Source organism: Balaenoptera musculus, chromosome 12, assembly GCF_009873245.2.
Source record: "Balaenoptera musculus isolate JJ_BM4_2016_0621 chromosome 12, mBalMus1.pri.v3, whole genome shotgun sequence".
In the NCBI taxonomy this organism is placed as follows: Eukaryota; Metazoa; Chordata; class Mammalia; order Artiodactyla; family Balaenopteridae; genus Balaenoptera; species Balaenoptera musculus.
This window is the reverse complement of record NC_045796.1, coordinates 67586529-67730707: the sequence shown is the minus strand read 5'-3', so window position 1 is coordinate 67730707 and position 144179 is coordinate 67586529. Positions and strand designations below refer to the sequence as shown.

At 39.7% G+C, this 144179-nt stretch overlaps 1 protein-coding gene and 1 long non-coding RNA gene across 7 annotated transcripts; both read right to left on the bottom strand.

Annotated features, from left to right (window-relative positions):
• Positions 1–34365: 34365 nt before the first annotated feature.
• LOC118905069 lies at positions 34366–59677 on the bottom strand. Its single transcript, XR_005022153.1, has 5 exons — positions 59433–59677; positions 52364–52463; positions 46654–46711; positions 43247–43327; positions 34366–35382 (listed from the first exon to the last, which is right to left on the bottom strand). It is a non-coding gene; the product is annotated as an uncharacterized LOC118905069 (long non-coding RNA).
• A 4995-nt stretch (positions 59678–64672) lies between these two features.
• On the bottom strand, positions 64673–129646 carry MAP3K7 (mitogen-activated protein kinase kinase kinase 7). 6 transcript variants are annotated; one of them, XR_005022152.1, is made up of 19 exons: positions 129245–129646; positions 117821–117931; positions 114958–115023; positions 114420–114465; positions 113107–113245; positions 105158–105282; positions 102710–102838; positions 100342–100472; positions 98677–98758; positions 95837–95967; positions 95053–95182; positions 92381–92461; positions 80841–80905; positions 76338–76443; positions 72048–72109; positions 71228–71343; positions 68386–69150; positions 67529–67583; positions 65341–65410 (listed from the first exon to the last, which is right to left on the bottom strand). XR_005022152.1 is itself a non-coding variant. In XM_036871303.1 (17 exons), exons 1-17 carry the CDS (start codon positions 129362–129364, stop codon positions 68970–68972), a joined length of 1821 nt encoding a protein of 606 aa, XP_036727198.1. In that variant the 5' UTR covers positions 129365–129646; the 3' UTR covers positions 65921–68969. The 6 variants fall into 6 exon arrangements, 2 of the variants coding, with proteins under 2 accessions (XP_036727198.1, XP_036727199.1); XR_005022150.1 differs by having other exon boundaries at positions 64673–65410; positions 67529–69150; XR_005022149.1 differs by having other exon boundaries at positions 65393–65413; positions 67529–69150.
• Positions 129647–144179: the final 14533 nt, after the last annotated feature.

Here is a 144179-nt window from a genome sequence, read left to right as displayed (position 1 = left end):
ATTATCCAATAGCTATTATCCAATATACAATCCGTATTCAAATGTCTAGAAGACGGTTCAGCAAACTTTTTCTATAAAGGGCCAGATAGTAAACATTTTTGACTTTGCAGGTCAGACAGTGTCTGTGGCAGCTACTCAGCTCTGCTGTGGTTAAGCAGAAGCAGCTACGGACAATACATAACACAGCGGGTGTGGTGTGACGGGGTCCCAATAAAACCGTGTTTACAAAAACAGGTGGAATGCACTGTGGTGACTTGAATGGGAAGGAAGTCCAAAAGGGAGGGGACATGTGTATACGTAGAGCTGATTCTCTTTTCTGTACAGTAGAAACTGACACAACATTGTAAAGCAACTCTACTCCAATCAAAATTAATTTTAAAAAAATGTGGTTGGCTGATCTAGACTCTTTTTTTTTAAGAATTGGTGCGAGATTATATTTTAGAGGTAGTAAATCTCACAGTTCAAGGTAGATGTCAGAGGTCATTCTTGGTTTTGAGAAGGTTTTCCATGAATTGGATTACTCAGCCAGTATCATCCTACCACTTAGATTTTCTTCATTTCTATTAGTTATTTGAAAAACATCGATACCTACCATAAATATTGCACAGCTTTATCTTCTTTTCAGTGTTCTTTTCTTCAATTGTGGTAAAATACACATAACATAAATCCGACCATTTGAATCATTTTTAAGTGTATGGTTCAGTGGCATTAAGTCCATTCACACTGTTGTATAATCATCACCTGTATCCATCTCCAGAAAAATTCCATCTTCTTCATCTGAAATGCGGTACCCATTAAAAATTTAACTCTCCATTCTCCCCTCTCCCCTCAGCCTCTGACAACAACCATTCTACTTTCTGTCCATATGAATTTGACTTTCTAGGTGCCTCATATAAATGAAATCATACACTGTCCTTATATGTCTTGCTTATTCACTTAGCATAATGTCTTCAAGGTTCATCTATGTTGTAGCGTGTGTGAGAATTTCCTACCTTTTTAAGGCTGAATAATATTTCATTGTGTGTATATACCACACTTTATCCATTCATCTGTTGATGGACACCTGGGTTGCTTCTACCTTTGGCTATTGTGACTAGTGCAGCTCTGAACATGGGTTCTAGACTCACTCTTAAGGTAGTCATTTTCTTTCTGTCTAGGGGCTACACAGGGGGGATAGGATCTAACAACAGATAGGGACCTAAAGTGTCACATTTAGCCTAATAGCGTCATTTAGAAATTAGCTCAATAGAAGATATCAACACAAACAACCAAGTCATCTCCCTGTGCATTCCCTTCCTTCAGGGCTTTCTCATTTCTTGCCTGGACATTACAGTAGCCTTGTACTGCCACTAGAGTGATCTATATAATTGCAAAATTGATCACATCCCTCCTCTGCTTAAGACTTTTTTAAAAAATTTAAATCCACTTTATTGTTATTTACTTTTCCCTTTTTTTTTTTAACATCTTTATTGGAGTATAATTGCTTTACAGTGGTGTGTTAGTTTCTGTTTTATAACAAAGTGAATCAGCTATACATATACATATGCCCCCATATCTCCTCCCTCTTGCCTCTCCCTCCCACCCTCCCTATCCCACCCCTCTAGGTGGTCACAAAGCACCGAGGTGATCTCCCTGTGCTATGCGGCTGCTTCCCACTAGCTATCTATTTTACATTTGGTAGTGTATATATGTCCATGCTACTCTCTCACTTCGTTCCAGCTTACCCTTCCCCCTCCCTGTGCCCTCAAGTCCATTCTCTACGTGCTTAAGACTTTTCTATAGCTCCCTATTTCCTACAAGACACAGTCTAAAGGCCTTAGCCTGACATATCAGGCCCGCAGTGTCCTAGCTCTTACCTCTCTCCCCATCCTTACCTCCTGCCACATCCAACTTCTCACTTCTTATGTCAGCAACACTGAGATGCTTATCTCCTCCTCCAAAGTAAATAAAAACAATAAATGATGCTGTTTGCTGTCCCTATGCCTTTGCTCACTGTGTTTCTTCCATCTGCCTGGAAAGCTCTTCCTCCCTTTTCATCCTGGGTTATACCCACTCATCCTTCAAGATTAAACTTCAGCAATAACGCTTTCAGCAAGTGTACCCCCGACATGCTCCCACCCCTTCTCCCTCCAGCCTGTGTGCCCCAGAGCACCCTATGTTTATGCATGCCCTAGCATCATATTGAAATTATCTCTATAAGTTTGTCTCCCCGGGTGACTTAACCTCCTAAAGGATAGGGCCATGCTTTAGTCATCTTTCCACTCCTGGTGCCCAGCAGAAGGTCAGGTTTCTAGTAGGTGCTTCATAAATGTTTTCTGAATGGAACAAAAGCACAGGTTCTTAGAAGGGCGTACTAACTGCTCTGTGAGCTGCTCCAGTGAATCTGAGCAGCCTCATTTCCTGCTATTCCAGTCTCACTTCTGTCCCTGTGCCGTAACCACACCTAATTCCAATGCTTTCCTAAGTAAGCCCTGAAATTCCATGCCTCTCGGCCAATGCTCATTACCAGCTCTCTCTGCAATTCGCTACACCTCCCTTCCTAAGGCACTCCTATTCATCTTTCAATACCCAGCCTAAATGTCTTCTGTTCTCAGAAGCTGCCTCTGAGATCCCTGATTCTGCCGGACAGAAGGAATCTTCCATTTTTCTGCTCTCCATAGCATGGACTAGCCCTATTACAGAGAACATTACAACATTACATTGTAAGTAACTTATGTATCTGTCTTTTTTCATAGACTGCTTTGAGTTAAAGGACTCTGTTTTGTTTATCTTTGTGTTTCCAAAGCCTAGTACAGTGCCAGGCACATAAGAGGTGTTCAATAAATGCTGGATCAATAAAGGGGTGAATAAATGGCCATAGACATTTGATCACCGCGGTCTGAGCGGGCACAGAGAGAATCTGATTCAGTTTGTGTTCACATCAGGATAATGTGGCCTAACTCAGCATCTGGGGCTCAGATGCTAAAAGCATTATCTCTCCCCCAATATAGCCATTCGTGTTTGAGCCCTGTCCCACCACAAATTTACATAGGGATGGAGGGGCTTACCCCTGGCTCTACAAAGGAGACATGAAGACATAAAACTGACTGCTGGCCTGCAGCGTCCCAGATGAGTTTGAGGGAGAGGATAGTAGGGCCTCTGGCGAGAGGCTCACCATAGAGAGGGCGGGTCTGAAGAGGTGAGCTGGTCACCTTGTGAGGGCTGATCCCAGGAAAGATACTAGCAGCTCTGCAGAAGCAGCCACCTGGTGCCGAGGGAGAGCTTTGGGGAAATGGCTGCAAACATGGCAACTGAAAGAGCTGTGATATTCAGTCGAAGCGCTGTGATATCTGGGGCCCAAGCAATGGTGCTGTGGGTCTTCTCTGGAGAGAATAACAGGGAGAAGCATCTCCACTCATCACCAGGAACCACACTAGCCAGGCAAATTGTCAAAGGTCTACCCTGGGGTTGGTGAAGGGGGGTGGTTGTGTGTTGGAGGAGATGGTGACAGTGGTGACAGCAAGGCATGAGGGTCAGTGAACAGGTGGCTTGGTTGTAGCCTTACGGTTACAGCATGAACCATAGCATTACGGAATGCTGGCCGAGCAGGCTCCCGAAGTGGGCCAGCGATCAGGGAATCTGGCATAGAAGGCTCTGTTTGGGTTTCTGCAGCCACTGCCCAGGGATGATAATGAAGACTTGTTCATGGATACGTGCAGACAGCTCTGGAGAAGTTCTGAAATATTTGGAAAGCTACTCTGGAAAAGACTGGAATTCTTGCTGGAAGCAACGGGGGCTTGAAGCCCTTGTCATTTAGGCCTAATTGTAAATATGACCTCTTTTGTTTTTTGCAGGTTGGTGAAACCAGGGCACAGCGATTAGATAGATAAATACAATCTCTAATTATTTAGGTGAAAAGATGTTACTGCAGGAGGAAACTATCCCCCGTGTTGGGTGGGACCAGGTGGCCCAGCAACCTGGGCCTTTTCACATGGAGCTTCCTGTTTTGTGGTTGCTTGCTTATGTTTGCTCCTGCTGATGAAGTTTGTAAAGCAGGGGTCCCCAACCCCTGGGCCATGAACTGGTACCGGTCCGTGGCCTGTTAGGAACCGGGCCACACAGCAGGAGGTGAGCGGCGGGTGAGCAAAGCTTCATCTGTATTCACAGCTGCTCCCCATCACTTGCATTACCCTGAGCTCTGTCTCCTGTCAGATCAGCGGCAGCATTAGATTCTCATAGGAGCGTGGACCCTACTGTGAACTGCACATGCAAGGGATCTAGGCTGCGCGCTCCTTATGGAATCTAATGCCCGATGATCTGAGGTGGAGCTGAGGCAGTGATGCTAGCGCTGGGGAGCGGCTGCAAATACAGATCATCGTTAGCAGAGAGGTTTGACTGCACAGAGACCATAATAAATCGATTGCTTGCAGACTCATATCAAAACCCTATCAGTGAGAGGCAAGTGAAAACAAACTCAGGGCTCCCATGGATCCTGCATTATGGTGAGTTATACAATTATTTCATTATATATTACAATGTAATAATAATGGAAATAAAGTGCACAATAAATGTAATGTGCTTGAATCATCCCCAAACCATCCCCCCGCCCCTGGTCCATGGAAAAATTGTCTTCCGCGAAACCAGTCCCTGGTGCCAAAAAGGTTGGGGACCGCTGTTGTAAAGGGCCTTGAGTTCAGAGTTCCCCAGTCTGATGGGCTGTCCACTGGCAGGTGCATCCCAAAGGCTGCAGCCAACTCCCCCACCCATCCAGGAAGCCTCGGAGCATCATTCCCCTCACCCAAACCCAGGCCCCCAGCCAGTGATCAGCCAGTCCCGCCCCGCCTCCTCTCCTTGCCTTCAGCTTTGCCCGGAGATCACCTTCCTGCCATCCATTTCCCTCACACCCTGAGCCCTATGAACTTGAACTGCAATAACCTTGAACCACAGACCAAAAGTCTAAACATCCTGACCACAAAATCTCATAAATTGTCGGCTCAGCTCCTTGGGAAGTGGTGGGCATGACTTTGTTCACCAGATTTAAGATCTGATGGAATTCATCTCTGAGGAATGTGTTGAAGGAGACAGAAACAGAGTGGACCAGAGAACTAATGAGATGTTTTCCTCCCCAATTTCCAGGATTTTTGTAACAAAATGTGTCCAACAAGTTGAATGAAAGAAAGCAAAAAAGAAAGAAAGAAAGGAAGGAAAGAAGAAAGAAAGGAAGAGAGAAAGAAAAGAAGAAAGAAAGAAAGGAAGAAGGAGAGAGAGAAAGAAAGAAAGAAAGATAGAAAGAGAAAGAAAGAAAGAAAAAGAAAGAAAAGGATGGAAGGAGGGAAGAAAAGAAACAGACATTTCCCTTTGTCTCTTACTGTGGGGATTACTCCATTTGTAGAGAAGTGAGTTATTGTAAACTTCAAGTGCGCACTTGGGGATCTACGCTTCTGAGATCTGAGCTCTTTCCATAAAGAGCTAAAAGGGACGTGTGACAAGACCAGTGAACGCTGGGACTGAATGACTTGAAAGAGATATCTTTCTGCTTTAATTTTTTTCTCCACCCACTAACTCCACATTTAAGAAAAAAAATCTTTTTTTTTTGAGACTATACCAGACTAGTTAATAGAACAGGATAATTCTGGATACAAGGCTCTGCAAAATCAGAGCATATAATGAGAGGCATTTGAATGGATGTCATTGTCTTTCACAAAGCGTGCTTTTGTCTCATTGTTTGCACCTAAGACTTTTTGCAAAACAACGGGCTTTGAAAGTGCAAGATATGCTGCTTAACTCTTGAAGAGCTGACAGACATCACACGTTTTCCAGGAGGATTGTGACTGAAGCTTCAATCATATTTCTTCCCCCCTAGTTTCTGTGCAGTAAGTGTGACAATTAGAACTATTAGCTGACTATCCTAACCCAGTTCCAGTCGTGCCAGAAGGAACTAAAAATGCCCTGTGGTCAAACTGTAGACGGTCCTGCTTCTAAGGAGCCTGGGCTGAGAGTAGCGAGGGACGATAATATCACCCACAGAAACAACAGGCAGACTCCCCCAATACCATTTCATGAAATTTCCTTCATCTGAAAAGGCTGAGACCTTTTACGATACTACACTTTGGGTGAAACAAACAAAAAAAAAAGGCCATTTCTAAATATAGCCAGCTTTTGTAGACTATATTTAGTCATGTTTCTACTTGGTAAAAATATCAGAATGCATTTTGGCAGAAATTTTCACTGTGATTTTTTTTTTTTTCTTTCACTTCCTCTTATTTAAACCTCTGATGACAAACATTAAGGAATATAATCAGAAAACCCGAGGAACTCTTCTTGGGTCATGTGGCTATTCACTTAACAAAAATTTATTGAGGACAAGCCTCTGCTTCGAATCCGTTTTCTTTACAGTCTTTTTTTCTTGGAGTTCTCCAGGGAATCTCCACACAGAAGGAAAAAAGGTGACTGGACTCTAATGCATTACAGGGCGATACATATGAAACAAAGCAGGTCATCCAAGTACCTGTTTTGCAGGGTTCCTGTGAACTTGGAATGCCATGATACATGTGCAGCATTTAATGAGTCTGGCAAGAGGTGAGTGCTCAATAAACGTTAGCTATCTTCATTAGTAGTAGTAGCAGTATTTGCATAGAGTACACACAACTATATTTGCATACACACGTACGCTTTATGTCATAAAGGCATAAAGTTGAAATAATAGTCTTTTTTTTAGCATCAAAGTATCCAACGATGCTTATTACTCAACAGATCCAAACTGAAGCAAGAGCTGCCTTCTTTTATTTTTTCCATTGTGATGAAATATACACAACATAAAATTTACCATTTTAACCATTTTTAAGTGTGCAGTTCAGTGGCATTAAGTACATTCCCATTGTCGTGTAACCATCACCACCATCCATCTTCAGAATATTTTTATCTTCCCCAACTGAAACTCTGGATCCCACCCCATCTTCCCTCCCCCCAGCCCCTGGCAACCACTATTCTACTTACTGTCTGTATGAATTTCTCTACTGTAGGTGCCTCATGTAAGTGGAATCATATACTGTCCTTTTATGCCTGGCTTGTTTCACTTAGCATAATGTCTTCAAGGTTCATGTATGCTGGAGCATGTGTCAGAATTTCATTCTTTTTTAAGGCTGAATAAGGAGTCTTCATTTTTAAATTGAGGTATTTTAGGAAGACCATATGGCTATAGCTCACACAGGCAGTTATTCCCAATCCTCTCTTCTCTCTCCGAGGCCTCATTGTATGACTCTTCTAACAAGATCTAAGGGCATTGGTTCCCCATGGTGTCCTTCCACCAGGAATGGCTTTGCCCTTGAACTTGGGAGTGAGATGGACAGACATGCATTTGTATCTGCCTTGTGCCACTTAAGAAATTTAATGATCTTGAGCATGCGGTTAGGTCAAACTGTATGATATTGTCCCTATTTGATAATTTTTAGGTACACAATGACAGTTGTATATGGCTCAACCTAATTCTTTACCTCTCTGCTCCTCAGTTATCTTATATAAAATATAAAGTTAAAAATAGTGCACGCCTCCTTGGGCTGGGAGAATAGGAGGACATAGTGTGGCTGCAGGGTGCCGCCTGAGCTTGGCCAATGGGCACGGAGTGTGGGAGCCGCGTGGGAGCCTCGTGCGGCTACCTCCTTTGGGGAGGGGAGTCTCTCCTTGCCAGCCCAGGGTTTCAGGAGTTTCCTGCTGGCCTCTTTGGCCTCCTCTCCTGCACCTGATTATTGTACCTTCCTCATCAGCTCAAGGCCATGAGAGGCCACCTGGAATGAGGGCAGTTTTGCTGACACTTCATTTAAGAGGGCACAGCGCTGGGAACCAAATAAACACTGTTTCCTATCTTTATGGAGTTAGCGTTCTAATCGGGGAGGAAAAAACAAGGTAAGTGAGAAAAATACTTGGTATGTTAGGAAAACTAAGGGATGGGAGGGGGGTCTGAAGTGTCAGGTGACACTTTAGATGAGAGAGAACACATGCCCTTGCTCTGAAGCAGGTTTGAATGTGGTCCTTCCTTCCAGGCTTTCCCCGTATCCCTTCCCTCCCTCCCTCCCTCCCTCCCTCCTTCCTTCCTGTTTGGACCCTGGGCAGCTCTCTTGGCTTCCTTGAAACTCCTGTACAAGGGTGGCTGCATGCTGGCTCTGCAGAGCTCCCTAACTCAGGAATTCTGTGCGAAGGCTGCTCTCACCCCAGGCCTCCTATGGGCCGCTCCTGCTGCATCTGGCTGCCCAGCTCAGCGTCCATTATTAATGGGGCTGTCTTGGGCTTTACTATCGTTCTCTCTGCCTTTTACCCTTTCATAACCCAAAGACTCCAAACATCTCCTACCCGAGCCCTTCCGTCTCCTTGCCAACCAATTGCCTTCCAGAATCTCAGGGCATTACAGGGCCACACCATCAGCAAAATAGTAACACTTCCTCATCTGAGCTGTCAGTTTCCCCCGCTCTTGCCAAATCCAGGGTAATTTATGGGAAAGGCTTTCCACTTTTTCTCCCACAATCCTCCAAGGCCTAAAAACTACTTGATGGAAAACACAGATAAGATCACAAAAATTAATCTATTCGAATATGTGTATTTCAATACTGCTTTTTACATAATGTGCATGGTTTGTTCTTTTTTATTATGAAGCTCACACTCCAGGCAGAGAACTGTGGGCCTGCAGGGAGGGCTGGGGGCAGCGTGACGACGCTCTGCTTCCCACCCCAGGACTCATAGGTTGTTCTTGGACTTGGGATGAGCCACAGTGAGCCGTGACCTTGTCCTTGGGATCCTTCCTCTTGGGTTCGCCACTGACTCAGGCTTTCACTCAGAAAATCCTGCTTCATCCCTAATGGATGCTCAATCAGGAAAATATTATTTTCAGATGTTTTAAATTTGTGCAGTGGGAAACATATGTCCTGCCATATGGACACAATAGGAGCTAGTTAAGGCCAGAGTGGAAACCAGGATTGGGAGTTCTCTTTTTTTCTGTTTTTGAAGTCAGACCCTGCAGGCCAGATTTCCCCAACCAGCAGTCTAAGCTGTGCTTTAAATTAGAGCACGTGTGCATCAGAGAGAAATGTGTACACAAAAAGGCAACGGCAAACCCCTCCCCCTCACCAGCAATATGTCCAGTTAGGGGAGCTGCTGCCCTGCTGCTGCAGCCCCATCTGGAAATCAAGTCACAGACAACCTTGTAAATCCTCCAAAGTCATGTGCACCATGATGTAGGAGGTTAAATATTATCTATCTGCCCTCTAAGACAGTTGCACTAAAGCTGCACATGTGGAAATTTTACTGGCATAATTTTAACCATTAGTTTTGAAAATAAAGCTCTTAGAATTACAGTAGTAACAGTGTTGGACTTTCACATTTGATCTGAGAAGGAAATGAAGGGGACACTACAATATAAAAAAAATGGCATTTGCTTATCAATCACTGACTCACTCAGCAAGTGCCTTCTTTGCGTGCAGTCCTAAGCTGGGCTCTGCGGAGGAAAGATGTGTATGACAAAGTCCCGCTCACATGAAAAGCTTCCAATCCACTTTACTCTTCCCCTGGCTTTTCCTTTCAGAACCGCTTGGCTTCATTTACTGAGCTGCTCCACATACCAGGCATTGTGTGACGAGCTCTCTTGGGAGTGGAAGAGACAGGTGAGAAAACAGAGAACTGCCTTCCGTGAGCTCGGAGCTCTGGTTTAGGTCGCTGTGGAATGGGAAGGGAGCTCAGGGGAGGTCATACAGACAGGACATAAGGTCAGAGAAGGCTTCCCAGAGGACATGGCCCTCGAGTTGCATCTGAGAAGTTTGCCTGAAGTGCATTCACTCACGGTGTGTTAAGGTAGTGATGCTTGGGTCTGTCTTCATCCATGATTCTGGGTTGGCAGCTGAGCTAACACCAGACTTGCCTTCCCTGGAGCCTGTGGGCAATGGAGCCATGTGCCTCAATCCAGTTCCAGCCTTAGCTAACAGAAGGATCTGTTTCCAAGATCTGCCCCAACGCAACACCCCACGGAATTCCCCTTCCCAATCCGAGAGGGAGGCATCTCTACTCTCAGCTCATTTGCAGAGCAGAGACATCTGATGGATTTTAAGTCCAAGGAATGGCTGGTCTTTCCCAGCTCAGCCCCTTTCAAGTGATTTGGGTGTCCTCTTCCCTCCTTTCCCACCAGAATGACCACTGAGAATCTCAGTATGACAGACTTTGAATCGACAACATCTGAACGGACTGTTGGAGGGAGGCCGTTCCCTCAAGGGAGTGGTGGCAGGTGACGCTGTAGGGATGAGGGCAGAGGGGGATGGGGAAGGGCTCTGGGACACTAGACTGAATCATGTGGACAATGGGAAGTCCTTGCTTCTTCTTATCCATGGAGCTAACGTGAAGAAAACATGGAGCTTTAGGAAAATAGCTCAATGATGGGATGTAGGATGGATTGGGCAAGGAAAAAGACTAGAGGCAGGCAGACACGCTAGGGTGATAGTGAATTGGTCAAGTTTAGTGTAATAACAGCGTTGGCCTTGGAGTAGGGAAAAAAGGGTGGAGCAAAGGGAGAATTGGAAAGACTTGGAGGGAGGCAGGAGAGCGTGTAACAGAGAAAAAACAGCAGTCAGTGGTGATGAGTTCATGAAGATAATTATCTGATTTAGTGTAGACGGAGGGACTGCTGTTATTGAGCTGCAGTAACACAGATTCTTGTGCTAAAAATAATGGCTATATGTTGAGTGTGACCATATGCTTTAAGACTGGGCATTTGGCTTTCCCAGTTTTTCTTCTCTTCATGTCTTAAGGTTCCCCGGCCTTGGGCTATGGTCTTCCCTGTCCTCAGGCAAGCACACCTATTCTCTACCTATCCTTTGGTAACAGGCATTAAGGGCTTGGGCCAGAAACAGGTAGACAAGCAGAAGTAGTTATAACCTAGAAACAAGGATTGAGATTTGCGTGGTCTTGACGATATGTATTTTAGTAAAATATGTGGCTTTGTTTTAATGTAGAGCTTGAAGGGTACATTTTTTAAATCCCAGACCCCTCTCTTCTTTGAAAAGTGGAATCAAATGAAAAACAATTTCAGGTTGAATTATGAAAAAAGCAATGCTCAAGTCTGAATTCACCAAAAGCTTGTTTTGAATGGTCAGATTATTTTGTAGAAGTTTTTGTGTCTATGGCCAGGAGGTTCTAGCCTCCAAATCATAGCAATGGGGTTTCTAACATTTCCTTACTCTGAAACAGCACGAGAGATTCTCGATGTTCTCTAGGCCATTTGAAGTTTCTTTCCTGACGTATGTCGGACAAGGTTCTTTCAGAGCACAGCTGTGGACTTTCCCAGACCTCCAGCTGCAGCTTGATTTTGAAAGGTGGAGCTCCTTGAGCCCAGTCTTTGAGAACCAGGCATAGGATGTCTTGAGGTTATGCATGACATTCTGAGTGCTGAGAATCCTTCAAGTGGAAAAGTCAGATCAGTCTCAAAGAACCAGCCATGTGATGATAGTCAACTTCTCCATGCAATTTCTCTCTGCTAGACCAACATTAAATCAGTGCTGGAAAAAAAAAAAAGCTTCATGTCTTTGCTGCTTTTTCAGTTTCTGTCTGAAGCATTGGTTCTGTGTTAATCAAAGGCTCGTGGGAAACATAACGTCTGGTGCTGGTACGCAGAGCAGAAGAGCTGCAATTGATTAGAACATGGAGGGCTCCTTGTAGATGCTATAAATTGCATTGTTGGGTTAGTGTAAAGTTACAAAAATAAAATACAGTAGCCCCTCCTTACCTGTGAGAAATACATTCCAAGACCCCCAGTGCATGCCTGAAACCTCGGATAGTACTCAACCCTATATATGTCATGTTTTTTTCTATACATACATACCTATGATAAAATTTAATTTATAAATTAAGGACAGTAAGAGATTAACAACAATAACTAATAGTAAAATAGAACAATTATAACAATATACTAATTGTAATAAAAGTTATAAGGGTCACTTGAACACAAGCATTGCAATACCGCGACAGTTGATCTGACAACCCAGATGGTTACTAAATGACTAATGGGTGGGTAGAGAATACAGTGTGGGTATGGGCTGGACAGAGAGATGATTCACCACGGCCGGGCAGGGCACAGGGGGACAGCATCACATTTCTTCACGCTCCTCAGGATGGAGTGCAATTTACACCTGAAACTAACACAACATGGTTAATTAACGATACTCCAGTATAAAATAAAAATTAAAAAAAAAAAGGAAATCTGAAAAAAACCTTATTGTTTATTTCTGGAATTTTCCATTTAATATTTCGGACCTCGGTTGACCCTGAGTAACTGAAACCGCGGAAAGCAAAACTGCGGATAAGGGGAAACTGCTGTACCTCAGACATCCAGAGTTAGTATCCATCCTATGGAGATGGAAAATTTGAGGAGGAAGAAGAGGGAAGGCAATGAATGTTTAGCTGAAATAAGAAATAGATTAGACTCTGACTAAGCTGGTGTTTTTTTCCCCCACAGACCTTATTTGGGTTAATCTTATATTTAATGCTTTTAATGTTAAATTATAGATAAACGGCCATTTGAAAACATTTATTGGATAGGATTTTCATACAAGATGGCAGAATGAAACAATTTGAACACATTCTTATTGCTCTATATTAACATAACGAATTCGAGATGTTCGGTCAACTCCTTTGAAAGAGAGCATAGAAAAAAGGGAAAGAGACAAAGGCCACGCTCGGAGAGGCAACATTAAAACAGAGAACTCCCTTCACCTGGTCAATTATTTCAGGGCAAGAGATAAGGATCCTCATTAAGAACCAGCGTCATAAAAAGTACTTTGTGAAAGGAAATTACACAGAAAGAAGAAAGGGAAAGCAGGAAGCAAGCGCTATGGAAAATGTTTCTCCATTTTTCTAATTATTCACTTCATTTCCTGGAAAGGAATGGCTGCCCACTGGTGGGTTGGTCTAGTTTAATATTTACCTCAAAGTACAATTCTATTGCCTAAGCTTTATTAACAAAGTCAAAATTACCGAGAAAAAAAGTGAATGACCGGGGCTTCCCTGGTGGTGCAGTGGTTGAGAATCTGCCTGCCAACGCAGGGGACACGGGTTCGAACCCTGGTCTGGGAAGATCCCACATGCCGCGGAGCAAGTGGGCCCGTGAGCCACAACTACTGAGCCTGTGCGTCTGGAGCCTGTGCTCCGCAACAAGAGAGGCCGCGATAGTGAGAGGCCCGCGCACCGCGATGAAGAGTGGCCCCCGCTTGCCACAACTAGAGAAAGCCCTCGCACGGAAAGGAAGACCCAACACATACAAAAATAAATAAATAAATAAATTAAAAAAAAAAAAAAAAGTGAATGACCATTAGAACGATGTGGACTTTCTGAAGACATTGTCTAATTTTTCTCATCACTTTTTCTGAGTGGTAAGTTAACTTGAATGGGTAATGCAAGCAATGAGAACAAAGGGCCAGAGAGTCAGTTCAAGCAACCCCCCTTTTAATTTTTTTTCTATTTTAGAAAATTGACTTTGAGGTTTATATAGGAAATAAATTACATCCTCTACACTTGACCTCAGATGGTGGAAAATCACCTAACTCCCACCTGCCTGAATCCTTGCACTTATTTTCATGTTTCTTCTTAAAACCGTTTCTACAGATCAGAGAAGAGGAGTGATGATTCTTGCCCACAGCTACCTCCTTGAAGATACTCGCCCCAATAGTGAGCTATATATTTATTCACTCTTTGAGCACTTGGGGGTGGGAAGGGGAAATTTCCATCTGACCTTTCAGTGCATTCCTTTTGTGAAAGTGACTTTTTTTAGTGTGAATTCTCTGATGTGGTTGCATTTGGCTGAAGTTATTCTTATTTTTAGCCCATCTGGCAGCGAACCCAAATTTAATATCAGCGTGTGTGTATGTGTGTTGGGTGGTTTGACAGGTTGAGCTGTTGCTGAGGTTTCAATCATGGTCACCATATCAGTGGCCAGATCTTAGTTCTCTGGGAGGTAAAAATGGAAATAATATCTGGCTCTTAATATCTGGCGATAATATTTGTGAAGAAATGGTGACCTCAATCCTGGTAATTGCTATCTATAGTTGTTATCACTACTAATACTACTTCTAGACAATGTACTGGTTCAGGATTTAAGAAACTTGTGAACTTTAATTGCAGTCTCAAACAATACATTTAACCTTTCTGGAAATGTCTTTATGCAACAAATACAAGTCATTTTAAACTTTATTTTAAAATCTTTTACTGGCCATTGAACCTCAAGGGCAGGACAATTTAAGCATCATTAGCAAGAAAACAGCAGAACTAGGCAGGAGAATCTTATGATCTAACTCCTTGCTTTCCTCGTCTACTTCCTAAATGGAGATCACCATACTCCCTATCCTAGGACAGTGCACTGAATTCCTATCTACCTATGACATTATTCAACAGTGACAATGATACGCTGTGACTGAGACTCAGATCAGTTGACACGTGAATAACACTCCTAAGTGTTATAAAGGATGGTCTCTCATCTTTGTTTTGCTTTTGTTCATAAAATCCAATTAACTGCCTCTGGGTTGAAAGATTGGGCTTATGGAGGAAGCAGCAGCTTATGGAAGAACCGCTAAAAATGCTGACGGGTTTTTGGAGGCAGATGTTCAGACTGTGCAGAGGCTGAGAAGTCAGGGTGACAGATACAATGGTGTTGATTTATTACCTTTGGAATTGGTGGAGGCTTTGTCCAGAAATGGGCAAGTTCAGTGCTTCTCAAGCCTTAGGGTTTTTATATATCCTGACCTTTACACCTCACATTAACCCTATGAGGTGGATACTATTATTACCTCCATTTTATAGATAAGTAGGTTGAGACTTAGGAAGTTAATTAAAATGCCCAAGGTCACCAGCTGGCAATTAATAGGAAGCAAGATTACCACCACACTGTACCCGTCTAAATCCACTTCATCCTATTTCCATCCATTGTTTCATCGTGGGTTTGTATAATTCGTGATGATGACTACTGGTCATGATACCTTGCTGGTCACACTGGCTCCCGTGCAGCGTGGGTCTGGACGTAAACCGGATGCAGCGGAGCTCTCTGGCCATCCTCAGAGGAACACGAGCGTCTTCTTACCTGGCCCGTCCTGTCATTTATTCCCCATCTGCACATCTCTGCATGCACACGTGTCCAAGTGCCTGTATCTTCTTTATGACTCTAACCTTCCTTCCCTCAGGCCGCAGCGAGTCACTGCTTTTTATTAGGTGGTGTAATGAGGCCATCTGCCCAGCGGTGCCTCCCAGCAGCACCCTCTCACCATGCACATCTGTTCCTGCGAATCTGCAGCAACACCAGCCTCTCTGAGATCACAGGCACCGAGAGAGACTTGTTTTATGTCAGCACTCATTTCCCCCATCCTCGTTTTCTGTGGGTTAACAGGGAGACGCAATATTCCTGAGCATTTGGGGACAATTTTGAAGGGCAGTCCTATTGACAGGCCTCCTGGAGTGGATGAAAGATGACGACAGGTATGAATTTTATGGATCAGATCAAGTGTCTCTGTTACATGGCATTGTCCTTAGAGTTTGTGTTGTTCACGAACGTGGCTAATACAGGAAACTGTGAAGACTGGTTAGCAGCGGGAAGGAGGCCCGTGTTTCTGATTCTGTTGGACCCATGCTTCATTCACAAAGTTGAAAGAGCCGCTTTCTAAATTCAAAGGGAGGCAGCTGCCAGAGAGAAGTCAAATGGCAAATCTGAGACCCCACTCGGAGTTGGCAGAAGACAGCAGGATCAAACTTCTCTCCCGGTCCCAACTTAGGGCAACTACGGCTATTGTATGGCTCTTAGGAATTGGCATATGAAGGTATTTCATCAGCTGTGTCAAAACAGTGAGGATAAAAATAATATCACTGCATACTGAGGCCCTGCCGTTTATGAGATGCAGGCATCGTTTCTGGGAAGTGTAGGAGACATAATACCCATTGTCCTCCTAGTTGGTCCCCAAGCGTCTTAATGGGGAAGGGGCTTAATGAGCTTTGGCTTCCTAGAAAATAGGAAATGAAACAAAATATCTATTGTTCTCAGTGTAACCAGAATGATCCTCAGGACAGAAAACCCTGGGGTTATATAGGAAAGGGTACTCATGACTGATGAGAAGGAGATTCTCTCTACTAGTAGGAGACTTATTTCAATGTGGGAGTAACATACGGCATTATCAAAATACATGAGACACACCCAGGTTCACTCAGCAACTATTTATTGAGCCAGCACTATTCTGGGCACAAAGGATGTAGCTGTGAATGTGACAAAATACCAGCTCTGGTGGGTTGACAGTTCAGTGGGAGCATAAGGTAACACACAGACAAATAAGAAACACATAGAATGGTAAGTGCTTTGCAGAGAGTTAAATATTGGGTGGGGTGAGAGAGAGAGAGAGAGAGAGACAGGGGTTGCTCAGGGAAGGCCTCTTTGAGCAGGTGACCTGGAAGCCCATTTCTGACTGTCAAGGAAGAACCAAGTAAAATGCAAAGTTGAGGGGAAGAGCACTCCAGGTGGAGAAACAGCTTCCAGGCTCTAAGATGAGAATGAACTTGGAATATTTCAAAGACAGAAAGACACCTGACCTGGCCGAGCAAGGTAAGTGAGAAAGAATGGTAGGGTGTGAAATCTGAGAGGCAGGCAGGAGCCAGGTCACGCAGGGCTGTGTGAGCCACGGGAAGGATTTGAATTTTATTATAAATTTGCTGGGAAGCTATTGGAGGGGCAATAAACAGGAAGATGACATGGTCAGATATGCATAGTGTTTTGAAAGCTTTTTATTTTGCTATGATTTCAAACTTACAGAAAAGTTGCAAAATAAGTAAGAGCTCCTATGAACTGTTACCCAGATTTACCAGTTGATTACATTTTTGGTCCTATTTATTTACCATTATCTCTCTCTGTACAGTTGTCCCTCTGTATCTGTGGGGGATTGGTTCCAGGAGCCCCTATGGATACCAAAGTCTGCAGATGCTCAAGTCCCTTATAGAAAATGGTGTAGTATTTGCATATAGCCTATGCACATCCTCCCATGTACTTTAAATCATCTCTAGATTACTTATAATACCTAATACAATGTAAATGCTATATAAATAGTTGTAAATATAATGTAAATGTTATATAAATAGTTGCCAGCACATGGTAACTTCAAATTTTCCTTTTGGGAACTTTCTGGAATTTTTTTTTCTGAATATTTTCGATCTGCTGTTGGTTGAACCTGAGGATGTGGAACTGGTGGATACAGCAGGCTAGCTGTATATTCTTATAAGTATATGCGTGTTTCCCCAAACCACTTGAACATAAAACAGAGACATCACACTCTTGTAACATTAAACACTTCGAAAATATATTTCCTGAACCACAAAAACATCCTCTTGTGTAACTGCAGTACTCATCGAAAATTAGGACATTTAATACTTACACAGTATTATTATTCTAATCTGTAGTCCACATTGAAATTTCATTAATTGTCCCAATAATGTACTTTATAAGCTACTTCTTTTTCCAGGTCCTGTATTCAATCTAGGATCAAGTGTTGCATGTACTTTGTCTTGTGTCTTTAGTTTCCTTCAATCTGGAACAGACCTCAGGCTTTCTTTGTCTTTCTTGACTTGATGTTTTTAAAGAACACAGAACAAATATTTTGTATTGTACAGTGTCCCTCAATTTGGGCTTGTCTGATTTTTTCTTATGATTAGATTCAAGTTGTGAATTTTTGGCAGGATTTCAAAGAAATATTGTGATGTCCACCTCAGTGCATGATATCAAGAGGCACATGATGTGGTTTGTCCCTATACTAGTGATGTTAGCTTTGATCACTTGGTTAAGGTGATGTTCCCCAGGTCTCGCCTCTATAAAGATACTATTTCTCCCTTTGTAATTAGTAACTGATTTGCAGGGAGTTTCTTTGAGACTCTGTGTAAATATCTTGTTGCTCATCAAACTTGACAAGTTTTAGCATCCATTGTTGAATTTCTGAATCCATCACACTTTATTTATTATTTGGAATTCAGCTGTAGGGAAGAACTTTCCTTTCTGTGTGTGTGTGTGTGTGTGTGTGTGTGTTAAAAAAGAGAAAGTAGGGAAGATAAAAGCAAAGCAAGGAGAACAGTTAGGAGGCTATTGCAGCATTCCACATAAGAAGTGTAAATGGCTTATCTCAAGATGTGTTAGCAGAGGGATGGGGAGAAATGGATAGATTCAGGCTCTGTTTTAGAGATGAACTTGAGAGATTTTGCTAATGGTTTCCATGTGGGGGGTGATGCAAAAAAAGTTATCAAGGGTGATTTCTAGATTTCTGTCATGAGCAAGTGGTACCATTTAATGGCACCAGTTGGTGGCACCGTTACGGCACTCCTTGACATAGAGAAGACTGGCGGAGACACTTTGGGAAGGAAAATCAAGAATGTTGATTGGCCGTAAGTCTGAGATGCTTGCCTAAAATCCACATGGCAATGCCAAGTAGTCCAAATAGTTGGTGCAAGAGAGTGGGAGTGGCTGATATACAGGTGCTATATAAAGATAAAATGCTGGATGAGACTCCTTAGAGGATGCATGAGGACGCGGAAGAGGAGGGGTCATTGCGTAAACCCTAGGCCACTCTAACGCTCAGAGGTCAGAAAAATGAAGCAAATTTGGCGAAAGAGCTGGGCAAGAGTCAACCAGCAAATGGGCAGCAGAACCAGGAGAGTGTGTTCACAGTCAGGAGGAGAGAGTGGTCTACAAGGAGGGAGTGGTACACTCTGTGTGAGAGGAGGGGTAGGATGAAGGCAGGGCATGCGTGTTGATTCTGCAGCTTGAGGCTCAGTGGAGCAGGACCAGGCAGAAGGGGCTGAGGGGAGAAATGGAGAAGAGGAAGTAGAGGCAGAGACAGTAGCAACCTTCATGAAATTTCTCTGTGAAGGATAGCAGAGAAATAGGGCCGTGGCTGTGTGAAAATGTGGGGTAGAGGAAGTTTTGTTTTTTTCCTTTCTACTTTTTAATATGGGAAGCACAGGATCGCACTCTGATAGAGGGAGTAAAAGGGATGGTGCTGAAGAGAAGGAATAATTGGAGGAACAAAGTCCCTGAGACGGATGAGGAAAGATGGGAGCCAGAGGGCGGCTGGTCTCTGGAGAGAAGGACACCTGATCCTTGGTGACCGTGGGAAGGAAGCCCTGAGGACATAGGGTGTTCGTCTTGGTGGTGATGTGATGACGGAGGCCCTTCTGGTTGCTTCAGTTTTCTGGAGGAAGTGTGAGGAGGCGAGGTCCTCAACTAAAACTGAAGAGAGAAGATGTGAAACAGTCACTTTGGAGAATGGGAAAGCTCACAGATGTGGAGTGGGGTAGGGTTACCAGGCAGGGCTGAAGGCCAGTTGGAGATTTTGTGGCTGTGAATTGAAGTGAAACTAGTCAGGAACATCGTACTGAAAAGAAAGTTCTATAAAATAATGATGTGAATATCTTGTAATAACTCATAATGGGACATAATTTGCAAAAAGAAACATGAATCACTATGCTGTATACCTGAAACTAATACAATATGGTAAGTAAAGTGCATTTCAATTAAATAATAATAATGTGTGTATCACCCCATCTTTCTCAAAGCACCTCTCACACCCTTTAACTTGTTTGGTCATCACATAATCCTGGGGAGTGAGAAGGTAGCATGAATACTTCCCCTTTAGAGATGTTCCAAACTATAACTTAAAGGGAATAAATGTCCAGCATGGGTCACGTAAGCAAAGCATCTGACTACAAAACTCATGTTCTTCTATCGCACCAGCATCCATGGAAGTGACTCAGAACAAGTGCGGTCGCAGAAACAAGTAAAACTCAGACCCATGACCGTATCTGTTTTGAAAAGATTTTTAAAATGATGATGTAGCAGAATATGGCTGACGGATTTGATGACGGTGATTCATAATAGAATAACCGTTAAAAGATTCTTACAGCATGACCCAAGAAAAATAAGGTTGATAAGCGTGGATGATAAATGGTGCTAACGTAGCATGGTGGTTAAGAGGGTGGACTTTGGGATAAAGAATTACCTAGATTCAAAGCTTGGCTCTATGAGCTCCAGGCTTTGTGAGAGGATAAGTAATTTGACTTCCCAAAGTCAGTTTACTCACCTGTAAAATGGTCATGACAATAGTACCCTCCTTCATTGGGTTGTAGTAAGGATTAAATAAAATATTGATGTAAAGATTATAGTACGGTGTCTGTTATACAGTTAGGGCTCATTAAAGTTATAGAATTTTTATTAGTAGTAAAAACTAAAAATGCAATAAGAGGATGGGCTGCTGTAAATTGTATCAACAGGTATGAAAATGTGAAGCCCAGCAATTATTTCTCAGAAGTGGATTGACAAAGGAATATACACAGTACTCTATGTACAAACGTAAGATGATTTAGCAATAACTGCCACCAAGTATACTAGAAGTTTAATGGACAAGGCGATAGATTTGGCCCATAAAATAATTTGCTGCTGGGTAAAAAAAAAAAAAAAAAAAAAAAACCAAAAAACAGAAAACAATCTTTGAGACCTTATGCATATTTATTTATACGTATAAAGCTCTCATTTAAAAATCTATTCAGGAAATATAAGCGAATATGTAACTCTGACAGAGAAACCATAGAAACTATGAAAAATTACAAATTCAAAGTAAACATGTTGGGTCAGCAATGTCAGTGATTCTGATCTTACCACGTGGGCACTTCATATCACATTACAGTAACATTCCAAAGACAAGGAGTTAGCTGGCTACCCTCCCATCAGAAGGGCCCTAGTCTGTCCATATGTGAATATGTCGGGCTTAGCTGATGAGCCCCATCCTATCTTATGGAGTTTCCATCATGGTCATTCGAGTTACTAAAATAAGGTCATAAGGCAGCAGTTCTGTTATTTCTGATCCCTGGGCAGGCTGAATGCTGGTTTATCCACACCAGGTGCTATGCAAAATTAAACAGGAACCCTGTGTACCTGGCAATAGAGGACTGTATATAAATCCTGTGTTTTATGAAACCTGATAACTCTTTGTAATTGTGAGGAATTATTCTGTTGAGTTAAAATAGCAAAGCTGTGCCACACTGCCTGTAAGGTTATTTTACCCTTCCAGTCTGACTCTTGAAGGCTTTAGTACCTAGGATTTGCTGAGTTTAGATCCCTGCTAAGGAAGGCTATAGCATAGTTCTCCCTAAGCCCTGTGCCTCACAGCTACCTGTGCAGCTTTAAAATTTTGTGATGCCCTGAACTCATCCCAGAAATATGAAGCCAGAATCTCCAGGGTCGGAGCCCAGGTATGGGCATGTTTCACTGTGATTATGTACACTAAAGGTTGAGAATTGCATTAAAGCAAACCTCCCAGGTTTCATAAGCTACTATATAAATATATGTGTGTGTATCCTACATTCCTAGATATATATTCATTTTCATTAAAATATTTAGGATTATTTAATGCCTACAAAGCCCATGCTCTTGAGAGTTTGAGAGTCAAAGTGACTGTCGATTTTTCTGCTAGGTCAGCAAGGTATTTCAGTAGCTTATCACAAAGTTCTTTATCAGATAAGAGTGTTTTCAGCAGTAAGCAACAGAAAACCCATCTGAGTCACTTAAACAAATAGAAGGGTATTTTTCTTACAAGACTAAGAAGTCTGAAAGTAGGTAGCCCAGGGCTGGTGCAGCAGTTCAATGATGTCAACAAGAACCTAGGACCTTTTTCTTGTTCTCTCCTGACATCCCTACCATGTGGCTTATTACACCATGACTACAATATGGCTGCCTCTGCTCCAGGCATCACATCCACATTCAAGGCAGGAGGAAAGAAAGGAAGAGTAGCACTCGCCATGTCTCTATCAGGGAAGAAGATCACTGTTCACATCTCTTGGACCAGAACTGTGTCTTATGGCAATCTTTTGCTGCCAGGGAGGTTGGAAAAGTGACTGTTTAGCTTTTCTTGCCTCCAGGGTGAAGGGACAAGGAGGAAAGAAGGTTAAGAATGGCCAGTCAGCACATTTTGTCTATCCATATGCCTAATCCATTAACTTCCCTGGCATCAGGGAAAGTGTCTTACTGCACCTCTCTGAATCATTCAGGTTTTTTTTTTATACCTTTAATGTCATCAGTTTTATTAAAAATGGCAATAGCAGCTGCAACTATCATTTATTGACTACTTACTGTGTGCCAGGCGTTGTGTTAGCTGATTCTTCTACCTTGCCTCTAATCCAACTACAATAATACGCCCTGCAAGGTGAAAATCGCTGCCCCTATTTCACAGGTAAGTAAACAGCCTCTCTGAGGCTCAGAGAGGGTAAACGGTTTGCCCAAGACTACATCCTAAGAAGTGAATGAGCTGGGATTTGAACTTCAGTCTCTATGGCTCCAAAGCGTATGCTCTTTCCCAGTGCAGGCAGGGCCTCTATACCTGGATCAAAAATAGTCTTGAGTGATCCACACACACGAAGAAATATAGATTTTTCATAATCACTACAACATTCTTTTTATAGCAGGCTCCGTCTCGTACCCACCTGCTGCCCCCTTACAACTCCTTTAAGTTATTCAAGAGAAGAAAGTCATCCTGATGTTGAAGACATCTCCCAAGTACTGTGGTCACACGTCGGGACAGCCAGCTCGGCCTGGGACGCGGCCCCGGCCCCGCCTGCGCACTCTCTCCCTCTGCTCTCGCGCTCCCACCCCTGGAAGCGCAGCTCGACAGACAGCTTCGTGTTGCCAATCTTTCCAGGAATTCAGCAAGGTCTCTGGGAAATACTGGGACGCGCAGTTTGAAAAGACAAAGCTGTATGGTCGTGTTACTTCTGGCATAGAAATAGATTTTACACTGGCAAGGTCAATTCCTGGGGCGGACTCGACCCGGCGGCGGCGGCGGTGCTCGGTGATGATGAGCTGGGCGCTCCGCACGGCCATTCTGCAACCCTCGGATCCCAGCCTCCGGGAGGCTGGCCCGGGCAGTGGACCCACCTTAGGCAGAGGGGCCTTTCTTATTCAAGTCTGATTTACAGGAGACGTGACAAGATGCAGCAGAGAAACTGACCTCCGGGCAACTCCTTAGATGGAACTTTCGGTAAAAAGAGGAGCCAGCTGGATTTGCGAGGCTTTCCTTCTGCTCCAGAAAACCCCCGGAGACATTTCCTTACTGGGTTAATAAAGCTAAGATTCTCAAGCTTTACAGACCAGCCTGTGATCACAGTAGCATTCTCCAGAAACACTTTTCAGGTCCCTGTTTTGTGGTCTCTTGAACAGTCAGAGGTGGGGATGGATGGCGGTCCCCGAGGGATCTATTTCAAACCATAGAAGTCCAGGTAAGTATAATAACAGCCTGTATTTGCAAGCTACTCAGTGCTTAATATTCTCTTGAGACTCAAAAGCAAATCGGAAAACATTTTCCTGATTTTGACTCTTGTAAATACTCCATTTTGCTTGTGATGCTGCCTTTGCTGCTTACTCTGAAGAGGCAGGTGATCAAAGGTGACCCAGGGACAATGGCTCTTCTGTCTCCCAAGGAGCTGCTGGTAGCCTCTGGCTGTTGGATTGATGCAAGCCAGATTTGGCACTTGCTTATTCTCCAGGCTTGGATGTCTTAGGCACTCAGCCCCCATAAAGGGCCCCCAGGGGCTGAGAGCCCACATACACACTTTCTTCTTTTGGCCATGGCACACAGGACATTTCTGTGGTTCTGCCATCTCTCTACCTTACCTGTGGCATCTTCATCCACGTACAAGGGCCTCAGTCTCTACTGCCTATAAGCACTGGTGGAGTGGGAGTGTAGTGGGCGAATCTCTGTACTCAAAAGTCAGCCAAGAGCTCTGCCGTGACCCCACAGCCAGAGAGGAACTACGTGCTGTGTTTAAACTTCACAAGAGTCCTACATTCCTTGGTTCTAATAATGGGGTCTGAGGCCTCCAAATTCATAAATTTATAAGTACTAATTGTCTCCTTTTCAAAGGCTAACAATTCAGATGAGGCTGTGAACATCCAAGGAGGGTCTTCTGAGCTAGTCCTGTAGGCTCAGAATTCTCTTAGAAAAGCCTTCTCATCTAATGTGCTGTAGTATGTGCCCATTGATTCGGTTTGCAGGCTCTCTCTCCCACTAGAATGTACACTCCATGAAGGCAGGCCTCCGCTTTGCTCACTGAGGCAGCCTGAGCACCTAGGCCAGTGCCTGGCAAGTCCTATACCCAACAAATCGTAGTTGCCTTGACGCATGGAAGCTGCAGGGTGGCCATATTCTGCTCTATGGTCTAGAGAAGCAGGAGAGTCAGGATGTACAGAGAAGAAGGAAGCAGACTTCCAAAGAGGGGAGCAAGAGCTTTCTCTGTGGGTCCCAATTCCTTCTTGAGTCCAGACTTCCCTTTGGCCCTTGGGTTTCATGACTCCTTGGGATACATGGCCTCCCTTCCCCCTTAAGCTGCAGTTAGTTCCCATGACTTGCAACAAAAGACCTTCGCTAATTATGTGAGCAGACAAAACCCCTAGAGCTTGCATTCAAGTGGAGGGAGACAGACAAGGAAAAGTAAGTGGAGTATGTGGTATGTCCCGTAGCGATGAGGGCCAGGGAAAATCAAATCAGGGAAGAGGGAAGGAAAGCATCTAAAATCCCGAGTAGGGACCCCAACTTAAAATGCTCAGGGAGAGCCCCACTGAGAATGTGATGTCTGAGCCGAAACCCAAAGCAGATGAGAATGCAAACCAGGACGGTATGTGGGGAAGAGCATTCCAGGCAGAAGGACCGGCAAGTGCAATGGCTCCGAGGCAAGTGTGAGAAAGACCGAGGAGGCGAGAGAGGCAGGAGCCCAGTAAGGCGGGGAGACAAGTAGGAGGACAGGGGCCGATGGCCGGGGACATTGTAAGAACTTTGGCCGTTAGCCAGAGTAAGGTAGAACGCAGGTTTTGTGTAGTTTTGCATTTTAAAAGGAGCCTACTGGCTGTGGTAGGAGATCACTGTGGTGGCTGAGGTGGGCAGGATGGAGGCAGGAATCCCAGTAAGGAGCTCCTGCCATAACCCAGGAGAGGGAAGGCGTGGCTGAATGGGGCGTCAGTGGAGGAGGTGGTGAGAAGTGGCCCAGTTCTGCATCTAGAAGGCAGAGCTGTGCCTTCAACCGGCGAGTCCCCCTTCCCCGGACCAGCAGGATGTCTCCTCTGGGCTCGGTGAGAGCAGCTGGGCTGTTGACCCACTGTATCCTGCCCGGTCCCCAGCCTGCCCTTCGTCGTACCCCCCAGCCATGGCACTACTGGGGGAGGCTGAGCCCGCTCCACTGATCCCGGCGAGGCTGCAGCCCTTTCCCACCTCGACGCTTCTCGTCCTGGGCTGCTTGCTGAAGGAGAAGCTGTTTCACGCTTGTGGCCGTGGTGTGCTGGAAACAGACCAGGAGCGGTCGATAGGGGTCCGGTTCTGTGTTTGGCTGCGGCTCGGGCCTCAGTTTTCTCATCTGTTAAACGAGGGGTTCGATTTGCAGGATCGCAGGCTGTCGTTCTGTGGGTCTGAAGGTGGAATGATCCTGTCACTGAACCCAGGTCAAAACCAAACGCTCCATCGTAAGTCAGAAAATAAATAACAAATCCCTCGGATGGTTACTGGGGTGATGTAAAGTTAGCAAGAGTTCTCTCTGGGAAGCAAAGTTGTAGATTTTATTTTATTTTTCCTGGAACTATTCTACATTTTCCAACTCTTTCCAAATCTTTTAATATAATTTAATATATGCATGTGCACATAAATGTATATGCATTCATAAGTGTGGTCTTCATATTTCTTTTCCTATTTTGATTGCCCCCGCCTCCCCCTTTCCTGTTCCCCACTGTCACCGTCTTGTTACACCCCCCAAGCCCAGAAACCCATTTCTCCAATGAACATCCGTATGATCTCGGCGGTCACACAGTAATCAATCATCCATTCATTCCCTTATAAAAAGACTCCAAGGCACAGCCTTGAAGACCCCACCTGCCATGGGAATCATCTTGGCACTGACCTGTTTTTGATGGGCCAAAGGGGTGGGTGACCAAAAAAAGGGTAGGGAGACAAGAGCATGGGGAGACTTTTGCTTCTTGTTTCCTGAATGAGTGTCCAAAACCTTAGGACTAATAGGATCATTTGTAGGATGATCGGCCTGCCTTGATAGCAGAATGGCTTTAGACTCTGCCACTACATTTGAACTCAGGGTGACTTTCCACTGGGAGGACAGGTTGTCAGCATGTGGCTCTTGTAACAGGACTGGGGAGGCTGCATACCTGGGACTGGACTGGTGGTGTGCCAGGTCCTGAGCTAAACTGCACTATAACTTAATGCAGAAATTGCCATTAAGAGCTCTCCAGTTGGCCATCCAGCCTAGAAAGCAAGGCTGTGGCAGGCAAGCCTCCCCAGCCAGGAACAGGATGTGTGATAGGCACCCTCACCGCCCCGAGACAGAGCAGGATGTGACGGGTCATTTCCTGCCGAGGACAGTCACCTTGTGAGGCTCAGAGCACTAAGCTCTGGGCTACCCCGGGCCTTGGACTTGCCTAGAACACATAGTTTTATAGATACATATACTTACGTGTCTGTGTATATTTTTTCCTTCTTCCCTTTCACACCTCTGACTCGGACTTGGGTGGTGGTGAGAAGAAAGGCTTGTGTGAACCAGAATGTATGAACAATGCACGTGAGAGCTGCCCAGTTCCCGGAGGAAGAAAGGGCTCCAGAGAGGGTCCGGGCAGCTGGGGCAAACTCACGGAAAATCATGGAATTCCACAGTCGAGGCCCAGAGGAAGTAGATAGAAACACAGATTATAGCCATGGAAGGGCCTGGAGGATATTCATATCCCACCCCACCGTCTCAGCAGGTGGGGAAACTGATGCCCAAAGATGTTAGAGAGGAAAAACCTTGTTCTTCAGCAGCTCAGCTACAGTAGATCAGACCCAAACTCATTTACCTACCTAAGTCTCAAAGTGCCAGACTTCAGAGAATATGGAGGAATTAGGAAGACCTTTATTCTTGTTTAGTCAGAATAAAACAGAATGTTATTGACTCCTCCAAGGCAGACTCCAATTGTTAGGACTCCCTTTACCCTTCTGAACTGAAAAGGAGCCTCCTCTTTTTCTTTCTGTGGGTGGGGAAAGGTTGCGGTGTTTGCCTTCAGGCTATTTGTGATAAATCGCGTGTGAATTTTATCCTTAAGGCTTTGGGAGTGGACTTAGAACCTTAATTTGTGGTTCTGAGTGTTTCATTCTTGGTGACTTTGTATTATTTTGGGAAACCCTAAGAGAGTGGGTTGGCCTTAAATACAACCTCTTAAAATGGCTTGGAGGACTAGTATGGGGACATCCGGGCCGCAGAGCTGGGACCTGCAGGAACACGTTTACAACTGTGAGTCTTTATCCTCGAGGGTTATAAAACATGCCAGAGGATTTCCTCCTATTTTGTAAACCCACTGGGTCAATAGCTCCTGTGTTAATAGTTGAAAAATATGTATATATACAGGGAAATCTCCTTAATTTGGGCTAATATCAAGGAAAACTGCCTAAATTAGGAACAGAACTGATTGAATGGAAAAGTTGAAATAGAAGGAATTAAAAAAAGACAAAACCCCACTACTCTGTTCTCTGTAGCTACACCTTTGTTTTTGTTTGGTTTGGTTTGTTCACACTGTAGTGTATGCAGAAGTAGATGTTGTACTCATGAAACTTAATGTCATGTGTTACCTCGATAAAAAATAAATTTAAAAAATTTTGTAAGCGTGGTATCTGCACAGTGCAATAAAGCAAAGGGCAATAAAATGAAAAAAAAAAACCCACCCCAAATATGTACATATATTAAAATAAGGTAGGTACCAAAATCTTGTCAGTAATGTATTCAACCCTAGTGCACTTCATATTTAGCAGAGGTTCAGCAAGATCTTTGGTATCAATTGTTTGAAGTACAGGTGTTCTGAAATGCTGAAAAGCCAGTGTTCTTAAATAGTGATAAAATACCTCTTCACTCTTGCTAATTAAAGAAGAAACTACCACTGTTACCATTATTATTGAGTGATTTTTATTCCTATAGGTGGACCTATAAAATAGAATATTGTAAATTCCAAATCCTTCTCACAGTGTTTGGGAATTTTCTTGAGAGACTATTCACATGATATCCAACATCTGAGACACCCTTGTTTCTCACTCAGCAGCTGACATAGGAAATGTGCCTTTTTAAAATTAATTAATTAACGAACTAATTTATTTATGGCTGCGCTGAGTCTTCGTTGCTGCATGAGGGCTTTCTCTAGTTGCGGCGAGCGGGGGCTACTCTATTGCAGTGCGCGGGTGGCTTCTCTTGTTGCAGAGCATGGGCTCTGGGCACGCGGGCTCAGTAGTTGTGGCACACAGGCTCAGTAGTTGTGGCTCGCGGGCTCTAGAGCGCAGGCTCAGTAGTTGTGGCTCACCGGCTTAGTTGCTCTGCGGCATGTGGGATCTTCCCAGACCAGGGCTCGAACCCGTGTCCCCTGCATTGGCAGGCGGATTCTTAACCACTGTACCACCAGGGAAGTCCCAATGTGTCTTTTTTTTTTAAAGGGAGAAAAATTACAGATTCTCTTGGAAAATAAATAATGGATGGAATAATAAAGGGAACCACACTTCTGAACTATCCCTTGGTCTTAGTTTTCACCTGGATGTAGGAATACATTGAAGGCAGTATGCTCCCATAAGTAGTCAGATTGAAAAATGGAAAATCTGGAAAACTTCGAATGCAAAAAGAATGCCTCGATTGTTCCATCAGCAAAGGAAAGTCACTGGATTGCTCCCACCCGGTGTGATTCTCCCTCCTCCGCTTCTGATTTCCCCTGTGACCCACGACATCCACCGACCGGGAGGGGAACAGGGAGCCGGGGCTTCTCACCCTCCCATGTCTCAGCCAAATGTTCCTAGGAGGCATCATCTCCTCAGCGCTATCCCCATTAACACCTTTGTCTAAAACCGGTATGTTTTGTTTGAATATTGTTTTAAAAATAGCTGGCTCTAGAAGAGATATTGGCCTTTTTAGAAAACTGCTTCTGGCATGAACCAGATAATCTGTGAGCCTGAGCTCTTTGAGAAAGCAGTGTGTATCAGAAAGCCGGCAGTAAAAGCTATGGTTGCTAAGGGAACAATTGAATTGCTGACACGGAGACATATGATGGGACTGAAAACTCTTTTTTCTTCTCCTGCCACACGGAAAAGAAAGCAGATGAGTCAGAGGGACTGGTAGACGGTCCTTTCTGCCTGTTAAGAAAGCTAAACTGCCAGAATTGCCTGTTAGCCTAAAGGGAGAGACTAGTGGTGGTTAAGGTTGAGAAAAGCTGAGAGCAGCTGGAAAGTTGGGGATAAGTTGGTGAACGCTGAGGCTGAAACTGTGACTCAAAGCGTGCTGAAAAGAAAAAAGCCACCTACTAATGAGACTCACGTTAGGCTGTAACAATGTGCGGAAGGCTTAATCATATGTAGATATATTTCTTTGAACACCATCTCCTAAATACTTTGAAATGTTTTTTGATTGATTCATTCACTCCTGTACCATTCAATTGCCATTTTTGAGAGCCTGTTGTTTGTTTAAACACCTTTTATTGAGATAAAAATTATATACTTTAGGGCTTCCCTGGTGGCGCAGTGGTTGAGAATCTGCCTGCCAATGCAGGGGACACGGTTCGAGCCCTGGTCTGGGAAGATCCCACATGCCGAGGAGCAACTAGGCCCGTGAGCCACAACTACTGAGCCTGTGCGTCTGGAGCCTGTGCTCCGCAATGGGAGAGGCCGCGATAGTGAGAGGCCTGCGCACCGTGATGAAGAGTGGCTCGCCGCAACTAGAGAAAGCCCTCGCACAGAAACGAAGACCCAACACAGCCAAAAATAAATTTAAAAAAAGAAAAAAAAAGACCTAAGGAAGAAATACATGGCGAATATCTTTCTAAAAAAAAAAAAAAATTATATACTTTAAAATTCAACCATGGTAACTTTGTAGTTTAATGATTTTTTAGTAACTTTATAGAGTTCTGAGTCATTCCTCCCATCCAGTTTTAGAACTTTTCCATATGGACAGAAAGTTCCCTTTTGTCTCCTCATAGTCAGTCCTACTCCCAGCCCCAGGCAACTACTGATCTGTTTTATATCTCTATAGATTTGCCTTTTCTAGAAATTTTATCTAAATGGAATTATGTGATCTGTGGTCTTTTGTGTCTGGCTTATTTCATTTCATGTGATGTTTTTGAGATTCATCCATGTTGTACCAGATATAAGTAGCTCGTTCTTTTTTTAAAATACTGAATAATGTTCCATTGTATAGCTATAACACATTTTGTTTATCCATTCACCAGTAGGTGGACATTTGGGTTGTTTCTAATTTAGGGCGATTATGAATAATGCTACCATGAACATTCATGTGCAAGCCTTTGTGTGGACATCTGTTTTCACTTCTCTTGGGCACATACCTAGGAGCAGAATTACTAGATCACACGATAAGTATATGTTTAACTTCTTAAGAAACTGCCAGACTGTTTCCCAAGTGGCTTTACCATCTTATACTCTCATCAGCAGTACATCAGGGTTCCAGTTTCTCTACATCCTCTCTCTGTATTTGGTATTATAAGTCTTTTTGATTATAGCCATTCTAATGGGTGTGCTGTAGTATCTCATTGGAATTTTCAATTGCATTTCCCCAGTGACAATGATGTTGAGTGTCTTTTCTTGTCCTAAATGTTTGCATATTAGGAAAAAATATTTTAAATAATAGAATTTTGAGTGGAAAATACGAAAACCAAAAAACAATGAAGGAAGGCACATGTCCAGATAGTCTCCATCAGAGTTTATAGGACAGTGTTTCTCGTTGCAAACTACTTGCATCAGAATCACGCAGAGTATTTTTTTAAAATGCACATGCCCCCTATCCTGCAGAATCTATACCTGAGTAGGGGTTCCAGAGCCTACATTTTTAACCATTCCCCACCCCCAACACTGGGTGATTCTTATGCACACTGGAGTCTGAGAGCCGCCACCCTAAACCCAAGGCATATTTGCTCACCTGGTGACCATTACACTGACTGCAGGTTCAGGGGTCAGTACTACCTGAAGTCCCTAAGAAACAAGTAGCCTTGGAAGAGACCTTGGACCCGAGCATCATGAACTCCATGTGTAAGCCTTCAGGAAAACCGTCTTTCTGACCCTAGACTTCTTGTGCTGGAAATGGAAAAATTGGAATTCATCACACACAATATACATAATCCTTGTGTGCTATTTCTAGGCAAGGAATTGCAAGGATCTGGTTTCCACCTCCTTTATAAGGTGGACTGGAAGAACACAAGAATGCATGTGGGTTAAGTGCACAGAGTTCAGATATGAAAAGTCTCCACCAGAATCACGAAAACACTGGCCATTTCTGACCAGGATAACTCTGTTTTTATGTCATTTCCAAAAGGAAGCCTTTATCGTCAGTTCAGCTGAAAACTCCTCAGTAGATGGCTTCCATCCTTCCTCTCCGGAGTGTGAGTCTGGCGGTCCAGGTTGGATGCAAGCGTCTTAATCAGCGTCACCAGTTCCTCAGACACTCACCTGTTAAGGTTGACTGAACAAAAAGGGCTTAAACACTGCCCTTGGACTCAGGGTTCGTGATCATTGCTAGGTCATGCTTTAATGCATAAATTTGTAAGCACTATTGCTATTACCCCCCGAATAAGAACAAAAATCCAAAAGGCCATGGCCAGGCTTTGGGAGGATATTTCCCTTGAAGAGGAAGGTTTAGGACTCAAAGGGATGCATTCTCTGTACACCATGAGGATGTTGTAAAGCAGAAAACGTTAATAAAACCATCAGAAATGAGGTCAAAGAGCTTAACGTGGAGGTGGGGCTGACGGTCTGGAATCTTACCAAGAATCTGCTTTTCTTTCAATAAAGGAAAGGCTAAAAAGGGACTCTTCCCATCTGAACTTCAAACTAGTTTTAAATACATTCAGGAAAAAAATTTATACACACAGCAAACCTCCCACTCAGACACCCTCCCACTGGCTGGTAATTCTCTCTGGATGGTCTGTGGTGGCATCCTGGGCACCATGGCACTACTCTCCGTGGCTCTGGGGACGTTGAGCACACGCACGTATGACGGTAGGACGGGTCTTTGTGGGATCCTTTCCCTCCAAAAGGTGACTTAGAGGCACTGTGAACAGGAATTGCTTTGTAGGAACCCAGAAATGCAAACATTTATGGAATTACTAGGCACAAATTACTTGGCACTGCAAATTGGAACAATTAGCAAACCTTTGTAAGGAAGGAATGTTGAACGTGCAACAACTTGAGAATGGAATAAAAATGGACCTATTATTCTTTGACTCAATTAAGCGCACATAATGTATTCAATATGCTTTTGCCAAACCATATATTTATCTGTGCTGTTTGAGGGCGAGGGTGGGGCTACTTCTAAGCGAGACCCATTCATACCAGCCCTGCCCCTCACCCACCATGGAATGGAAGGAACTAGTGGTTTCTGCAAACGGATAAGAACTAGCCTGGTCGCACAATATCTTGTACACAGGTAAAATGATGCCAACACACTGAGTTATTTTTCATAATGGTCACAGATTTTTATAGGAATTGGCGATAGAGAAAGGGACCATCTGAAATAAAGCCATTTAGGAATGTGACTTTTTTCCCTTCTAGCTAAGTCCAAATTATGGACGTACTCTTCCCTGTATTCACCAAGATGGTAAACTAGACTCGCCTGTTGGAAGTGAGCTTTAAAATTGGCACACAATTAGAATTTCTGTTCTACTAAAATAAAAATATCAAGTGGCCTGTCAATAATTTTACATCTCCAAAGGGCCAGGAAATCCTTTTCTAGTTTGTCTATCCATATTATTTTAAAAATGTAACCCGTATATGTATTACTAACAAACGACCACCCTCTGGGGAACGAGTAACCAGTGACTGAAAGCCACCATCAGAACTCGAAGGGACTGTAAAGATGATCTAGACCACACTCCTCCCCTACAGGTTGGGCAAACCCTCATCTTCTGACTCTTTGTCCAGGCCTGGCCCGAAATCACTGGTCTCGAGTATGTGCCAGAAATGGCATTGGAGGGCTGGAGTGGGCTGCCCAGCTGTCCTGGCCTCATAGCAATAGTTCAACAGGGACTTTTTTTTGGTATTACTTTCTTCTATCACCTCTTACTCTGTCTCTTTCTATGTCTGCATTTTTTTTTTCCTTTGAGACTCATCTTTGCTGTAATGCAAATACTTGCTCTTATTCCAAAATAAATTTTTCTGATTCTTGGAATACACTAGTTGGCCGTGTCTTGGCATTATGTTTATAAAGTTGTTTCTGTTTCAACTTTGAATATCTTCCATGTTAGGACTCTTTCTTGGGGCGGGGGGTAACTTTTAAATTTTGAAATAATTTCAGTATTTCTGAAAAGCTGCAAGAATAGTACAAAGGATTCCTATATACCTTTTACCCAGATTCTCCAATGGTTGACATTTTCCCGCATTTGCTTGATCATTTTCTCTCTGCATAGATACATATTTATTAGTTTTTTGCCTGAACCATTTGAGCGTAAGTTGTAGCACGATGCCCCTTCACTCCTACATCATTCAGTGTGTATCTTACTATGAAAAGTATTGCACTTCAATGCTGAAAAAGGAAAAAGCAGATAAGCAAAAAGAAGAAAATTAAAATCCATCTGGAGTCTTGCTACCCAGAAATAAACATTTTGCCGTATATTCTTCCAGTTCTTTTCTATGCATATATTCAAACTTTTTACCCAAATGTGACATTAAACATACAATGTTAAGCCTGTTGGAGTCTACATAGCACAGTGGGCGAGCTCTGGTTCTGGAGTCAGCCTGGGTTCAAATCCTGTGTGTACTACTCACTATCTGTATTCATTTCCTGTGGCTGCCATAACAAATTACCACAAACTGGGTGGCGTAAAACAACAGACATTTATTCTCTCATAGTTCAGGAGGTGAGAAGTCTGAAATCAAAGTGTCAGCAGGGCTGGTTCCTTCTGGAACTCTGAGGGAGAATCTGTTCCATGCCTCTCTCTGTGAGCTACGGGCGGCTGCCAGCAACCCTTGGCGTCCCCCGGCTTGTAGACACAGTGCTCCAGTCTCTGCCCTCCCTCCTCTCTACGCCCCCGTAGACTTCTGTCCTGTGTCTCTGTGGGTCTCAAATCGCTCTCTCTCTTCTCATGTAAGGATACCAGTCATAGGTGAATCCAGGGTGACTTTGTCTTTAGATCCTTAATTACCTTTGCAAAGATGCTATTTCTAAACAAGGGCACATTCTGAGGTTCCAGGTGGACATGAATTTTGGGGAGACACTGTTTATCTCACCATATTAGCACTGTGTTCATGGATAAGGAATTTTACCTCTCTAAGTGTAAGTTCCTGGGGTTATTTTAAGCACTAAATGCGATAACACACATAAAGCTAATACATAATATCCAGGACATGGTAAGCATGCAACAATTGCTAGTTATTGATTGTGACAAAAATACGAGTATAACATAATTTATTCAATCAATAACCTATCGGCTATTTAGATTTTTTCCCATTTTTTGTTATTATAGGTAAACTCCTAATAAATATCCTTGTGACTTTATTTTTGAAAAATTTTTTACATATTCATGGTTATTTACTGAGCATAAATTAGGCGTGGTTCCCAAAATTCTAAGACTTTTGAGGTCCCGAGTCCTTTCTTGGGCTGCGTGGTGTTGATTGATCTCCACTGTCCGTTTGGGGAAATCATCTTTGGTACAGCAGTCTGGGGACCTATCTTAGTTTTCCCCAAATTACCATTCCTGGAAATACACACTGAAGATCTGACAATGTGGGTGCCTGTTCACTAATGATTCTCCTCCCGATGGAAACGCAGCAGGGCGTGGGAGGAGACGCACGGTGGAACGTGTGTCCCAAGGGCCACAGCTGGGCGGGGAAGGAGTGGTACCAAATCTGAAGCTCAGTCACTGGATTCTGCAAAGCAGTTTTGAACACTCAGGTAGACGGTAAACCACAACAACCGTGGCAGGAAAACAGCCCACCACAGACAAAAGCCTAAAGCTCCAGCTGACACTCTGGTGCTCACGTCTTACTAAGAAATTGCTGAGCAGTTCAAAGTCCTGGCTCAAAGCCCTCACCGCACATCGAGGAACCGAGGGGCCTTCTTTCGGGGGCGACCCTCGGGCCCCAGGTGATTCCAGCCCCTCTCTCCACCTCCTCCTGGGCACAGAGGTGAGGCCGTAGGAGCAGGAAAAGGAAAGGCCCTACGCACTGTCCCTGCTGTAGCCAGAGTACTTTGGTTTCCAATGTGAATTGTGTTCTTTATGACGTCAGAATGCAGAGAGGGTCACACAGATGCACCAGCGAACCAGGTGAGAAATAAAGTGACTGAGGGCCATCCACTAAGGCCCTGGCATTTGACAGTTTCCCCCTGGAACAAACACACAAACCTTTAGTCAGCTTCTTTTGACCACAGTTAGAACATATTGCCAGGGCAGGCGACCACAAATGGTATTTAAAACCAGCTTGACGGTTTTGGGGGGAAGCTAAGTCAGGGAAATGCTCCCCCATCTCACACACACACACACAAGCCCAGCCTTACCATACGTCCCACGAGAAACTATTTTTCTTTTGATTGACATTCTTTTTAAAATAATGTTTGAAATAGTTCTCAAAAGTCATGAATTTGAAGCTGAGTGGGTCTACCTGTAAAACCTATATTTAGCTTTGCAATGGGGTTGTGAAAACTTGTTTTTATTTTGATTGTTGTGGGTTTGCACCCCTGGAGTTTCGTTTTGACTTTTCGGGTTAAATGAGTTTCAAAATGAAACTCATCCGATTGTCAAATTTTCCCCCTTGTTTTAATTTAAAAACTGGAGGCTCTCTTATTCCAGAGGTTCTGACTATTAGTGTTTCTCCAGAATTCCTCTCCTTTCTCTGTAGCAAGCTGACTATTGCCCCTCGCCTGCGTGTTTAACACCTCTTTTCCCCCTTCTTAATGCCTTTAAAACAAAGAGCTGAGGCCAAGGGAACACCCTTGGTTGACGGGTCAAAAGAGCTGAGCTCATATTCTTGCTCGTGGGTGGCGAAGCAAACTTGATCAGATCTGTGCTTGTTTCCTCATTGGAGAAATGGGATGCAAATAAGATCTTCTCTCTCTTTTTTAGGGTGCTGTAACCAAAAATCCAAGTTGAACTTGACTGTCAATTAAGGAACACTATCCCTCCTAAGTAAAAGTTGTTATTATAGGGAGGGATTTTATATCAAAATGTTTTTCATAAGCATTTGGAGCCTCAGGACCTGATGTTGGAAGCTGCGAAGTGAATTGCTACGCCCCCAGAGAGGTACAGCCTCAGACAGTTACTCTGACTGGCGAAGAGAAGAATGAATTATTAAGCCAACCTGTGAAGAGAGAATCGACATTCTATGCTTTCTCTATTATCATAATTTATTGGGATTACTTTTTTAATGTCTGTTATGCTTTATACAAAATAGTTAATAAGCTACAACTCTATTCATGTTATATTCATGTCCTATTGCTGCTGTAACATATTACCATAAACTGAGTGGCTTTAAACACAACATAAGGCTCCCCTGGTGGCGCAGTGGTTAAGAATCCACCTGCCAATGCAGGGGACATGGGTTCAAGCCCTGGTCCAGGAAGACCCCACATGCAGCGGAGCAACTAAGCCCGTGGGCCACAACTAGTGAGCCTGCGCTCTACAGCCCGCAAGCCACAACTACTGAGCCCACACTCCACAACTACTGAAGCCCACGCACCTAGAGCTGGTGCTCCGCAACAAGAGAAGCCACCGCAAGGAGAAGCCCTCGCACTGCAACAAAGAGTAGCCCCCGCTCACCGCAACTAGAGAAAAAGCCTGCACATAACAAAGACCCAACACAGCCATAAATAAACAAACAAACAAACAAACAAACAAACAAACACACACAACACAAACTTATCTTCCAGATCTGGAGGTCAGAAGTCTGAAAGCAGTTTTCCAGAGTAAAATCAAGTTGTCAGCAGGGCAGTGATCTTTCTCAAGGATTCAGGGGAGAATCTGTTTCCTGCCTTTTCCAGCTTCTTACGGCCGCCTGTATTCCTTGGCTTGTGGGCCTGCATCACTGTGACCTCTCATAAGAACCTCAGTGAGTACATTCGGCCCACCTGGATAATGCAGGATGATCTCCCCATCTCAAGATCCTTAACTTCATGATGTCTGAAAAGTCACTTTTGCCATGTCAGGTAACAACATACTCAAGGTTCCAGGGATTAGGATGTTGGCACTTTGGTGGGCCAGTATTCAGTCTGCCACAAGGTACAAAGGCAGGGACCCAACCTCCCAGCCCTCTGTTGATCCAGTACTTAGCACACACCCACATCGCAGCAGACACTTGATTACTACGTGTAGAATGAATGCAGGAGGTTATGCCTGCTCTTGGCAGTTCTACTCATTAGATGCTTATTGAGCACCTACTATGAGCCAGACCTAAGGGCTGCAGAGCTGTCTAGGATCACAGACAGCTGAGGAGAAGACTGAAAGGGGCACAAGTGAGCCCTGGGTGTCCAGAGCCCGGGGAGCAAGGGCACCGTAGCAAGTCCGTTTGTACCCTTGCAATTTCTTCCTTTAATTATTGGCTGCTGTCTTATCTAAGCATTCTTTGAATACATCCCCTTGGCAAATGTGATTAATTATATTCAGATTTATTTCTTTATTTCTAGTTTTTCCCCCCTGGGTCCTCTTCTGATGTGTTAAGGAATTTCTACTGGGAATTATTAAAAGAATCAGTGATTAAGTCCCTGCAGAACCTCCCCATCCCCACCATGTGCCCCACTCAGCGAAAGCTCAGGTGGCTCAAAGGAGGTCCAAAGTGCAGCTCAGAAACACAGAAGAGGTTAAATGGGTTTTCTGAGCCAGCCTGAGAACCTAAGCACTGTAGCTCGTTGGTTTTATGTGTAAATGTATTTCAAATTTCAACTAGAGCTAATATACGTGTAACCTTTCAGAATACAACCCGTTAGCAAGTTATAGCCTGTCAGCTCGCGCACCAGTGTCCAGAACCTGAATCCCCTGACCCAATTCAGGACAACTCAGGTGAGTTACAGAACACCATGTGGTTTAAGGCCCTTCTACACAAGGTCTTCTGGGGTTTGGAAGGGCTGTGCAGGCCTTCTAAGGAAGCAACCCCGTCTCCTGTCTGCCCTAGACGTGACTTCTGCATTTCTCCCCTTTCCCCTTGCTCTCCCTCTAGCAGTCTGAAACGAGCTAGAGGATGAGCAGTCAGCTTGGAGGAGGTCAGCAGGAGGCTGCAGACACAGAACTCCAGAGGCTGCGGCAGCCGTGAAGGACAGAGGTGGGATGCACCAGCTGCTACTGGCAGCCACCTCTACACACAGGTCACTCCAAAGGTCAGGCCTGTCTGATATTTGCAAACCCACATTTCCTGCCACGCTCCCAAGTACACCAGGCGCCTGCAGAAACCTACACTCACCCGTTTCTGAAAGGTTGATGCGTCCTCCCAGAGTTGGAAGGGATGCCTCTGTGGTTCAAAAGGTATGAGCTAAATTGGGAACACATTTGGTTCAAGTTTAGTCTTGAAAGCTTCTCCTCTTCAGCTTCTCACGTCCTATTAGCTGACTGCACTCCTGAGCACGAACGGCTCTGTGCTGCTGCCCTTTTGAGGGTGGATGTTGGAAAAAAATAGAGTGCTAATCCCACACAACTGCTTTCAATTCTGCCCACGTGGGTTGGGAGTAGGAGGGCTGTTCACTCCGAATCTTTCTACACAGTTTTCAAAACCTGCATTTTTCCATGCTAACATATCTCTGCTTGTCGGCATCTAATTGAGTTCACACACACACACACCCCCCTTGTGTTCATACACACTGTTTTCTCAAAGGGAGGAATCAGCAAACGTGAGCCGGGATGACCACTAGATGGCAGTATATGAAACACTCCTACGGTGCTCAGGGGAGCGAAGTTTGAGGACCACCCAAAGCTGGGGTTCCCAGATATTAATCTGTAAAATTTTTTAATGAAGAAGAAGAAAAGGGGAGCGCTCTGTAGGTCTGTCAAGTTTTTATTTTTCCAGGGAACATTATTAAGATATAAATCAACTTCCACTGCTTCCTAAGAGAAACATTTTAACCATAGAGAAATAGGAAGGGCAGAATCTCAAAATTAGGGATTGTCTTCTCAATGTAATAAATGTCGTTTTATGAAAAACTCACCACATTGTCCTGTGTTCTCATTTTCATGCAGACCCGTGGAAGAGTCATCATGATCAAGCCTTTGGGAAATAACCTAGAGGAAAATGTGCCATTCCAGAGTGAAATCAAGATCCTCGCATTATCTTACTTCCAAACTGATCCTAAGACTTAAGTAGGGTTTCCATCTGGAGGCACAAAGGAGAAGCAGGGATTGCCATTCAGTCAAGCTGGGTTTGATAAAAGGCACTAGGGAAGCACGTGTCTAGACAAGCACATGGGCTACCTGCCCCCATGTTGGCTGCATTGCTGTTGAACTACCTGCCTCATGGTCTAGACTACCTCTGTCTTTGCCTGTGTCAGGCCAACCTCGCCTTCGGGATGGGCCCTGTCTAGCTGAATGTCGCTGAGCCAGGCCTCTGGGGACTTCCCGCCAGTCCCAGCTGGGTGGGCATCTTTGCATCTTGCTCTACCTCATCAAAGAATTTGCACTAGAACCCGAGTCCCCTTCTGTGGCAGAGCTGGGGTGAGACACTATACGTGGTGAAAGAATGTGCTCACCCCTCACAGAGCGACACAGGTGGTAGGCTTTCAATCCGAGAGACCCTCATGCAGATTCCATGGCTTGGGTAAATCACTTCCCCTCTCTAATCCTCAGTCTCTTCATCTGAAGGTCGGGATCATGATGACATATACCTCTGTTAGCCACTGTCAGAGTAAAGGAGGTCATCTATAGTAAGTGTATAACACAGTGCTTCCTGTGTGCTCAATATGCATTAACTAATATGAATAATATAATTAATTTTGGTGCAGGGTGCTCGTTTCTAGAGTTAGGCAGGCTAGGTCACACTCCAAAGATGCCCTTCTTTGCAATGAGAATGTTACACACTGCATTTTGGGAGAAATTAGCTCACCACCTCTGAGTCTCTGATTTCCTATTAACAGCACTTAACTCTGTAACTGGTCGCAACTGAAAGTGACCAAGATGTTACATAGCCTGAGGATTTGGTTTTGAGGCACAGAGCAGGAGACCTGGAATTTTCCTTCTAGGATCCCGGGCAGCCCTGCTTACTCAGAAGGATGGCAACTACTTAGTATTCAAAGGGTGGGCAGCACCGTTAAGCATCTCCGTCATTCACTAATTCTACTTAATTCAGTAGAAGGTCCCACAGCAGGTATGTCTATGCAGATAGAGCAGCCTCTGGTGAGGCTGGAGAGCAGAGAGAAAACTCCAGATAATCAGACACACTGAAACTGATACCACGACACAGGAGTTGTGGGATGACTCATCCCAGCCTGGTGTAGGAAACTCCACTTGTCACCGCCCGGGATCGTCATTGGTAAGGGGACCCTGGAAGGCTGTGCTTGCACTGCCACCTAGTGGTTACAAAAAGCAAGACTCAGTCTGGGAAGGATTCTGGACCCACAGACAGACCCACCTGGGCAATGATCACCAACATCCTCCTCACAGAAATGTTATAAGTTGAACATTTTATTCACAGATTTACAACCCAATTTCCTAATTTAATTTTATTTAATTTGATCACCCCGACCAAAGCACTGAAACGCTGTGAGATTCAAGGTAGGGGCAAAAGCACCAGCCTAGGAGTCTAAAGGCTCGTTTGAGTCACTAGCTCACTGTTCAACTTTGGGGAAGTGGCTTAAATCTTCCATTTTCTCTTAGAAAAATGGAATCTAACAATACCCAGGGTTTAGGCGGCTGTGAGGTCTGAGTGTGAAGCCCCTTTATAAACCATATGGTGTTCTCCCCTTTCTAGCATCCTGCTCCTGCGTCCCCGGGATTCTGCCTCTCTGCATCCCGATGCCCACACCCCCGTTTCAGTAAAACCTATCGGCCAACCCCTCTTCTCCCCCAGGAAGTGGAGGACCCCTCTCCCTTAGTAGTGCTGAAAATAGAAAGCACACAAAAAACAAACAAAAACAAAAAATGGGAAAGATCCAGCCCCGGATGTGCTTATGGGACAGTTAACAATGAAAAGAGTCAAGGGAGACCCCTGCCATTCACAGCCCGCATTACCAGGAGAAAACTTCATTCAGAGGGCAACGCACACCCTGAGGTGCACACCCGGACCCTGACAGGTCATGCTGCGTTTACACCGAGTGATGGCTCCCCAAGCAGAGACAAGCAGAGGGTTCTGCTTGTTCCCCAGCCTCAGCCCTGGCCCTGGGCCTGGGCCTTCCTGCCTGACCTGGGTGGAGGCCTCCTCAGAACCACTTCCTGCCCTGCTCAGCCCTTCTCTGATCTCTGAAATTCTCCAGGGATCTGAGATTCTGCACACCTGAATGGGCTCCCCTAGCTCAGCCCCCTACCCCTCATCTTCTGAGGGGCTGGCTGGGCCTCACTGTGTGTCCTCCATCCCCAGCTGACCTCTAGGGCAGAGGTCTCCAAACTTGATGATGAGGCACCCCTATCTGTAAAATCATTTTAAGCACACACCTCACTATGAATATTGATTTCAGTATATATATGCACTACTGTATTAATACATCATGTATATTATAGGACTTCCACAAAGACAGATATTTTAAGAGGATGAGAAATTAAAATATAATGTATATATCATCACGCCTATGCCCTGGAGTGGGTGCGGCCCCACGGGCTTAGGTTTTTTAAAATATATTTGTAAATATTCCCTACGAGCACAAAACACTTGAAAAGTTTTAAAAATTAGCTACAAGTATGTTTACAGACTCAACTCTCAGGAAGGATTTTGAAACTATCACTTAAATACATCTCCCAAACTTTGAAATAGAAATAGGATATATGAGGTGGACCCTCTCCTGAAGCCCCGTCATGAACGCAGAGATGGAGGAGACCTCTGCCAGGAGGGGAGTCAGGCATGAGGAGGAACCATGATTCTCTTCGCAAATTACACCTTCCTCATCAGCCATCTCAGAAGACTGCGGCCATGCACGGTGAGAACCTCGGACAGAGGCCAGCTTTCTTGCTTTGTGTTCCAGCATCTTCTGACTCTCCTGAGAGGACTCTTGTCAGGATTTGCTGAAGTAAGAGGAGCAGCCCTCCAGCAGCTACTAGACACAAGTGCTACTGGTTCATGTACATACATTGTGCCATTTAATCCCCAAAGCCATCCTGAGAGACAGGTGCGTGCCCCGCACTGCAGAGGGAAGCTGAGCTAGGAGAGGTTAGGTAATGCCCTCAAGGCCCCAGACGTAGAGTCTGCCTGCTTCTAAAGCCCCAGACTAATCGTACAAGTTCACAATAGTCAACTTTTGATAGTAATAGTAATATAAAATAAGTTGACATTTATGGAGTGCTTAATCTTTATAAAGGCTTTACTGCTGCATTTGTTCCTCACAAAAGCATTATGAGTTGATTGTATTATTTAAAAAGGAAACAAAAGCTTAGTGAAGTTAAGTAATTTGCTCAGAGTTGCCAGTTCTAGAAACTTGTGGAAATGTGACGTTTGACCTCAAAGTTGGAAACTGTAACCTCTACCTCCTTGTCCAAGTCAGTCCGGCTCTGCTGACTGGGAAGTGGGAAAGCAGGACCCAAACAGCAGCATTCGGGGTTTGCTGAAGGGTTTCTCCCACAGCTGAAGATTTCCTGGACCGGGAGGGGTTACATCAAGCAGGATTAGTTTGTCAGGTTGGCCGAAGGCCAGACAGAGCTGGGACTCCCTGCTCAGAGTCTATGTGAACCTCTGAACTTCTGTTTTCTTGCTGTGAAATGGAGAGGCTGGACAAAACACTCCCCAAGATCTCCTGACCTCTGACTTCCATGGTTCTACGATGGAATATGGACATTTTTGTGTGGGGAAGGGAAAGGTCTGAGAACAAAGATATGCCCTCCATTTAACAGGGATCCACCCGGCCTCCAGCCTGAAGGATGCCCACCTCCCCCGCTCCACAACCCCAACTGTGTTCTCCAACTTCTAAGCACAGGCTGTTTGTTTTTTTAATTGAACTATCATGTAAAACATCAATCCTTCATTTAATTCCTGAATTTCAGGGAAATATCCTTTGTTTCTGGAGACTCCTTGGTTTCAACATGTGGGGTTGTTCCCTTGAATCAGCTTCCTTAAGAATATCAAGCAATGCTCACCTGGCCTTGTCCTCTGTGCAGGTTTTCTCCTTGACTCAGCAGCAATTAATCCAGAATTTTACTCCACAATGCGCCAATTTCCTGAGACACAAAATTTGGGAGATGTATTTAAGTGATAGTTTCAGAATTCCTCCTGACAGTTAATAGTCTGTAAACACACTTTTAGCTAATTTTTTAAATTATTCTTTTATTTTTTATTTTTTTGGCCACACCATGCGGCACGTGGGATCTTAGGTTCCCCCGACTAGGGATCGAACCCGACCCCCCTGCAGTGGAAGCACGGAGTCTTAACCACTGGACCGCCAGGGAAGTTGCATTAGCTAATTTTAGAAACGTATCAAGTGTTTTGTGGTCATAGGGAATATTTACAAATGTATATATAAAAAAATCTAAGCCTGTTGATAAACTTCCCATAATAGTCTGTTGCCTCTAACCAGTAGCACAGGGCCGTGAATTCTCACTCATCCCCTCGATAGTTCCTGACTAAAGGTCAGGGGTCAGGTCTCATACATGTCTCATGTTTTGTATTTCTACAGCCTTGGTTCAGTGCTGTCCCTGTTTGTTGAATTGAATGGATTTTAGTAAAGGAGTTCACAGGTTTGTTTAGTCTATTTGTTGCTGGACAGCTCTAACAGAATGTCATTCCCCAGCAGAACTAAGACATGTTTCCGGGTAATGCATTCCTCATAGCTGGGTAGAAGGGAGAGGAGCTCACCAGATCCTTACTGACAGGCAGCAGGAGGAAAGAACAAGAGTACTGGGAGCCTCTGTAAGCAAACGGTTCTGAAGACTCATCCCTGCTCACTTGTTGATATTTTAGCAGATACACCACACCAGCTGTGTGCAGTAGGAACTACCTACGTATGAACGTTGAACTGGGCTTCCTTGGCCCAAACTCAACTGGCAATAGAGAAGAAGTCTTCTTACACCATCCTCCACCTTAAAAGCAAAGATGTATTTTGTGTCTAATCTCCGGGAGCTTGTAGTTTTCCATGCGGCTGGATATAAGGGTCATTGCTAGGTCTACATCCACTCTCCCATCTTTCCCACTATCTACTATCATATGAGCTAGAGATTCTCACCTTTAGATTTTATTCTATATAGAGCTCTAGGGATGAAGGAGGCTGATGAGGTCACTGACTTTCTTTGTCCAACACTGCAGCCACTAGCCACATGTGGCTATCTAAATTGAAACTAATTAAAGTTAAATAAGAAGTTTTAAAAGACGGTTTCTCACTGGCACTAGCCATGTTTCAAGGGCTTAATGGCCACTTGTGGCTAGTGGCCACCATACTTAAAGCACAGAAGTAGAACATTTCCATTATCACAGAATTTCTATCAGATAGTGCTGGTAGACAAAAGCACTGATTTTAAAAACAGAGGAGAGATTAAATGCTTCACTCAAGGGCCTCGGCAGAACTATGAATGAAACCCATTTTTCCATACTTGAAAGCTACTCTTCTCTTCACTACACTGGAGGAGGTGTCATTTAAACTACCCAGGGGAGGAGTTTCTCAGTGGCATGTTAATAATACACATCATCACAAGTTAACAGATAGGACCATCTAGTCCTCCCTGGAAGAAGCCAGGTCAGGCAGTGTGGAGAGCCAGGAAGAATGAGTCACAGGAGATGAGGGTCCATCATGACTCAGGGCATGGGTCAGGCAAAGCCAGAGGCAGGGCGTGTGTCATCCACATCTGTATTTCCCGGCCTGGACCAGAGTTGGGACTCCATTGTGCCAAAGGAAACAAGAGGAGCCAGGGGTGGCCTGAGTGGCTGGGTATTAAGCCAAAGGACAGTTAGGGAAGACTGGAGAACTCTAACCAAGATCTTCAATAAGAAGAGAGTGTCGCTGTGCCAGCTTTTCACTCTGTCTTGTCTTGGCCCTCCAGATTTAGGCTCTGCTTACTGGGATGTACAACACCGTTCCGGAGTTGTTAAACTTTGCCTTAGTTCATATCCTAGGAAACTTGGTAATGAATTTCAACCCGTTGTGAAAACATAGACAAGGTATAGGTTAAAAGTTTAGTTTAGTTTTGTTTTCAGTAGCTGTAGAGCTGAGCCATAGAAGGAGTGCAGGATGGGAATTCAGAAGACCTGGGTCTGTTCTCCAGCACTCTTTGATCCTGGGTACCTCACTTAACCTCAGTACCCTCATCTGTGAAATGGGACAACAGTAAGGATTTCTTGTCAGGATTGTTGAGGAGATCAAGTGAGGTAATATTCAAGACAATTCTGTGCAAAGCAGAGGGCTCTGTACAATTGTGGATTAGTTATTATCTTTATTATTGTTCCCTCACTTGGCACCTCTTTCACACAATTATGGTGCTCAATTCTGGGTGGCCACATTATCTTAGGTTTGCCAGACGTACGTGTTTTTCCCCCCAAGATGTATTGTGTTTAAACAATCGATGGATCTACCTAACATCCTTATTTGAAGATGAGGTAGTCAGCCTATGTGGTTTTGTGAGCCAGCAAAGAATAGTTTAATGGTTCAATCAGCTCCTTGAGGAGCTACATGGTGCTTGAGATATGCCAAATAAGCAGCATGCAACCTCTGTGGGGAGAAGAGAAGTCAGCCTACTTCGTGTGAAGACACAGCTTCCTGCGGAGCCAGATGTAGCTCGCATTTTCCTCTTGCTTTTTCCCAATAGCAGTGCTCAGGGGGGATAAACTTTACTTAACCTAATTAATTTTAATCACAGCTTTCAAATCTCATACTGTGAAAAGAATTACAAATTGGAATACATTAATAGAAGCCATAGTTTATGCTGTAAGCTAATCATGAAATGTGCATTTACATTTTCTGCATGAGTTTGCAATTACCATTAAAATAAAATTCTGTTATGTCCTTTTAAATTACCAAAATGTGAAGAACAGATTGAGTCAGGCCCATTTTTGTGCTAAATTACTAGAAGAATGTCTAAATTTCCAAGAATTAGACAGCTTCCTCCATTTGAGTTGCAGCGAGGAATGATTTCCAGTCATCTGCTCCAAGCTATTTCCATTTTTAAATAATAATCTTTTAAACTAATTGTGCAGATGTCTCACCTGCTTTAACAAGTAGTTCTTTGAGTTTAGTACAGAAGAAAAATTATATATATATGTGTGTGTGTGTGTGTGTATACATACATATGTCTATATACATATTAGGTGTATTTATATCTATACATAAGATCTATCTATAAGTTTGTTTTTAGGTTCCATGTAGACTTTTATGGATATATGTATGTTAGTAAATGCTACCTTATTCCTCAAAGGATCGAGGCAGTTTAGAAGAAACAGAGAGGATATTAGAACAATAATAACATTAATAAAGAATTCATTCCCAAATTAGAATAGAATGGCAAGACATCGTCAGGGTAATATCACAGCTTCTCTGTGTGTAGGGCTCGGCAGTCTTTACCTCCTTCTACTCACTGTATCTCCTTTGGTCCTGAGGCAGGTACCACAGGTGCAGTCGTCTCCATTTCAAGGGTAAAGAGAAAGAGAGAGTGTCAGTGAGGAGGAGAGTGGGTCTTTCAGCTCCAGTCTGAGGCTCTTTCTATAGGAAGGCTCCTGGCATTTAGAAATACAATTTTTGAACTATGATAGCCCAACGAGGAGGAAGCAGTGGGCATAAGCAGCGACCATGTGCAAACTGCATCCTGATATCTGAATATTAGTGACTACAAAACGTTGGGGGGATGAATGCTCCTCCCTCATACAGCATGAAGCTTCAGCTGGTTTGTTTAGTTACCTGGCTGGACTCCTTTAGACTTCGGTTTCCTGGGAATATTTCATATCTAATTATGCCTGGAATGTTCCTAGTATATCGCTGGTTGGTTCTGCAGCAATGCACAGAAACAGCACCCCATAACAACAATAATAATAGTAACAGCAGCTCCCAATTACTGATCACTGTGTTCAGGACAATTTGTCGGATGACAGTCCTTCCCATTTAGTGCTCTGTCTTCCTTCTTCTCAGGCACATATTCCATTTCTGCCAAGATTTCTGTCCAAGATGGCTTTAAGATGCCCACTAACCAGTTTGTCTACCTCTGCACATACCAAGACCATGAGGGCCGTGTTGGACCCCTGGCTGGCCTACATGGAGGCAGATCTCCTTCAGGACCAGGAGGGCTGGGCCTCTTTGTCCAAGGGTGGTCCAGTTCCAGATACCAGGTCTTCTTCAGATGCCGACTTCTCTTGACCTGCTTCCTCCTGGCCTGACACTCATGGCTGACGTCACTTGCTTTTGGATTCAGATATCGAAAGACCCTAGCCTAGGGCCCCTTAGGCCCAGGCACAGGGCCTGGATCTCGTCCATCGTTAAAGCAGGCAGTGTGTGGTCCCTGGAAGACCTGGGCTTTCAGATCCTGCAGAGCTGGGTGTGAGCTGTGGCTCCACTGTGTGACTGCTGGGTGGTCGGGTGATTCACTGAACTGCTCTGCACTTCAAGTGCCTCATCTGTGAGCAGGGATTTACGGTCTGCTTTGCAAGGGCTTTGGGTGAAGATGAATGTGACATCTATGTAAAGCATGAAGACAGTCCCTGGCACATGATCAGTGTTCATTGCCCTGACACTGAGGCTCTGCCTGGGCCCTTGTCTGAGCTCCTGCTTCCTTTTCTTGTGGCCCTAGTGTCTCACTTAATTCCTGTCACAGGAGCACTCTGGGCCAATTTTCTGAGCAAGTGCCAGCCCCATCTCACCATTTCTGCCTCCTTCCTCCCCACTTCCACCCTTCAATTCTAGGTCTGTGGTCTCTCAGACCAGAGGGCCTGGACTCCTGCTGGATGGGGCCCTGTGCCTGGTTGAAGGGAGGATCTGAATACGGTCCTCTGGAGGTCTCTGCGCTGAGCTGAGGGCAGTGAATCCCCTGTGGCAGGTCTAGGTTGGCAGGCCATCGGGCAACAAGTGCATTTGATCTCGCTACTCAAAGTGTGCTCCGCGGACCAGCAGCACTCGCATCACCTGGGAGCTGGATGGAAATGCAGAATCCAGGCCACTGAGTCAGAATCTGCACCTTGACAAGATCTCCAGTGATACATATGGACATCAAAGCTTGAGCAGCCCTGGATCGCGCCTCCGCGTCACCTCTACAGGAGAACTCGGGTCCTTCTTTCCAGGGTCAGCGCTGGTGTCTGCAGAGCCTCCAACAGGTGTGTGTTCAAAACATGCATTAAAGTCAAATTTAGTTTAACATTCCATGTAGGAGTGTTTTATTCTTCTTTCTAGGTTGTCTAAAGCAAATTTTTGAATCTCCTTCCCCGACACCCACAGCGAATATAGGCTGCTGCCAGCTTGCTTCAGGTTAACTTGCCTGTCCCCACGCCACGCAGTAGAGTCTCCTGATGATACCTACTCCAGCCCTTTCCTATTCTGGAAACACAATCACACACACACAAACACAGGCATGCACACATACATCGATGCATACATATACATATACATGGACATGATCACATACATACGTGCACATACACCAGAGGCCATGCCATTTCCCACCCCTGGACCTGTTGTCTCTTCTGCCTGGGATGTCCTTCATGCCTTCTTTTGATTAAATTTTAGTCACTTTAAGTTTCATTTAAAGTGTCAGCTTAGCCAGGGCCGCCACTTTGCTTCCACAAGACCCTACAGAAGATGGCTGTGTGGTGGTGTTTCTACTGTCATCCCATTGCATTACAATGTTTTGTTTGTGGCTTGATCAGGTCCTGGAAACACTGAACCCAGCGAGGGCAAGGGCCGAGTTGTATTTATTCATCTTTGTATCTGCAACACTCAGCACAATGTCAGGCACGTTGCAGATGCCCCGAGAATGCTTATTGAATAAATGAAGTGGAAAAAAGCTGAGCTTGTTCTGGTGGCTTGGTGTTTTCTCCTTTGAAGTTTAATCAGAATGAAATGAAATTACTGCAGACTCCAAGCGTTTGGGGAAAATTCTGTAAAACCTTGCAACCCAAGTGGAAAAAACAGATCAAAGGGAAATTAGATGGCAATTTGTTTTAAAAAAATTTCTGCGGCGCCATTTTAATTAGAGAATATTCTTCTCATTAAAATTAGGAACTCCCAGGGAAATACTTGGGATGTCCCTCCTCACATTTTTCACCAGCTATTACAGGGCCCACTGAGCAGTCTTTGTGAGGGAAAGCTACGAGGATGCAGCAATAAGACACTCAGCACTCACACAGCTCTCTACACTTTCCACAATTAAGCCTTTCACCCCCGCTTGCTCTGTGGAGAAGGCCAGCGTTGTGGACTGGATTTGATGGCTGAAGAGGCTCTGAGCATAAATGATGTGCTCAAGGCCACACAACTGGACCATCACAAGCAGAGCCCAGAGTTTTGCATCCTCTTCCCATGTCAAGCAGTTTTTTTCCCCAACCTCAGTATAATCCTGTTTGACAAATAATGTACATCACACCCAAAGGCTCTTCATAAGGAGACGGGATCAGTGTTTCTCAGAATTTGGGATGTCACAGATCAGTCAGGTGACTGAAACTAAGTTTAGATTTGCCAACTTTTTACCTTGCTAATTAGGAATGCTAAGGAAATCTATGTTCAGAATTATGTTATAAAATATTGACATTTTTATTTTTATTTTATTTATTTATTCCTTTATTTTGGCTGTGCGGCTTGTGAGATCTTAGTTCCCTGACCAGGGATTGAACCTGGGCCACGGCAGTGAAAATGCCAAGTCCTAACCACTGGATCACCAGGGAATTCCCAATATTGACATTTTTAAAAGAGGAATGATCTCTGAATAAAGCCCAGCTTTTAAAAAAATTGAATCCATTTAGCTCATGAAAAACTCACCCCACTGTTGTTATTTTTGTCATTTCACAGCAGGCCAATGAAAACCAGCGATAGTTTGGAGCTGAGTTTGGGAGACACAGGCTTTGCCGAACTTTACTTGCTAGATCCACGTATTTTGTTGAAACCCCAAAGCCAAGCCTTTGTAGCAGAGAACAGTGAAAGGTCACCAGCTGGTATTCCACACCGAGGTCAGTCACTTGCTCCTTACACAAACGTGGCAGAAGGCACAGCTCACTCATGACATTACTTTTCTGGAGTTAGTGTGTTATGCCTCTGCTTTATGCTCCTTAGAAAGAAGATGGAAGACTTGAAGGCTTGATGTGATTTTTCCTAGTAGTTGTCAGTAGGATTAGGCTAAGCAAGTCCCTACCTGAAGACCTTATCCCGTGGTGTACCCTACTCTTATTTTTGCTTTGTCCACACAAGAAAAATACAGAAGATAACTTAATGTTGAGATGTGAATTTGGGGGCTTATGTGCTAAGGGGAAATTTTAAAAAACAAACATAAACTCTATGAACATTATGAGGAAATTATGGAATAAAAAGTCTAAAAATGATTACCATGATTGGTTGAAGGGGGGGAATTGTAAGAGATTTTTGTTTTCCAAGTTTTGTTCCTATACTTATATTACTTTTAGAATTTAAAGTAGTTTTGTCATTATAAAGAAATGAGAAAAATTGAAAAGTTACATCTTTACTGGCTTTTAGGGATTGTCAATGAGATATTGTAAAAGCAGGTAGAAGATGAATCAATGTGCTATGGCAGGTTGTATTTTCCAAAGAGGGCACAATGGCATCGCCCCTCCATCAACCAATTGAGTATACCGAACGATGCAATGTGACTTTTGGGGCTACGTTGTAAAAAGCCATGTTCTCTGCTCTGCTCTCTTGGAATGCTGCCCTTGGAATTCAGCTGCCATGCTATGAGGGAGCTCAGAGGAGCAGCCCAGGTGGAGAGCCCACATGTGGACGTTCTGGTCAACAGCCCAAGTGAGGATCCAACAGCAACTGCCAGATAGTCAAATGAAGAAGACTCCAGATGATTCTTGCTCCAGCCTTTGCGTCTTCCCGGAGGAGGCCTCAGACACCATGGAGAAGAGACAGCTGTCCCTTCTCTGCCCAGGTCAAATTCCTGATCCATAGAATCCTTAATTCAAAGCATAATTAAACGGTCGCTTTATACCATTAAGGTTTGGGGTTTGTTACATAAGGAACACATGTGTAGTATAATTCTTTTAGCAAAAGTAAGCAATCAAGGGCAAAAACAAAATCCCTGTACATCTACATATACAAAACATCTGTGTATACAAAAGAACTCCTGTACATACATATATATATAAATATATATTTATCTAAAAATTTTTATTGTGTTAAAATTCACATAAAATTTACCTCTTTAACATGTACAGTTTTATGGCACTAAGTACATTCATATTGCTGTACAACCATCACCACTATCCATCTCTTGATCTTTTTCCTCTTCCCAGATTGAAACTCTGTACCCATTTAACACTAGCTTCCCACTCTCACCTCCCCTCAGCCCCAGGTAACCACCCTTCTACCCTCTTTCTCTGTGACTTTGACTAATCTAGGTACCTCATATAAGTGGAATCATACAGTATTATGGCTGCCTTAGACCACTTAGCATAATGTCTTATAGGTTCAACCATACTGTAGCATGTGTCAGAATTTTCTTCCTTTTTAAGGCTGAATAATATTCCATTGTACATATATACCGCATTTTGTTTATCCATTCACCCATCAATGGACATTTGGGTTGCTTCCACTCTTTAGCTATTGTAAATACTGTTGCTATGAACATGGGTATGCAAACATCTGTTCAAGTCTCTGTTTCCAATTCTTTGGGGTATATACTCAGAAGTGGAATTGTTGGATCATGTGGTAATTCTGTTTAATTTTTTAAGGAAGTATCATACTATTTTCCATAGTGGCTGCACCATCAGTGTGTAAAGTTTCCAATTTCCCCACATCTTTAACAACACTTCTTTTCTATTTTTTTCTTTTTCTTTTTTTAATAATAGCTCTCCTAGCGGGTGTGAAGTGGCATCTCATTGTGATATCTTTGATTTGTATTTCCCTAATGGTTAGTGATGTTGAGCATCGTTTAATGTGCTTATTGGTCATTTGTATATCTTTTTTGGAGAAATAGCTATTTAAGTCCTTTGTCCAATTTTTAAATTAGGTTTTTTGTATATATTCTTTTAAATGTATGTATACACACACACACACAAATATATATATATATATATATATATAAAAACAGGGAAGAGGCAGAGAAAAGCAGCCAATGGCGTGTTACCTCAATGGTATGTGTTGGTGATAGAAGACCAGGAAAAGCGAGTCCTCTTTGCCTTTTATGTCAGGTACTGGAAGGTTTCACTTGTCACCAGCATGTGTCACTAATTGAATAAAGAAAAAAAATTAAAGAAACTACCAATAAAATGTCATTTTGCTTAAGTGTCTCAAAATATCTGATGAGGTTTTTTCAATAGTACAGCCAAGAAAAAAAAAATTGTCTTGTGCTGACCCTCCAAGCTTATTTCATTGCTAAGATTTTAATGAGAAGACTTCCCTTCATTGTTCTAGTCGCAGATGCTCGGCCTGCGTTTTCCCACCTCCCTCCACCCTCCTCCCTTGTGGAACAAGCTCAGATCAGGAGAGGAGCCTCTCTCTCTTTAAAGAGACTATTTGTTTCCATGGTAACTTGCCTTCTTCATCTTCAGAGTTGTAAACTGGGAAATTCTATTAAAGGCTTATCCAAGCAGTTGCTTTTGAAATGGTGTCTGATATTAGCTGTTTGCTTCATTCACCTTTGCTGCCCAGTAATCTTTTGAATTTGGTGATTCTAGCAAATGGAGGAAGTAAAATGAAACAATGTGAAGCTGATTATAATCGGTCTGACTGGCCCCGCTGTGCACGCTCGTCAGGTACTGTCATGGGCTGTCTTATGGAGCACCCTGGGGGTCTGTGATTTCTGTGGCCCAGGCCCACCTCTGCACTGGTCTCTGGCAGCGGAGACCAGCATGCAAGCAGACCTGCGTGGAGAGGCCCCCGTGAGGTCAGCTGGAGAAGGGATAGAAACTAGCTCTGTTGTCAAAAATGACTTTGATTGTTAATGCATTTCAAGTCTTATCTCTGAGATTCTGCTATGGGCACGTGGAGTTCATTATACCCCTGCTGTGAAAGCAACTGTAGTTCAAACAGGTGCAAATAAAGCCAGTAACCAAATTACATGAGGCTGATGATTTAAGATTTTCCAGGAGAACCTATGCTTGTAAAGCTTCATGTATTGATTGGAAATAGAAGGTGTTTGGGGGTTTTATTGACCAGTGTGATTGATAGGCATGAAATCTATATGGTTTTTAATCTCTGGATACTCAAATAAATGTCATTTAAATCAGTTTACAAACATAGAAAATACCTTGAAAGCTCTGTTCCTACTCAGGAAATTCAGCTATTTTATTCCTTTTGAAAGCAACTTCATTTGATTTTAGCAAAAAATAACATTCTATTGGTTTTCCTGGGTTTTTTTGTGTGTTTTTTTTAAAGCTAATTGTTGATTAATAGCTTACCTCCAACTTTTGAACACATTTGCTAGGTAAAATATTAATATTTAAAAATATTTAGATTGGGATGATGAAAAAGTTTTGGAGATGGATAGTGGTGAGGTTGTATAATGTGAATGGACTTAATGCTACTGAACTGTACACTTAAAAATGGTTAAAATGGTAAACTTTATGTTATGTATGTTTTACCACAATGAAAATAATACTTCAAATTTTCCAATTGGAAAATATGAAAGTTTCTGCAGTTGCTAAAGAAAAGCCCATTAAGCAAAACATAATTATATGAGAGTCTCAGGTTCCTAGCTAGCTTCCCCACACACACTTTTTTGAAGTATAATTTAAAAATTAAAATCGTATAAAAGTTGTAAGGGGGCTTCCCTGGTGGCGCAGTGGTTGAGAATCTGCCTGCTAATGCAGGGGACACGGGTTCGAGCCCTGGTCTGGGAAGATCCCACATGCCGAGGAGCAACTAGGCCCGTGAGCCACAACTACTGAGCCTGCGCGTCTGGAGCCTGTGCTCCGCAACAAGAGAGACCGCGATAGTGAGAGGCCTGTGCACCGTGATGAAGAGTGGCCCCCGCTTGCCACAACTAGAGAAAGCCCTCGCACAGAAATGAAGACCCAACACAGCCAAAAAAAAAAAAAGTTGTAAGATATACAACTTGATGTTTTGCTATATGTATATATTGTGAAAAGATCATTACAATAAAGCCAGTTAACATATTCATCTCCTTACACAGTTACTATTTTCTTTCTCTTCTTTACTATTTTTTTTTTTTGTGGTGCGAACTTTTAAGATCTACCCTCTTAGTGAATTTCAAGTATGCAATACAACACTATTTTTAGTCACCATGCTATACATTACGTCCCCATAACTTATACATCTTATACCTCAAAGTTTGTATCCTTTGACCAACATCTCCCCATTCCCCTCCCAGCTCACCCCAAGTCCCTGGCAACCACCATCCTACTCTGTGCTCCTATGAGTTTGACTATTTTACATCCCACATATAAGAAAATATTTGTATTGTAGTATTTGTGTCTGGCCTATTTTGCTTAGCATAATGTCCTTCGGGTTCATCCATGTTGTTGCAATTGGCAGAATTTCCTTCTTTTTTCAAGGCTGAATAATATTCCATCACACACACACACACACACACACACACACACACACACACACACACACATTTATCCATTCATCTGTGGGTGGACACTTAGGTTGCTTCCACGTTTTGGGTACTGTGAATAATACTGCCATGAACATGGGTGTGCAAGTATCTTTTTGAGATTCAGGCTGCTAGCTTTCTGTGAAGCTTTCCTTTATCTTTAAACTTAGACTCCTGAGAAAATCCCAAATTTCACTTTCATCATATTCAGTTTTGAGTCATTTTGAATGTTTTTCTTTTCCCATGAGAGATAATAAAAGTACTATGTTTGGTAGCCCTTATCTCTAGAGACACTGTTTTATTTCTTCATTCCCAATTCTTGCCCTGGAGGAATTTGCTGTCTCACAAGGGTCATCAAAGAACACAAAGTATCCCAGAATTGTAAGGGATCTCTGCGGTCAATGCGTCTGTGGTCCTACCAGGGCAGGCTTCCCTCTCCTGCGTCTTGGGCAGGTGGACATTCAATGTTGGCCTGATTACTTCCAGTGATGAGTGGCTCTCGACCTCACAGGCTGCCCATTCCACCTTTGTCAGTCTCACTTACTACACATTCAGTCAACAGTGTGTCCTCACCCTGTGGCGGGCACTGGGGATACCAAAGGGAACAACATGGATGTGTTCCTGCTCTCACAGAGCTTACATTAGAGCATTGTTCTTTTAGGCTGAAATCTTGTCCCCTTACCTTGGACCCATTTGTTCTGATTACGTCTGCAGAGTCATAAAGAGTGCACGGCATTATTTAGTGAGTGATTGCCATCGGCAGCCTGGAGGAGGTGAGGATTTGTAGGCATGTAAAGTGTCTCAGATCTTAATGAAGTGAGTTAAGCCAGGGGCAGTCACAATACAATCTTACCCTTGCTGCTTCCTGGGAATGGACTGCAGGGGAACGGGAACAGAGGAGGGATGCAGGAAGGATGCGACCACAGCAGCTCAAGTGAGGAATGACAGTGACTTGGACTAAGGCTCCCTGGGACTGTCAATTTGGTCCACATCCCTCCAGGGACACGCGGGCACATCATGACCACCTCGTCCCTTCCTGGTTCCTCGGGCTCGCCTCTCACCCTGCCTCTGCTCCAGCCATAAGGAAGGGCCCTCAGTACTTCTGAGTCCGAAAGGTATCACAATCTCTTCTGCTTCAGGCCTTTGAACATCTTACTCCTACTTCTGGACCATTTCTCCATTATATTTGCCTGGCCAACTTCTCTGCAACCATCAGCATTCAGCTAAGGCATCACTTCTTCCCAGATGCTGTCCAGTTCCCAGGCTACCCACAGGGCCCCCCTTTGGAGCTCCCTCTAGCACCCTGACCTCATACCATGATGGCTCATATCACAATGGGTGGTCCTTTCCTGTTTTACCACTTTGGTTTTTTTCCATTAATCTGCAATCGCCTTGAGGCAGGCACGCCTTTGTCCTGGTGTCCCCAGTGCCATGCCTGGGGGTAGATGCAGGAATGCTCTCAACAGCCATGAGTCAGGACTCTAGGTGGCTCTCCTCGAGCTTTCCCTAGAGTTCTGTTAACATTTCTTTTTTTCCTGAAGATGTTCATTCCCACCCGCCCACAGATACTGTCCCTTGTCTTCACTTTTCAGAATCTCCATCCTTATCAAATACTAATCACATTTCAGTGCTCCAGACTTCTCGATGGTGAACAAGCCTCTCACCATTGCTTTTGTTCAGAAAGAGCACAAAATGGAAAATGCTGACATACTTTTCTAGGATAGTTTCCTTTTTAAATGACATTTCTAGTTCTTTAATCTGAAATTATCAGTTTAGAACGGATTTTAATAACGACATTACAGTTCTAATGGACATCTAATGCTCGCATTGCAAGTGCTTGTCCAGTTTTTACTCTCTTGAGGATCCGATTTTTAAAATATATTCATTTCATTGTTACTCGGGACCTTATACCTTTTTTCAAAACATTGGCCTTTGTCTCCCTGAGTGATGTTCAGACTTCAGCAAAATGTCAAGAGCCCAAGCTGCCTGCCACTGCACCCCACCTTGGCCACGCCCTAGCTGGGTCGCCTCAGGCAAAAGATTCCACCTCTCCGTGCCTTCTGTCCTCCTCGGGTATGAACTGGGGATAACAGTGCCTACCTCAGAAAGTTCGTGAACCCTAAGCAGGTTAGTACTTGTAACACGCTCAGGACAGTGGCTGGCGTTTGCAGTGGCAACAAATACCTTCCGAGGGAGGGGAAAGAGAACAGGAGGAGCTGTGTGTGCTGGGGCAGCCGGGACCTCCCCTCCGCACAGGGCCATGGGCAGGAGGAGGACAGGCCAGCCGACGTCCCACATGGGAAGACGGGGCTCCACCTGGGGAGTGGGCTCCGGCAACACCTTTGAGAACGGAACCTATCTTTCTGAGCCACGGTAGCTTCAGGAGCTCTGATCTGATTGTCCTGGTGCTTTCCCACTGATCGAACAGATAAAAATAGTTTCTTGAAGGCCTAGGCTGTTTTGAAAATATCATCACCCACTGAAAAACGGAAAAAAAAAAGAACATTCCCTGACATTATAGCTTTAACTTAATTTTCATAGCAGTTAAAAACTTAATTAACTTAAAACTTAATTAAAAACAATTGCTATGAAAAAGCTAAAATTTGGGACAGTCTGGGACAGTACCAGGAATACTTAGAAATGGAAAATACTTCTTTTGGATGATTTTTTCTTCAGCTAAGAAAAACTGACATGATTGAGCCATTGCTACTTTTTGCCTCTATTAACTTTCTCATTAAATAACCTTTATTGGTATTTATATTGGTATTTTTATATACTTTATATACATTGGTATAATATATTATAAAGAGCATTTATGCCCTGCTTGCCTCAAAATGTAGAAGCAGTCCATAATCTCACTATAGTGGGTAATAGGATGAGGGACTAAATGTAGACTAGCAACCATATAGGGGATGCAGATGGCTCAGACACCATCTACTCGACACCTGTGATTCTACTCAGGGGGCAGGACATGGGGCCAGACACCTTGCTGGGGTTTGGGAGAGGAAAGGTCAGCAAATTCAGCTGAAGGTCAAGAAGGCAGTTCAGCCAGGCAGGTGGAGCCTGGTGTACAGACAGCAGGGTGCCCAACAGAAGGTAAGGCAAGTAGCTGAGCTTGGAAAGTTCTAGCAAGAGGTGACAGGGTGCCATGAGCTCCAGAACAGAGCATCTGGGAACAGACCGTATTTGGATGTCAGATAAGCAGGAACCGGCCAGCCCAAGAAGCTTAGGTCAGCTGCTAACAGGGTCCAGATTCCACGGTGCGGGTTGGTGGGATTAGCGTCTGCAATGGCCAAGATCAAGGCAGGAATCCAGCGCTAAAGGGGAGCTGTCCTCCTACTAGGGCACCACCTCAGAGCCCTATAAGCAGTAAGGGGGCCCTGATGTTGAGTCCCTGAATGGCCCACACTCCCTGTCTGTGGACAGGACTGAGCCGAGCTGCATGGAGGAGCATGGCTGAGCGTGGTGGTAGGAAAAGCTATGTAGGCATCGTTTAGGCAAGCTTTCAACTGCAAGTGGCTGAAAATTCGAGTTGCTGTGGCTTATTGCATAGGGACATTTATTGCTTCTGTCTGGAGAGTGTGATCTCAGGGTTGGTGGGGCAACCCATCAAGGTCATTCCCATCCTCAGCTCCATCATCCAGACATGTGGGCTCTCTGTCACCACTGTCATATGATAGTTCTATGTATTAGGTCCTCACACTGGGTCCTATGCAGGAAGGAGACATGGGAGCAGAAGCCTTCTTTCTTCCAAGCCTCTGCTGTCTGGAAAGAGAAGGCCTTTTCAGAAGCCTCCTAGCAGTCTTCCCCTTCAACTGCCCATTGGCCTTATATAGGTCACTTAGCCACTCCAAGCAGTAACAAGAGTTTGAAATGCAAATCTTATGTTTCCTGCTTCTACAGAAGGAAGCAGGCAAGGGAGAAGCATGGTGGAGACAGTGGTTGCTGGAAATCTTTACACAATTCTTTTTACATAAATCTTTCCCCCCCCTTCTCCCTTAATTTGAGCAGCACCCTAGAAAAACTTTCCCTCTTCCTTGTCAGAAGCACCTTAATTGCTTTGGCTCCTTTAGGAAAAAATGGTATGGATGTTCTCACAGGTTTACAGCTCACTCCCCTCTGAGAATGGTCAATCCTGACTCTTCAGGGTCAGGTGTTTTGCATATGAGCCCCCAGAACGCGTGACCCACGGTGAGGTGGGGCACCAACGCCTGGACAAGGGGCAGCCCAAGAGAATACTACCTTACACTCTCTTTGAAAACTGCCAAGCCTTCCTAGGCCAAGGAGAGTCAATTTCAGGCAGTTGAGTTCTTAGGCCTCCTCCCTCCCCTTATGCCAATCCACGTCCTTAAACAGAAAAAGCCCAAGGATATAATGAAAAAAGAAGTATGTAACTGTAAGGCAGGAAGAATTTCCTTACACACTAAGAGTGGGGACCCTCGAATGCTGAAAAGATCAGTTCTTCTAGCTTAAAATGGTCCAGAAAACAGTTGAGCAAGAGGGACATTTTAGGGTCTTTTGATCTGGAGGTACCCGGTCTTCAGGGGATGCAGAGATTATAGAACAGGGTGCACCCTGGGGAGAAATATATGGGTCATTGGGCGCTTTCAAACACATAATGAATCATAAAGTTTACCTCGCTTGTGTTCTTTCTGAAGGTGTTGGATGATATACTTCAGCAAAATGAGGGAGTAGATCATGAAACAGACAGACATGAAGTCCAGGAAACAGGGATCCAGCCCGAGAAAGCAGCGCAGGCGGGGCTCACAGGATGACAGCTCAGCACTGGCCTGGAAAGCACCAAGCCTCTGCGGCAGCTGGAGGAGCTGAACTGGGCAGGGAGAACGTTGGCTCCACAGGGGAAACGGATCTGTAACTGTGTTTGAGAATATGAAAAGTTATTGATGGGTGTGGGTGATACTCCTGTTGGAAGCATTTATTTAAAAAGGTGATAAATCTATAGGCAAATGAAAAAAAGTACTGGGAGAAACATATTTTTTAGAGACAGGCAATATAAGTATAGTCATACTTTACTTGGCTCAGCAGTGAACACTAGTTACATAGTCATGATAATGTAATTTTGGCTGACTTAATCCAAAATTGTGATGTGCTATGTTGGGATAAAAGAGTAGGGGAAACTGAGAGCCGTGTGTGTAACGCAGCTAAATTCTCCGCAACCGTAATACAAAGTCAGAATTTTGGTATGCAAATTTGATAAATGAAGAAATAGCAGTATAACTTATTATTTACAAATATGGGGCAAATATTTAGAATGGGTTGAGAGCAGGGGGTGGGACAGCAGCTGTTCATTTTGTATAAGATAAATTTGATTTAAAGCTATGTGCACGTTTTACCTTAAAAAATTAAAACTCATCTTTAAAAATGCATTTTTAAAAAGTCAGGCAAACTGTTGATTTACTTGCTGAGGTGTGTTCTGTTTCTTTGCTCTGAGAATTCCTGCCTCTGATCTATGGCCAGGCCGCTGTGGAGGTGCTCTCCAATCATGACCCTTCATGAGCCCACCCAGCAGGCAGAAGTAGAGGAGGTGTCAGCATTTCAGGGTTGGTTTTGCCCTCTTGTTAAGCAGAGCCAAGTTCTGAGGAGTTTATTTTTTTAGGAGTTTTAATTAAGCTCAAATTGGGAGTGAAGGGGGAAGGGTTGGGAGAAGAGATGAAAACCCCGTTCCTGGTTACAGCATCCTTGTCATACATTACTGCTTACATAGCAGTGAGCCGCCCCACTCAGCTACCACGGGGGAAATTACCATATGAAAATACGATACTTGGATTACAAAAGGTCCTTGAATACTCCAAGTGATTAGTGTTCAGCTTAATCTTTAGGGATTAGTATTTATGCCAAGTTAATAACTGAAAGGATATTCCGTAAATGACTCATTTAGTCATAGTGTACATTTATGGTTTTACACAAATAATCACTACAATTTATGGTGATTAGAGTATTAAGTTCAATTTCCACTTATGTTTGGAGGCAGCTTTTTCTCTCAGCGTCCCTCAGGTTTAATACAGCAAGACTTAAAATGGGTCACATGTTGTATCTGGGAATGCCATTTTACTGAGAGAGACTCTTCCCATTGTGCTGAGCTTGCAAACATGTCTCTGGAGCAGAGCAGCAGCAACTTGCCCCCAATCCAGGACTCTCCCTACAGTCCCAGAGGTCTTCCATGGGGAGCCTGACTTTTACTTTTGTTCCCAGAACGTTCACTGATTCCTAAATCCAGGTAACATTTTCTAAAGGACTACGAAGAATTTATGGTAACACTGGTGTTACTGTAAATCAGAGGATTTAGAATCTTTTCTGAAAGAAGGAATCCACAAATAAACATTCAATTCTATTTTCCCCAACATTTTGAATCATTCTTCTCTCATCAACACCTGAGGTATAATGTGACAAGACGATGTGAATCAGCCGTAGCAGAGAATGGGGAAGGTAATATTAAATACTGAGATTACAGGCATTTAGAATTGGATTTAGGCCATTCCCGTGTTTACCAATGATGAAACTTGGGGCCCAGCCTCCCACTTCTCCCAACAGCAAGGTGGCGTCCAGCCAGGACCAGAGCCAGTCTGCCTCCCAGGTCTTTGCCAGCTCTCACACAGCCAGCTATAACCCTCCCGTTTTCAGGCTCCAAGGTAAAGCTCATTTGATGACTGCAGCGTCTTCCCTACATCAAGGAGCGATCTGATGAATGCTGACGTTAAGACAAAGCAGAAATGTACCTATTACCACTACATCTATAGTTGGCATGCCTACCTTGGAATTACGAATAATACAAACTCGAGACGGTTATGTCAGTAAATAGTCTGACCTTGTCCCCATTACTTCAGCTCTTTTCTTTTTCCTCCTTTTCTTTACACTAAAAAAAAAAAAAAGAAAATCACTTAAAAAATAGACGGCTATTCACCAAGGAAAAGTTAAAGCAGCATATCCATGTGTTCTTGAAGTCAGTTTGTAGAGGACAGTCCTGTGGGATGAAATATCAGGTCTTAATGGATAATAAAATGTCTCATTCTTAACAGCCAGCAGAATAAGAGCTCTTGGGACAAAGGTGGTACAGGAAATCTTTTAAGTAACAAATACTTAAGTCCCATTTGGCTATTTTCAAGTGTAAAATAAGATCTTTTTTTCCCCACAGAGCCAAAGCACTGCGTCTGGGGGCACATGTGGCTGTCCCACGTTAGTGGATGGGCCTCATGCTCTTGCGCGGGACCGTCTGCTGAGACCTGCTCACATCGTCGACCAACCACCTCCACACGTGTCACTGTGACAGGCTCTTATTTAAGGGGAATGGCACGTTGTTCGGATCCTAAATGAAGTTCCAAGGAACAATTATAGCAATGCTTAAACATTTCAGGCAGCAAAACTGGCTCGGGTACTACCTTGTTTGGGCAAGGAAGGAAATTAAATGCAGATTTCCTGTACTTTTTGATTTACAGACCTGCCCAAAGACGACCAGCATTTCCCCCTTGCCCACGGTTTTGCTTTCTGTGGTTTCAGTTACCAGAAGTCAACCACAGTCCCAAATATTAAATAGGAAATTTCAGAAACGAACAATTCGTAAGTTTTAAACTTCAAGCCATTCTGAGTAGAGTGATGAAATTTTGTGCTGTCCTGCCGGGGACTTGAGTCACCTATCCTTCCAGTGTACCCTCTGTGACGTTAGTCACTTAATAGCCCTTTCCTTTGTCGGACTGACTGTTGCGGTATCTCCGTGCTCGTGCCCAAGTGACCCTTATTTTACTTAATGATGGCCCCAAAGCACAAGAGTAGCAATGCTGGCAATTCGGATATGCCAAAGAGAAGCCATAAACTGCTTCCTCTAAGTGATAAGGGTGAAAGTTTCTGACTTAATAAGGAAAAAAAAAATCATACGCTAAGGTCGCTAAGATCTATGGTAGGAACAAATCTTCTATCTGTGAAATTATAAAGAAGGAAAAAGAAATTTGTGCTAGCATGATAAGTGTATAGTTAAGACAGAAAAGCATCAAATTTGTAAAATAAGGTATTTTGAGAGAGAGACCACATTCACTTAACTTTTATTACAGTATGTTGTTATAATTGTTCTATTTTATTATTAGTTATTGTTGTTAATATCCTACTGTACATAATTTATAAATTAAACTTTGTGACAGGTATGTATGTATAAGAAAAAAAGGGTTCGGTAGTATCTGCGGTTTCAGGCATCCACTGGGCGTCTTGGAACGCATCCCCTGCGGATAAGGGGGGACTGCTGCACGTGATTCCTGTTGGTTTTAAGAAAGTCACTTAAGTTAGTATCACGTAGTTTGAACTGTGATAGTTGGCATGGCTAATACTGGAAAAAACAGACTCACCTGATGCCTTGTAAATGTGAGAATAAGCTGAAGTAGCTTTAAAACTGAGGCATCTCTCTAGTTCTTTCTCTGTTCTTTTGTCATGCTCATCACATTTTAGATGTATATTTAGTTAAGTATCTTTGTAGGAAACAGATTAAAAGTCAGAAGGGTTCTAGAGTGTCTGCGGAAGAAGTATCATCATTTTTCCTTCAACCACAGAAAAAGTTGCACACATTTTCAGGTTTCTTTAGTCTCTATTTTGAATTTAGTAAATGTATCAATCAATGACTAATATAGTCATTCCTGTAATAACTAAAGAAGAGGCAGGTATCCACAAAGAGAAACAAGCAATAAGGCTGCAAGGTAATTTCATTTTGTGAATTACTTTTGCTTTTCAGAAGATAAATATTCAGCATTTGCTCAATAATTTCTGGTGCTTTCAAAGCAATTATCCTGCTGCCATATGGCATTTACAAGATATCACTAACCATTAAATTACAGAATAAAGAATGCATTTCACTACTTGGAAATGTAAAAGTACCATGAAACTCAGATAAAGTTAAATAACCATTTGTTTCTCAGAACAGTTTCACTGAAAAAACTGACATGAAGGGCAGGTCATTTAAACAGTAGTTTTAAGTTTTAGTGGGACCTTGTGGCAAGGGCCTAAGATACACTGGAGCAGTGATTAGCCACTGATGGAAAAGGAGAACAGGTCCTGGTGGTAAGCAGTACACAGTTTGCCAATGCACTCTTACTTATGTCTATGGGCACCACTATACCAGGTAGGACCATCGGTAGGCACCTGAATGAGATACCATGTCAAATACTTTTTAAAGAAGATTGTTTTCATTGGTATTTAAAATATTTTTCTGCGTATTGTTTTGTGGTATAATCAACCTAATCTTTCCTTTTTTGAGCAAGCAAAAAGCAGCTACAACCTAAAAAAAAAAAGGAGAAAACTTTAAAAAAATTACATTTATGAAGCATATTTGCTGAAAACCACCAAGTACTTACTAATGTTACTTGCCATGTCCATTCACATTTCTAACACCTGAAGCAATACATATACAAATATACTTACTTTAACAAACAAATGCAAGGGATTTTGTGAGTGAAGTATTAAGGTTCTGTAAGAACATAAAAATAAAGTGATCTTAAATGTTTCAGAAGATGGTAACATTGCACAATCAAGCAGGCCATACTGGACATACCTACAGCCCTCTAAAACCTACATTTGCCCTCAAAAACTGATACTGAAAGATTTTCAAGCATCACTAAAAATGGTCTAATTAAAAATTCCTGGGACTTCCCTAGCGGTCCCGTGGTTAAAACTTCACCTTCCAATGCAGGGGGTGTGGGTTCGATCCCCGGTCGGGGAGCTAAGATCCCTCATGCCTCGTGGCCAAGAAACCAAAAACATAAAACAGAATCAATATTATAACAAATTCAATAAAGACTTTAAAAATGGTCCACATCAAAAAATTCTTAAAAAAAAAAAATCCTCTCAAAGGAGTTAAAATAACCCTTCGAGAGGAGAAAAAAGCTTAAAAAAAGTACATATTGTATCATTTATGTAAAATTCTAGAAAATGGAACTATTTTATATTGTTAGAGAGCAGACCAGTGTCTGGGGCTTGGAGTGAAGGGAGAGATAGATGGCAAGAGATGAGAGAACTTCTGGAGGTGATGGCAATGACCAGGATGTTGGCTGCTGGGTGGTTTTACAAGTGTATACAATATGTCAAACTCAATAAATTGCACGCTTTAAATGGATGCAGTTCACCGTATAAAAATTATACCCCAATTATTCTTTAATAAGACCCCCACACCCACACCCGCAAAAGGGGCAAAAAACAAAACAATCCAAAAACAAGAAAACCTGGGCTAAGTCTCATTTTCCTGCAGAGTGGAGAACGAGTCTAAAGACCAAGCCTCACAGCCCCACGACCTGTAGTTCCATTTGCAGCGCATCCTTCAGGTATGTGGGTGCAGGGTGGGGCGGAAGACTGGAGATAACCTCACCCATCCAATAAGTGAGTGAAAGAGCCGAAGCACCTCGGGACTTGGTGAGCATTTTAAGTTACAGCATAGCCAAGTGGCTTAAAACACAGACTTGGCTTTAAAAGACAAATAGGGGTCTCAATGTTGGGTTTAAAAGTGGTCACAAAGTCCCTGTGCCTTCAAGTTTAAAGTTACCTCACGTTCCCCCTCCTTTGTTTGCCATTCCATTTTCCTTCATGTGGGCTGATAGTAGCTGCTGAGTCTCCGGGCATGTACTTCTGCTGAAATCAGATGATGATGGAAAAGCAGACTCAGGCACAAGTCTTAACCTTTAGAAGCCTATTTTCCCACCTGTGAAATGGGAACACCATCCAACTACCATGTGACTGAAATGGACATGTCACTTGGCATTAGCCACAGCAGCTTGGCTTATCACAGGCGTCCAATAAATATTTGTTGAGGAATGAGTGAATAAGCAGGTATATTTACTAAAGTGAAGGCAGAGTTTATAAGAATGTGTGTGTGCACAGATGTGTAGGTTAGAGGGCTAGTAGGTTGATAAAGAAATGAAATACTTAATGTAATTTAGATAGACTACAAGAAATCAGGTTTCTAATGAGCAGAAGTGTAGTGATGTACACCGTGTTATACTTCATACAAATCAGGATTCACTGAAACTGTGAAGAGAATCCATTTAACCAAAAATTAGAATTGGAGGGAATGATGTATTAACTGGCCAATCACCCAGCCTCTCAAAAATCATGATTATGTTACAACAGCACTGAGTATTAGGATTACTGACTTTTCAGTTTTCATTCGATTTTGTATAACGTAAACATGCTGCTCGAGCAGAACACCTCACAGCTCATTTGCTGATATAAATCATTCACCATTTTTATGACCCAGTTTAGAGTAACAATCTGAATTTTATTACAAACAAAAATAAATCTAAAAAGCTTCCTTCAATTATACAGTATGCACAAGGATTTCTGCATCACATCATTTTACATAAAATGTTCTGCACGACAGAAGTAGAACTTCCTACCATTTGAAGAAAGGAGCTGACCACTGAAAACCACACACACTTACAGAAAGAAACAAAAGTTTCACAGGGAAGGCCTGTGATCTGGCTACAGGCAGGAGCTGAAACTAGGAACATAAAAGAAACTTGCAGAAAAAAAAAAAGACATTTGATGCTCTAAAATACTTCACCAAAAATAGTCAAACATTTGTAAACAGCTTTTAAACAGATCTCTTCAATATGCTATGTTGCTATAAGGTAAATATTCTTAACTGATTTTTATTTGACTCAAAAACCTATTTTTACTGCTGAGGAGTATTTCCCTGTAAGTTAGATAAAAGCTTTGTTTTCCTTCCCTGCAGGTAAAAATAAAATGTAATTAGGGCTTATTCAAGGATCGTTTGTGAATTTTTCAGACTGGGGCCTCTTAGATACTTGCTTGTCTGTTTGCTATTTCCACCTCAAAAAACGAGGGTTAGAATAAATGGTAAGACCAGAATTAATAACAAATTTGGCTCCTTGTTAATATCTCTGAAGGGTTGATGGGTGAGAACACTGATGAAACTGGCTGTGGATTTTAATCATCCCTGCTATCCTTTTCTCCCATCATCAAGGATAATAAGGACTTAAAAAATATGAGCTTGGCAACGCAAGTACTTAAAAACCAAGTAAGGCTGAATTGCACTGAGTGTACAGGACAGCTACAGTACTGAAAATCCCCAGGAACATACTGTAAACAAGCGAGCAAGTGTTCAACAGCCTTTTTTGCATTTGGCATCATGACTTAAAACTACTATTTTCTTCCATTTACTTATTTGGGATATTTTACTGAAGTGATTGCATGTAGTAATAACAATAATAAACTTTCCCTTTAAGTGTGTAGCGTATAGCAAAAACACATTCGTGACTAGAAATAAAACCTGAAATCTAAAATGATAAATCCTAATGGAAAAGTTCAGCCTTAGCATCCACGCTTGGCTACCTCATGCTCTGCGATAATTAGAAAAGTCTCTAAACATTGACTAGGTCCCTTTTGGTGGAGTGACAGATGTACAGACAAGCAGCAATACTATGGAAGAGTGAAGCTTTTCCTTAGAGTTATTTTCTGTGCCAATTTTATTTTACTATTAATACATTAAGCCTAATAACACTTTCAGCTAGGTAATTAAATTATTTGGGAATGAAAACCTCCTTTTATTTAAATGAAGTGATGGTCGATATTTATTTACCAGAAACTTTTTAATAATAGATTCTGAAGAAGCTAAAAATGACACAGTTTAGTACAAACTGTCCTTTACCTTTATTGCTTGTATACACAAGGAATACATTATAAAACTCAGTGGGAAGAAGAAAAAATAATGGAAGAAAAAGTTACCTGCTTTAGTATTTTTAAGAATAGTTTTGATAACTTCTTAGATCAACTTGCTTATCTGAAATAGAGCAAAACTACAATACAATCACGATATAATTCTAATAATCACAGCAATTATGCTTTCATTTTAAATTTTCTCTTCATAAAACATTAATGCTATAAAAATGAGGTCGATGACATCCCTACTTAAAAGACACCTTGTACTGGTATCAAAATGTAATTAATTTTAATACCAACTGAAAAAATAGAGCTTATATAGTTTATTATTTCAATGAAGTTTTATTATTACTTTTATTTTCAAAGTTGGTAGCAAAGTTACTGTTAACAATATAAATTTTCTATTTATAAGTGAAATTCCTTTAAAAGTGTTGAAAGGCAGCAGGCATCCTAGGGTGGGCTTGCAAGGAAAATCAATCATTCCAGTATCAATAATAGGATACTTGATGAATTTAGATTTACTCCTTTAACTTCCTCATTAACTTGTCCTGATTTGCCAGGTTTTTTGCTCATTTGGTACTGTAAAAGAAATCTAGGCCCAAGCCTTTTGGCTGGAGCAATTATTTCCAATTTCCATGATTTCTCTTCAGTTTTTCAAATATACAGTAGAACAATCCAATAATCATTGCAGGAAGGAATGATCATTTAAGCTGGATCATGTTCATTTATCTTTTAATTTCATTTGAGGGATATTAATATTAGAGTCATAAAAGCTTTACAGTTTCAGCACACATACACGCAATCACAGAATTAAAAATCTTTATACCTTTAAAAAAAAAAGGGTTCCATTTTGTTCAATGTATCATAGACAAAGTTTAGTCTAATGAAATATGCTTTTATTAAATACAGCAGCCGCCACTTACCTTTAAATATTTCATGGATAAAGTTCAGTACTGATCCAAGGATGCTGGCATCAAAGCCCTCACTCTCAACTATCCCTAAAGGTTCTGTATTTCTATAATGTACCACCAATTATTATAGATTTATAATACCCTGTCTTTATCTTGGTATATACCATCTTTTGGAAAAAAAAAAATTATTGGTTTTTTGAGATGAGATACAAGAACAAAATCATTCTTGAGGTTCCACCTCGAAAAAAAGACGATGATTGCTCATAGCAGCTAGTTTTTGATACCCCTTTTGTTAGGCTAGCCTTCACACAACGAGCATGCATATACAGCCACGGTTTACTGCATCTGTTTTGAAGTTGAGAACTGCTGCTTATTCAAGTACAGATGCCCCCATGTTATATAAGGAGACAGTTGAATTGCATGTCCACCATGAGAAAAGGAAAATAAACGATGAAACAAATGCAGCAAATATAGGCAGCTGGCATTCAGAACACGCCAAAAAGCTAACACTCATGAATTGTCATTATAAGAGTTTTTCTTTCCTTTAAAAAAAAAGTCTTTCTTTGCATATTTTAAAATTTAACGGTCCCAGAGAATCATGAAGTGCCTTGTCGTTTTTGCTGCTGACTCCTGATGACCTCTAGTTGTTTTTTGCACTGCTGATAGTAAGTAGAAAGGCTTTTGTTTTCATCTAAAAGCTTTTTATGTTCCTGTACCAGACGAGATGTATTTTGCTGGTCCTTTTCATCCTGGTCCAGTTCTGCAACTAGTTCTTGCCTAAAAACAAATACCACACATTACACAGGATGGAAATATTCATACCTTAATAGCTGATGATGGGAGCTCAATTAATTAGAACTTTTATTCTGGGTCTATCATTATGCATCTTAGGTACACTACTCAAATATAATTATGGGCTGGAATGGAAACTATCATCTGTTCTTCTGGCGTAACCATACAAATATCATAATCCTTTTAATAAGCAACTGTACTTAGATAAGTAGTGAAAACAGATAAAATGGTATAATAAAAGTGGCAGAAATTTCATTTGGTATCCCTTTTGTGTAGGAAGGAAGAAAAAAAGGCTGGGAAGGGCTTTATCTAGCTATACTTGAAAATAACACTTGAAGCTTTAATCATTCACATTCTACTTTTATACTCACGTATTCGTATTCATATTCTGAAACCACAATTCTATTTAACTACAGTGCAAAGTGGTAGCTAACAAAACATTTGCAATCTAATTAAAATAGGTGCTATCCAACCTAAATCTCTTTCCTATTTTAAAATAATGAGAAGAATACAAAATACCACTTTGAACCACTTACTCTTGCAAACGTTTTTGGGAAAAACCAGAGTCTTTTATAGGCTGATAAATTTTTTTTGTTTTTAAAAAAATTTATTTATTTATTTATTTATTTATGGCTGTGCTGGGTCTTTGTTGATACGCATGGGCTTTCTCTAGTTGTGGCTAGTGGGGGCTGCTCTTCGTTGTGGTGCGCAGGCTTCTCATTGTCGTGGCTTCTCTTGTTGCGGAGCACGGGCTCTAGGCGCATGGGCTTCAGTAGTCGTGGCATGCGGGCTCAGTAGTTGTGGCTCGCGGGCTCTAGAGCGCAGGCTCAGTAGTTATGGCGCACGGGCTTAGTTGTTCCGTGGCATGTGGGATCTTCCCGGACCAGGGCTCGAACCCGTGTCCCCTGCATTGGCAGGCAGATTCTTAACCACTGCGCCACCAGGGAAGCCCCCCAGCCTGATAAACTTCTTTAAGTGCCTTTTATTTGGGGGATATTATGTATTAGCTCCTAAAGTGAGGCTGCTGGAAATAACTGAATAATTAATGAAAAGTCCTCAAACAAAAAGTTACTAGTAACATTTCTCATTTAAAGTATTTAAAAATCAATTAAAACTATCATATTTTTCACAGTGCCCACAACTCACCATTTGTTTTCCTCTAGCATAGAAATCCTCTTTCAAATGATTAAAGTATGAAAAAGTATAGGTTAAGTGTAAGAAATACATATTCAGACATAAGAAATACAGTTTTTTTCTTATCATAAAGTGCCACAGAGTTCCATAATTAGTTCTACAGTTTGCAGACTCTAATATTTAATCTCCTATTTAGCCTTTAAAATATTAAGTTGAATTCATCTACATCACTGTATTAGTGAACTGTAAAAAAACTACCTACCACCATAAATCAGCTTCATAGGTTATTTCATGAAGGTCACGTTTAAGAAAACTGAAATACTGTTTTTTAAAGAATCTCAAATAGAGAAGTATGGAAATGGGACTGTATTTCTTTAAAAGGGGAGTAAAGCAGTCTCTGTATCTCCCAGAAAAATGCGTGTAAGTACAAAACTCCCTAGAAAAACACTCACAGATATGAAATAAAGCCCTCTAATAAGTAATTCTACTCTCCTAAACATACACCTGGCAAGAATATATCTACATATATGTTTCTAAGATAAAGCACAACTGAACATTAGTAAATCAAATTATTTTACCTTTGTCCAAAGAAACAATAAATCTTTGTAACAATAAATCTAAACAGCTTTTAACTTTAAAATTCTGAGAACATAAAACACATGGTTATGAACACTGGTTTATTTCCCTTAGTTATATTTTTCCTAATATAATAAGAAATAGTCAAAAGAGATGAGTTTTGCAGGGAAAATTGGCTGAAGGGTACTTAAAACTTAAACATAAACGTAGAGAAAATCTCCACATTAGAAATATGCTTAGTGATTAATTCTAAAAATTATTAAGTTTTCATGTCTTTAAACAATATTGCACCTTAACACATTTTAAACTCAAAATACTAATGATTTATTTTTATTCATAAAAGATAACTTACTTTCTCTGTAATAACAATGCAATTTCTGTTTGGACTTTCATATATTCTTGTGCCATTTTACAGTGCTGTTCAAACACTGCCATAGATTCTTTGGAGTTTGGGCATGGTGCTAGAGGCTGAAAATAAATCAGGAATGTTAAAACATAATTAAATCAAACTCAGTATCTAACTGAGAGTTAAGACAGAGACTGTGATATATTTTTATAGCACTAAAGCAATGATCTTTTAAAAATAAGTGTTAAACCAGGCCTAGAAAATCTCAGTGCCCTTTTGTCAGCGTTAACTCAGATCTTAAATTTACACTTGCTGCTTTAACACTTTCTCGTTGTTACAGAGAACCATGACTAGAGTACTCTTGGCCTCTGGTTTTACATTTCAGGTTGCCAGACTTTATTATACTGAAAGATGTTTATAGCTCTCACACTCACGAGGAGACACTGAAGTACATTACTTGTATTTTCAGTCACCATGAACATGCCAAAGTACCACAAAATCTATTAAGCAGAAATGAGCTTATATGGCTTTTACATTTTAATGCACTAAAAATAAAGAGCAAAATGCTATTTTTGGCAGTCTTGAACAAAGATATGAGTATTTTAAGATGATTGTTAGAACAGGAACATATGATTTTGGCAATTTTCATTTTGATTGACTTAACTGAGAATCAGTTATTTCGGCTTGATTTTTAAAAGTTTAAGGAGGTCAACTAAAAGCATAAATAAATGAATATACAATAACAGATAGGAACACAACCATCAGCTTTAAAGATAAACTTCTGTAAAAGGAAAAAGCAAACTTTGCTGAGAAAGTACTCCTTTACCTGTAGTTGGTGATCCAGTGTAAGATAAGCCATTGGGATGGAATTATCTGATCCATTGGTATCTGAAATTAAAGCATGTATCTTATTTATTTTCTGTCACAAATGATTAGAAACAAAAAGCAAGAAAGCATGCATGAGATAATGGTATTGTTTTTCTTAGAGTAAAATAAAAGTTATTGCCGCTGGTAATTTTTGAATTCTAAAAGTAAACAGAGGACATCCAATTACAGATCATTGGAATACAACCATACTCTCACACCTACAATTTAAGTTGGCTATAAGTTGAATAGAACACAGTATATTAAAACATGTAAGCCCTTGTTTAATTAAAAACAAAAACAGTGATATGGGACGTTTATATTTTAAATTCAGTCGTAACTGACTCTACCTAATCAAATCCCACATTCTTTCTTTGATCATGCTAAGTTTACTCTAAGGCTGTGTCAACTCCGGCAACATCAGTGTTCCTTCACAGGGAAAGGGGGAAAGCAAGAGGCACTTTCTCTTCCAGTGGATCACCTTCAATTAGTATAGATTCTAACATGAGCTGCCCATCCCACTCCTCCCAATGAGAATCACTGCAGAAAATGAGCGATGTTATTGACGGGAGTATATTACACACATTGACAGTATGGAAACTGTGACTCAGTATCATGCCAAAAACAGTTAAAAGGGTTAATTCAAACAACCAGCCAATTTCATCACACTATTTGAACAGATAGGTTTTGTTTGTATTTCAAAAGAGGTAAAACTGCCATAACAACTTGCAAGAGAAGCATGGGATGGTTGCTTCCCAATATTAACATTTGTGTACAACAGTTCCAGAAGCAGGAAGAATCACTGTGAAGTAATATGGACTTTTCTACTTCAGAAGTAGCTGCTTTCCCATCGTTTATAATAGAGAACAAGTGAGCTAAACAAGTGAGCTGTTCAGCCCTTTTTCTGATAAGCGACTCCTTGAAAGAGTGGTGCGGATGAAGGCAGGCAAGGTCAGGACGGCCGCAAGGCTCTGCCTCAAATGCAATAGGAAACCAAGACAGTTTGACGGTTCAGTAACCTCCTGATTTACTGCTGACTGATACTCTAGCTTCAGTTTTTTTTTAAAAGGCCATGAAGAATGTGCTTGCAAATAACTCCAGAAGCGAAGCTAAATCAGACCAAATGAGATAATGCATGTAAGGAATACCGTGCAGTGCTAGCTAGCCTATGGTGAGCACTCAACACACGGTGCTGGTGGTGGTTATTATTATTGTTTTAAAATTATTGTTATTGATACTAAACGAAGAATTGGGAAAGGAGGGCAATTTTAAACACTCAAGTTTACATTTCAGATTAAAAAAGTAATGTTAATCAAATACTGGAGTGCAATAAAGAAGGAATAACAGAGGATTGCCTAAGAGAGCCTTTACCCTAAAATTATATATTAACATAAAGGTTTTTCTGAAATGGCTAAATAAGAAATACATTTATTTCTCTGACGAAACCTCTCCCCACCCCATTACAATAGTTTCAAATAATGCTCCCACCAAACACTGCTTTCCACAAAATTAAACTGATTAAAAGTGACCTCCCTCTGACCTTACTGGAAAAATTAAGTGTCTTGAAAGAGTTTTTTCAACTTAATATTTCCACTCCTATTGCTCTTTCTTAAATCTTTGATACTTGATATATCCTATTAAATCAGTCCCCTATATCCGATACATATTTCAGAATTAAATATATCAGTGTTTCACAGTATTCTGGGGGTGAAAAAAAAAGTCCAAGGATTGTGCTAGTCAAACAATTTTAAAGCCCTTTGAGAGTGGGGAACTTAAGGTCCTTTACTGAATTTCATCTGTTCTCTGAAACCAAGACGTGAGATTTTCTCACTTAAACTGAAATTTAGCTTTCAGTTTCTGGTTACAAGACAGCAAGGCTATGCCACAAAAGTTTGTCTTTTAATTGCTGATCAAATGTAACCTCTTTTCCTAAATGTCCAGATTCACACTGATTTGGTTAAGTTAGGTGGAATCTCTTTTCTAGCCCCTTAAACACAATACTTATAACTATCTCATATTCTCTATGTGCTCCCTTCATGTGGAATGCTGTCTTCTCCTTTCTGCTTTATGACTAAAGAATAATAGTGACTAATCTCACTATTTTACAAAAAAGTCACAGACTATGCCAGGATTATGCTTATTTATAACTATTAAAACATTCGGTGTAGTAGTTTGTTATACAGCATGATGAATTTATTTTTAATGTGTCGGTATTATAACTGTAATCAGAATGCAAGCAATGGGGCATGTCTTATATTTCTATCTTTGCAAAGTACTAAGAACAGGACAAACTCTTGAGTGAATGTTCCCCCTGTGCACCGTTCCCCGCCCACTGTGGGACCCTCTACTGGGTCTAGGCATCTCTTTCACTAGCTGCTTTTGGGTATGTATGTCTTTCTCTATCCCCAATACATTCTAAGTAGAAACCCAAGAGTACTTATGTGTTATGATTATTAAATCATTGTGCTCTTTTTCTCTGAAAAAGCACAAAAACCTCTGCCCTTTTAAATTAAAAAATCTAATTAATTACATTGTTTTAACTTATGTAGGCACTTCTAATTTTTTTCTGGGTCAGTGGGCCTTCAAAGAAAAAGGTTTTACCTGTCTCTTTCCTACAATTTATTCTGTTAGCTTGATTATCAATATTTTTCTTAGAAACAGTGCAAAGCTGAACTTCATTAATTATAAACTTAAACCAGATTCTCAACTTCTAAAATTGTATTCAAAATATTTAAAAACGATAACCACACATTTGCAGTGTATTTCAAGGCAAAGTCAAAATTCAGTTGATACTGCAACCTGGACCTATGTATGATGTCTAGCTATTGCTATTTTGTGGTATTTTAGGTCCCAGAAAACAAACAAAATGCAGCAGTTAAGTGAGAGGGACTTAGGAGAATTTTGATTTTTCCCTCATGAATTCACTATCTGCCACACATTGACTGGCATGTCTAGATTAGTCCAGGCTGAAGTGAGGAGACCCACCAAATGCTGTAATGTCAGGGCGAGCACGCCCTCACCGAAGGATGTAGGAACCAAAAAGAGCTGACACTACCTGAATGTTAATGATCAAATCTGTCGAGAGCATTTCCCTGCCCACCTCTGAGGAGAAGTACGTCATGATAAATTCTGCACATGTGCTGAGTAGTGGTGAATGTTCTGGATAATCCTAGGCTGTGCTGTGCTGAGGGTGAAACTTAGGAGTTTTTGCCGCCAATGAATTTAAACTTACTAAAACTAGTGAGTACACCCAAGGCTAAACATAGTTCTATCTTACATGACGTGGAGAAAAGCCACCCAGTTAATTTTTTAAATTAAATTATGAACTTGACTAAACCATGACAAGTATCTATAAACACTTGTAAGCAGAATTTTAGTTTGTAAAGACAGAAAGCTGACTTTTTAATTGCCACAATTAATAACATAGTTGATCTTATATAAAATCCCAAATTGTTTAATTTTCCAAGATCTAAGAGATCATCTTCCTTCTCTGACATAGTAACATATAGATAATTTTTACAGAAGTATATTGCTGTGTATTTATCAAGGTATCCCCTTAATGCTAAAGAAAAGTTAATTCTATTATGGCACATAATTTCCTGCTTACCCATAATGAAACTATTCCCTTACTACCTTCAGACAGGCAGGTTTTAATACTAATATTTTGATTCTGACCAGTTAGTTTTTCATGCTGGGAGTTTTAATAACTCTTACAAGGCTTTTAAAAGTCTATTTAACAGAATATTTACGTAACTGAAATGAGGTCTCCCTCTCAGTTAAAAATGATTCAAAAGGTCAATGGTCAGAAATGTTTTTCTTATCAAGGTACATAATATCTTATATTTTTAAAACAAGACTGAGATGAAGATGATTATTTTACCATTCTGATTTTAGTTATCAAAAGATGAGAATTTACTACTATCATTGAGAAGGATGGATTGCAATAGGACAATCAGACTGAAATATCAAGAATAGAGTATCTTCCTATTTGAAAAAAGTCCCGAAACAAACCATCTTCAAAATACATGTTTAGTATCTGGGGGAAAAAAACACATGGGGCAAGGTAGTCTCTGTCTTAGCACTCAAAAAGGCATTTTAAAATTTATTGCTAAGTATTTGATCTTATTAACAGGAAAATCTAAACTACTGTATAATGCCTGCCTTTGTAAGCATTAGAGTAATGACATGATTAAATGAACATAAACATGATAAATTCAACTTTATAATTATAATGAGGAAATAAACTGGTCACCTGTGGAATCATCAGGGGTCCATGGATGACTGCGAGCTGGCTTTTCTGAGGTTGGTCCTGAGGTAGTGATCATTCTGACGCTAGGACTGGATGACCTACTGCTCACCTGCAAGAAGTGACAGGAGGAACAAAGTGTGATTTTGATATGAAAACAAAAATAACAAGAGAAAATTTCCATTCTAAGACACAGGAGAGACTTCCATTTCTATCAGAAGAGGTCCCAAAACACTTGCAAAAAACAAATAAATCCTCTAAGAATATTAGATAAATATACATATGTTAAAAAAATGTATATGCACTCACATAAAATACCTCTTAAAAAACTGATAAGCTTGCAAGGAAGTAAGGGAAAAGCTCTGAGACCAGAAATAAAGTCTAGCAAGTGCTTAAGCTGCTAGCCCTGGGAATTTCAATTGAACCCCAATGGCATGTAGCTTTTGTTCTGACTGCCTGCAGCACTCAGAGAAACAGGCATAAAGTCTTGCGTCTTTGTTGGATGTGAGTAGGACTGGCGAACCCCCTGCTTAAAGCCAAAACCCAAGAAAGGCTTCACTCTCAGTAAACTAGGGAAAAAAACCTACCCTACAAAAGCAATAGCAGGACTTCCCTGGGGGCGCAGTGGTTAAGAATCCGCCTGCCAATGCAGGGGACACGGGTTTGAGTCCTGGTCTGGGAAGATGCCACATGCCGTGGAGCACCTAAGCCTGTGCACCACAATTACTGAGTCTGCGCTCTAGAGCCCGTGTGCCACAACTACTGAAGCCCGTGTGCCTAGAGCCCGTGCTCCACGACAAGAGAAGCCACAGCAATGAGAAGCCCACGCACCACAACGAAGAGTAGCCCCCGCTTGCTGCAACTAGAGAAAGCCCGTGTGCAGCAACGAAGACCCAATGCAGCCAAAAATAAATAAATAAGTAAATTAAAAAAAAAAAATTATTATCAAGGTGGGTTAGCCTTGCTCAACAATATAATACAGCAAAAAATGATCATCAATAAACAATATTTAAATAATTAATGATGATGCAGACCACCTGAAGGCAAAACACTTGAAACTGAAGAGGTCTAGGATTACTTTACCCTGCACTGCATTCAGTTTTATATGCAAGACAGAGTGATAGAGTATATTGTGTGCTTTTGGAATCAGATCTGGATTCAAAACTTGGTTACAGCAATTACTGGCCAGTGTAAGGGAAGTAAAGACTTAGGTAAGTTCCTCTAACCCTCAGTTTATCCACCTGCAAAATGGGGCAAATAAAAAGTACCAAACTTATAGGGTTAAGATTTAAATAATATATATTAAACGCCTGACATTAAAGGCACGAAATGGGTGCATAATAAATAAAAGGCAGCCGTTACTGTTGAAGTTCTCTAGTTGATCTGGGCGTAAGTCTGATCTGCCCAAATAAGCTCCTGGGAGACTGGGCCTTTTTGGTACTGTCAATGCACCCTGGCCAAAGGCTACCACAAACACACCGGTAGTGGAGTGAGTTGGGTTTAGTATTTGTTGCAGTAAAGCAAAGCGCTCACCCTGGGGCACTTTGGGGTGTAAGAGGGTTTTAGAAAGAGCTTACTAGAGGATCTGGGCTTTTGTTGAATGATCTTGAGGAGGCTCCAAGGAAAGAGGCGTTCACTCTAGATTGGCTACTGTCAGCAAGCAGTGGCAATTCTACAGGGAGGGCAGTCTAGAGTCAGGGTAAAGAAGCATCAGTCACTCATATCCGCTTGGAGAGGGCAATGTTTGTATTTTGTGGGTGGCACAGTGACCTTGTTTTTGTCTGTGCTTAGACAACACTATAAAATGGTCTTGTTTCGTCTCATTTTATCATGGTCTCAGAGTCACTTTGTCTATTGGTGTTCTGAGATATTCTTTATGTCCAGCTTCTAACAACACCAAGGCTTTAGTATCAGTTCCTGGATATCAGGGGCAGCTTTTTCTCAGTATCTTCTCAAATGGAGGCCAAATCCATTACATGTGCTTAATGAGCTTCCTGAATTAATAAAAACCTTAATCAATTAATTTAAAAGTGAGTTGTATGTTGTGTGGATGCAATCTTTTACATGAATACTTACACAACCACTTTTAATTAAGAAGCTTGCTACGTTCACTATTCCTCCTCTCAATAGAAATGGCAGTATAAAAACAACCAATTTAATTTTAGTTGACAGATGAAAAGTTTAAGTGATTTTATTAAGATCAGTCTCGAATCAAGAGTCATAGTAGAAACTCTCGTCAGATCACTTTCCCCTATGAGATGTGACAGTAAACTTCATTAGTAAGCTCTCTCTTTTCCTCTGATGGTTGTACTGACTGGGCAAATACTTTTATGTTCTTTATCAATTTCCATGGCCAAAACAAACAAACAAAAAAACTGCTATGCATCTGTTTAATCACTGCTTAGCCAGATTTTAAAAAGAACTATACCTTCAATTTTGAAAATCCAGATTATGCACATTTTTCTTCTTCAAATAATGAATGTTGTTTTCAGTAGTAATTAAAAAGATTTAATGGTCATTTATCATAACATTTTCAGGGGAAAATGTTTTCATAGTATATAAGGATTACCATTTGTCATTCTCACCCCAAACTGGATATCAGGCATTTTAAGTTTGTAATACTTAAGTAATTCTGAAAGAGCAGATCAATTTTAAAAACTGGCTAGACAAGGGCTACACAGCACCTGCTTTAGAATAGGTTTTACCACCATAACAAACTCCCCCTCACTCTGAATCTTTTGGAGTAGTCCATGACAATTCATGCAGGTGACCGTCCCACAATCAAAGTCTGCCTCAGTTCCAGTGTTTTATAGAAGAAAATGGTAATGATCAAAGTCTCAAGTAATACGGAGTTTGTGAGGAAATAAGCAAGGCTTGGTATGGTGAGGTCAGTGCTGAAATATAGCAATGCCTTTATTACAGAATACAGAGAAGAGCACTGGCACTGGCAGATGCTCCTGAACTGTCTCAGAGCAAGCCGCTCATTCCTAGTCAAAGGGAGAACACTTGGCTAGAGTTTCTCATAACTGGAATGTCAATGGCAATAGTAAATAGCATTAAAAAGACTGAGCTCATCAAGCCTCTAAGGAATCAAAGCAAATACCAGATGTCAAGCTATCTGTTACTAAATGCCCTGCTTAATACTTTAAGTATTTGAGGGGGGAGAAAGTGGGAAACTTCATTCAAAACTTCTGGCATCTCACGAAAGCAGATATACTGAAAGAGCTGCTATTAAATAAATAAACCCAAGATTTAAGATCACCTAATATCATAAAATATATAATAAATTAATATGTATTATGTATATATATTATATGTACATATGTGTGTATGTATGTATTTGATTGTGTGTATGGGTATTGCGAGAAATAAAAATATTTCCAGATATAAATGAAGATCAAGGCTATCTATCATTTAAATATCTCACGTGGTTTTGTTAGTTAAGTTAGCTGATGGCTAGAAAAGGTTTTCAAATTTTTATTAATGACTACAAAGAATCTCTAAAATTTCAAGTATGTTATAAAAATGAAATAATAATAAAACACCTTTTAGATGAAAAGCACTAACACATTTTACCAAAAATTAAATCCCATTGTTTATAACATATAATCCTATAATTTTTCATGAATATGGACCATATGTGGTATTTTTATTACTTCAGATGCATGCTATAGTCTTAAAATTTATTTATTTCAGCAAAACTGAAAGTAACAACAAAACCTCATAATTAGTTTTCAATTCATTTTAAGAATGTGATATAAATTATATATGTTAAGTCTATTGACCTGAGTAACAGAAAAAGCAATGACTGCTACTTTTATATACTTGGTTGGTTAAAACTCTGCACTCGTCAGAAATGGCTTAAATTATAGCACTGTCTGGGTCATCTACAGAGAGGTAAGGGGCATTTAGAAGAACATCCAGAAATATAAAGATGAAGCATAAAAACCTGAACAACTGGGATAGAAGACTTTCTAGAGTTTATCCATCTGCTTAGTAAATACTGTCCTAAGGATGTTACACAAAAATATAAATCTAGGGGATATGACGAATTAAAAGATGTTAAGAGTCCACCAAGTATGTCAGTGCCTGTGATCCCGGAGGAGCTGACATCTTTTGGGGAGATATTTATTCCCCTCATTAGTAAAAAGGAGATAATACTAATGATTCATTTTAGAGAACAATGTTAATGACAAATTGTTAAATTACAAAATTGAATACTTCCTTATTAAAGCATATATAAAAACCACATAACATACATAGAGCACTATTGAATTAATCAACCTATTTTCACAAATTTTCCTTCAAGTTAAATCAATAATGGCATCTATACATTTTTTCCCTTAAGTATTTAAGTTCTGGTGATAATGAATTTCTCTATCATAATTTTAGTCAACTCATAAAACTAATTTTGCAGACTATATATATATATATATATAGTACAGTTAATTCTTGATTTCTGCCCATTACTATTCTTCAAAGACAGAGAATTCAAATATTAAGTCTTACCTGACCAGGTTCTGTTCCAGTAACAGTCAAGTCTTGGATGGACCTACGTCTTGGCTGCCCGTTGCCTTTTAAAAAATAAAAGAAGTAAAATACTGAAATCTACTTGAAGAGACAATATGGGTTTAACTGCTACAGGAGGAAGTTGGAATCTGTTGCTCCTTGGATCTACACAAAATGTTTGTGAGAAAAATAAGTGAGTTTATTGCCTAAAAAAAAAAAAAGAGTGAAAGAAAGATGTAAGGAGAGGAAGAGAAACAGCTATAGTATTTTAACTCAAAAGTTGCTGGCCTACAACAAAGTATGTCCTGATACAATAACCACTCCTACTACACGAAGAGCTGCTGAATTCTCTTCTACCATCTTCCGTCATGTGTTTAAATAGATGAATGCTTGGGGGCTGGGGCTGATGACGGCATCTATTTCAAGGGCCTTACGTTACAGTTTCTACAGCAAGACAGCTAGCAGGTTGTAAGCCATGACTGACTTTAACCAACAGCAGTACCTGGTTTGATTCAGGTCCTGAAAGGATGCTTAGGCTTGAATTTATTACACTGAGTCACACTTACCTAATCCCATTAGTCTTTGTCAGAATCTAGTAGTTTATTATTTGTGAACAACAAGTCTTAATTTCCTAGTGGAGATGAATGACTCTCATTCCATTCCCAAATATACAGCTTGTTGAAATGGGCTAGTGTGTTAATCCTGCTTCAGGAACATCTATGCTAAAAATAATTTAATTAAAAATCAGTTTATGAAAGAACTCTACAAATGTTAAGTCTTCAGTAAAATGGAATGAATTAAACAACAGCTTCACTCAGCACTTTTACTTGGGAATAGGGCTGTTTATACAGTATCTTCTAAGATGAGAGATCAGCTGTCTAAAAGGAAACACCAAAATATTATGAGTAACAGCTGACAAAAAAGTCAAAATTCTTTTGACTCTGAAAGCTATATTATGTAATTTCTTAACTAGTGGGCAGCACTCAGATCTTGTACTCGAATAGTTGTGGCCTGATTAGCAGACAGAATTCATTCTTAAAATTTTGTATTTCCATAACCTTCAGTATCTTATTTTAAACCAATCAGCAATATAATTTAGCATCTTAATCAAGGTGACCCTATTGTTCTGCACATAAACTAAAAGGACCTTACAACAGAAGAATAATGTTTAATGCAATAATACGTGTAGTGAACAGAAAAACTCAAATTTACAGCCACCTTGAAAGTGTAACTCTTTTCTATTTAAAGCTATGTTTTAGAATTCTTTGCATAATCTTAACTCAAATTTACTTCGAGTTTCATTTTATTCCAAGCTCCAACTTTCAATTAAATTTGACATAACAACAAACTGCACATTTACTGAATCAGGCACGTTAAGATATTTCTGTGAAAACTTTTAATTATCCCTGTTTCCTGGGGACAAAAAGGATCCCTACCACCATGACGAATAAGCAATTTCAGGCACATTTCATTCGACACAATCATTCTAAAATTAGCTTAGATGAGACAGGCTTGTAAAAGTGTCTGGAATTCTCTTTTCAGATTAGCAACATTTGTGAATCTCGGGAACCACCCAGCACACGTGTCTAAAAATCAGTACATCACCATTGCAATAACAACAAAAACAAGCTCCAATCTAGGTGAGGGAAGGAGGAAAGGGGAATAAAAGCTTTTAAGTAGGGTAAAGGAGAGCTGACAGTTAACAAATGCCATAAAATGAGAAATCTTCAAGCTACAATATGAGTCAAAGCAAGCAATACTAGGTAATGCATTTTCATTAGCATAACCATGGCAGAAACCATCTGGCAAACAGTTCAGACAAAGCAAAAAAGGACTACAATCAACAAATACTTGTTGCTCCAATATTAAGTTTTAAGTCATAATTTAGAAATATGAATGTAAAAAACATCAAGCTCCTATTATCGCAAATGAAAATTACTGGGTGTGTACTCAGTAAATTTAGATTGATTTTGAATTTTTTGGTAACTAAACACTAATTTAGAAACTCACTAACTTTACACTTTTTCAGGGTTCTTTGATATGTGCATAACTATATTACACATGGCAGTATAAAGGAAAAAAGAAGTAGAAATGAGGGACAATATGATGTTAACAGATGCTTAATCAAGGAATATGAAACCTGTAAATGATGTCGTACGTATTTTATTCTGTAATGAATTGTGGAACTTTCACGACTTCGGGTAGGGAACAAATGATATTTTTAAGAATAACTTTTCTAAGTAAGAGCAACAAAAGGAATACACTATAGCCCTAAGCCCCTCCCCCACCCAACAGGGTGGTTGGAATGGCAGCTGATAGGTTGATCATTTCTACCACACTAAAACAAAATCCATCTCTTCAAAAAGCTGCTCTTTTTAAGTACAACTGACTTCCTGAGCTGGTATTTGAAAGTCATCACAGAGTCTCTCCAGAGACTGCTGGATCAGGTCCCAGAGAGTAATTCTTGAGGTTTTTCTTATCGGTTTCCTTACCTTAACTACTTATATTTTCCTATGTTCCAACTTCCTGAAGACTCTCTTCATGTAAAAATCAACACATTTTCCTGGAGACATCTCTTAAACAAAATGTTGGAAATTCTGATATTCATAAGTTTTGAATACTAAAAATTATGGGACACTAACCTTATGTGTAAAATACACAAGATTTAAAAAATTCACACAGCACTATACACTGAAGGATTATACTAATGCTTCATGGTAAACTGAATATGTAATTTAAAAATATATGTTAACTGACACTGCAGAAATACAAAGGATCATGAGAGATTACTACAAGCAACTATATGCCAATAAAATGGACAACCTGGAAGAAATGGACAAATTCTCAGAAAAGCACAACCTTCCGAGACTGAACCAGGAAGAAATAGAAAATATAAACAGACCAATCACAAGCACTGAAATTGAAACTGTGATTAAAAATCTTCCAGCAAACAAAAGCCCAAGACCAGATGGCTTCACAGGCGAATTCTGTCAAACATTTAGAGAAGGGCTAACACCTATCCTTCTCTAACTCTTCCAAAATATAGCAGAGAGAGGAACACTCCCAAATTCATTGTGAGGCCACCAACACCCTGATACCAAAACCAGACAAAGATGTCACAAAAAAAGAAAACTACAGGCCAATATCGCCGATGAACGTAGATGCAAAAATCCTCAACAAAATACTAGCAAACAGAAGCCAACAGCACATTAAAAGGATCATACACCATGATCAAGTGGGATTTATCCCAGGAATGCAAGGATTCTTCAATATACGCAAATCAATGTGACACACCATATTAACAAATTGAAGGATAAAAACCACATAATAGTCTCAATAGATGCAGAAAAACCTTTTGACAAAATTCAACACCCATTTATGATAAAAACTCTCCAGAAAGTAAGCATAGAGGGAACCTACCTCAACATAATAAAGGTCATATATGACAAACCCACAGCCAACAGCGTTCTCAATGGTGAAAAACTGAAACCGTTTCCACTAAGATCAGGAACAAGACAAGGTTGCCCACTCTCACCACTATTATTCAACATAGTTTTGGAAGTTTTAGCCACAGCAATCAGAGAAGAAAAAGAAATAAAAGAAGTAAAACTGTCACTGTTTGCAGATGACATGATACTATACATAGAGAATCCTAAAGATGCTACCAGAAAACTACCAGAGCTAATCAATGAATCTGGTAAAGTAGCAGGATACAAAATTAATTCACAGAAATCTCTTGCATTCCTATATACTAATGATGAAAAATCTGAAAGAGAAATTAAGGAAACACTCCCATTTACCACTGCAACAAAAAGAATAAAATACCTAGGAATAAACCTACCTAAGGAGACAAAAGACCTGTATGCAGAAAACTATAAGACACTGATGAAAGAAATTAAAGATGATACAAACAGATGCAGAGATATACCATGTTCTTGGATTGGAAGAATCAACATTGTGAAAATGACTCTACTACCCAAAGCGATCTACAGATTCAATGCAATCCCTATCAAACTACCAATGGCATTTTTCACAGAACTAGAACAAAAAATTTCACAATTTGTATGGAAACACAAAAGACCCCGAATAGCCAAATCAATCTTGAGAAAGAAAAATGGAGCTGGAGGAATCAGGCTCACAGAGTTCAGACTATACTACAAAGCTACAGTTATCAAGACAGTATGGTACTGGCACAAAAACAGAAATACGGATCAATGGAACAGGATAGAAAGCCCAGAGATAAACCCATGCACATATGGTCACCCTATCTTTGATAAAAGAGGCAAGAATACACAATGGAGAAAAGACAGTCTCTTCAATAAGTGGTGCTGGGAAAACTGGACAGCTACATGTAAAAGAATGAAATTAGAACACTTCCTAACACCATACACAAAAATAAACTCAAAATGGATTAAAGACCTAAATGTAAGGCCAGATACTATAAAACTCTTAGAGGAAAACATAGGAGGAACACTCTTTGACATAAATCACAGCAAGATCCTTTTTGACCCACCTCCTAGAGAAATGGAAATAAAAACAGAAATAAACAAATGGGACCTAATGAAACTTCAAAGCTTTTGCACAGCAAAGGAAACCATAAACAAGATGAAAAGACAACCCTCAGAATGGGAGAAAATACTTGCAAACGAAGCAAGTGACAAAGGATTAATCTCCAAAATATACAAGCAGCTCATGCAGCTCAATATCAAAAAAACAAACAACCCAATCCAAAAATGGCCAGAAGACCTAAACAGACATTTCTCCAAAGAAGATATACAGACTGCCAATGAACACATGAAAGGATGCTCAACATCACTAATCATTAGAGAAATGCAAATCAAAAGTACAACGAGGTGTCATCTCACACAGGTCAGAACGGCCATCATCAAAAAATCTACAAACAATAAATGCTGGAGAGGGTGTGGAGAAAAGGGAACCCTCCTGCACTGTTGGTGGGAATGTAAATTGATACAGCCACTATGGAGAACAGTATGGAGGTTCCTTAAAAAACTAAAAATAGAACTACCATATGAGGGGGAAAACTGTGGTGGGGTGGGGATGGTGGTGTGCTGAATTGGACGATTGGGATTGACATGTATACACTGATTTGTATAAAATTGATGACTAGTAAGAACCTGCAGTATAAAAAAACAAACAAACAAAACAACTAATACTAAACTTTCATTGGGTTATCTGTATGGAAATATGTTAACATAAACGTTTCAGACATTACGTGAAATTTCTAAAAATCTTACATGTTCTGGTATAATGTTATAAGTCATAATTCTAGTTATTACTTTAAAATGCATATCTCAGAAAAAACTAAATTTCCTTGTCAATTGCACTATTATGAACTTTCATCAAATCTTTAACTGTGGTCATTTTTAAGTCGTTTGTCAGTTACAGACAGTTCTGGGTGTACTCTGATGCTTTTGCAAATATGTTCCTATAAGAGGGTTTCATCTTCAAGGAATTCATAGAAAAGACTGACAAGTACAGGTTTCTGGTAACTGACTGTAGTGCTGAACTGAATGAATAAGCATTTTCACAACTCTAATGAAAAACTGATGAACTCATAAAAGTGCTAACAAAAGATCAAGATGAAAAAAAAAATTAATTACATGGGACTGAGCGAACTGATGAGGATGATTATAATCTTTGTGACTTTCTGTTTGAATTAAAAAAAAAAAAATTCCACAAGGACTCAGAGGCAAAGAATATAGAAATCAATTTTCACTGCAAAGTAAAGGAGCTGTTACAGTGGAGGATTACTGGACTGAATGTCAATATTATGACATAGTATGAGTGTGTTTCATGTTTGGTAATTGCAATCATTGTTGCTTTTGTTGTGGTCAAAAAAAAAAAAGAACTACCATATGACCCAAAAATCCCACTACTGGGCGTATACCCTGAGAAAACCATAATTCAAAAAGAGTCATATATCACAATGTTCATTGCAGCCCTATTTACAATAGTCAGGACATGGAAGCAACCTAAGTGTCCATCGACAGATGAATGGATAAAGAAGATGTGGCACATATATACAATGGAATATTACTCAGCCATAAAAAGAAACGAAATTGAGTTATTTGTAGTGAGGTGGATGGACCTAGAGTCTGTCATACAGAGTGAAGTAAGTCAGAAAGAGAAAAACAAATGCTGTATGCTAACACATATATATGGAATCTAAAAACAAAAAAAAAGACTGAAGAACCTAGGGGCAGGACAGGAATAAAGACGCAGACATAGAGAATGGACTTGAGGACATGGGGAGGAGGAAGGGTAAGCTGGGACGAAGTGAGTCACAAGAGGGAGGGGATATGGGGTATATGTACACATATAACTGATTCAGTTTGTTATAAACCAGAAACTAACACAACATTGTAAAGCAATTATACTCCAATAAAGATGTTAAAATATATATATATATATATTAAAGTTGGCACAAGTTTCATATTCCTTTACTAGTTTCAACAATTCTGGCTGGTTTTTTTTTTTTTTTTAATTTTTTTGATGTGGACCATTTTTAAAGTCTTTATTGACTCTGTTACAGTATTGCTTCTGTTTTTTTTTTTTTTTATGTTTTGGTTTTTTGGCTGCGAGGCATGTGGGATCTTAGCTCCCCAACCAGAGATCGAACCTGCACCCCCTGCATTGGAAGGCCAAGTCTTAACCACTGGACCGCCAGGGAAGTACCTGGCTGGTTTCTTAGAATAAAGCCTCCTTTAGGGTGGGGTTTTTTTCCCCCCTACCAAAGGAAAGCAATTATTATTGATGAGTTTTGCTTTCTAATAAACCTACTTCATTAGGTTAGAGTTCAATTATTTAGATTAAAAAAAAATGATCTTGGTAGACCACAATATGGTGCAAAGAGACTACCTAAATATTCACTGTAAGGTTAGATGCACGTCCTTATTTAATTAGCCACAAATATAGAATTCTGCTGAAGGTGAGGTGGCTACTCTTGGCAGAAGTAGGTATAGTATATCTCAGTAGCGCTCTCCTTGGGCCTCAGTGTCCCTAAATAAAGGTTTACAGCTGTTAATGACACTGTGCAAGGTAGGAACTTGAAGATCTAGAAAAGCTCAGTTCTTTCTATCTCATGCTCTCTTCATATTGGCGCTGCACTATTTAAAAAGGGGAAGAACTGCACTAATAATTTACATACATACAGTTATAGGAATGTTTACAAACAGTATCTACTGGTTCTTGAACCAAATATAGTACTAGAAGGTTATATTTCCGTCCTGATGGAAAAAGCAAAGTGGTGCCCAGGTGTGTCTCTGCACAGTATCTCGGCCTCCAGCTGCCCAGCATTCTACAAGGTCCTCACCACTCCCCTCCACCCCCGGCACCCCCATCTAAATTACCTAAGATATTTGAAACTTCTGAAGGAGGAAAACAACACATAGGTATTAGAAAGCTAACTACCCATTTACTTTCTGTTAAATATTATGTTTGGCCCTTGGTCCTTTCTATATTCTACTTATTCTACTTAACTATATATTAACATTTACTTTTGGAAAATACCCAATATACAATAGAGCTAAATGTACCTGACTGAAATTAAAAGTGAATGAATAGTCATTAAAATTTTCTCAGTTAAGAGATCTAAATGCAGCTGAAATCATAAGGATTCGTAAAGTTTCTTTTCAGCTTCAAGAATATTATAAACAAGAAATATCAATTAAATTCAGGGACCTGGGCAAAAATATTTTATATATATTAACAAGATTGACTCAAAACATTTGCATATTCAATCTTCTTTATCAAATCCTTAAGAACAGTATGTAAGACAGTACGTAATGCTCTTTGGTCAAAGCATTCTAAAATCCAAGTAAAAGAACCGAATAAACAAAAATCCATGTTCTTATTAAAGTCTTAAAGGGAAAAAAAATAGAAACATTTAAAGCAATCCAATAGTATGCCACCCATTCTCTTTTCTTCAAATAAAAGTAATACAAATTAAAATGTACTGGTTGAAAAGGAGAAAGGATTATGCTTTTAAAACTCCAAGTTTTAATGGAAAACATTTAAGAAAGCCTATTTCCTTTCCTGGAAGTCTTATAATGTTCAATAAACAAATGGATTAGAAAACTAGATCAAATGGTTTAAATTCTGGGCAAGAGACTTCTACATTTACATTAACTTTGCTTAGGTAGCACACCGTTAGTGGGCAGGACCTTCTTCACAAATGAAGAGTTAGCAAAATGTCATACTCTATTGGTAATTTGCTCATAATTATGTGTCTTGCTTGGTAAAAAGGAGCCAGATCGATCTATAGCCACTCTCTGTGGGCAGGGGAAAGTGGAAGGAAGGTTTATCCATACCAAAGTTTGCCAATACCTCTTTAGAGCCAGGGCCAAGGTAGAAGGGGTACAAAAAATTGTGTAGTCTGATCCATAGGAAGCCCTGAGGTATTAAAGGTTCATTTTTGCACAACCTGAGAGACTGTTAAATTGATGAATATTGGTGTTAGCTGTAAGGTGCTTGTTCTTCCTCATTTGTTGGTGACAGAGTATATAATAGTGTTGAAAAGCAGGCAAAACACAAGATTTAAATTTGCTGACCTATGACTAGGTTAGGCATTTTAGTCATTATAAAGATGTATTAAAAAAAATCTTTAGAGTAATAGTGTGTATTTAAAAACTTTTAAAACTTGGTAAGGTTTTAAAAAATGCAAGAAACAACAAACACTTCAGAAAAGATACATTTGTACACTGCCAATAAATACACATAAAAATTTATGTGATGCTTAAATGAGCACTCCTATTAAAAAGAGGCCGTTTATTCCAAGAGGTACATTAGACAGTATACTGCACTTGGCCAAAGGAAAATATTATTGCAACTACTTATCCATAACAGATAAGATAAAAAGTACAGCTATATTTAAAAAAATGCTTACAAATGGGATCCAATGCTAATTAATGCCAGTTTGGATATATCAAGAAGTATCTGGTAATATAACCACAGAGCTTGTAGGGAAACCAACCTCGAGGAAAAAAATTCTAGAAGGTATTAAAAAATTGGGGGAATTAAATTTCGTCCTCCTTTACAATTAAAATGGCCATGTAAGACATTTGAGATATTCCCAAAGCACGGATTATATCTTTATGTTTAACTTAAAAATATAACCTAAGAACAAATTAATGTTTAGCTTTTATGTCCAATTGTTTCAATTCCAGTGCTTGCATCCTTTTATTAAAGGAAGTGAAACTGATTAGGTTAATGTTTGAATATCTGGGAAAAAACCCAACAAGAATATTTAATAAAATGTATTACCGAATAATATTTCCATTTGAACAGCATTGTTACTCTGGCAATTAAGAGCAGAATTAAGCTTTCCTGACTCCGTAAGTATCCAATGTCATAAAAAAGCGTCTCCTGGCTGAAGAGCTCACTTAAATTTAATACGAACCCTAATGAAGTGCAAGGCAGAGTTATTCTAACTTCTCTGACTCAAACAAAACAAGAGAACACGGATGTAATTTGGCATCAGAAGATCTAGGGTGGGATCCTGGCTGTGTGACTCTGGGAAAACCATTCAACATCATCAGATCTAAGATTTTCATCTGTAAAATGGCTATAATTTTATGTGATAACCTAGTTATAAGACTTACGAAGGTTAATTAAGATGATGTGCTTTAAACTACTTTCTAGGCCACACAGCACATCTAACGAGGGTTTCTCAACCTCGGCACTGCTGACACTTCCGGCTGGATAATTCTTGGCTGTGGAAAGCTGCCCGGGACATTGCAGAACGTGTAGCAGCATCCCTGGCTTCTGTCCACCATATGCCAGTAGCACCTATTAGTTTTGACAATCAAAAATGTTTCCAGATGTTGCCAAATGTCCCCTGGGGGGCAAATTCACCCTGGAGGAGAACCACTGAGACTATTATTCTTTCTCCTCTTCTCTCTCCCTCCTTATCTTGTACACCATTGGCTATTTCACCCACTATGTGTGGGTGCATCTGTTCTTAATGCTTACCCGTAAGACCCAGATTAAGATTATTGTGCCATGTGCCTAAATTTTCCTGATTCCCTCAAACGTTTAAGATAATCACAGCTCAGCAGTATGTATGTTTAAATGTTGCCACTTCTTCAGTCAGAATATTATTCCCTTACACTTGGGACCTTTCAGTGTAGAGGTAAAATGATCCTAAGTACTTTGCTAATTTTGAAAGCAGCTCATGACTCAATAAATAAAATTACTATGTGAAGAATGGGTTAACGGTATTCTCTGAACGGCAACAGTGAAAATGTTGTAAAATAAACCACTTTGATAACTAGAATAAAAGTTAATTACTCTATAAATAAAATGGTTTTGTATAGACAAAATGGCCCCTAAGAATTGTATAACTTATATTTTACACATATCTGTTATATACAAATTTTACATGTATCATAGTTCCTAGCTGCTGGAGCTCAGTAATAGTTTGTTCATTTATGTAATAGGCACATATTTATTAGACACAATGTGTGAGGCACTGAGCCAGATACTGCTGGTGCCATCAATAATAAATCACAAAGGCATGGCCTCTATCCTCAGGTTTCAGTTTACTGGAGGAGAAAAGAACTACTAGGCATTCATATATAATCCAATACTATGCTAAAAGCACAATCACAGGCAAAGGACAGTGTGTGGAGCATTCACCTAACTACGCCCATGATTGTGCGGGGAAAACTGTATTTCCCTGTCAAAATTTCAGGGGAAGAGGTGGATGAAAACCTAAAGCAGAAGGGTAAATAAATGATGATTTTGATAACATATATTAACCAATACTGAAGGTCACATATGCCATTTAAGTTTCTATTGAAAATGGTGATTTAGATGCATCTGTGAAATGATCACCATAAGAAATAAAAGCAATTTGCCAATATGAGACACGGAGATACCATGTGTGAGTTAGGTATAAAAACACGTAATTTGCAAGAAGATTCTCCTGATAATACACAGGAATCAGAACTGACCATAATTCTTTGGCAGGATACCAAACAAAACAGCAAATCTCATTTAGTTTTACTTCATTTCTGTTTTCTAGGTTAAGGCAAAACGGTATTTAGCAACTCTTTTCTCAACTTCATATTTCACTTGCTCCCAACAGAAAGAGGCTGGGATAGAATGCCTAGAGGGAGCCCCAAAGTAGTAACGAAGGAAGGAAAGGAGCGAAGGACAACAAATATTTTTAAAGGATTGTTTCCTCTTTCTGCTGGGTGCAAAAAAGGTCTGGGTTCAGCTCTTCCGCTCACTTAAAAGATGAGAGGAACTTGGTGGAATTCTGGACTGGTATTCTCCCTTCCGTGAAAACGTTCACTTTACCTTCTATTTTATCCTCAGTTTTGGAGATGTGAGGTTTCCTGCCAAGCCCACTTCAGTGTAGATAAACGTATACAGTTTTTAATCTGTCTCCCTAATGACTGCATGCAAGGTATCTATTTTCACGTTCTATCAAATTGGAGCAAGAAGCATTTTTTAAGTACCAGGGATCATTATTCCAGTTCCACAGCTATTAGACCGACTCAGGTGGTCTATGATACCTGATATGACGATCTCAGGGACATCCAGAATGTTGCCAAATGAAGCAGTTTTACGGTGGCCCCGTTTAGGCTTGGAAAAGGCTGCAAAAACACATATATACAGTATACATGCAAACAACTACAAATAGTAATAGAAAACGATGAACAAAAACAGAATACTTTTCAAATAATTGTGTTAATAACACTTCATGCAGAATGGCATGCAGAACTATCTAACTTTTCATCCATGCTTAGAAAAGGCGTGATTAAGGAGCAAACAACTACCAATACAAGATGTTTCACATACTGGCTTTAATTAGCAGGAAAAAAAAATAGGGCCGAGACAAACAAAGCTGCAGGGTAATGAGAAAGCTAGATTTCAAACATGTTCATAGAAATAATCTACCTAAGTAAAACCACTGAAGTGCAATGGGGGGGTCTAGGATGAAAGTGGGAAGGAAAAGAGGAGTTAAAAAGAAATAAGCTGTCATATTTGTTTTAAATGAACAAACACAGGAATGTATGTCCAATTAGGTGTTTCTTGAAGTGTGCTATAAAGTAAAATTCAGTGATTAAATGATAATTACTGAATCAAAGTATGAAATGTTTATGCTCTTATAATCATAAATATTTGAACATACTTCTGGTAAACTGAATATTTCTTGTAGTTTCCCAAGTTTAGGGTATATTCCTGCTAAACTTGAAAAGTACTGAAAGGCTGGAAAATATGAACCTTTCAAAGTAAGACAGTTCACCAACGGATGTTCAACCATCTGTTTTACATTTAGGCAGAGAAAGGATAGGGTAATTCAAATGTGTGTGGTTATCTTTAATCTAGTGAAATACCACTTCTGTAAAGAATACTTATAAACCAGTACCTGACTAAAAAATTGACACGAGAAGATATAAAATTACTGTTATTACATTACAGAGCATTTCCTGTTTTAGGGTAGCAACCACTATTTGGCAGGTCTAGCTTGAATGATATTCCTGAAATGAAAAAGGCTGCCAAAGTGTAAGCATGTGTTCCTGTGTACACTGTTCATTGGACACTACGCTGCGACACCCCGACTCCACACAGAAACGCTTGACTCACGGAGGCCAGGAAAGCTCGACAGTGGCTGGTGACCTCCATTCAACTTGATCGTTTCTAAAGACCCATCTGTGTGGCAGAGACTCCTGGTCACCAGCTCAACAGAACCCCAACTTTACTCAGGACAGCAATGCTCCTAGATAAAAGATTGCAGATCCTTCCTTCCCATGGAGCCACAGGGCTCTTCCTTCCCGTCTGACCCTATCACTATGGCCAATGACATCTATGTGGGAGTTGTTAGGAGGGACTTCTGGGAAAGCTCCTTAAAAAAGCCTGGGCATGTGCCCTGCCCCTAATTCTTGCTTCCTGATGCCAGGACTGTGGATGCGATGATTGGAACTGTAATAGCCATTATGGAGTACAAAGTAACCTTCAGGATGAAAGCCACACAACAGGGATTACGACACAGAGAGACAGAAGAAACCCAGTTACCTAATGATCATGGAGCCTACCTCCAGATTTGTTTGTGTGTGAAAAATAAAGCTTATATGTTAGACACTGTTATTTTGGATATTATGTAATATCTAACTGATTCTAATGCTAACTGATAAAATAAGTGATTAGTTGAAGACAAGTATAGTTAGGATGGTCCTCTGGACAACTTCTTTCTGAAAAGAGCTTCACACAAAATGAAAATATTCTATTTAGAAAAAAACCATAAAGACCTAAAAAAAAGAGAACAAAAACAAAAAACCAACCAAACAAAACCCAAAAACCTGGTTAGCTAAGTTAAAAAAAAAATAGGCTAATACACTTGGAAATATACTTGTATACACATATGTAGTTAAAAGACTAGAGGTAAATACACAAAAATGTTGTGTTTATCTCTGAGTGGGACAATTACGGAAGACTGGTATTTTTATTTGTTTATATTTCCACATTTTCCACAATAGAAATGTATTTGTAATCAGTTCCTCTCCACCCCTGGGGGAATCAGAAAGAAAACAATTTAACCCAGCATTACTAAATGAACCTGGTTAGAAAAGGTTAGAAATTTACTCAGGTAACAAAACATGTAATTATTTTTGTGCTGACCAGTCTTTCTGACAAAATGGAATATAAATGCTAGCTTTTTCAAGATCAAATAAAATTACCGTGATCTTTTATTTTACAATTAAAAGAATCAATCATAAACTTAGCTACTTTTTGCCACTGAAAGTAGGAGCAGCAGCAGATAGTAAGGCCAAATTATATTTGGATCTGGAGTACATTTTCCTGCTAATTTCGAAGCAAAACATTTGCTATTACTTGAGTTCAGCACAAAATTCTAGTAGCATCACTCAATCCTCCAAAACATCCTGGTTTTGGCAAAATTTCAATTTCTCACTTAGATTTTCAGCTTGTGCTTGAGCTGAATTACATTTGATAAAATCTGTAATTAGGAAGGTATATTTTATAATCCAAATAATTTTACAAATCATGCTTTCCTTATTTGGAATTTGAGACACTTTTTGCTAGAAGCATAGGAAGTATATTGTAAACTAACTTCCTACTTTAAAAAAAATTTAGGACGCGCACAAATAAACCACTGACATTCCCACTACTGAAGCAATTGAAACTACCATTTTCACTCCTCTTTAGACTTTTATTTTCATTTTACCTGTGGTTGCAGCAATTCTGGCTTCTATTTCAGACATGTCAGCACTCATCCTCTTGCCTTCAGAGGTTGGGGGCAAGCTCTCCACACTGCTCCCACGAGAAGCTCCCAAGCTCAAACGTCCAGATTCGCTCTGTTAAAAATACAGGTCAATTTGAATTACTAAAGCTCTTTATATTTAAAAATCCTGGACAGCCTAGAAGGAGGAATATACCAACTGGGATTCTTAGGGGTTCTGTTCTGAAAGAAATAGAAAGTTTTCAGGGAGAGGGAGCTGTAAGGCTGAGGGAGAACAAGCTGCAGATACTGGCCTTTAGGATAGGCTGGTCACTAGAGCTGGGAGTTAAATGCCCCAAATATTGGTTAACCTAAATGCATCGGACAAGATGAATAAAATCACTCCTTAAAATGTTTTAAAACCAATAATAGCAAAAATATAATAAATCTGGATAATATGAAATGAGAGATCTAAAACAATTCCTGTAACTGGGAAAGGAATATGCATTTTACATTTGTAACCATCAACCGTTCAAGTTAGGGATCACTGTAAAGCGAGAGTTGCACAAGTGGCAAAGGCAGCAATCATCAGAAGGGGAAATGATTTGACTGGTAGTGAATTCTAGAAGAAAATCATTACACATCTCTACTCTTAAGCTTGCCTGTCTGTTTCAGGAACAAGATTCAGGACTTGTATAGTGGAAGATGACAAACAATTAACTTGTTAGTATAATGCTCATGACTACTGGTTAGGTTACCAAAAGATTTTACTTTTAGTAACAAAACAAACCTGTTGTTTTGCCTGGTTTTTCAACAATTTTGATTCTAAGCGTTTAATAGTATCATTTGTGGCAGGAACTTGCTCCATATTAGTGTCGCTTTTATTACTGGTATTTGTAGAAGTGATGTCCATGAATGAGCCTAGGAAAGCAGAAACATTTATGACTACAGGTTGGGAATAATATAGATGCTTCATTCAATAAGATGCAACTTAAATTCTTTTCTAAACTAGCAAGACATAAATAGAAATAAAATTGAAGACTTTTCAACCTAATGAAGATACCCAAACAAACCCATTTTAAATGAAATTTAAGGATAGCACAAAAAGGGAACCAAAACGCCTAGTCTTCAAATAGTCAAGGATGACTTTAAGGTTTTTAGCCTGAGCTAGTAGAATGGAGTGGCTATTAATCAAGATGAGGAAGACCACGGGAGGAATGACTTTGAAGTGAGCACAGTTAGGAAATGGTAATTTTGAGTTCCTAGTAGATATCAAGCAAGTAGTTGGATATATGAGTGTGGAGTTCAGGTCTGGGAAGGAGCAAAACTTTGGCAAATACATGGTATACAAAGCCATGACACTGGATGAGATTACCAAGGAAATGAATTTAGATAGATAAGCAAAGAGCCAAATAACTGAGCCCTGAGCACTCTCATGTTTATAGGTTGGGAAGATGAGGAATAAACAGCATAGGAAACCATGAGAACAAGTGACCAGAGATGTAAGATGAAACCCAGGCTGGTATGGTATCCTAGAGATCAACTCAAAGTGCTGAAAGAAGTAGAGAGTAATGAACTGTGTCAACGGTTGCTGAGAATCAAAAAAGATGAGAACTGAAAAATCATTCATTTAGATTTTAGTAATGTGAAAATAACTGGTGACCTTGACAAGAGCAATTCTGGAGTAGTAGTATAATAAAAGACTGAATGGAGTGGGCACAAGAGAGAATGGAAAGAGAGAAGCTAGAGTAATACAAATACAGACTACAGCAGTCCCCCCTTATCCTGGGGGGATACATTCCAAGATCCCCAGTTGATGCCTGCAACCCTGGATAGTACCGAACCCTCATATACTGTGTTTTCTCTTATACATATATATCTATGATAAAGTTTAATTTATAAATTAGGCACAGTAAGAGATTAACAACAGTAGCTAACAATAAAATAGAACAATTATAATATACCATAATAAAAGTTACACGAATGTGGTCTCTCAAATTGTACTACCTTATTGTACAAATTTAATACCTTTTCCATCTAACGAAGCACTTATCCTGCACCGTGGCTGTAACTTTTGCAGTTTGAGGTATAACAGCAAAACCAGCACAAATTTCTTTTTCCTTTGTCACAATTTCACAGATAGAAGTTCTTACTGCAGATCTTGGCAAACTCAGCATATGATTTTCTTTTTCTTTCCTTATTAAAGTTGAGAATTTTCACCTTTTCATTTAGAGGAGGCACTTTATGGCTTCTCTTTGGCATATCAGAATTGCCAGCATCATTACTCTTGTGCTTTGGGGCCATTATTAAATAAAATAAGGGTCCCTTGAACACAAGCATTGTGATACCTCAACAGTTGATCTGACAACCAAGAGGGCAGGATACACTGAACAAAGGGATGATTCACGTCCCAGGAGGGATGGAGTGAGATTTCATCATGCTACTCAAGATGTCTGCAACTTAAAACTTATGAATTATTTAGTTCTGGAATTTTCCATTTAATATTTCTGGACCACAGTTGACCAGGGGTAACTGAAATCACAGAAAGTGAAACCGTGGACAAGAGGGGACTACTGTATATATGCTCTGGGAATGATCCCAGTAGAAAGGCTAAAACTGATGATGCAAGAGACAGGGAAGAATTGCTAGGAAGAGCAGATGGGATCTGCTGCACAAAGGAGACAGGCTTGCCTTTGGCTAGGAGCACGGATAGTTCAGCCACAGGAACAGAAGAGAGTGCAGAGTAGAGGGACAGATACAGGCAGCGGGGAGAGTGGGCTGGGGGAGCTTTTTTTAAAAAACATTTATTTATTTATTTGGCTGTGTCAGGTCTTAGTTGTGGCATGTGGGATCTTTTGTTGCTGCGCTCGGGCTTATCTCTAGTTGTGGCATACAGGCTCAGTACCTGCGGCACGTGGGCTCTCTAGGTGTGGCGCTTGGGCTCTGGAGCGCGCAGGCTTAGTTGCCCCACGGCATGTGGGATCTTAGTTCCCCGACCAGGGAACAAACCCGCATCCCCTGCATTAGAAGGTGGATTCTTAACCACCGGACCACCAGGGAAGTCCCTCTACTATCTTTTTTGATGACCACAAACTATGGAGCTGAGGAACTCCTGAACTAAAACACAGCTTTTTAAATAAGAGTCGCTGTAGATTGTTCTACAAAGACCAAAAAGTAGGGTGTTCACGATAAAGGAAATACGCTGTTTTATATATATAGGTATGTATGTATGTATGGGTGTATGTGTGTGTATATATACATATGACATATATATATTTATATATATGATATATATATTTACAATATATATATATTTACAATAATTTCTGATACTATTTGATCTAGCAGTATCTAAGAACTATTTTTCAAATAAAGAATGACATTCACAGCAATATAATATCCAATCTTCTTATATATAACTGTGTAAGAATTTCAAGACTTGGAAACAGGTCTTCAGCAACTCTTTAATCTGGGTACCTGCATGAACAATGGTGCACCTGGAAATTCAAATTGCAGTCAATCTGCAATTAAAATGCAAGTGAGGACATCATTCATTGCTTCTTGATTATAATTTCATGGGAATAGAGACACAAAAATTTAGGTTATTACTGTTCTACTCTATCCATTTACCTGTACTGGTGGCAGAGTTGCTCTGTCCTTCATCTGAATACTGACATGGGTATTGTAATGGCTCATCTGCTCCTGGAAAGTACTATATATATAAAAAGTAAACAACAATTTAAACTTTCTTTAATACAAATTAAATCTTGTGAAAACTAACTTGAAAGGTACATTTGAATTACTTCCTTTTCGAGATTTGAATGTAGCAAAAATTGCTGCTTTATTTTCACTAAGGGATACATTGAATTTGTAAATACCTAAGGTTTTGATTTTACAAAGACAACAATGTGCTACTCTTCTGAATTTCAACTATTATCAATGCCATGTATCTACCTACATATCTATTTACACAGTCTAGATAGTCTTAAGAAAACTGCCAATATTCCTCCAGAGGAACATATGAAATACAGTAGTATCATTCCTCATAATTATATGAAACATATTTATGTTCTCACAGCAGTGATGTAAACCTCCAAATTGTTGAAATGACTTAGTCTGACAACTGAAACGGTATGCCATAATTTGTTAGAACCAATATTTTAAATATCAAGGACAGATTATGAATGTCCCTCTATGAACTAGAGATAAAATACTGGATATATCTGTCGGATGAAAATTAGAATTTAGGGAAAAAAAGGAAGGTTTTCTTCTCAAATTACACAAAGCACATAAAAGCACAGTTAAAACGTGAACAATTTATGTAACCCGAAGTTTTAAGGTATCTGAGCTGTCTTCTTATGAACGTATCTTCAGGTCCTAGGATTCTATATATAGCTAGTATCCAAATATGCAGTTAAGCTTTAATCAGATTAGTTCAAGCTGGTTTGCCTAAGTTATTTTCAATAGAATGAAAAAACTAAATTTCTGGCCATTTAGAAAATTAATCGATATTTAAAGAGATTGAAAGATTCTTCTACTTAGCAAATTGTTCTGAAATTAGGCACTTTCATAAGTACATAAACTTTTTAAAGTCAAGGTACCACTTGATAGATTTGTTAGTGCACCAAAAACCAGAGGCCTAAAATTATTCAAATAATTCTAAAAGTGTTTGATTTATAGATTAGGAAATTCTAATAATCATTTAAAACGATCCTTCTAAATTCCAAAATTCTACAGAGCCTAGAAGAAAGTTTAATTTTTTAATGGCAAATGAAACGCTGAAAATATGCAATGAAAAACCAAAAGGTAAAAATCACTTAGATAAATGTGTCTGGGAATGCAACCAACCTCTCTATTGCACTACATAAATGACTGCTTGATAAAGATCTCTACTAAAGAAAATTTAAAACTTAGCAAGTATTAGAGTCATAAAATAGCTAAGTCCTGTAAAGGCTTTAGAGATCACCTAATTCAACTTCTCTCACATTACAGATAAGGCAACAGGCCCAGAAACAAACACATCTGTCCACTAAGTTAAGCAGAAGGAAAAAGCACGTCCAGAAACCTAGTCTTGCCATCTTTCAAATATAAAGAACTAGTTCTTTTTTTTTTTTCTTCAAAATAACGTTTCCTCCTCTGATTATATGAGTAACGAACACCCATTCTAACGTGGAAAATACAGATAAGTATAAAGCAAAAAAAGAACGATACTGTCCCTTTACTTTAAAACCCCCTTATAAGTCAGTATATATAAAATTCCCTTAAACCCAAAGCCCCTCAAAAGAAGGATTATACCCGCATCAAGTGAGTCATTATTTTCACAATTTCCTCCATTGAAGGGCGCTGAGAAGGATCTTTAGACCAACAACGAGTCATCAGGCTCTCAATGGGCTTAGGTAAATTTTTGATCAGCGGTGGTCGAGTACCTACAATTGAACATTAGAGGAGGGGAGAAAAGAATGTATTTACTCAAAGAATGGTGTAAGTTTTTTTAAAATATGTATTTCTGAAGTGTTATTTATTTTACAGATCTTGTAATTTAAGAATTTTTTAGGAGGACTAAAAGTACCTTTTTTTTGTCCTTTGGATTAACATTATATTTTCATAAAGTAGAAGCTACACCTTTTGAGAAGCCAAATTAAAATTTTTATATACATTATGACTGAGAGTTAATAATATTTCATTTGCTATAAACACTCTTTTAACAAATAATAATGGCTTAATGTGTATTTTATTAAGAATAAAATGGTGGCTTGAGGTAATCTTATTTGAACTATATTTTCAGATTTATCGTAACAACTTCAAATGTGTTTGAAAAATCATCTTCCATATGTCAAAAGTCATCAACTATGGTGTTATACTCACTGACCTCCAAATGGCTCTTTTGTCGGAGACAGGTCTTAGGGTTGCTGTGAATCAATCATTTCACAAGCTGAAAACTGCCAATTTTTGTGTAATTAACAAGACTGTAATATCATTAGTAAGGTCCCTAACTTAACGAAGGACTCAAGTATAATGAAATCTTCGTAAATTTATCAATTAATAAGTTAGTTCTTTTATTCCTTACTTCATGGACATTCAATTATTTACTGACAATTGACAGAAAAGAAAACAAACTGTCCTGGTCAATGCTCTAGCATTCTCTACAATGACAAGAAAGGTAGTACAATGAAAGGTAGTATAGGAAACTGGTAAACACACTTGAGATTACTCAGATGACTGCTTGACATGTCTAAGAATGATCAAAATAGTGAGGCAGATATTTATTTCTATCACATGTGGAACAGTGTGTTAAAAATGCCATTAATCAGAATAATTATAATCAAGTGATAGAAATTAAACAACAGAGAGTGATGTTAAAAGTTAGAAGAAGGTTAAGCGATTTCCCTTCATGAAAAGTTTATTTTCCAAAAGCAACTGGGAAGTAACTTGATTAATGAGGATGCATTCTAATACCATGAGCGGTCAGAAACATTGTAACTACAGGTATAAAAGGAATAGGAGGGATGAAAGACATTGTGTCCATAAATCAATATAACTTAAAAATATGGGCATTTAGCCAGAAAGATCCGGATTTAAATCCCAGCAACACCACTTACTAATCTTGTGACCTCGGGCAAGTTACTTAACTGCTCTAGGTATCAGTTTCCTAATGTGTAAAATTGTAAAGTGAGGCAATAACAGTACTCGCCTCATAAGAATGAATGAGAAGATAAAAAGAAAGACTATGTGAAGCACTTTGTGTTTTGCCTTTATGAATAGCTTAAGTAACAACCCTTATTACAGTAAGTCCTCTACATATGAACCTTCAAGTTGCGAACTTTCAAAGATATGAACATGCGTTCCATCAACGTCAGGCATGAGTGAAATTGCAGCTTGCCCTCCGTCGCCTATTGCTGACGATCCTTCAGCTCTACCATCTCCCACCTCCTCTCCCTCCTCCAGTCAGTAACTCTTCTTGCCTGTTCACTTGATGCCAGCCTCCGTATGCCAGCTGTTGTACTGTACTACTGTACTTTTCAAGATACCGTACCATAAGGTTTAAAATGTTTTCTTTACTTTTTGTGTTTTTTATGTATTATTTGTGTGAAAAGTATTATAAACCTATTATAGTACAGTACTACATAGCCGACTGTGTTAGTTGGGTACCTAGGCTAACTTTGTTGGACTTATGAACAAATTGGACTTAAGAACGCACTCTCAGAATGTAACTCGTTCGTATGTAGGGGACTTACTGTATTATGCTTTGTTTTCTTTCCTCAATGAGACACTTGCTTCCTAAGGAGAAAAAGGCAATAGCTCCCTAATTATCTCAACCATGTGAGAGATTTTCTTAATTTAATCTTTAAATTTTATTTTTTCCAACAGAGTCCAGTCCAGTGCTTCTCTGTCTCCTCTAGAGAGCCAACCGAGGTAGTTGGCTCTGGCTGTCTACTGATGGCCTTTCCCTAATGAGCACAGCCAGCAGACCTTCTCAGCTTTGTGCAAAGCCAGGACTGCTCCCAGCCCTTGCCCGTTTTTAGAGTAGGGGGGAGGGCTGGAGACTGGTAATAAGAAATTGTATATTTTAATATTAGGGATAAATGGTCTTCTTTGGGGGAGAAACAATTTCCAAATAGGAATAAAATATATAAAATATATTGAAGAAAAAATTTTCACAAACCATTATGAACAGCCCACATGATACGGAAAGCTGGGCCACCAATTTCATCAAAGGGTTTCCGACGTGTTATCACTTCCCAGAGGATAATACCCCAGCTGAAAACATCACATTTTTCACTGTAATTGCTACCTAGAAAAAAAAAGGTAGTAAAATTTCAAGACTTTTTCCCACATGACTAACAGAAGCAACTGCTTTCATAAATTTTGAGAATGAGCATCATGTACAAAAACAAGAGAATGCCACATGTAGAGCTGAGAAATTACTCTTTCTGAAGACCTCAAGTCTTTGCAATAAATACATTTTTAAAATGAGTTAAGTATTAATAATGCACTAAAAAATCCACTTTAGAAGCTGGTCATTTTTTACCTTCTCATCAAGAAACACAGACCTTATCTTTTATTTATTTAGACTTATATTTTCTCTGGGACAAAGTATAAAACATTTGTACACTCCTTTCTATAATTTCTTGATCTTAAATGTTCTTCTCCCATTCTCTTGATGGATAATACTACTATCAAAGCAGAAAAAATTTCTAATCTAGTGTTAAGATTTTCTTTTCAAAATATCTGGTGAGATAAAATTATTAATTTGCAAACTTAAAAATAAGTTGTAAGCAGGAAAAACTATGAATACAAATTTACAGTAAACAGATTATGCAGCAAAATTTATATGATTACTAAGTTGGCTGGTGAATCAGCACAATTAAATAGCCAAACAAACAAACCCCCCAAACCCACGAACAACCCACTATAAGAGTGACCAATTATTACAGCAATAGCTATGCATGTACTTTACAAAGGCACTAGGCAGTGCACTGTAAGAGTTACAATGACTTTACAATCTGATTTGGGCTACAGGTGCTGACATCTTTCAGAAATGAAGAAATCTACATAGCCTAACAGTCTGAGCTTTGTTGCTCTAAACAATTAACAGCAACTTTTATTTCTGGGTTCTTTTGTATAAACAAATCTTTCGGCTCTCCATACTACAGTAATAACTGTGTTATTTTAACTCAAAGAAAGGCACATGAAATAAACAAATAATTTTAAAACAATGCCAATTATATGCATTCTGTATACAAACTTGAAAACAGGTGGCATTATTTAATTTTATATAATTTAACACTTGCTTGTCCACTAACTTTTTAACTGAATTTTGTGGCAAAATAGCTCCACTCAAGTGACCAGCTGCATAGCAAATTTTTTTCTCTTGGTAGCTAAAAACAAAGAACAAAAAATTTTAAATTCATCAAAAATAAAGAAGTCAAAATCAGAATCTGATTACTAAATGTTTCTGAATTTTATGTGCTTTCATACTTCCTAACGTATGAATCACACATCTTCAGTTCAACTTTTCTCACTTAAAAGATAAGCTGATGTTTTTGATGTTTTTATATAGAAACCTCATATGCAATTTATGGATTACTCTTTTAGAACTTCAGTAAGACACAGAGATGTAACACAAAGTAAGCATAAGCTTACCCTTTACTTAAGGTTCTTAGTATCTTTACTTGTGGTCCTTGCATTCTTTCTAAGGCATGCTCATTTACACTTTAAACTGCTAATTCTTAATCGCTAGGAAACCAACACAAAGCACAGTCGATCCTCATTATTCCCAGTATTGTTCTACAAAGTTGCTGTGAACCTTGAATTAGTGAACACTGAATCATCTGCTCCTAGGGGAATTACAGGGTTGGGCTCCTATACTGATCAGTTGACATTTTTGTCGCCTGATCAATACATAACCTTGTTTTATGTGTGTTTCTGTTTAAAACACCTCATTTAATATAAATTGTTGATTCATTAATATTGAACTCATGGCCAACAGCACTGTAATTCATGCCTGAATGAAGATTAGCTAGCACATGTATTTTCTCTGTAAGACACATCACAGCCTTCTGATACTTAGGAACACTAGAAAGCACTTCAGTATTACTCGTAGAGGCCATTTTAAACGGTGAAATCATCAACACAAAGCACAAAAAAAGGAAAAAAATGAGGCACTAAATACATCACAGAAGTGATAAAATAGGAGAACTGATACAACAGGGCAGAGCATTGCCTTGTTTGACCTCAGCTGGGAAGGTGTGTGTTGGGTGACTCTAAATTTTTCCCTGCTTTGTGCATGCCTGTGAATGACTATGAAAGAATTATGAGTACTGATTTTAGGATACAAGTAGGCAATTTTGCAGTTATGGAACCTGAGAATGAGGATCAACCGTACATATGCTTGAACTTCATAGAGGGTGCTAGACAACGTGAATCTTGCTGTGAGATTCAAGATCTAAGGCTATATTTATTTAATACCTCCTTAGACTTTAGTATATATCTTATAATTATATACTATGCAGAAATAAAACCATGGAAACAGGGCAAAGCCATAAACACACTGGATTTACATGGAGTAATAAGGCAGATTATCAGTCACATCACGCTTTTGCCATTTTACCTTCAAAAACTTCAGGTGCCATCCAAGCAGCACTCCCCTTATTATTGGTCATGTGTGTCTGAATGTCACAGGCTGTACCAAAATCACAGATTTTTAAAACTGTCCCCCCTGCAACCAGCAGCAAGCTGTTTTAAAAAATAAAAGGTTATAAGACCAATATTTGATTCTACAATAAAAGAAGAGACATTTGTGGAAACAGAAAAGGTTAAGCAAAATGTCACCATTCAACTTCCGTGAAATGTTACCCACTCACCTATAACAGCTTAATAATACAGAGGAATATCAGCAAAAATTGATCTTAACCTAGTTCTCTTAGGGAGACTGCTAGACCCAAATTTTGATGTCTCCATTTCTATCTCTGTAATTTTTCGTGACTATGCTTCTCTCTGGGCCAAAATAAAACATGGGGTTTAAAAAACATCTAGCAAGTGAACATTATGGTGTCCTGAAATGGGAGTGGATGGGTATCAATACTTTCATAAATTGTTCGCCCCCTATACTTAACCTTAACCAGTGTTTTTCAAGCTACAGGCAGAAACCTAGTCATAAAATTCTAGATCACAGATCTGGAAACCTACATCACAAAACCAATTCAGTAGACTATGACAGCATTTAAAAAATAAACTAGAAAATATCAAAGTGCATCACAACTACTAAGATTAAACATTGTTTCAGGAAAGTTCAGTTTCAGTTCTATATACATTAATATGTACACACGATAGATTGTGAAGTATTTCTTACTGTGGATGATGGTTCTGAAGTTTGCAAACCTGCTTTGCTCTTATTAACCTTGCAGTGAGCAGAAATGAGTCTTTAGCCTAACACAGCAAGACTGGTTAGCTGTTCACTGACCCTATTTCCTTTCTTCTCTGGGTACATTTCTTAGCCTTCTGAGCAATTACATATGGCTATATGACAATTCTAGTCAATAGAATGTGATGTACTTCACCTCCAAGCCCGGCCCATATGAACTCTCACATATATAAACTCCTTTTCCTTTCCCCATATGTCACTGAAGGCACAGGATTCTGAACTACAAGACAGAAGGAATCTGGAATCCTGACCCACCATGTGAATCAGGAACATTCACTTTGGACTTCACGAGCAAAAACCAAAAACTTTGTACTTTAAGCCATGAGACTTCAGGGCTTATATAACAGCGTCACTGTAACCAGTGTGAGAAATGGTACTGAAATGGGTGTTGCTATAACAAAAATCTAACATATTTGGTATTGGTTTAGCAGTAGGCAGCAAGAACACTGAAAGTGGAAGCTGGAAAGAGAGAAGATCCATGTAATGACGTGGCAAAACATTTGGTAAAATTTGTCTCCTGTGATGATTTGTGGCTTTAAAGGACTGGAAAAGCTGACTTCCTCGACTCCAAACAGCAGGAAATAAGATTCACAAAGGCCCATTAAGACAGCATTGCAGCAAAGAACAAATTAAGAGAAAAGTACTTCCCATCTCAGCTTCATGGCCTCAAGGTGCCTCCATTTAGTTGAGAAAAGGCACTGAGGCCAGGAATCAAATAAACCAGGCTCAAGATTTTGTCTAAGAAAGAACTGTGGTAGTATTAGTCACAGGCACATGGAACTGACTAGCACCTGGGGGATCAAAAGCCCACGTCTGAGGAAATTATACTGCCAACGGAAACACAGGCCTGGAATAAAGAAGCTTCTGACTGTCGTGCAATGCCCTCAGGACCCCAGATGTGCAGAAGGAGGAAGCAGGCTATGAAAGCTGGACAGCTTCTGAGGAGAGTATATGGCCCAACACCTACTCCTGACACTGCTACAGAGAATGGACAAGGAGAAGCCTACAAAAGGGTGAAGATAGGAGTCATAAGCAATGGAAAAAGGAATTCCTCTCCTAGGGCAGGATCAGAGTCTGATCAAAAGACAAACCTCTCACAACTCCAGGGCAGAGGGACCAGAAAATGCAGGACTTCATCGCTACAGACCAGTAGCTTCTGTATGTTTCTGTTGTTTCCTTTTCCCAATGGAGCCTTTTACTGATGGACCTCTCTTCTACCATTTTGTGTGTGTGTACGTGTGTTGGGAGGGGTTAGGTGGGGGGTGACAGATAACTTTTCTTTTTAATTCATTTGTTTCCAGACTGTGAGGAGCTACATCCAGACCTGTTGGAGAGGACTACACAGCATCCTGAGATCCTGGACCGTGAGCCAGGTGGTGACTGGAAGATGTTTAACTGGCAAAGGGCAGTAAGTGGTTCTACTTGTGTGGTAAGAGTAGTAGAGACCACAGGCGGATGTGGCTGGGACTGACCAGCTGCTCACCAAATCCATCCCTTCTTCCTCTGGAGCACAGAAGACATTTCCCAACCTCTCTTGCAGGTAGGTGTGGCTAAGATTGAGCTGTGGCCACTGCTATGTGGGTAGAAGGGACATGGGTCACTCCATGGGTCTGGCTCCACAAACCTCTCATACATCAGCTTCCTTCTCTTTACCTGCTGGCTGAATGCAGAGGTCCCCAAAGTCCTGGAGGATGGTAGAAGTACAAGATGGAGGGAGCCTAACTAGGCCCTTGAATGACCATATGGAAGGTCATCTGTCAAACAGGAATATGTTTTGGATTTCACCTGAGTCAGAAATAAATTTCTGCTGTGATAAGCCTCATGTTGGCTATAGCAGCTAGTGTTAAAACAACTACTATACTCAGCTATTAGATTCTCTTAGGGAACTGGTACTCATAGTCTTAGGTTTTTCATATCCCAATGCAACTTGGTACTCCTATAAGAACTGAAATATATAAAGATATCTGAAAGTGTAAAAAGAACCATGAACATAAAAGATAATTTTAATTATATTATTATTAAAAATTAATTATACATTTAAAAATATAAATTACTCTCTACATCATTACCTAAAAGGCTTATAGGCATGTGGGTTATTCTGCAAACCAGTAGAAACAATTCTTTATTTTGAATCCCTTCCAACCATCTTCTCTTAAATGCAAAAGAGGTACTACTGTTTTATATAGCCAACGTTTATTTTAATGTATGTTTACTGATTTTATTTCACTATTCCTTCTTGAATCTTATGCTCGCCTTAGGTAATCATTTTCTTTCTTCCCCAAACACCTTTAATGAAGGTCTACTTACGATGAATTCACTCAGGTTTTGTTTCACAATATCTTAAATGTAATTTAGGGCAGGTACACAATTCTGAGAGCTATTTTTTCTCAGCTCTGTGAAGTTACGATTCCAGTCCTCCAGCTTCCATTGCTGGTGTTGAAAAGTATACTTCAGTCTAACTGTCAGTCCTTTGCAGGTAATCTCTTTGCTGATTGAAAAATCTCCCCTCTGTTTTTGCTGTTCTGTAGCCTCATTATGGTGTGTCATAGGGGAGATTTCTTTTCATTTATCCTGCTTAGAATTCATATCTTTTATTTGGAAAATTCCTGGCTAACCCCTCTTGAATTAGTCTCTCCCCATCCTATTTTCTTTTATTGGAATTCTAATTCTATGCTGTTAGTCCTCCCTTTCCTTCTCCCCATGTTCCTTAACCTATCATTTTTTTCATTTATTTGTCTGTGGTGCATTCTGGGTAACTGCAGATATATCTTACAGCTCACTGAATCTCTTGTCACCTATTTCATATCTGCCATTTAAAAATTTTAATTATTTCTAAATGTTTTATTTAGTTCTTTTGGCCATGTTGATAGTTTTCACTCCTTGCACATTTTAATTCCTTCATTTCTGTAAATAATTTGAGCATATATATTTTATACTCCATATTTGATAATTCCAAATATCTGGAGTCTTACTATTTGAGGGCTTTATTCCATTTTGTGTTATTTATGCTGACTTTTACTCATGGTAACTTGCATCCTTATGGGTGTGGTAATTTTTACTGTGGCTTCATATTTGATTGATCTTAATCTGGAAAAACCCTAAAGACCTGAATTGAAAGTATATGACTTTAAAATAGAGTTTCAGTCACCCTGAATGCCCTGAGACACCACCAATCTCAAAGCACTTTTAACCTGTCCTGTTGGGATTTTTTTGATTGGGCAAGTAGAGCAAATTCAAACTCACAACAGCATGAGGGGAGACTCTCAGTTAAAAAAATAAAAGCTTGTCTAGTCAGAAAATGGATTTTTTTTTTCTAGTCAACTTTTCTTTTAGTTCTTCCGTCCAAGATACTGAACTTAGGCAGAGGTCTCAGTTCTGCTCCCTCACCTGGTACAGAACAAAGGGTCTGCAGCCCGTTACACAGAAGCCGTTAAAATTTGGGCCTCCACATTCTTGATACTGGCAGAGGCTCACAGGAGAGCCCTTGGCTTCCCACTCAGGGTTCAGTTCTCTCCATCTTCTGGCTTAATGATTCCCTTATTTTCTTGTAAGATCACCTATGCATGTAAAAGGATGTTTGTTGTAATATGTAGCATCTCTGGGTGCTTGCTGTAGGATGTTTTTTCAGTTTATCTGGTTTGCCATATTGCTGGAGTGTCAAAATTCTTATCATGTGAGTATAAGAGTCCAAGCTATCCCTGTGAGCACACACAGGATGTTACATTTTAAATGCATACATATCATGGCTTAAATTTCATGTGCTTCTCAAAATAAGGTATGAAATTTTGCCCATACATTAGTGTATGCTGGGATAAGTGGCAGGGAGCCAACAGAGTCCCAGGTTAAAGCCAGCACATCTCCTTGGACCAACATTTTTACTCAACTGTAAGTATCTTTAACATCCTAACAGTGACTTCAAAACAAATTGCATAACACAGGAAGTCGAATGCAAAATTCTTATGCAACTTTCCTTAAGAAGGCTTTTTAAGCTCTGTCCCTACTCTCAGACTTACTCAGGTTATATACATCATAACTTTGTTCTGGGGGGTTACGAGGGTAGGGGGGAAAGCTGAGAAGCACCAATTTAGGAATTTAGGGCCTTACAGAATCTCAAAAATGTCAACTGATTCGGCAGCATTGTATTTTCTAAAAACAGCTCTATAAATTAAATCTTCCCAGTCTAAGACTGCCCATCAGGCCAAGAAGAGTTTCTATTTTAATAACTCACTTTATGTAAGAGGTAGTAAGAAATATTATCTATCCATTAAAAATAAAGAGGTAAATATCTGTATATAGTAATATGAAAAAAAAGTCCCAGTAAGTGAAAAAAGCAACATTATGTATAGTGTAATCTATGCATGCTTAAAAAACAAAACAGTGTTTATCTCTGAGGATTGGAAATGGGAGGCAGAAAAGACTTACTTTACATTTTTAAAAATAACAACATATACATAATTAAAGAAAGTAAAGTAAAAATAAACCAATATAGAAGAAAGAAAACAACTGTCCTTATTTTTAATGTCCTTATTTTGAAGATGTTACTAAAAATGTTCAATCCCAAAACCATTTTTATGTTTAGGGTATGTGTGTGTGGTAAGAGTATAACCCTATCATGATTAAAATGACCCAATAAAAGATTTCCAGAAAATTTTCTGAACTTAAGATTCCAACTCTTCTAGGTGCTATATTACGCAAATATAATCACCAAGTAGCATACTCTTATTCAGGTTTTCCTTTTGATGACAAACAGAAATAAAGATGGGTAATATAATTTGCATCATCACATTGTAGTAATATTCAACATCGGGTTGGGGATTCATTATAATTTCAATTAATAAATTCTTTGTAAATAATTTTGTTACAAAATTCTAACTGGAGAGATTACTTAGAAAGTTAGTTTTCTTTTAGTCCAACATGACTAAGATAAGCCAGATAAACTATTATTCACATCTCCATAATGCTACAAATACTTCTATGATAATTTAGGTGGAAAGAATGTTAAACGCAAATTACATGCACTTCAACAAACAAAAGATTCTTCCTTGTTTTATTGCTGTTAAGTTCTTACTACTTTTAACCCAAGATAAGAATTCGGTAACTGACTTCCTTGTTTCATCCTGGTACACTCAAAATATCACAATAATTTTTCTGAATGACTTTTATATTATTATTGCTATAATTAGTACTCCTTTACTCATAAGACTTTGGATGAACTTGCAAAAGATAAATAAAACAGGGGCACTAGTGCAAGTTGATACTGTATAAAACACCTAACCACATCATCAGGTCCCTTCTTTATATGCCATTCTGAGGAACTCTTCCTGACCACAGAATCAAAAGGTTTTCCAGTGACAATAAGATACAGCACATGCATTTGTATATACAATTATATATGAAAGCACAGTCATTCCAAAGAATTTTCTTTTCCCCAGTACATTCTGAAAAATCACTTCTAATTCTAAAGCCCGATTTGTATGCTGGGTGCCCCACAGGAAACGTGCAACACTACAGGATGAGTCCAACCATAAGGATGCCCGAGAGAAATGAATGACCTAGACAGACCAGACCTCTTCTAAATATGTTGATGGTATTTATTAGCAAAAGGAGAGTCCCCATCTGTAGATGATTTTGGTAGGACGTATCTGGTCTGTCTAAATACGTTGGTTAAATAAACCTAACATTTGTGGATTTTGGGGGTATGGCTGGATGGAGAATGGAGTTAGCTGTTTAAGCTGTGTAATTATGGAATATAAAAGATGTTAAAAACTAAAATAACTTTTTTGTGAGGTATTTTAAAGTATATTGTTTAATAACTCATCAGTTATTCTAAAGCCAAAAAGGCCCTAACGCAGACGGGTGACTTTCGGGAGTTGCATCTAATGGTTTCTGGCTCCTCCAGGAAAAAGATGCTTTGCCTGTGCCTGATACTTGCCTGTATCCTTTAAATCAGCCAATTTGTTGCTGGATAAGAGCTATGATTTTCATGAGTTTGCTTTGATAATTCAACTCTTTTAAATGGGGGGCGGGGGGAAGGTGGGGAATGGAGGACATAATCTCCAAAACTAGGAAAAAAAAAAGTGCTTTCTTCTTTACTAGCCAAGACAGGTAGCTGCAACAACAACCTCAGGAGTCAAGTTAAAAAAATAAAAGTATCATAAATCTAGGGCTTAAACATTATTTGACCAGGGACCTGGGGAAAGGGAAATCAGTTTAAGCTTGCAGGTGGAAATAAGGTACACTAACTAGCGAGAACAGTGATTCCAAGAGTTGAAACCTATGTAGAGTGTATCAGATTAGATAGGAGAGTGAGAAGTTATACCCAGAAGGGATGCTTTAATGCTTTAAACCAGCATCAAGAGAATGGAATACTTGAGACTGATTTCCTAGGGGATACCTCTTATCTGAGGACTGATGTGGTGGCCAGGGGTAGAGGGGAAAGAGCATATGGGGACTTTCTACTTTCTCACAGGTGGACAGAGAAGAAAAAAAATAGAAATGGGGACAAAAATATGTGTTTTCTTTAATTGTGTACCCACAGAAACAAAAAATCCACAAAGTTTTAGCCTTTAAAAATACTTATGTAGGGAAATTTGAAGTTCTTTCAAAGTCCCAGAATCCTCAATATGGAGAAATCCAGAATATTTTCAATTTCTACTCAGATGTGCCAGCAATGCCCTTTGCCTTCCTCTGAAAAGGCAAATAATAACCACTCTGCATATTTGTGTGTAATGTCGACATTGTGCTTATTAGGGATAGAGTGGGGAACAAGACAGACTTCTCTCTGCTGACATAGAACTAACTATTTAGGGAAAACAATACATACTGTGGGCACAAAATAGGACTTACAGACTAACAGATTCTAGAATTACGCTAATCTAAGGTAGAAGTTATTAAAAATAAAAATTCAACTAAAATAAAAACCCCACTAAAGACAACATTCTAAAATGCAAGCTTAGATAAATGACTAAATGATGAAGGTGAGTTAAAAGTAAACAATCTTAAAAAAATAAAAAACAAACATTCTTGAGCAAGCCAAAAGGGATGAGAGAAGAAAAACTGATGTGCAACGACCAGCTTAAATTAGGGAGTGGGTAGGGGATGGCAAGAGAGAGAGACACCACATTATTAGAACTTACTTTGGTGGTTTCAGGTCCCTGTGAATTAGAGCTTTGGGTTGCATGCTATGAAGATAAGCCACTCCTTGGGAACACTGTAAACACCAACTCATTGCGTGGGCAGCAGTGTAATATGGCAATGGTTCAGCACCATGCAGCACTGCAAAAGAAAGGCACAAACTAAAAAGAACTTTATTGCATATAACAAAAGACACAAGGTGAATGCAAGCTCTATCAGAACACACGACTGGGTATTTTCCTACACATGCTCCCATCGGTCCTGCTTTTCATTCTTTTCTGAATAAAAAGATGGAAATAGTTAATGATTTCAAATGGATAACTACCACATAAATACCTAACATTTAATAGGATTCCATTAACTGTTATACATACATTCAAGTAAAATTAATATACATTACCACGTTTTTTCATATTGACAGATGCAGTCCTTCACACAATAATATAAATTATAAGCAATGTGATGACATACTACTATAAGAGAGATACAGAGAAATACTATGGAAGGAAACAAAATGTGCATCAAGATGTTTACAATTATGCTTTCTATAATAGCTAAAAACTAGAAATAGTTCAACCAAATAAAACACGGGAGTATTAGATAGCCATTAACAATGACGATCACATGAGCAGGAAATATAAGTATTAGTTTATATAAAATAATGTTAATTTAAAAAATAAAATGCTACAATTTATTTTATATAAATGCTGTGACAAGAGAATATTTATATATGTTTGGTGTTTCTTACAGTGAAAGGGTTAGCTCTGCTCTATAAAGGTAACTAAACGATACAGTTTCCTTTCATTGTTATCAAAATGACATATATACACTAACATGTATAAAATAGATAACTAATAAAAACCTGCTGTATTTAAAAAAAATGCTCTGTGAAGTGAGTTTTCACAATTTTATTTTTGGGGAAAAAAGCAAAATAAAGCAGAATAAGGATGTGTGGTTAAAGAGTTCTAAAAGAGGAGACTGAAAGCTAAGAGAGGGCAAAAAGAAAAAATTAAAAGTATGAAGATATTTTAAAATCTATTTAAAAAGCAAGTTTGACTTTACTTAAATGCTTTTAACATTATGCAGAGTACCATCAATTTAAAAGATTGATATCCTTAGACTTCTAAATTTCACATACTAATGTTGTAGCATCTTGTCTTTTCATTTTTAATCTTTAGCAGATTTCTTTTTTTAATTACCTCCTTTTGGGACTCTGAGGATAAACTGTGAAGAACATTAAGTAACTTACAGTTTATATTAAAAGCTTTTCAATTATTTCACTCTACTAGATAAAGACAGGTTTAATGACACTCACCATTATACAAGGAGCCCCCTTCAGCATATTCCATCACAAGACACACCTAAAGGAAACATATGCCAGAATAATTAACCACAGAGCTATAGCATCTTAGGGAACTTGAGAGATAACTTAGTTCAACCTCTGATTTTATAAATGCATTAAAAATCATTCTTTTGTCCCTACTATGTGAATAGTGCTAGAGGAAATAAAAGGTATCTATGATCTAAGACCCTGTCTTCTAGGGGACCACTGTCTAAGAGTGCAGATGTACATAAAAACATAATCACGAGATCTTTGGTGACTTTTTCCAGTGCAAATGAACAGGTGCTGTCATAGGATATTGTAAGCCTCCTAAGAAGATGAGGTTACTGGATAAGACCACCTAAGACAACTATTCTCTTATATTGTGTTGCTAACAGATTAGAAACTCATACAGTACAATTTTTTTTTTGAAATAATGACAGATCAAAATAGCTTCATAAACTACACAGCTGCACGTATCTGCCACGTCATTTCTTATAGACAGAGTATAATGAAAAAGTGACAAACTTACTGGATTCAAGCAGGCTCCATATAGCTTTACAATGTTAGGATGGTTCACGCGGGATAACTGCCGAAGCTGGAACAAATTAAGGTTTCTTTTAAAAAGTGCTAAGTTTTAACGAAGTGATCTCACAGTATCATTCAAACTTAACATTGTATAAAACATTACTGTAATCAATCAGCAATCACTGTTTCCTATGTAGCAGGCACTGTGGTCCTAAGTGCCTGCCCAGAATGGCATAGAATCCCTGCCCAGAGCTCTCACAGTTTAGCTGGGGGAGAGTCATGTACACAAATAATTAAAGCAATGTGCCAAGTGCTATAACAGGAGTTATGTACAAGGCATAAGTACAAATTAGAAGAAGAAATTAACTTTGCCAAGATGTTAGGATGCCATCCCCAAGATGGCACTGAGCTGAGTTATCCAAACCAGAGGAAGCCATATCATCATCATCATCATCATCATCATCTTCAAAGGTGATGGTTGAATGAATAGCCGACCTACTCTACGCTGGGCACTGGTGGGCACTTTACAGATATTGTATAATTCTCACAACTTTGCAAGGTAGGTATTATCATTTTCATTTTAAAGATGAAGTACCTTTAAGATAAGGCTCAGAGAAGGTTAAGTGAGCTGCTAAATACCCTAGAGTTAGCAAACAGTACAGCCAGGGTTTGAACCTTGGTCTGACTTAAAATCTGCATTCTCTTCCCTCCATCTTCTATCTCTTTGATTAACTCCCTCTTCTCCATTCCCATTACCACTGCCTTAGCAATTTCAACCTGAACCACTGTAGTAATTACTACAGCCTTCTCCTAACTGGTCTCCTTACTTCCAGTTTTATCCAATCCAATCCAATGATTCATATGGAGGTCAGTGAGGGGTTTGGCTGTACTCATTTCCCTTTCTCTACATCTCAAATTTCTATTAACATATCCCCCCAAACTGCGCCTTGCTCTCTCTTCTCTTTCTTCTCCCCCTTTTCTGCTTCTCCCCCTTTCTTCTTCCTTTCCTTCTCTACTACCTACATTATACTGCTGGCTCATATGAAGTCCACTAAGATAAACCTTTTTACTACATGCTACTTAGAAAGCTGTATTTTTCTACAGCCAACATTTGTAGATTTTCAGTCCTAATTGAATTAATATCACTATTTATTATATTTCATCTCGTTAAGATTCACTACTGAGCTTCAGACAGCAGATTATTCAAGCATTTATTCCTGTTCCCTCCTCAAATACCACTAAGACGGTAAAGGTACTTTTTTCAAGGCATAAACTCAGAAGGATGAAGAGAATGTGAAATGAGAAAACAGCACATATTTTTGGAAGTAGGACAGCAAATGACTAGCAATAACTGACACAGCAGACCTAAAAGAAATAAGAAAAAGTGAGAAGCAACCAGATTTATCTCACAAACCTTCCAAAAGGTGGAGGAGTGGTGGTAGTACCAGGTATCTATTCATACAAGCTAATAAAAGAGCAGAGATTGCTTAAAAGTTAGACCAAAGATTCCCTCCAGCCCTGACTTCAAACAGCTTAGTGACTGCCTCTTTACTGTCTCAAAGATTAGAGGTTGATTCTTTACAGAAGGTGTAATACCTTCCTAAATATAGAGATATATATTTAATATAGAGATATAGAGATAAATACAGAGATAGAAATATAATAATACCTTCTTTAGTGAAGGTGTGAGTCTCTGGATTGGGGGATACCATATAAAACTAAGGGATGAGCTCAAAGTAGTTGCCTCTGAGAAGCAGAAAACTTGATGTGAGGAGGTACGGGGATTAACGTTTTTTTTTAGTAAGAATACGTGGAGAACCATTTGACAATTTATCAACAAATTACATGTATACATAACTTTGATGAGAAACTTTTTTTCTCCAAGCTATTATGAGCTTTTTGACTCTGGATTACTAGCCTTTAACACATATTTTTACTTAGTTTTAGGAAACTGCCAATACAACAGTATACGATCAATGACCTCATATAAACCATAAACAAAAATTGTGAATAAGGCAAGATAAAGCCAGACTCCTGGAGCATACTACTATAGATCATCTTTCTTCATGCTGACATCAAACCATTCATCAGCATTTCTCAACTCATTCAACTAATTACAAAAATCCACTTCATCAGCTCACAACTAAGTTCTCATTTCTTCATGTTATACATTAAAAAGTATCATGAAGTATATTTTGAAATTATAATTAAATAAAATCACAGATATAAATTCAGAAGGTTTATAAGGTAAAGACCACTCATCTATTGGCCAATGAAGTTAAAAAATGATAAAACCATTGATTTATTGAAATACTGTGATCTAATATATAAAACAGCATAAAAGAATGAAGCTGGTAATACAATAATCTCATGATTATCAAATTCTCCTCCATCATCAAATATGTAAGAGAAGAGAGTTGTAAATTTTCATGCTAAATGAGAAAAACCAATTTGAAATTGTTTTTCCTTAAAATAATCTCATTCGAATTTCTAAAAATGTTCAGTCAAAAATGAAAGCATAAAATTTCCCTTCTTAATTTTAGATAATGGGAGAGATTACCATTTCTTTTCTATTTTAAAATTTAAATTCTATGCCTTGAAATAGATCTGAATTACATGGAAGAGATTGTATTTTAATTCAGGAATGAATTCATTTATGTAGCTAAGTCTCTTTTCCCCTAATTTTTAATCAGAATTAAGAGTGTGAATGAAAAAATGTTCCTATGGCATTTCCTTTGGTTCAACCAAACTGCTGATGTTCAAGTATACAGAGAAATGACAGCCGAGAAACATTTTTTTTCATAATATTAAATTCACAGAGTATCTTAGGTGAAGAACTACACAACAGAAATGACACTTCAACTTACCTCTACAATAAAAGCTTTCCTCTCAGATTCACTTTCTATTTGTTTAATAGCAACATCTTTTGCTCTCCACTTAGCTTTGCATACTACTCCAAAAGCTCCTCTTCCAACGACCTTTAAAAAAAAACAAACAAAAAACCCACGAGAATCAGAAACAAATAACAGCCTAATGCATAACACTGAAGCCAATCTGAAAGATTTATTAAAGAAGATTTTTAGAAATCATCACGATCTGGATTTGCCACTGAGCAGGTATGAATTTTCATTAGAGTGAGGAGATAATGAAATGTACTATCTCTGTCTTTGAAAGTTTATGGTCTAGACATCTCTTCGTTCTCAAAACCGAAAACAAACAAAAAAGACAGAGACAGAAAACAAATTAAAACAGGCAAGATGAATGAGAGGGCAGAGAGAAGATGGCATGGAAAAAAATAAATAAAAAGCAGAAACATATAATCAATGTTTTAAGCTCTCATATTTATGAAATTAAAAAATAGCTTTTAAATAATTCAGTGGGGGTAGGGAGTAGAGGGGAAAGGATAAAAATATAGATGATAAAAAACTGGCCACTGTGAAGGACAGACAAAACATAGTATCATATTATACAATGGAATATTATTTGTCAAGAAAATGGAATGAACTACTGATACATGCTACAACATGGATGAGCCTTAAAAACACTACACTCGAGTGCCAGACACAAGAGATCACATATTGTATGATTCCAGTTATATGAAATGTCCAGAAAAGGCAAATCTTTAGAGATAGAAAGTAGATCAGTGGTTGTTTGGGGCTAAGAGTGGAAACTGGGATTAACTGTAAATGGGTAGGAGGAATCCTACACCAAGGTGATGAAAATGTTTGAAAACTGATTTCTGGTGATGTTTGTACAACTTAGCAAATTTGTACAAATCATTGTACACTTCAAATGGGTAAATTTTATGATATGTAAAATATATCTCATTAAAGTTACTTTTTTTAAAGTTAAAAATAAAAATTGATGATATGTTGCATTATTGTTGAAGCTGATGGGTGGCTCATGAATTCATTCCTCTCTCAGGCTATTTGACTTTTATTAATGTTTGAAATTTGCCAAAATATTAAAACAACAACAAAAGAATAGCTTTAGATACTTGTTAGAGCAAAATCATTCTACATTATCACTGCAAATGACCTTAGTTAGGTGCCATCTACTCCAATCTTTCAACTTCCAACAGATCTAAGTACTTCCTTAAGCAAAAAATCTAATTCCCTGTACAGCTCTCATTTATGATGTACTTTCTATATAGTAGGCACTAAGCTAAGTGCTTTACATACATTACATCATTTACACAACCTTAGGTGACAGGTACTAGAGGTATCTTCATTTTACAGATGAAGCACCTAGGTTTAAAGAAATCAACTAACTTGCTCAGGGCTATGTAGCTAGTAAAGAGCAAGTGCAGTCTGATGCCAGGAAGTCTAACACCAGAATGTTAGAGATCCTGATTTGTATACATATATCTGTATTATATGTCAGAAAGGAGCAGTGATATCTTCTCTTGGAGGAGGAGTCTTCACTTTAGGCAAACTTACATGTACAGGAACTCCTTGTAGAGTAAGAAAGGGGTGCTTGTAACTACCAGGACAGTAGTTGTAAACTGAGGTGGATGGCCATTCTAGCCATAGCTCAAATTCCACTTCAAACATTACACAAAGCAGTATGGACTTTTCTCATGTTGCTTAATGTATAAAACCACCCAAATGGTTAACATTAATTGAATGCCTATCATGTGCCAGGTACTAGTCTATGTGCTTTCATGCATTAACACATTTAATCCTCCTCCATTAAGGTAAGTAGTAAACTGAGTCAGACGGTTGCAAGTTGCCCAAGATCACAGGGTCAGAGAAGCCAGGATTTGAAGCCTAGAGTATGTAATAACCAATTCACTCTATATTCAGCCTCTGTATGTCATTAACTTAAAGGAATCTGGGCTGTCTTTCCTTTAGTGACTTTCCCTTTTTCCATTCCTAGCCCTGGGTGCTCAGGGACCTCCTGCTTAGGCTCTAGCCCTCCTCCACAGCTCTCATGAGGGAAAGGAACCAACGTCAGTTATTTGGGCTTGTCATTCAGTTACTTTAACATGAATGGTTATTGGTTAAACCTGGTACCATCAGAATAACAGAAAAAGCACACCTAGGATCTGGAACCTAACAGTCTTGAGTTTAAATGTAGGTTCTGTCTGCCTATTAGCTACCAATACTGGTAATGTCTTTGAGCTTCTGCTTTCTCAACAGTAAAAGGGAGATGCTTACATTTTCCTCAGAGAATATCTATAGTGTTCATAAGTCAAAACCAGGCATTTTCTTCAATACTACAAAAGAATAATAAGTGCTTGGAGTTGGGTATGAATCCGTTTCAGGAGCTATACTCCTCATTTCTCTCACAATTAACCACGATGAATAGCAAACAGGTCCTAAAATGAATTTCAACTTTATGACAATGTCGGCTAAGAAAGCATGGATGGAGACCAGCCAACCTATTGATATTACTATGAAATAATGATCGTGAAGTAATTTAATATATTCTTCAATTATATATTTACAAATACATCAAAGCAACTGGTACTTGGTAGGTCTCCTCTTGTTTCATTTTCCTATTCTCAGAAATGTCCCCGCAGGGATTCCAAACATTGCATTTGTGGATCATGCATCTGTTGTAAAAACTGTGTAAGGTGTGCATGACTAACTGTGATGCACAAATGCCACCTAGTGCTGAGATGATGGCTGACTCTGAGTTTGCAACGTAAAACTATGGTAACAAAATGTGGGCAAGCAAGGACATGATAAGCTTCCTCCCTTTTGTTTAAGAAAGCAATTTTTTGAACTGTCTGAAATACAAACAGGCATATTCATGTAAGATGACAGCCCATGTACTTAAGAAGCCTCCACTCACATTAGGGCCATATTATATTTCACATGTATGGTGAAACAACAGATCTAAAATGATAATAAAGTAAGTCCAAGATGCCCAAGGTTGTACACATAAACTGAAATACATGATAGAAAAAATAACTGCTGTGAATTCAAAGGTTAGAGGCACAGAGTCAATGCTTAACGAATTATATTTCTGTGTATCTAATGATTCTGACCACCAGTTCCAAGGTGTGGAGGGGGGTTTCCCCACACTCCCAAGCAATTCTCAGATACCAGCTGGATGTCCTACCATTCAGCTCAATTCTGACATTATCCACCTGGAGAGAGCATCAGATGCCACAGGTTAAGGGCTCAGTTCCGCCAGAGTGCTCCCCCTCCCCCTTGAGAGGCCAGTCACAAGCCAGGTTATCTGTCACCTGTGCTTCTGATAACCAGCTATAGACTGGAGGTACCAGTGACCCCCTCCCTTGGGTTTGATTAATTTGCTCAAGTGGTTCACAGCACTCAAACACTTTACTTACTAGATTACCAGTTCACTACACAAGGATATAACTCAGGAACAGCCGGGCAAGGTAAGCGGAAAGGGCACAGAGCTTCCACGCCCCCTCTGTGCCCCACTTTCCCCCAATCCTCACGTGTTCACCAACCTGGAAGCTCTCTGAACCCTGTCCTTCTGGGTTTATACGGAGGTTTATTACAGGGCCATGAATTCAACCTCCAGCCCTTCTCCTCTCCCCAGAGGTCAGAGCGGTGGGACTGAAAGTTCCAACCCTCTAATCACATTGTTGGTTCTCCTGGCAACCAGCCCCATCCTTAGGTGTGGTCCAAAATTAACCTTGAGACATCTTTATCTCTCTCTTCACTTATGAAAATCAGAGGGTTTGGGGAGCTGTGAGCCAGGAACCGTAGACAAAGACCAAATATATATATGAGAAATATATTTTGATCATTTGAATGGCTAAGTACCTATTTCTTATAAATCACCATATCACAGAATCAAAATGTGACTTCTCATTTTTTCAAACGGCATAAATATTAGGGGTGAAAGAAAAAAAATATATAAAGAATTGATTCCTGCCTTTGTGGGATGAAAATGAGGTAGAGAAGAAATTCAAAACAAAACAACAGCATTGAAATTTTTTTAAAAAACACTTCCCGGCTGAAGAGAGCCAAAGGTGAGAGTCCATGATGGCGGCTTTCAGGACAGACTTAGGGCTTCAAGGGCAGGAAAGACCTATTCCCGCGTTCCCTCCCTCCCAACTTCTCACTGAGATCCCCAGGAGGAAGCAGCCTCACAGGATATGCTTTGCCAACATGGGAAGCTGCAAATGAGTAAGTGTGGCAAGGGAGACAGTCAGAGGGAGGCCCTACCCAGGTTCTCTCAGCCCCGACAGTACAGGGAAATGATACAGAAAAACTCTTGCCAAGAGAAAAAACAAGGTAACTGAAAACTGAAGTCTTCTGACTGCAGGAAGGAGGCTGTTGGATGGTAGACAGCTCAAATACAGGGAGCTAAATGCAGAGCTCAGCTGAATTTCAGAGGATCAATGAAAGCCAAAGGGGAAGGCCTAGTCAGCAAGCAGGGAAAAATGGGTAAGACCTCCTGCTTTCGAGGGGTGAAGTGAGGCTAATGCCAAGAGAATGATGAACTTCATTTCTTTACTCCTTAAACCAATATTTCTTGAATGTCTACTATATCCAGCTACTATCTGGGATACAAGAGATACAGCTGTAAATAAGACAAAGGCCCTGATCTACGAGGAATGTACTTTCAATTTAAGGGGGGCGGGGAGAGGAAAGAAAAGACAGTCAGTAGACAAAAAGATGAATAAGAAAAATATCAGCTTGTAAAATAAATGCTGTGTAGAAAACCAAAAAATTGAATAATGTGACAAAGAGACTGGTGAAACTTATGGCTGGATAGTATGAAATGCCATCTGAGGAGGTTACTAACTTGATATTTGAATGACACATGGAACCAAGCAAAGAAGAAGAAACAACTAATGTAAAGGCCCTAAAGGGGAAAAAACCCCCCTCATTTCCTATTCAACAATATTTGAACCCCATCTATAGACTAGGCGTTATCCTACGCATTCCAGACAAAGAAGGGAACAAACCAAACCAAAATCCTTGCTCTAACTACTTATATTCTCGTGGAGGGAGACACATAAAGAGGAAGCAAGATTTATTAAAAAAAAAAAAAGATATATTTTAGAAACTAATAAGCGCACTAAGCAGAAAAGCAGCATAATTGTGTGTGTGTACACGTGCGTGCACTACCCCACCCCAGTTTTAAACAGGATAGTCCTGCAAGGCCTCACTGAGAAAGGTGATACTTTAGTGGTGACCTAGAGGAATAGCTGGAGTGTTTGGTGTGAGCAGAGCATAGTGGGAAAAGGGAAGAGTGATGCAAGATAAAGGTGGAGATGGCATTGACATATACACACTACCAAATGTAAAATAGATAGCTAGTGGGAAGCAGCCGCATAGCACAGGGAGATCACTGCATAGCACAGGGAGATCATCTCGGTGCTTTGTGACCACCTAGAGGGGTGGGATAGGGAGGGTGGGAGGGAGACGCAAGAAGGAGGGGATATGGGGACATATGTATACATATAGCTGATTCACTTTGTTATACAGCAGAAACTAACACACCATTGTAAAGCAATTATACTCCAATAAAGATGTTTGAAAAAAAAAAGATAATGCTGGAGAGACAGGCAGACTGGATCCTGAACGGCTCTTGGCACCATGAAAAGGAGTTTGGATTTCAGTCTAAGTAATGGGAAGCAATTAGAGGAATTTAAGGAGGAATGTGACATGATTTTGCATTAAAAAAAAAAAATCATTCTGGCTCTAGTGTGAAGAATGGATTGTAGGGAAGCTAGCGTATATACAAAGAGAGACCAGGTAGAGGCTGTAAAAGCAGCCCAAGCAAGAGAGAAGAGCTTCGAGGACAAGGCTGATGGTAGTGCAGAAAAATGGGCAGATCTGGGATAGGTTTTAGAGGTAAAGTCAAAAGAGCTTGCTGATGATCTGCATGCAGGCAGGACAGGTGGACAGGAAAAGAGATGAATCAAGGATAACGTCTAGACTCAGCACCAGTTTGATGAAGGATAAGAAAGACTGGAGCAAGCAGATTTTCCTTCTTTTTTTTAACAGCACAGAGTTCTGATCTAGTCATATAAAGCTTAAGATGCCTATTAGATATCCGAGCGGAGATATCAAGAAAGTGGAAACATGAGTCAGGGAGAAGTCAGGCAGGAGATGAAAACTTGGGAGAGTCATCAGCATTTAGTTGGTACTTCTAGTCAATCAACTGGATGCGGTGACCAAAAAATAACATGTAAATACTGGGGTCCCAGAACTGAGCTTTGAAGCACTTCAACATTTAGAACACAGAGAGGAGAAGGAACCAGCAAAAATTGAGATGCAGCAGTCAATAAGGTAGCAGGCAAACCTGGAAAGTGTCACAAGAAGCCAAAAAAAAAAAAGAGTTTCAAGAAGAAAGCAGACATAAAAACAGCAAAAGCATTAAGCCAATGGCTCTCTAAGTGTGGTCTCTGGGCCAGAAGAATCTGCATTGCCTGGAAATTTGAGAAGATGTAATTCTCAGGTTCCCACCCAGAATTACTGAGTCTGAGGGTCAGGCCCAGCAATCTGTGTTTGAACAAGCCCTTCAGGTGATTGTGATATTTGAGAATGACTGTATTAGGTTATATTAAAACCATAATTAATAGTGAGACAAGACACTTCACTGGAAACCATGACATAGACCAGAGAGCCCTCCCTTGCTGAAGTTTTCCATAAATAATATGGACATGACATCTTGGGCAAGAAGAAAGGAAAAGGAGAATTCTTGTGAGCAACCTAATGTTTTTCTTGACACATAGTAGATCAGGGGAAAAGAGTGGCACAGATGGCAAACTGCGACACAATGGCAACTGAGGTAAACAATGATAAAACTAATATTCAAACTACAAAACACTGAAAGGAAGTCACTTTTTACTTACTATCAAATTTCTAATTCAAGTTCACAATCAAATATGCTTTTTGGATTGCATTCATATCTTAGTAAGGTTCTTTGACATATTATCATTAACAATTAGTTTGAACTGACAGCTTTCCCCAAAGATCAGTTTTCACCAAGAGTGTAAAAAATGGTGCACATCCAAATTACAAGTATCCCCTCCAACACACACATCCATCCAAAATGGTGAACCCAGAAATAAATATTTCAGACATTTTTCACAATCCCTCAGCTGTAAAAATAGAAGAACAGAGGAACGCAAAGAGAACTTGGTTTTAAAAGGGAAATCAATTTAGAAACATTTCCTTCTGAATTTATGAATGTTTTCTAAATTAAAATGTTCTCAGATTAATTCTCTTATTATATGTAGCTCTCCCCCTACGGTTTAGCCCTCATGGTTTTGAGTCCACAACTTTAGTCTCATGTAATAAAGCAGATTTAAATTTAATTTCTTAATAAAAAGTACAGAAGAATAAGAGAGATGATTATAGAATATTTCCATGCAATTAGTATTAAAAGGCACAAAAACCGAAATCAGAAATTGGTGTATGTGTTTAAAGAAAGCAACTCCTTTAAAAACTAATTTAAGATGGAAGACTACTCCATTCCTTTATTCAAGTCAGGTTTTTAAAAACAAAAAACCACCTAAACTAAAACTACATGGAAAAGCATGTATGCCACTGTGCTCTTAATTTACTATGAAAAACTATTTATAGAAAACCTTTAGATGCTAGGCATTGGAGTTACAAGTGTGAATAAGACAGGTTAAACTTTGCTGGGGGGATACATAATTTTGGTTACTGGTAAGTGCCATGAAGGGTAACAAAAATGACAAAGATCTAGGTTGCTCAGGGAAGGCTTCTCTAAGGAAGTAACATTTGAAGTGGGACTTGAATGGTGAGGAGTCTGCCATTTGAAGTTCTGGGGGAAAGAGCATTCGAGGCAGAGGAACAACTGCAAAGAAAATTCATCTTAGTATCTTTCCCAATCTATGATGCTTACTTTATTCAAAATGTAGTTTCAAAATCTTTCCCACTCAATGGAGCCTTCTGTGATAAACTCTACTTTCAAATTATGGGTTAAGTGCTCAATTTACACTACATTCATAGTTTTAAATTTGTGGTCCTGAAAATCTAGTCTCACAGTAAGTCAAAGTTTTTAAGGAGAGAATCCTAGGATCCTTCTATTCATCTTCCATAATCTTAGCAGTATTATCCACAGAAGACACTGTTCATTAAATGCTCAAGACCAACTATTATAAAGGAAATCAGTATTTTGTTTCCCCATTCTTACAATAAGGTTTGGTTACAGAGTACTTCAGAAAGAACCGAAGTGACCCTGTAAATCCAAATGGAAAGAGCAAATGACTCAGGATTGAGAAATTGCAAATTCATTTCCTGGCTCTACCATTTACTTAGACATGAGGCTTCTGGCAAATCAAACTCTATGACCATTTGTCAGTATCTGTAAAATGGGGGTATCATTTGCCCTATTTAACCAGGATTAGTCAGTCACAAACTACAGTCCACACGAGATCACGATCACTGTCCTTAAAGCTTACTGTGGAAACACAGCATAAACACTGCAAACAATAATGTGTTTTCATTTTAGAACTGGAAGAGACCTTAAATGATCTTGTTCAATCTCTCATTTTACATGAGAAATCAGAGGCCCAGAAAAATAAGGTGACTTGCTCAAAGTTACTGAAATACATCATGGCAAAATCCGTATGGCATCGACATTTTCTAAATACCCAGCCTACTGGGTACACTTTTTTACCACACCACACTGCCTTCACCACTTCTTGCAAGCTAGTCCACAATGTGCATACCTCACAATTTATTCCAACAGTCTCTACACTCAGATCCACAATGACAAAAGCTAAATGACTTTAAAAAAAAAGTACCTACATAGGTTCCTGATGCTGAGACCTGACATAATTTGATATCAGAATTGAATTTAGGAAGTTCCACGCTGATATTACTGAGTCCTGATATTAGAGATATTAGAAATGTAAGGCGTAAAATCAGTTGATGCCTTAAAAATATGCATCTACGAAATGAGTGCATAGTTGGCCTATGGCTGGAGTATTTTTCTTACATAGTTTCCAACTGAATTGATATAATGCTGATTCAATTACACTGTTATTTGAGAAACAGAATACGATTTTCTTTACTTATACACAATATACTGGTACCACATAAAATACTGAAAGCAACATAAAATACTTTTTGTTTTTAGTCACCTTTCTCTGTTCTCTTATTCATGATTTTAAGCTAGAAGCAGAATCTAAGTTAAGAAATAGTTACTGAGTGCCCTGCACCCTAGATTATATAACACTGTTTTAATGTGAAAATAAAGAATATAATGAAAATTATGTAACAGTTTTAACATTAGAAAAGTCTAAATTCAATCTTTAACATGAAATTAAACTGTGTAATAAAAAAGTGAGAAGAATAAAATTAGATGACTGCCTGACATTAGAAAACTTCAGCTACAAACAAAAATTTACTCCTCAGGAATGTCCTAAAAATACCAAAGAAAAGTTGAAACATCAAACATCATCTAAACTGAAGGAAGGGTCTTTGGAAACAGAACCTCAATCAGAAGTTAAGTGGCTTCGGAGGAAGAGCAGTAAAATGATAAATGACACCTTAGTAATCAAGAATGTAAAATGCTTTAGAAAGTAGTGTGGGAAAACTAAGGTGGTAAAAATCAAATGATGTAAGTCTGTGAAAGCATTTGGAAGACCATGAAGTACAAGTTATTATTATATGACAATCTGTAGTCTACAAGCATAGCAGTTCACCACAGAGCAGACGTAAATGCTTATTTAAAAACTGTAATTCTTTTATACTGACTCACCAAATTTTCATTCTTAAAAAAGAAAGAATGTTAGCCATGAAAGCTGGATCAACTATCCAATTCTTAAAAAGGAATTTATCATAGCTCAATAGAACACACACACACACACACACACACAAATTCCCCCCTCTTTCCAAACTATGGATCCTTCTTTTAGCCATGTGACCGTAAAGCAGGTCACTGTTCCTCTCTGTAACTCAGTTTCCTAGTAATGTGTGTCAGGCAGTGTTGGGTGTTTTGCATGTATTACCTAATAAAATCTGTTATACAAATAAAATGAACTAGAAATTATTATCCCTATTTTACAGTTAAGGAAATGAAAGCTCAACAAAGTCAGTCAGGAGACTTGCTCCAAATCAGACAGCTAATAAGTGGCATAGCTGATATACTGAACCTTCATCTAACTCCTTCCAAAGGCTTCGCTCTTCCCACTTACACTATCTTGTAAAATGAGGTTGTTTTCAGTGACCTTTAAGGTTATTTTATTCAAGTAAAAATATGATTAAATAATCCATTATTCTTCCAAAACATGTATAGAAAAAAAAATATTTGTTGAAGGATAATTATCTCACTACTTTTAGCTTGCCACCACCTAAAAATAATTTTGAATTTTTAGAGTAGAGGTAATTGAGAGTCTGTAATATAGGACACACAGGGTTCTTCTTGGTGTATGTAATGTAAGGTGTTCAGTACATTTTAAAAATGATAAACAAATGGTAAATAATAGACACAATTTTCAACCAAAGTTTTAACACTTTCTAAAGTGTATCTTTACATATATACAGATCTTACTTTTCTAAATTTTGTGGACTTTACAACCAAACTGTGAATTTGAAAAGAAGCAGTGTATTAAAGGCACATTATTACCTTGCTCTAAAATAATTTATTGCAGAATAAGAATGGATTCGGGTTTTCTAACAGCGATTTTTGGTCTGATATATTCTGGTTGTCACCGAAATCATTAGTTATCTCTTCAGAATATGCTACTTGAAACATCTTTTCATCGTATAGCCGTCTACAGTACTAAAGGTGAAATCAATCTAAAGTAGTCTAATTGAAGGCAGAACATTTACTATTACGACTACTGCTCTATGGAATTGGCTAAACTGAGAACCATTCCGTACTCGGGAAAAAACTGTGTTAGATCTCAGGATGTATTAATTTATCAAGCATCCATAGAACACCCACTGGGCGCCAGACGCTGAGCTGGAAGTCGAACATAATAAAATCCTTGGCCCTTAACAACACTATGCCTTAGAGAACCAAAACCCCAAAACGGCCATGGTCTTTGATGAATTTTACTACTGAACAGATTGGAGAACTGGTGGACCACACGACCGCACCAGTTCATCCTTCTCTGTTTGAGACAACCCAAATCCAAGCACCGGAATATCAAATTCAAACTCAAGAGTGCCGAAGTGAGGAAAAAAGAGAGCTATACCGGAGCAGGTGAACGCGGAGAGTCCCCTTTACACCCGGTCTCCGTGGGGTGTGGGGACACCCGGGTGGACCCCGCGAAACAGAGGGGTCGAGGAGGCACCTTAAGAGTCGGGACCAGGAAGAGACCTGGACAGGCCGGGGCCGGGGCCGGCGCCTCCGTGCCGGGCCTCGCTCACCTCTTCCACCTCGATCTCCTTGTAGTCGATCTCTTCAAAGTTGAGGACTTGGGAGGGGGCTTCGATCATCTCACCGGCGGAAGACGAGGAGGACGAAGAAGCGGCGGAGGCTGTAGACATGATCCCTTGCGGAACCCGGGGGGCCAGGGAAGGTTGCGGCCCGGACAGTCCGGAGGAGACCCGCGCCCACCCGCCTCCGGACCGACCTTCAACCTGGAGCCACGGCGGTCCGTGGCGGGGACAGAGGCTGCGGCCACAGCCGAGTCCCGGCTCCGGCTCCGCTGCGTTTTCCTCCGTCGGGCCCCGCCCACCAAACTTCCGGTTCCGGCCTAAAATCGGAAACCAGAGGTGGGCGGTGAGCTCAAGGGAGGGGAGGGGAGAGTTTGGTGACAGAGACAGAGAAAGGAAGGACGGGTTGGGGGTGGAGTGGGGGAGGGTGAGAGGCTAGCTTGGACCCGTTGGACAAATTTCGCGAGATCTTTGTTAAAGGGCCTCAGCAACCGGAAGATACCGCGAGAGCTGGAGCGTGACGTAATTAAAACGCGCGAACGGAAGTGGCGCAGAGCATGATGGAATATCAGTATGGTTGGTCCTCTAGGAACCAGCGGGAAAGATAAAACCTATCTGCTTCGTGAACTATGTTGTGACCCCGCTCCCTTTTCCCTCAGAGACCTGGAGACGGACGGTAGTGTTGGCTTGAGTTTTTGTGACGAAGCTTACTTTTCAGTTTCACCCCTAAGGTAAACTGAACTATTTCTTAAAAAGCCTTGGAAAATGTGTTTCCCTCAATGTGTTTGGAAGGAAGCGGTTGCTACTGTTACTTTGAGCCAGTCCCTGATGCTATGAGAGATTCTAAAGAAAATAATACACAGCGAGCCAGCGCGTGTAACCTGATTAACACTATGTAGCCTCACGAACAGAAGTTAATATTAGGTAAGGTAGATACTTATAATTTGGCATAATTTGTCGTTTATCTGAATTTATGGGGTGTATTAATGGTACGTGTCGGAGTGCAGAGCACTGTGCTGGATGCTTTACAATTATAGTTTAATCATTAACAGTAGCCTTGCAAGTTAAATATTTTTGTTGCCATTTTCAGGACCTGAGAAAATAGGCTCAGAGTAAAACAATTACGATTCTCACAGGCTAGTAGAACCTAAGTCCGAATATCTATAAGGCGGAAAGTAATGCCGGTGTTGTATCAATACTATCAACACAATTTTTAGTTTTAAACTAGCTGTTAAACTTTAGTCAGTTTGACCTGAAGCCTAACTGGGAAAATTGGAGTTAGAGATGAAGGTTTAAGGACCAAGGATGAAACCCTGGGAATGTCAAATTCTAAGTCTCAGTATGAGACCGAAAAGGAACTGGCGAAAAAGTGGGGGAATTGTGATCGGAATATCACTGTAGGAGAGCTTTTCAGTTAAGGAATAGCCAACCAAATAAATGCTGTACAGAAGTAAGTTTAACTAGTTTGGGATTGCAAATAGGTCATTGAATATGGCAATTAAGAAGTTATGAACTCCTGGAAAACATTCTGTCATTTTTTGTAGTTTTAGTAACACTCAATTATAGTTTGGTGAACGGCTAAGAGAATGAAAGAAAGAATAATTTCTTCTCACAGCACAATCTCTGGATGATCTTACCCAGGGTCTTGACCACTTTTATGATGATAACTCCCAGTTTCTCCCACTGTTCAAATTTTTCCTGAATTCCGGACCTATTGGACATCTCTATTTAGATGTAATGTAAGCACCCAAACTTCAAGATTCCAAAAGCGAATTCAGAAGTTATTACCCACCACAGATATATTCTTCCGTGTGCATTTTCTGTCTCCATGAAGGATCCCATCATCTACTCAGTTGTTCAAGTGAGAAATCAGAGCTTTATTTCTACATGTGAAGTGATGCTTAGTGCACTAGTAACCAAATAGAAGCATATTAAATCAGTGGGATAACCATTTTTACCTGTCATTTTTTTACTCAAATTCCCAAACTAGGATGGTCACCTCTTAACCTTGTCCTTTCACTCTGCAGGTCATATCTAATTTCTCTTTTTACCACGTTGATCTTAATACAATGGATGCTACCAAGTGGGAATTCAAGATATATTTATTATATGTTCTAGCTGAATGAATAAGTTTTGCCAGTCCTCACTTTCCCTGGAGTGCAAGATCTGTTTTCTATACCTTCAGTTTAGGACTAGAATCTTGCTGATAAGGGACTAATCACTACAGCCGTGACGCTGTTATGCTTGATTTTTCCCCCCCAAATTTTGTTAAGAAAAATGTCAAACATACAGAAAAGTTGAAAGAATTTTATAGTAAACACCTATATACTTACCACCAAGATGCTATCATTAACATTTTACTATACCTGTTTTATCATGTATCTGTCTATCCATCCACTCATATATCTGTCTTATTTTGTTGGATGCATTTCAAAGTGAATTTCCTACATGATCTTGAACATCTACCCCAATACTGTACTTCTCCTTCTGTGTTTTATGCACCAATTTGGACTTCTGATATTGATAGTAATCTAAAATCAATTCTTGTCCTATTTGCTTGCAGATTTTCTTCCTTCCTTCCTTCCCCCCTTCCTTCCTTCCCCCCTCCCTTCCTCCCTTCCTTCCTCCCTCCCTCCCTCCCTTCCTTCCTTCTTTCCTTCCTTCCTTCCTTCCTTCCTATCTGGCACCTCTTCACTAGCTTCTGATAATAAAGTCCCAGCTCTCAGCCCTGCTTATGTCTCTGGCTCTAGTCATCCCCAAGGTCCAATCTACCCCTCCCATTCTGTGCTTTGACTTTATGAGCCGATAAATTACCATTTTTCATTTAAGCTGATTCAACCTGTATTTTTGTCACTTGCAATCAAAGAATCCTAAGCAATGTAGTTTGAATCCAGAGAAATGAGGGAGGAGAATTTGTCTCAGTTTACCTCAATTTTGACTTTGTATTCCTTTTAACTTCTTTAACTTTAACGAGTTACAGATGAAAGCTTGAACCTCACAATTTCATGTCAACTTCAGTCACTAGTCGATTACCTCTCCACAAATTTCCAGAGATACACATCAAGCTATTTAACTGGTCTCCTTGAATTCCCTCCCAGTTTGAGGACTCTCCACCGCCCATCCTCATGTCAGTGTCCTAATAACTACTCTCTAACCTTCAACTGTCTTCAGTTTTAACCCTTTTATAGTACCCAGGGGATGAGGGCAAAGAGTTTTGAAATCCATTTCTCACCATCTCTTTGCATGTTGTAAGTGGGATTCTCATCTTACTTCGCTCATTTGGGTTATGAAGGTATCTGGCACCTATTTTCATGGAGGCTTAGCAGAAGCGGACTAAAATAGTTTCACTTTAATATTCTGTTGCACTGCCATGTGTCAATATAATACCTCAGAGAAAGAGTTCCATATTTTATCTGTTAATAGGACTTTTGTGAAGAGTAACAGGAAACTCAAGGTAACATTGCTTAAACAATAAAGAGGATTTATTGGCTTGGTTAAGTGGGAAGCTAAGAGCTAGAACAGGCTTCAGGTGTCATTTGTTTCATAAACAATGATAACATCAATAATTTAGTTTCCATTATTGTCTTCTGCTTTTTGTGGTATTTGCCATTGCTCTAGAACAGAGTTTGTCAACTTTTTTTTTCCCATTATTGATCCCCTAAGGAGCCTTTTAAGACTTTTTCTTCATGGCCCCCCAGCATTTTAATACCACATATATATTGTGTATATGTTTATGTACTGTATGCATATTTATGCTTTATACCTAAAGAGAGTACGTTTTTTTTCTCTCCCCAGTTTTCACCCCCTGGGAAATGATATCACCCCCATTAAGAATGCATGCTCTAGCAGTTTCACTTTTCATATGAGATCACGTTGTCCAGTACAATGACAGAGAGCATCTCTTTTGGTAGCTGTTTCAGAAGAGCAGGGAACTTTAAGCCCTTGGCAACTGTACCCTTGAGTGAAGAATGGGGACGGGCGTTTAAGGTTGCGAATGTCTTGTTTATCCTAGATCCAGGACTCAAAGAGTCATGAGCTTTGAGAAGGAGGAGCTGCTAACCAGAAGAAAAATCTAGAGACTTTTAAGAGGGGCAAGGCAGGGAATGGTTGCTGGGAATGCAACCAACAAATGTTCATTATTCATGTCTATTCAGGTTGAGCTCTATTCTTAGAAAGTGTGTCTTTACTGCCTGTTCCAGAACCAAGCTAGCCCACCCCAATCAAATAGTATTCTTTCCAGGAAGTTCAGAAATAGTTTTCTGCTTCATTATATTCAAAACTGCAGTACGCAGAAGATAGCCAACCCCTTAGCAACTCAGTGAGTGGCTGAATGGAGAGTGGCTCCCCAAATTCCTGCATTTCTTTGATGTTTGGGTTTATCCCGTATTTTCTACTCCCCACATCTTCATTCTAGGTCTTTCACAGTCCATGGGGCTGCTGGGAGGGTTTTAGTTCCAGGTGCCCGCAGTGTGGCTGGTCAGAGAGGGCTTGCAAAGGTGGGGTAGAGGTGCAGCTCCAAGGCATTCTCTGACATGACACATAGCTGACATTTCTGTTTGCAGCTGATGTTCTTTTTTGTTCCTGTCCACTGTGCTAGCTGCAAGGCAACTGATTTGATGGTACCCGTGTGTCCTGCAGATAAAATTTCCATCATTGTTTTTGAAATACTTGATATGAAAAAGTTCAGCTGGTTTCAAAATCCATTCATGTTATTGGAAGGAATTTGAACATTATATTTGCTATTTAAATAACAGGAAGAGCTGTTAGAGTTTTAAAATATGATTTCAACTGTTGTAAATTTTAAAATGGTTGTAAAAATATTTAAACACTTTTTTCATTTCCTTGTATGAACATAAGTTCTCTTAGATAATGCCTATCAGGAATTTGAAGAGTTCATCTTTAAAAAGTCTTGATCAGGATTGATAGTAGACATTTCAATGATAAAAGCTTATATTAAAAAGTTATATTTATGAAGGAAAACTTATAAAAAATTCCTCTTAAAATTTTGAAAAATATATTTGATATTTATAAAATTCCAGTGTTTAACATTGTAACGCTTTATACTTATTTATTTTTCAAAATTACAGTGTGAGAAAAGCAATTTTTTTTTAAGTTAAGCCCAAATAGATGCTTTAAAATCTTTCCAGTTTATTCCAGAGTATCTTACAATATTATCATTTTCAACCTGTGCCATGACATGAAAAAGTTTGAGGAGCACCAAGTTAGGAGGCTGTTGTGGTAGCAACAGAAGTAATAGTGGTTTGAACAGTGTAGACAGCGGCCATAGGGGTTATGGATAAATGGATATGAGAGATACTGAGCAAACAGAATTGGTGGTATGTGGGGGAAGGAGGCAAAGGAAAGGGCAGTGTAAGGGGTGATTTCCAGATTTCTTACTCATGCAGCTCAGATGGGAAGGGTGCTATTTTCAGAAGCAGGGAAGACTGGAACAAGGTTGGGGGAGAAGAGAGTAAAGAGCAGTTTAAGACACTGAGCTCGAGGTGCCTGTGAGAGTTCCACGTGTCATTATCAAGTAGGCAGCTAGTCTTACGGAAAAAGACAGTGCTAGAGAAATAGATACTGGCCTGCTGATGATAATTTAGGTCATGGAAATGGATGAGATCACCTAGGGAAGATGTGTAAAGTGAGAAAGAATAGGAATTAAAGCAGAGCCTTAAGGGATAAAATGTTTAAGGCATGAGTGGAGGCAGAGGAACTGCCAAAAAAATCTGTGGAAAACTAAAAATTATGATGTTGTGGAAATCAAGATAAAAGGGTGTTTCAGCGTTGCATACTGTCAAGAAGCTAAACATGAGAAAAACTCAGGAGTGTCCATTGGATTTGGGTCTTGCCTCCTGAAGGTTAGCCAAGGCGTATCTCTTTGTGGGGAGGGTGTGTGAATGGGCTCAGATGGGTAGGTTGGGTTGTCCACATGTGAGGGTGTAAGATTCCTTGAAGTATACAATTGAGTCCAGAATAGGAGGGGGCAGGGTAGGTCAGGAGCTCATACCACCACATTCTTGTGAAGGTATGTAGGAGGATGGAATTTGTTGCCTTTACCAGTTATCTTGAGTTAGAAGTTATAAATATTTTGACGTATGGTATATGAGCCTCTACTTGTATTCTTGCCCTGGACTCCACAAATGTTAGAAGAAGGCCTGTTTTTATATATGTTAGGTTTCTATTCCTATGTGCTAGTGGTCTACATGTAGATGTTTCCAACTTGCATTTGCAATTTCTCAAAATTTCCTATAGATGTCTCTTATCTTATCACTTAGGTCTCAGCTCCATCACCTGCACTCAGCTCCCCACCCCTTCACTTTTTATCCATTACTCAATTTTATTTTATTTCTATTCCTTTACCTATCTGACATTATCTTATTTACTTATTTGTTGCCTTGTTTATTTTCTGTCCTCCCACGCCCTCCCCACTCCTACCCATTGGATGTTAGTTCCACTGAGACAGGGATTGATAGTAAGCCTGTGTTCACCACTGTCTCCTCAGAATTTAGAACAGCACCTGAAACGTAGACACTTAATAATCTTCTAAAACCTAAATGAGTATCTACATTCCTAAGTAAATGCTGTTTAATTTGTTTCAGGTAAGGAATAGGTTAAACAAATATTTCCTGTAATACCATTGAGGGAAGATTTAATAAACAGCTAAATTGATATAAAAGCAGCATACCAAATTATTTATCATGGAGATTTCTTAAGTATTTGAGAATCTGGAAGGTGCTTTTGTTCTCCTGGTCAATTTAAATCTCTCTTCAGTCTTAAAATTACTAATGTTTAAGGTAATTCTCTTTCTGTATTTTGCAAGGGTAAACTTTAGTTCTTCTTTCCCAACACTCACTACTATTTAATCCATTTGAATTGTCTGTTTATTAAAATTTAATAATAAGGTGTTATTGGGGCACTAATGATTGCTTTCAGTAGTAACTGATATTTTAACTAAAACATGTAAAATCAAGATAGACATTTTTATTTTCTGAATTTCTGAGGCAAGCTTAAACATCCTGATGTACCTCAGCATCAGCTTTTTTTTTTTTTAATTAATTAATTAATTTATTTATTATTTTTGGCTGTGTTGGGTCTTAGTTTCTGTGCGAGGGTTTTCTCCAGTTGCGGAGAGCGGGGGCCACTCTTCATCGCGGTGCGCGGGCCTCTCACTATCGCGGCCTCTCTTGTTGGAAGCACAGGGTCCAGACGCGCAGGCTCAGTAGTTGTGGCTCACGGGCCCACTTGCTCCGCGGCATGTGGGATCCTCCCAGACCAGGGCTCGAACCCGTGTCCCCTGCACTGGCAGGCAGACTCTCAACCACTGCGCCACCAGGGAAGCCCCTCAGCATCAGTTTTTAAAAGTAGAAACTTAATCAGATAAGAACATACTTCAGCAATAGTCTTCATAGAAATATTGCTCTTCACTACAAAAGTACATTCATTAAATGTTTTATTTCACAAGCTAATATGTCAAATCAGTGTTCCTAGATGGTCTTTTTCAGAAGAAATTCCAGAAGCAATTTGGCTTCATTTATGGGAATAAATAAGGGTGTTTCATTTCACACAGCCTCAGGGAATCACAAATTAAAACTTTCCACTAAAGTGGATGCCATCTACTATTCATTATTTCAACAAACAAACCACTCCACTCTGCTGAAGTTGCAATCAGGGTAAGGGATATATAGCGCTTGAAACCTGCAAGGCTGAGAGGGCCTAGTTTGCATTCTTATTCATAAGCAGCCCGTTTCACATTTTCCTCTGAGTTTCCCAGCACCCCACAGAGCTCCTCTCAGGGGCGCAAAGCTCCATTAAGTAAATAGAGGCTCCGTATTTAGAAGCCATCTCTGGGAATTCAGAGTGTTCTGAGGGGAAAACTGGTACTATCAAGATTAAGGTATTAATGAAAAGTTCTGTTAAATTTCTGTCCGGATGCTAATTAATCTTCTAAAAATTGTTAATTCAATTATGTAACGCGCTTAAACTTTAACACATGGTACAGAAAAAGTAACAGGGTATTTCAAGTATGCCCAGAGGCATTCAGAAAGTTAAGGGAGGTAGTCTAAACAGAAAATCATACCCCAAAAGTGTTTTAGTTTGATCTTCAGTATTTACTTGTTCTATCACATTTGATAGGTTTGGGAAATCAGTATTTAGTGCTCAGATATTTGAAGAAATATTAGAAGTATTAGAAGACATTCAGGAAGTGGAATTTTGACAACTATTCTTTAATGGAATCTACCTGAAGTGCAGAAATTTTTGTATGGATTATTAAACACATGCTGGGAGTGTTAGCTTGAATTGTTAAATAAAGAAGTAATCTGGTAAGTCTTTAATATTTGAAGCCTGACTAGCCATACTGTCAGTGTTGAGTTAAATGAGTTATGCTGTATTCCTATCAATATTAAAATATTTTGTTTCTGTTAATAAGGATGTGAATCATATCGATGTTGTTAAATATAAAATGTCATTCCATCTCTAAATCTTAATGTATTCCAAATGGTGTGTGAAACTATATAGTACAGTGCCTAGAAAATATGTGGTGTTCAAAAATGTTAATATGAATGAAATACTGTATAAAGGCATAGAAATAGATGACATGATGTGACAATGAAAGTTAGTCACAGCCTCCAGATCAATGAGTTTACTTCTGGAGATTCTGATCCAGTAGGTCTAAGATGTGGCTGAGGCAACCCGAGTTTCTATTTCACAGCCCAGTAGGAGTTGAGAACCGTTAAGGTCACATACAGGCAGCAGCATATATTTTAATAAATAATTTTAATAATTCATTTTGAAGAACTGAAAATTATTGATAACATTTTAATCTTGGACCCATTTCCCTGTTGTTTAAAAGAAGAAAGTTAATGGTAGTGATTCTGTTCTGATTTCTAGTACATTTCTTTTAACTAAAGTTGAAGACTGTTTCTAGTAGGGTCCATGGGACAAAAATTCACCTTGGTGAGGATACCTTAATCTTGACTGTAATCTCTGGTTTTGCAAATTCAGTGACTCAGTTTTAGTGATTCACTCAAGGGATGATTAGCCTTTTGATTCCTCCTAGCCAAAACCACTAGTGACCATATGAACTAAAAAGCCAATAATGTATGCTAGTCCTTCCGAGGAAGGGGCTGGAGAAAGGGAGTCTAGTTAAGCGGGGGACAATTACAGTAGATTAACAAAAGGACGCTTGAGAGGGGTGTTGTATTTAAAGAAACTGGTCTTGTTGTGATGAACTCACTAGTGTCCTATAATATCATTTTATCAACCTGAGCACTATTTAAAAAGACGACAACTAGCTTTGTAACCATAGGAAGGCATCTTATTTTAATGGGTCCTAGAGGGTCTTTGTAGAATCACCAAAGCCTATTTGCCTGAAAGCATAGAGTTAGATTACTAATTCTAGGCTTCTATTGTGCTCTTGAGCTAGATTCTATTATATTACTCATTGTAGCTGCTAGACAGTGCAGTTCTAGGCTTCTGTTGAGCTATCAGATATTTAGATTTCTTTGGGGCATAATGGGGCCCCTTAAAGACAAATGATTAATTGTAATCTTATTTGTCTGAAGAATATGGGCCTTCCCAGGAAGAAGAAGGCTTTTTTATTCATTTATTTAATGAGATAATTATACTTCAGGATTGCATCACTATGATTTTCCTAATAGTATTCTCTTTCTTTTCTTATCTGATCATTTACTACTGATTTAAGGCCAATTATGCTTAAATTTGGGGCTGGTGTGGTGAGATTCTTTGGTTTCAGAGAGAAGAAATTGAAGTTGAAATTTAAGGAGAGTGAAATATTTTAAAGAGTGGAAGGTCAATTAATCCTCAGGAATGAATCCTCAAGGATGTTTAGGAATGTGGTCATACTATAATGAATGCATCAAATGTAATATTGTTATACTGTACGCCATTAAATAGAAATTGGTAATTTTGGGAGGATGAAAAATAGCAAATATTGTCATTCAGTTTATGTTAGAGTTTTAAATCTCTAAATTTCTTTAACTTTTCTAGTAAATACTACCAGTTTCCTTGATAAATGGCAATTGCTTAAGGTTAGTATGTCATTATCCTGATCCAAACTGGATGCAATTCACTGCCTGAAGGGCAATTTTATTCCGAGATCAAATTAAGCAATTCTTGATCAATAAGTGAGAGTAAGTTTTACACCTCCTCATATATGCATACAATTCAAAAGTTTATTAATCCATATAAGCCATCTTCATTAAAAGAAAAACAATAGCATATTTGAATTGACATATGGTGGTTATTAAACATAACAAAAATGGAGTCATCTTTGGTTTCAATTTCATATAATATTGCTTACCTTAACTTTCCTGCTCAGAATTGATTTCTACCTTTTTCTAAAGGACTCATATCAACTTTAATAAATGTCAGATTGATCCCCTTAGGAAAACAAAGAATGTGTTATTTCCTGTGTCTCTAGCTTAATTTATTTAAAAAAGATATCATCAGAATTGATAATTCACCTCCAATTGAAGCATATTGAACTGGCATGCAAATGATTTCTGAAAGCAACAAAATTTAGCTGTAGGACCATAATAAGATGTGAAATCTGGATTAAAAATTTAGCCTTTAAATGCCATTAGATCTTGAGAAAGAATGTGGGTGATTTAGGATATGTGGAGAACAAGAAGTTAAATGACTTTATTTCTTTCAAGATGCTTTTTTACTTTAGATTTTTTATTGACTGTATAGTTGTGTTCATATTAGGGAAAATCGTTAAGGTTTAATCTGTTCTATTATTCTTGATACTTTATGGCTAAAACAGAGTATGTGACTATCTCTTATGGAAGAAAAAGTGCTGCATAAAAGCTCTCCCCTCTTAGCTAGGTTGTCAAAAGTGAAATTTAGAAAATAAATTAATATTCAAAGCTCAGTGTAACTGGGCTCTTATGGCTGTGTGTGGTATTCTGGTGTATCTGTTTCTGTATAGTTGAGTCCTAAATCGTTTATTCACTCCCTCATCAACAACAGTGATTTATTGAGCATAGACAGTAGTGGCCGCTATACTATAGTGCCTTTAAAGGCTATTTAGCCTAGTGCTAAGAAGTTACAGTTATATTTTACTTTCATATCCTCTCTGTATTCTAGGGCCTCTTCTGCTTACATACCAATTGCTGTTACTTCCCTGGTGTAGCAGACACTGTGAGTACTCCAACTTATCCCCTCAGATTCTCTTACTACTTCCACACATGCCAGCTTGACTTCCAGGGGCCAGCAACTACATCTCTGTTGGGGGGCTAGCCTTGGGTTGCCAAAATCCATTTTGTCCACATGCTTGGGTAGGCTGAAAGTGAATGGGAATTAATGTCCCTCAGGTGATGGCCCTTAACCCAGTGGACCTGTGGCGTAAACGTATAAATTCCCAGGCTCTTCACCCCTTTGCTGGAATAATTCTAGAGCTTCTCTGTAGTATCCACTGGCGTAGTTGGCTTAATAATACACCGTGTATTGACTTCCTTTCATTTTCTATGTCATCTTCCCATTTCCCTGTTAGGGTCACTGTTCTAAATAAGCTATGTTGCATTCAATCCCTGTTTCAGGATTTGCTTCTAGGGGAAACCCAACTAAGAACTTGTTATTCTCCTAACAATCCAGGTAGAATCTTGGTTGTGGCAGTGCAAGTCTACAAAATACAAATAATGAGTAGGATTTTTGTATCTTTTTTCAGGCCTGAAAACTATATACCCCAACATATGACTGGCAGAATCTTTCTGGGTATATTTGATTGTAGATTCACATTCACATAAATACGTATTGGATTAACTGGTTTCATTTTGAGATCACAAAGTGATCCACCAAATTGTTCACTTTAAATAATGGAAATAACTGGATAGAGTGATTATGTATGTCTTTCTTCAGCTGAACAAAATTTATTGAATATCCACTATGTGCCAGGCACTATTCCAGGCTTTAGAGATATAGCAGTGAATAAGACTAATGATTACTTAGTCTTACCTGTCTGCCCTCATGAAAGCTTGAAGTTGAGCTTATTTTATTGTTTCCAGCTATATTTAGATGCTGTTCTGCAAATGTGTGCTGTTCTTGCAAATCTTTTTTTTTTTTTTTTTAACTTAGTTTTGGCTGCGTTGGGTCTTAGTTGCGGCACTCAGGATCTTTTGTTGTGGCACGCGGGCTTCTCTCTAGTTGTGGTGCATGGGCTCCAGAGTGCGTGGGCTCTGTAGTTGTGGTGTGCGAGCTCAGTAGTTGTGGTGCGCGGGCTCAATAGTTGCAGCGCACGGGCTTAGTTGCCCCGCGGCATGTGGGATCTTAGTTCCCCGACCAAGTACTGAACCCACGTCCCCTGCATTGGAAGGCGGATTCTTAACCACTGGACCACCAGGGAAGTCCCTGTTCTTGCAAATCTTAATAGTTGTTAATAGAAGGTTATTGGTTTTACACAATGTGTTTAATTTTTTCTCCTAGTTCTTGCATTGCAAGACTCAGAGTTGTAATACGTTTCTTCTGTCATACTTTTCTATATTGATTGCTGCTTACTGATTTTGCATATCTCATTGGTCTACTTAATTAGTTCTTTTTTTTCCCTCTTCAGTTTCAGTCGTTCTCTTTCAAGAATTCTCTTTCAATAATGACTTTTCATTATTGTAGAATTTTGTTGTTTCAAGGTGTATTTTATTATTACACTGATCTCATTAAGGTTGACATTTTTCAATATTCTCATATTTGGTTCAGCCATATTTTACTTAAGATTTTTAAAGTTTTTTATTAAGTATAAAAATGCTCAAAACTGAATACATTTTTGATTAAGTCAATAAGTGGTTCAAAACAAGTAGTTCTTAATACTATACTGAATAGTATATTATCAGTTTGAAATAAGCTTTCCACATTGTGGCAATTTTCAACGTAATTTAAAAATATGTTAAGTTAAAACTTTCTTAGATATGCGTAAAATTCTTGTAAATGGTTACTGCCTTCCTGTCACATGTCAGGGTAAACATATATAAATTCTCTACCATATATAAATTAAAAGCTATGTTTTTTTCATGTGCATGCATTGCTTGGAGTGTTCACCTGAAACTTGCACTCAGCCAAAACTTGAGGAAACATTACAGAAAGCTTATGTGTGTTGTCTGTTATTTGAAGGTTTGTACTCCTATAATATGTGCGTTCCTTAAAAAAAATATTACTCTGTCTCAGAAACTTTCACATCTTCTCCTCTCCGTCTTGACTATCTCTGCCCCCTGATACTTCATGTGGTCACAACTTAAATGACATTTCCTCAGAGAGACATTTTCTCCCCACTTAGTTTAAAGTAGATCTCCTTAATATTCTATCAAAGAACCCTATTTTTCATAGTATTTGTAATAAATTCTAATAGATATATGTATAAGTATTTGTTTTTTAGTGTTTATTTACTAACTTTCCCACCACTGTAAGCTCTATGAGGTCAGAGACTATATTTGTTTTGTTCACCACTGGATTACTCAGTGCCTGGCATAGTGCCTAGCACATCGTAGGGACTTAAATATATTTGTTGCTTAACTATGTGGCTTGACCCAGGCTCTTGAGATGTAGCTTCTACTGTCTTAACCCTTTTTTGAGCCTCATGCCTTCCAAGTCAAGGACCCTTTGTGCCCTCTCCTTTAGCTATCTATTCTAGGGGTCATTCTGGTATAGCAGTCATCATCTATTTATGTGATAGCCTGGGCCTCAGGCACCAAACTGGGAGAGTGATCACAGAAACCGAAGCAGAAACTCCACCCTTATAATTAGAACTTCCCAGAGTTGAAATTGAAAGGGGCTGGGTAATCCCAGAAGCCCATTGGTCATCACAGGGGCTCCAATCCCAAGCATGACTGTGGGCAGAAGAGGCTCAGGCAGCAACCTGGAAGCCAGTGATGAGACTGGGAATATGGGCAAGTGTGTTAGCTTCTAAGCTTATGTTTTGGAGTATGATGTGTGTATGAATTGGCAGGGGTGGTGGAATGTTGTATACTGGACAACTGTATCTGTTTTCATACTGACTGCCTAACACATGGAATATCTGGATAAGCAGGAAGAGGTTAGAGAATCACTGTAACCTGGGATGCTGGGAGATGCTCGGGGAGTCAGAGGCAGGGAAAATATGAGCTGACATACTGATCTCGCCTATTCCTATCCCATTCTGGTTCTTTGTTGGTTTTAAATGTGGCATAGACACTTCCTATCTTAGCCGTCTCTGGTCCCTTTTAGACTTCAGACCTTCTTAGATGCAAGGAATTAATTTTTCTCTCCACCATTTTATTGTGAAAAATCTCAAACATACAGCACACTTGAAATAATTTTATTGTGAACACCTATGTATTTACCACCTAGATTGTATCAGCATTTTTTTACTGTTTTATCACATCTCTGTCCATGCATTTAGTCTTTTATCCACCCATTAATACATCTTAATTTTTGGTGTATTTATTGATGAAAGTATATTGCAGGCATTGGTACATTTTCTCATAAATACTTCAGCACTCATTAACAAGAGTTCAGTATTTTTTTTCCTCTTGAGGTAAATTTTACATATGACAAATGCACAGGTCTTTAGTGTACATTTGTTGAGTTTTGATAAATGAATACATCTATATAATCTAAACCCTATTGAGATACAAAACATTACCATCATCCCAGTAAGTTCCCTCATGCCCTTTCCCAGTCAATTCCTGCCCCAACCCCTAGAGGCCAGGGCTGTTCTGTTTTGGTTTTTAAAATCATAGTTTCAAGATGTTGATTTGTACCAGTTAGTATCATTAATGAGCCCTCAAATAATCTTTCTTCAGTTGTTACCTGTTCTTCTCATGATTCAAATAGGAAAGAGCTCTGCTTCCAAAATTTGAAATCAACCAAAACTGGAAAAAAAAAAAGAACCTGGCACAGCGCCAGCTTTGTAATGACTTTCTCTAGTTAGGCCTAG

What these genes read in the sequence shown, in the direction of transcription:
- MAP3K7 (XM_036871303.1), bottom strand. Translation starts at nt 129,364, where the DNA reads ATGTCTACAGCCTCCGCCGCTTCTTCGTCCTCCTCGTCTTCCGCCGGT. An exon ending in AGGAGATCGAGGTGGAAGAG is followed by an intron (nt 117,932 to 129,244) that starts GTGAGCGAGGCC and finishes TTTTTTTTAAAG; the next exon opens with GTCGTTGGAAGAGGAGCTTT. An exon ending in TAATGACTCACTTGATGCGG is followed by an intron (nt 98,759 to 100,341) that starts GTATAATCCTTC and finishes TTATATATATAG; the next exon opens with TACTTTCCAGGAGCAGATGA.